The 121,772-nt window shown below is 52.1% G+C and overlaps 5 protein-coding genes, 3 long non-coding RNA genes and 1 pseudogene across 10 annotated transcripts in view; 4 read left to right on the top strand and 5 right to left on the bottom strand.

The window, feature by feature from the left end:
* Positions 1–5,874: 5,874 nt before the first annotated feature.
* Positions 5,875–13,788, bottom strand: GNAT2 (G protein subunit alpha transducin 2). The gene is made up of 8 exons (XM_016155589.2): positions 13,645–13,788; positions 11,892–11,934; positions 11,472–11,613; positions 10,711–10,868; positions 8,659–8,787; positions 8,342–8,471; positions 6,564–6,717; positions 5,875–6,065 (listed from the first exon to the last, which is right to left on the bottom strand). The coding sequence occupies exons 1-8, from the start codon at positions 13,760–13,762 to the stop codon at positions 5,875–5,877; spliced, it is 1,065 nt and encodes a 354-aa protein (XP_016011075.1). The 5' UTR covers positions 13,763–13,788.
* Positions 13,789–19,971: 6,183 nt separating this feature from the next.
* AMPD2 (adenosine monophosphate deaminase 2) lies at positions 19,972–32,096 on the top strand. Of its 2 annotated transcripts, none has more exons than XM_016155646.2 (18): positions 19,972–20,404; positions 25,393–25,523; positions 25,737–25,867; positions 26,537–26,605; positions 26,705–26,816; positions 27,041–27,227; positions 27,470–27,611; positions 27,700–27,789; positions 28,041–28,170; positions 28,331–28,525; positions 28,611–28,742; positions 28,946–29,109; positions 29,366–29,492; positions 29,590–29,753; positions 30,038–30,158; positions 30,444–30,617; positions 30,797–30,907; positions 31,042–32,096. In XM_016155646.2, exons 1-18 carry the CDS (start codon positions 20,395–20,397, stop codon positions 31,249–31,251), a joined length of 2,400 nt encoding a protein of 799 aa, XP_016011132.1. In that variant the 5' UTR covers positions 19,972–20,394; the 3' UTR covers positions 31,252–32,096. The 2 variants fall into 2 exon arrangements, with proteins under 2 accessions (XP_016011132.1, XP_016011131.1); XM_016155645.2 differs by lacking the exon at positions 19,972–20,404 and adding an exon at positions 20,464–21,407.
* A 19,018-nt stretch (positions 32,097–51,114) lies between these two features.
* On the top strand, positions 51,115–56,358 carry GSTM4 (glutathione S-transferase mu 4). The gene is made up of 8 exons (XM_016155649.2): positions 51,115–51,243; positions 51,503–51,578; positions 51,966–52,030; positions 52,331–52,412; positions 52,513–52,613; positions 53,409–53,504; positions 53,588–53,698; positions 55,328–56,358. The coding sequence occupies exons 1-8, from the start codon at positions 51,208–51,210 to the stop codon at positions 55,415–55,417; spliced, it is 657 nt and encodes a 218-aa protein (XP_016011135.2). The 5' UTR covers positions 51,115–51,207; the 3' UTR covers positions 55,418–56,358.
* A 5,474-nt stretch (positions 56,359–61,832) lies between these two features.
* On the bottom strand, positions 61,833–65,279 carry GSTM3 (glutathione S-transferase mu 3). The gene is made up of 8 exons (XM_036235100.1): positions 65,175–65,279; positions 64,753–64,828; positions 64,298–64,362; positions 63,535–63,616; positions 63,341–63,441; positions 62,903–62,998; positions 62,698–62,808; positions 61,833–62,429 (listed from the first exon to the last, which is right to left on the bottom strand). Exons 1-8 carry the CDS (start codon positions 65,223–65,225, stop codon positions 62,331–62,333), a joined length of 681 nt encoding a protein of 226 aa, XP_036090993.1. The 5' UTR covers positions 65,226–65,279; the 3' UTR covers positions 61,833–62,330.
* A 1,355-nt stretch (positions 65,280–66,634) lies between these two features.
* LOC118612916 lies at positions 66,635–68,199 on the bottom strand. The gene is made up of 3 exons (XR_004955265.1): positions 67,998–68,199; positions 67,371–67,503; positions 66,635–67,099 (listed from the first exon to the last, which is right to left on the bottom strand). It is a non-coding gene; the product is annotated as an uncharacterized LOC118612916 (long non-coding RNA).
* Positions 68,200–68,220: 21 nt separating this feature from the next.
* On the bottom strand, positions 68,221–78,868 carry EPS8L3 (EPS8 like 3). The gene is made up of 16 exons (XM_016155667.2): positions 78,507–78,868; positions 76,386–76,451; positions 76,169–76,233; positions 74,472–74,630; positions 74,136–74,285; positions 73,964–74,019; positions 73,462–73,601; positions 73,268–73,383; positions 72,938–73,052; positions 72,788–72,849; positions 72,473–72,547; positions 71,987–72,135; positions 69,663–69,744; positions 69,389–69,423; positions 68,707–68,800; positions 68,221–68,485 (listed from the first exon to the last, which is right to left on the bottom strand). The coding sequence occupies exons 2-16, from the start codon at positions 76,414–76,416 to the stop codon at positions 68,270–68,272; spliced, it is 1,545 nt and encodes a 514-aa protein (XP_016011153.2). The 5' UTR covers positions 76,417–76,451; positions 78,507–78,868; the 3' UTR covers positions 68,221–68,269.
* A 19,949-nt stretch (positions 78,869–98,817) lies between these two features.
* Positions 98,818–104,516, bottom strand: LOC107516110 (annotated as a pseudogene).
* Positions 104,517–112,065: 7,549 nt separating this feature from the next.
* On the top strand, positions 112,066–114,281 carry LOC118612915. The gene is made up of 2 exons (XR_004955264.1): positions 112,066–112,781; positions 112,960–114,281. It is a non-coding gene; the product is annotated as an uncharacterized LOC118612915 (long non-coding RNA).
* A 6,466-nt stretch (positions 114,282–120,747) lies between these two features.
* The window catches only part of LOC118612914, a 4,232-nt gene continuing 3,207 nt past the window's right edge, over positions 120,748–121,772 (top strand). Inside the window, exons 1-2 of one of the 2 annotated variants that reach the window (XR_004955262.1) lie at positions 120,748–121,280; positions 121,637–121,772. The exon at positions 121,637–121,772 is cut by the window's right edge and continues 3,207 nt beyond it. This is a non-coding gene — a long non-coding RNA (uncharacterized LOC118612914). The remainder of the gene's footprint in view (positions 121,281–121,636) is intronic. The other variant, XR_004955263.1, reaches the window with a different exon arrangement.

Genomic DNA, 121,772 nt, shown 5'->3' with positions numbered 1-121,772 from the left:
CCCCACCTTGTAGATGTTCAAAAAATTGCAGTCTTCTCATTTATAAAAACCTAAAACTGCACTAATTCCCTTCACTCTTTTTCATACTTGTGAAATCTTTCATATGTGATACTGACTTTAAGAACAAAGTTATCTCACTTTCCCAGTACTGCCAGGGAATCTTTGTATTCTACTTGTCTTTGCAGTACAAATGAGAACTTTCTTTGACTTTGGACCAGCCACAGCCGTCCACATAGCTTCATGGCTGCCCAAGCACAAGAGAAAACCAGGCTGCTTCGAGGCCTGAAATTGGAAGTTGATCTTGCCATTAACTATTGGGAAGTAAAAGGAAAGATGTGCGTGAGGTGCTGGGGAACTGTCTTCCAGGACCGTCAAGATCTTTGTTCCTTTACCTTTGTTTAGGTTTCAAACACTCCCCCCGCCCCCTCCGCCCCCAAACCCAATTTTCTGATAATCTTTTATGAGTTACATTTGCTGAGGAGAACATACTTCAGAGCTCTTTAGAACAAGTCAGAGCAGGACAGTTTTTTTCTGATACTGTGTCAGGCTTAGATGGGGCCTGACTCAAGTCTTCTTAGGAATAAGAGATAATAAGGACTGTTATACAGGAGTAGGTGCCTGAGATGCAAGATTAAGATCATAAATTCCATGGTTAACTCCTACATGAGGATGTCTGAGACGTGTATTTTTAAATAAGTTTCTTAGGTGTTTCTGTTGCAGCTAACGTGGACCAACATTTGGGGGATAACTGAATAGGACCTAATATTAAAGATCAACACAAATAGTAGACAGATAACCTCAAAATCACTAATGAATGAACAACTAAGTGTTTATTTGCCAATAAGAAGCACCTTTTGTACATGACTTAAAAGTGCCTTCCACCAAAATTATTATGAGGACTCTTCAAAGAACATTCCTACATTTTAGATAGAATATTTAATTCTTATACAAAATTAAAGACAAAAGAAACTTGGGATTTGCAAACATGTTTGCTTTACTGCATTTAATTATGCAGTGAAAGTTGAAAGATATACCAAAATAAAGTTATTCTGTGACAGAGGTACCTGTGTATGTAAATAACATGAATGTTCATTTCCAGTTGGTGTATAAAGAGCCAAGCTAGCTAGCCTCAATAAAGTGTGTACTGAAAGTTTTTGAGGGCTTGAGAAGGGGTGGGGTAGGTGAGGATTATCGAGGAGTCAGATATTAAAGGCTGTGTATGCCCAGTGCTAATGTTTTCTCTGCCTGAAATCAAGTGGGAATCAACAAAATAGAAATAATCAAATACTAGTAAATACACCGTCTCTGTATTAGCATTCATTAGCTGTAAGAACTTTGACAGCTGAAATGTTAAATTCTATACAGTTTGATTTCTTTATCTTCTATCCTCTATTGCACTCCTGTTCCTGCAGCCATACTCCTTTGGGTTATCCATTTTACCAAGAGGCTTGTTGATGTGTATGAGATTCCCAGTAGACACAGCAAATCACAAGAAATTACCTGTTCTAACTGTTTATTCTTGTTCATGTAAGGTGAAGGCCCTGAGACCTCTGAATTTTATGAGGGAGAGTTGTTGGGCATGCTAAGTTCTGGTCTTTTCCCTCCTTCCAATTAGCAATGAAAATTTTCAATCTAACATCCCTTGTCTGTTACCTAAAACAGAATTACTCCTTCTAGCTATGATGTCCTATGGTTCTCATCAAATAGAATATATAAGTGCTTTGTAAATATTCACAACACTCAGGATTATACTGCACTACACAAAGGTAACTAAGGCAATACCAACAAAGACATTCACTGGATCTGGTGGTCTTTTCTCAGTATCGTTTCCCATATTCATTTCGAAGACCCAAAATGAATTTCAGCTATAAATTGCTCTAAAATTTGTGAAGCAGGATGAAAAGGGCTTTGTTTTGCATTGAAATCCAGGGTGGTTTTTTTTTTCTCTTCAAACTAGTGCTTTATCACGGCCAAAGAGCAGCAAAGTTCCCTCTTGCAGTAGGTCTGTTAGACCTTAGAAATGTCTTCAGGCTTTCATGTAGAGACCCTGGCACGCTTGCAGCCCCTGGCCCAGCGCTGAAGTCCTGCTGGACTCTGCCCCGGGGCTGCACCTGGTGGGCGGGGCGGAGGGAGGTATGCGCTCCGCACCCCTCCCCACCACCTCCGGCCAGCATGGCTGGCACGCTCTGGGCTGAAGAACATCTCCAAGTAGAGAGTGGGTTTTGAATGCTGTTATTTCTCACCTTGGGAATGGGTTACCCTGGTTTGCACTGTTCGGGGTCCATGTAAGTGAACCTTTTCATCAGAATAGGAACTGTTACAAGTCAGTGTCTTTTACGTTGCTTTTAAGACTGCAACGTGCTGCTTTTTATCAATCCTTTTGTCCACAGAGACGTTAAAGCACATTTCCAATTGTATCGTATTTTTTCCATTTTTTTTATTGTGGTAAAATATACATAGCATAAAATTTACCATTTTAGTCATTTTGAGGTGTATAGTTAAGTGACAGTAACTACATTCACATTGTCACACAACCATTATCACCACCATCCATCTCCAGAAACATGCCCATTACACAATCACTCTTCCCCCAGCCTCTGGCAACCACCATTCTGTTTTGTCTTTATAAATTGACCACTTTAGATACCTCATATAAGTGGAATCATAAAGTATATGTCCTTGTTTGTCAATCACATTGTATTTTTGTAAAAAAAAAATTTGGTCAGCTTCACATATGAAATGGAACCTAATGGACATCTGGTTTGCTGTCGTCAGTGTCTAATCATGCAATGCAAGGAAGTGCACGATGAGCTCTGCCCTCTAAGATACGAGCAAGAGATTATGCCTCCGACAAACAAAGCTATTTCTATTTTTATTTTATGCTAATTTCACATTCCATTTTGAGACCGATTTGTATTTAGTTTGGAGACGATTTTGTTAAGTATAATTTAAGAGATGACAATTTAAAAAAATATCCAAGAATTTGGTTGGGAGTAAGAAAGAGGAGTTTAGAATGAGAAAATTGGCTTTGACCTTAAAATGTGTAGTGGGGCTGTTGGTCGCATGGTGCACGTAGAAAGACCAATGGCTTTTGATTCAGAAGACATGTTTTGGAGTTCTTGTTCTGCTCTTGCCTAGCAGTGTGATTTTGATAATAGATACTCCACCTCCTTGGGCTCAGTTTCTTATTTATAAATTGCTAGCGATGGGCCTGGAATGTTGTTATATTGTTCCTTCCAGCTTCAACATTCTAAGAATTAAGATTGCAGTTCATGAAAATTGGGCTAAATATTTGTTTCTGACCTACATTGTTACAAAAAAATTTCTAACGACATAAAAATACATAAAATTCAACAGTATAGTTAGTGTTAATTTAAAGTGAAGCAAAAGACAGCAGAGTGAGTCTATGGCTTAATTCTGGTTAGCTTTCTCGCAGCTATTTTATGCAAAGAGAACTACTCATGCACATGAATCAAAGTCCATGAGATAAAAATAAGCTGACTTGTAGGAGAAGCACCAGTGTACTTTGTCTCTAGTTCTAAACGGTGTAAGATTTGGGAACCTTCTCTGGGCCTGACAGACAAGCTGGGGTGAGGATTAATGCCTCTTGGAATCCTGTCCAGGGCATTTGACATGACGTCCTCTTGCCTTTACTCTAGGAGAGCCCATTGTTGGCCAAGAGTTTCAGAAAATTATTTTGACTTTGTTCTAAGGAACAGGTGAATGGATGACCAATGCCTCAAAATTTTATCCCACGTAGACTCGCCAGAAGAGTTTTAGCTTGAAAACACTATAAGATGAATAACCTAACCAGATCCTAACCTCGGTAAAGCAGCTATAGAACGCAGGTTGCCATAGGCACTGCTACTTCCTCCTCCAGCCTCCAAAATAAACTTTTTTGTCAAGTTTTCATTGAAGCTGGCTTGTGTGAATTTGTTTACATACCAATTAAAAGTTGCGATGTCTACCAGAGAAAAAATTAAAATAACACCCGTGTTCTGCTACAGATTGTCCTACCAGAGGACCTACCCCACTGGCTCTTTTCCTGCCATAGGGTCGGTTCATACTACGGGGTAGGTTCCAGAAGCACGTCAGTGACCAAGCAGTCTGGGTTAGGCTTTTACAGTTTGGCCCATAACCAATTCCTGCCTTTAGTCAGAGATAAGGAAAAGTTAATAAAAAGACACAATCTGGTGTTATTTGCGGGGAAGTGGGCTACCCAAAATGAAGGTGGAATAAATGGGATAAATTACATTTGGGGCCTGTATAGACAAGGATGTAGCTGTAACGTGGATTCTTAACCTGGAGCGTTAGAGCTGCATAGACAGAACGATATTCAGTAGGTTGCTTTTCTTTGTAATTCTCTGAATTTTATGTGTTTTTAAATACTCTGAGAAGAGGCCCGTGGGTTTCAGCAGCATGCCAGAGGGATCCATGATAGAAAAAAAATAGAAAAGACTCAGAACTCCTGTATGTTGACTTAAAGCAAACGGGTTAGTGATAGAGCATACCATTTAGAATAGTCCCTGAACAGCTCTTGGATGCAATATATTAGTATTGCCCAGGTTTTTTCATTGGCTTGTTTTTTGATCAGCAGTAGGCAGAGTAGTCACCCTCATTTCTCTGGTAATTTTCCCAAGTTGGTTTCTTTTCAAGGAATCAGAAAGACTATTAAATGAATCCAATTTTAACAGCTGCAAATTTATTCTTCAGCGTATTTCAAGTTCATATGGCTTTCTAGTATCAATATTGCTAGTAGTAGCCTAAGTGTGATGTGTGTTTCTGGCAAGGAGCATATTTTCATTTTAATTGACTCTTTTATATGCTACATCTTGATGCCAAGAGCCTTCCTCACTAGTAGTTGTAAATGCTAAATCTATACTTGACTTCACCACCTCCTGTCAAGATAAATACAAGCTTCGTTTCTCCTCAAAGGAATAATTTACTTGTTGGTCTGCTAGGGGAGATGTTGTTTTCAGCCTGGCTGAAAACGTGGACACAGCTGCAAAGATTTTTAGCGCCTAAAGCAAGATTAGCTGCCTTTTTTGTTCTCCTGAACTGTACAGCAGTTGAAATGAGAATTTTAGAATTGCTCACTTTAAATTGTGATGGGGAAGTGGCAGCAATAAAATCAATACTGTAAATGGGAGTGTGTTGATGTCCAAGTTTATTCAGAAAATGTATAGCTGAGAAACAATTCCTTACAGAGATGAAAAACTTAGGCTTTTTGGCAGCTTGCGGGGCAGAGGGATAGTGTCTGGTTTATGAAGATAATAGTTTTTAGATATGCGCCTTAGAAGCTAACAAACACATCTGCTATTCAGTGATCCAGATCTCTGAGCTAAGGCACATAAAGGTCTGTTAGTAAAAAAGGAGTGGTACGTTTATTGAGGTTTTATTTTGAACTGTTTTTTGCTATTTTGTTCGGGATGGTTCATCTAAAAACCTGGCGTCGAATTTCATAAATGGCAGCTTTATATTGGATTTCTTCCTGTGACAAACACAGCCTTTACGTGCCTTCCCTTCACTTATGTTTGTGATCATCAGACTAACCCTCTGAAGTAGAGAATTTCTCTTCATCTTATAGATGAGGGATTCAAGGCTCAGAGAAATGAAATATTCACATTTTGTAGGAAACCGCAGGACTGGGACTGGAACCTGGGTCTTCTGACTCCTGGCCTTGTGGCCTTTACCCTGCACTAGTTATCACTGTGGGAAGACTGTGTGAGACACAGTTGCAATCATGCAGACTCTGTCTCCAAGGGAGAAGGCGTTCATTGTCCATGTCATGGTACATGGACCCGTCATTTTCTGCTTGAAATTACCCAGATTCCAAGCCTGTTTATAGAAGGTATACTTGAGAAATAGTGAAGGTTAGAAGAGCCCACAGTCTTTGAGGTTTTCTTTGATGATAATATCTGTAACTGCATCGAATACGAATTTGACATTTTGGGTGTCTGTAGCACAGGTCATGTGACTGTAGATTTCTTTGACATCTTTTCTCATGTTGAGGTCAAGGAACTGACTCTTGATATAATTCCCTGCATCCTCATAAGAGTTGTTTCCTGGTTTTCCAGAAAAATAGTGAAAAGGTGGGATAAATTGACCATTCTCAAAATGCTGTGTCAAACAGCTGCAGTTGGAGGACCTACTTAGGGAGGGAGGGTCCCCTCTTGCATTCCAGTGCTCCTCGCTTGAGTCGAGCAAAGAGATTAAGGAGAGGTGTCTCTATGTCTCCACCCTTAGTTTCTGGTAGGTATCTCAGTGGCCAGTGGTTCTCCCACATCTAACGTTTGCTCTATTCCAGAGACATCGAAATTTAAACCCATTACTCAATGCCCAAGTTTCTTAGATTAGACATCCGAGTATCACTTGGACATCATAAAGGTCATAAGAGGAATGAATATTAAAGGAATAAGGATCTTCAACTCAGCTAAACAAAGGAGTCACACTTAGTACTCCTTAAAGACAAGTTCCTTTATGTCTGCTTGGTATAGGAAATGAGCTAATCACCAGTCATTACTAAGAAAGCATTACCATGGTCTCCAGCCCTTGACACTTACCATCATACTCCGGAAAACAAATGCTGAGATGGACTTTCTTGATTTTTTCCTCAAAGAGGTCCTTCTTGTTGAGAAAGAGAACAATGGAAGTAGCCGCAAAGAACTTGTGGTTGCATATGCTGTTGAACAGGTGCAATGACTCATGCATACGGTTCTGTTAAGAGGAAATAACCAGCAGAGGTACCAGAGTGGGCTTTTGAGGTATCTTGTCTACCTGCTGTTCTTAGACTAGTGTAAAAGGAAAGGTAGGGAATAGCGTATCTCTTTTTAGTATGGTGGAGTCGTATAGCCAAAGAAATCTGGCTTAATCATCTTTGTATCATAGTTGTGTGACTTGGGAAAAATTATCAAGCTTTTCTGAGTCTCAGTCTCCCTATCTCCTAGCGTTGCTATGAAACTTAAGTGAGATCATGTAGAGTGTCCGTGATAGTGGCTGGCATCTAGGTGTACAGTAAAAGTTATACAGGTCTTTGGCAGCCAGGCACAGCTGGGGATGTTCCCATCCACATGTGCTGATGATGCCAGGGTGAAACTGGCCCTACTTAGCTTGTGTCCATTTTGCATCTCCAGGATGATTTTGATAGGCTCCTGTTAAGCTCTGAATCTCAGTTTGGGCAAGAACATAATAGAGATTCTTTGGTCCTGGTTCCAAATGGTGAGGGCTGGAGAATTCCCAATGCCACACCACAAACACTTCTGCCTTATTTCCTTCTCTGCCACTTTGAGTGAGAAATGGTGCTATTTATTCACAGAGCCCAGAGGTTGCCCAGTGCCCCAGACCAGCCTGTTTTTAGGGAGCAGGACTTCAGGGTCTTGAAGTATCCCGTTAGCTGACTTAAGCTCCATCTTTTCATCTAATAAAACAAATCTAATATGTAGCCTTTTCTCATTGCTAATACTTCTGCAAAACCCTTTAAGACCTCTTAGACTTCTGTGTTAAAGATAGAAGAGATCTTGAAAAATGAATGGGTCTGTAAGACATTTTGGCTAGAAGATATTAACAGTGTTCTTATGTGAACTTGAACTACTGAGGAGGGAGAACTAGAATGAGGAATGGGAGGATAGGAGCTTTGTCTTTATCTATCAGTAAGCTGTGGGCCTCTGTGGAGCAGATGCTTTTTGTGAAATTAACATTATCCATGCTTTTGACGTCCTCTGTCTCCGACTCAGAGGGTAACTGGCTGGGCTGACAGCTGTCGTGCAGAGCTCCTGTCTTGTAAAACCACAGTCTGAAGAGAATTACCCTCAGGTAGTCCTCCAGCTGCCAATTTATGTGGCATGTGAGAAACCTGGTTTGCCATCTCTCCTAGCCACTCAGTATGTATTTAGGCTTCCAAGTAAGGTTAGTAGTTCAAACTCTCTATCATGTTGTGTAAAGAAGCGCATCACATGGCGTTTTTTCTGCTCTGTCATTTGCAGCACTGGTCTCTTCCATAGGCACTTCCATAGGCACCCTTGGAGAGCACAGGTATAACCCCTCGACTTTTCCCGAGTTGAACATCTCTAATCCCTTCAATACTTAGTTCTTTTTATGAGCTTCGTGCTGTCCAAGTGATACTTGGATGTCTAATCTGAGACTACGCTCACTTTTAGTAAGTCTAAAACTCTAAAGTGCCAACTAGAACCTGCAGAAGAAGGTGTTTCTAGGATTATTTGCCTGAGATATTGATTGGTCTGTTAGGAAGAAGACTGCTAGATGGTCCACATTAGCTGAAATCACCCAGGCTGGGGCACTGAAGGGACACGAAGCTCAGAGGAAGGGTCACGGGGGAACTCACCACTTCGTCATCTTCCACCAGCACCATATCATAGGCACTGAGGGCTGCACAGAAGATGATGCAGGTGACGCCCTCGAAGCAGTGGATCCACTTCTTTCTCTCTGATCTCTGCCCTCCCACATCGAACATCCTGAGGGAGGAAACAGCTATGTCGTAGGTACGCTCATGACCTACATGCACTTGATGTTTACCCCCAGAAAGGTAGCCACTTTGAGGCCAGTTAGTAAGATGGACGTCAGTGAAGGTCAAGAAATGTGCCCATGCCCTTTTTTGACATCGAAGGTGTCTGTGGTGCCTTCAGGGGACCACATACTTACCTGAAGTTCAAGTCTTTGACGGAAAACTTGGTCTCAATGATGCCTGTGGTTTTTACTCTGGACCGTAGCACATCTTGCTCATTAGGGAGGTAGTCGGGGGCTGTAATCCGGTCTAATTGGTTCAGGTAGCTAGAGAAAAGTGATTGGCACTGATGATGTTACATTTTCCGCAGCCAAGGCCAAGAAAGGTAAAGAGTCTTAGCCAAAGTCATACAACTAACTTGGTGATAGAACTAGGACTGGAATCCATATTGTAAAATCTAGGTTTCTTTCCTTCAAATTCTCATGTGCCCTTACAAAAGGAAGTGTGGGATGGTCTAAGGGCCAAGCCCATTCGAGGCAGGTTCTGCTCCATTTAAGTCAAGTCAGAAAACTTTTCTTTGCATTTTACCTGACTACAAGGTTTTCTAGAGCCTTGAATAAGATTTGGTGTTTCAAATGGGTGCCAAAAGTTTCATCAAGAAGCAGGAGATTAAAAGAGATAGTAGAGACATGTAAGACATGAATCACTGCAATGCACGGGCCTTGTTATATCCTAAATCGAGTCGGGAGAAAACAGTTGACATAATTGGGGAAATTTGATATATCTGGCAACGTTAGGGGATTATTAAATATTTAGGTGTAATGATTATGTTGTGATATCTTTTTTTAAAAAAAAATGTTTTTATTTTTAGAGATGTAAAAGAAATTTTTAGGATGAAATTATGGGATATCTGGGATTTACTTCAAAATAATCCAGTGGGGGATGGAGATGAAATCAGGGAGCCACACGTTGATAACAGCTGAAGCCAGATGATTCATGACGTTATTCTACTTTTGTATATGTTTGACAGTTACCAGAAAACAAGTTTTAAAAAGAAGTTGGAGGCAGGAGGAAGGCAGATGTGAAGTGCTATGACCGAGAGAAGGAAGGAAAATTAACACAAGTGCCTACTGTATGCCAGGCATTTCCACATTTAAAGTCTCATTTAACCTCATTAGACTTTAACTTTCATATCCCACTTTACAGATGAAGGAGAAATTCCGAAGAGTTAAATAATTTGTCCAGGGTCAAGAGGCATTGTGGTATATCGTAAAAAACATTCAACTTTGTGGGTAAATAGACCTCGATTTAAATCCAGCCTCTGCCATTTACCTGCATGACTTTGGGCAAGTTCGTTAACTTCTCTGAGCCTTAGTTTTTTTTATCTGTAAATGGAACTAATAAAAAGTACTTGAAGGCTTATTGTTTAGATTAAGTGAGGTGGTGACCTAATCCACTCAGCAGTGCCTGGGCCTCGGTGGGGTGTGTGTGTGTGTGTGTGTGTGTGTGTGTGTGTGTGTGTGTGTGTGATGTAATTACGAGCTTAAGCCACAGAATAAGGGCTAAGCCCAGTTCTGTTTGACTCTGAAGCTTATGCCCATCTGTGATACTTTGCTGTTTGAGATAATATTGATAGACTCTGTGTGCCTTATGTTTTTGGAACCAGCTTTGCAAATTTGGTTCTCTCTAATCTCTGACCAACTTCCTTTGGTTTGCTCTGGCAGTTTCTGTGACCCATGCCCTAGCACCCTGACAGAAGATGCTGTGGGTGAAGGGGACTTTAATTTTTGGTTATTGGCCTAAGTAGAGCCTGGGGCACCGGCTAGAAAATTCAGCCCCAAAAGGGCCATCATGAGTCGCATGCCTCCTGGGAGACTGTGGCAGAACTGCAGGGCCGTCCTCGTGTTCATAGTTCTGAAAGGAGAGGCTACGTGGATGAATTAAGAGGGCTGCTAAGCAGAGTGCTTCTGTTTTGAATGTTGGGTCCTCAGCTGTGTAGGCTGCAGTGAGCCGGAGTAAAGCAATACAGAGTAGTGGGAGCTACTCCAATGGCTTTGGATAGGGTTAGATGCTCCTATCCAAAGGAGTTAAATTCAAAGCCCAGTAGAGCACTGCTGAAGCCTAATAACACAGTGTACAAACTGAATTCAGCCCTGGGGTGTCCGGCTCTCAGTGACCGGAAATTTAGGCTGGGTGCGATTTTGAGAAAGTGGTTTGCGCCTCACCCCTCCACTTCCCCAGGGTCTTACTAAGATGCCGAGTCGTTGAGCTGGTACTCCGCGGCTCTGTCGAAGCAGGCCTGCACCCCACCGTCCTTCCACAAGTTCCTGATGACCTGCACCAGCTCAGGGGGCATGGTGCCCTCCTCAATGGAGTCGGCCAGGTTGTTGAGCTGTCGCCCGTCGTCCTGTAAGGCAGAAACCTGGCTGAGAACTACCCGGGAGTCCTGGCCTTTCAGGAAGCTTCCAGGAATACCGGTGGAAGGAGAGAATTTTGCATTGCTACGAAAGCCTGAAGTGGCTTCAGTGTCCAGTGAGAGTCTGAGAAAACATACTGATTAGGTTTTGAGTGGGCTTCTGAGATGTAGAGGGTGGCAGTCTCTCCAGCCCTGGGATGCCTGGCGGAGAGCAGAGGCCTCCAGGGCTTCCTCTGTGGTGTTTCCAACCTCCAGCCTCCGTCCCGAAGTGTGCCGCCGCCGTGAAACGTGGGCCCTCAGCCGCGGGGATCGAGTATACAAAAGTTCCACGGCCATGAGGGCCACCATTTAAATGGTAAAATCAGCCAAAAAGGCAGAGGAAGCTGAGAGCAGATTTTTGTAAACACTTATTACAAAGGTAGGAACTGCATCCTTCTCCAGGACTGAAGTAGAAAGAGTTGACGCTCAGCAGGGGGGATTTTAGTTACACCAAACTTTTCTGACCCATGTTTCCTCATAGCTTGTTGGCCGCTGGTTGGGTTCTTCTCATTAGCCGTTTCTCCCACCCTTAACCACATACCGTTAACCACGTACCGCACAGCTCGGTTCAGCATAGTCGATGCCCAGGGTGGACATGGCCCGGATGATGGCCAGGATGGACTGCAGCACGTTCCCGTAGATGATGGACTTGTACTCCAGGCATTCTTCTGGCGAGTAGCCGTCCTGATGAATGATCCTGTGAGGAGTACACGCCTCACCCTTAGCTGGCCCGAGAAACCAGACCTAAGGGACTGGGAATCTGGGAAGATTTAATGGGTCATAATAACCCAATCTCTTTCTACTGCCACCCCAAAGTGGAGATGAGGGGCAAGGCGCATGCGGATGAGGAGCATTGGTCCTTTGTGTCCTTTATGTATGGGTTCCTTAAGGCTGAAGCGCCCTTCCTCCAGGAGCCTCCCTGGCTCTATGACTTCTCCCTCTCCCCCGGTCCCTCAGGGCTTTGTTCCTACTTACTTCATCTGTTTGACGATAGTGCTCTTTCCCGACTCCCCAGCACCTGCAGAGAGAAAAGTTTATTCCCACCAGCTCTCCCCAGCCCTCCAGTGAGTGAGGTGGCCCCTGCTTGCCTGGGAGCCGAGTTAGGGGCGAGCACTAGGGATGCTCGCAGCTCTCCCTCTCTGCCGGCCACAAGCTCAGGCCATTCAGTTAGGATTCAGAGCAGAGCTTCTTAACCTGTGCGCTATTGACATTTTGGGCTGCGTGATTCTTTTTCGTGGGGGTCTGTTCTGCATGTTGTAGAGTGTTTAGCAGCACTCTTGGCCTCCACCCACTAGAAGCCAATAGCACTCCACTCTTGCAGCTGTGACAACCAAAAATGTCTCCGGACCTTTCCAAAGGTCTCCATCGTGGCAGAGCTGCAGGGTGTGGCAAAATCTCATTGAGAACCACGGAGAGATTTCAGGAGAATTCCATTAACACATTTCTCCCCTCTGACCTTTTTTACTCAGGAGAATGAGAATGATCTTGGGGCAGGATTGGAGAGAGCTGGATCACTTCACTGAAATGCTGTGTTTTCAGCAGTATGCTGTTTCCTTTGTTAACTAAAATGTCCTAATACCCTCGTTCACACTCTCTGTTCCTCCGTCAAAACCCCACACACCCTCAGCCTTCTCCCTCAGCCTGTACAACCCCCGGTGCCTTAATGCCCTCTGCCTTAGCCTTTGCTGGTTGCCCCTAAGCTGCTGATCCTGAATGTAGAAGGAAGCCGATTAGGCTTAAAAGATCTCCCGGTGGCCTTGCCATCTCTCTTCCCCCTTCTTTAGCCTGCTGGGCAACTTGAAGTCTGGGTCCAGCTGACAGAGGAATGCTCCTTGAGTGTGCCCTTAGGGCCATGCCACAGATCAGTGGGGCGGCAGGGGGAGGTGCCCTTAGCCTGGGGCTCCAGTTCCCAGGCTGCTCACAGGCTCGGAAACCCAGCGCAGCCAGCCAGTCTTCTGCTGTGTAGACCCCACCTGCTCCGGCTTCCTCGCTCTGTACTACTAACCACTGGGGATTTTTTTCTAAGCTGGCTGTCCCAAACTCTTTATTTTCTTGGTCCTATTTACAGCCGTGATCAGTTTCTCCGACTGGCCACTGAGGTACCTTGCTTTTTTCAGCCCAGCCCTGTGATCTGCTTAGGAGCTCATCTAGGGTATGAAGCTCCCATCTGGCAGGGACTGTAGAGGCGGTTACTGGATAGGGAGCCAGGAAAGCACCGCTGTAGCTAAAGACTCCATCCGCCCTCCCAGGGCTCCCTCCTTCTAAGGTTTTTCCTGAAAGCCATGAGAAGGAACCGGTATACTTGGCAAGTGGGCCTGTCCCTAGGACAAGATGACACCGACTATACGGTAGGACTTCTGAGTCCGCTGTGCTTTTCCGAGTCCCTCGACTCACCTCTCTGACTGCAGATTGGGTCAGTGTCTGCAAGCCCAGGGCTCACAGTATTTGCCAAGCCGTGAGGTGTTAGGTCCGGTTAGATTTGGAGATGGGTGGGTCCATCCCGACCCTTGCACTGTTCCTGGTGCAAGGATGAGCATTCGGCATCTCCCTGGGGGTGGCCGTGCTCGCTCTAGAGCTCCTGAGCCCCTAGCCTGAGGCTGGATAGGGAGAGGAAAATAACCTGCCCTCCCTCCTCCCCATGGGGTGGGCCAAAACCCACCTCCGTCCAGGACAAGCAGGAAGGAGCAGGGCCTTCCCCTCCTCTGGCTCATCGTCCCAGCTCGCTCACCCAGCAGTAGCAGCTTGACCGTCTTGGCCTCCTTGTCGGCATCTTCCTGCAGCTTTTTTTCCAGCTCCTTGGACCTCTTGGCCAGTTCTTTGTCCTCAGCACTGACTCCGCCGCCCATCTCTCTGCTGTCTCCTCCTGGGCTGCTTCCTCCGGCCTTTAAGTGTCTCTTCTAGGGTTTCCTGTCGGCGGAATGGAAGATAAGGAAAAAGTAAAGTGGGATCTTATATCAGTTTCTCAGTCCCGAAAAGCTGACTATAGGGGGCCGGGTGAAGGAGCTGACTGCAGGTTCTTGTTCCCTGTCTGTCTTGGCCGAGACTCTTACCCCAGCTGGAGACCTACTTAGTCTGGGGATTGTAGCCTTTATATCTAGCAGTGTGATGGGCCAAGCCAATTAAGAGCTCAGTATGGCAAAGAGCAAAGATTCAAGGATTTCTGTGACTAGGGAAACGATCTGTTGGATTCTGACACAGGAAGATAGGATGTGGGGTACTGGAGCTCTGAAATAAGATCATGGCGGCCTCATCCTTTTGAGAGGCTGACCCCCTAAAAATCTATTCCTCGGATTCACTTGCATCTCAGAGATAGAGATTAGAGGCACAAACAGGAAGCTCCACTCAGAGTTCAGATTCTAGTGTCTTGGTTTCGAGGGCTTCAGGGCATCAAAATACAGGCCTCCATCATAGCAGGCGGGTCCTGGCAAGGAGTTTTTGTTTGGGGTGGTGCCTTCCTTGGAAAGATTAGAAATATCTCTTCCAGCTCCTCCAGTGGCTGCTGCTCCGGGAAGCTCGTTACCACTGTTGCTTTATGTGTTGGCTCCTCTCTGTACATACTTCTGTTATTAGCACTTATCACTTCAATTGTACTTTGTTTTTCAAATGGGTTTTCCCCCTTGACCGTCCTCCCCCTGGAGGTCAGGGGCCAAACTTGACTCATCTCTGAATCCTTCAGACTTTGTGGTTTATTAATGGATCCTCAATAAAGATTTGGTGAATGAATAAAGGAAAAAGGGTATACAGTGCAGAGAATGGGGCTGCATCCTCTCCTCTACTAAAGCCACCTGAGGCCTGGCTTCACTTGGCGAGTGCACTTTGCCGGTTCTCGTGGGGGGGGTCCGTGCTCTGTTACGTAGCAAACTGCCGGTCACCTCGCGGGCACTCTGAAGACTGGTCTCCATTGGTCATATTTCTCTGTGCCAGTTATTTCCGTTACTTAAACGAGTCGCTGGGGGAGCCTCCTCAGAGATACTTTAGAACTTTGCTACCCAAATGTGGTGTGAGGCCCAGCACAGGTCGCTTGGGAGCTTGTTAGAAATGCAAAATCTCAGGCCTTAACCCAGATCTTCTCATTCAGAACCTGCATTTTTTTTTTTTTTTTTAATGAGATCACAGGTGACTGACTTCAAGTACATTAAAGGCTGGAAGTGCAGCCTAGGGAGGACCAGGGAACTGTTTTTCTCTCAAACTTCCCTAATCACAAGAATCAACGGGGATGTTTGTGTGTATATTTCATCAAAACTTAGATGTTACTGGTTCGAAGACCACTTTGATGTCAAAGATGTTCAACTATTATCCATATTTTTAAAAGAATGTGTCTTAGAATAAATAAGTTCCAGGAATAGTGTTAATTCCTGAGAAACTATATTTTAAACTGATCTGATTGCCATCATTAAAAAAAAAAAAAAATCCCGATTTAGTTGGTCTAGAGTACAGTCCAGGCATGAAGATTTTTAAATTTCCTCAAGTGATTCTAATGTGCAGCCAAGGCAGAGAGCCACTGAGCTCAAAGGACGTAACGTTCTCCATTTTTTCGAGTTGGGATTGTGCAGCAGTGGCCAGCGGGCTGAGAAAGGGGAAGGTGGAACCTGGGTCTCCCCCTTCCGGGGACCCTGAGCCACCACTGACCATTTTCCTTCTCCTACCGCCTTTCAGCTGATATCTGGGGATCCGACTGAGAAGCACTGGGCCGGGAGCCCAGACTCTCAGGGCTGATGGAGAAATAGGCAGCCACCAAGGTGCCTTCCATGGCGATCATGTTTTCCCAATTAAAAATTGGCAAGTGCTTATTGACTTATGGGAAACCAGTAGAGTGTCTTTGAAACTGTGACTGTCTTGTAATCTTGACTATAAGGTTTCAGTAATGATGCCTGCCCTAGCCTACCCACGACATTGGTAACCTACACCTAGGCCAGGGCTGTGCTGAGGCCTGCATTGTTCACAGCACGGGGCTGCCAGGAACTGTGCTGGTCGATGTACGTGGCTCATATCAGTTAATTCTCATACTAACTTCGAGGTAAGTGCTCTTGTTCCCAATTTACAGAATGGACGACTGAGGCTTAAGGGTTAAGTAACTTGTTCAAGGTCATATAGCTTACTAAACAGACCAATCTGGTGATCTTTCTACCACCTTCACATAAGCAGCCAGTGAAGGAATACTTAGGTAAAAAAGACAGGCAAATGCATGGGCTTAATAACAGAGGCATTCGCTTTGTTAAGGGAACCACTGACTTCTTTCACGCACGGGGAAAATGTTCGAGCTTGTTCCTTTTTCAGCTACCACCTCTGCAAACTTCTGTGCTGCTTCTGCTTGTTTCCTAGCATTCTGGTTCCCTGTTCCCACGACTAAGCTGAGTAAGAGAACCCCTGGCCCTCACCTGGCCTCTGACTGCAAGGACCCACCTCTACTTCTGACACCAGCCATCCTGACACCAGCGATGCCCTGCCTCCCGTCCCTCGCTCCTGTGCCTTTCTGATGCATTTCTACTTCATTATCGTACTTGAGTTCAGTGGCCTGGTGGAGTAGGTTAAGCATGTGGGTGCCATTCCCGTTCTAGAGGTAAATGAGCCAAAGTACAGAAAGGCAATTCTTAATAAACAAGTTAGCATCAGAACCACCTAGAGCTCAGGTGTCCTAGTCCACAGCCCTTATAATCAAATCATTTTGTGTGAAAAAAGAATCACCATTTCCCAACGAATCTGGCCCTTTTTCTGAGTTAAGGGGAGATCTCAGGATCTGTCTTATACTCAGTAGTAGGAACTTGTAGGTAAAGCCATGTCCCAGCTGGAGCGGGGAAGGGACATGAAGAATGAGGAATTGCCTTCAGAACTTTCCGGTCCAAGGGAAGAGATAGGGTGAATTCACAGAGAAACACTTTAATTACAGGAGTACTGTGCCAGTGCAGGAGAATTCAGAGCTGTTTAAAACCTAGCCTCCACCCCAGGAGGAAAGACAATAACCTAGCCTCCACCCCAGGAGGAAAGACAATGATTCACACGACTGTCAGACTGATAAATTCTATAGTAGAGGAAAGGAGGGAGCAATTGTAAAATGAACAGGCTTTCAGCAGAGAAGCAGAACACAATAGAAATAGAGGATAGGCATTTTGGGGAGAGGAAAGAGCATGAGAAAAGACATGGAGGCACAGAGTACAAAGTGTGCTCAGAGAAGACTGGGCAGTTAGATGTAACTGGGCTGGAGTGACAGAGTGAAAGGGGCAAGGGGGGAGGGCTGGGAGATGAGGACAGGAAGGGAAGTTAGGGCTAGCCAGTGACGGGCCTTGAAAGACAAAGGGTTGGGATAAAACGCATAGAAGACGTAAACAAGTACAGATGGGTGCAGCTGCGTGCTACTGCAAACGATGCTGGGTGAGTGGGGGCTGGCTGCTGGGACAAGCTGAGAGAAGAAAGCTGAACGCCTTGGTTCTAGAAGGATCTAGGCATAGGGTATGGTTTGGGAAATAGCCCTGGCCAAAGACCTGTTTTGAGGCTGCAGGTGTCCTCTCCCAAATCTAGTATCCGCGGACAGTGATCTGGCCCCAGGAGACAGCTGACATCACAAGCGAGCTGCAGGCCAGAGCTTAGGGAAGCAGTTCTCCCGAGAAGGAGTACAGTCAGTGGAGGCTTGGGATTCGAGGGGGCCATTTAAGCAACCATTTGGCAAATAGGCTAGGGGGGAAGGAAGCTATGTTTAGATCCCGGAGGCTCATAAACATTATTAAGGCCCCAATGTGAGAAGCCATAGGGAATGACTCACGCCTTCATTTCCCAAACCCTTTTTTTCTTCTCTGTAGGCAATGGAACCTCCCTGAGATTCTTGCTGGTGTTGCGTAGGTGGGGAGACTGATGCTTAGGTGTAATCAGGGCAGACTTCCTAGCAGGGACAGTAGACCAAATGGCCTGGAAACGCGGGAGAGTTACAGGGTGTTGTACGTGGGACTAGTGAACCGGTTTGCCTGGGTAGGGTGGAGAGCAGGGGTTGCCACCTGTAGGCTGGTTAGGTAGGTAAATAGGTAGGTCTGGATTAAGGGGTAATCCTGAAGAAACCTGACCCGATGCAAGATACCACTGCTTAAAACTGTCAAAATTTGTATTTTATCAGAATATAGTTGACATTTTACATGGTTACCGGTGCTTGATTTTTCATTTTGAGATTTATTATTCATTGTTGGGATCCCGACAGCGTCAAAATTCCTAAGGGCCCCAAGACCAATTTAGTCTGGGGCTAAGACTCAGGAGAGTCTATTGGGGCTGGGATGTGGAGGCTATTACAGATTTTTACAGACTTTTGTCATTTTCCATTCTTTTGATTATAACGGTAATGAATGTATATCGTAGACAGTGTTTTAAATACAGATAAGTATGAAGAAGAAAATAAATATAATCTAAAACTCCGCCTCTCACAGATAATCATTTGTAAACTTTTTAGTGTGTTTATTTTCTATGCATACGTGTCACATAATTAGGGCCTGACTGAATGCACATATTTTTACATCTGTATTTTCACCTAACTTTACATCGTAAACATTTCCACCTCGGTAAGACATTCTCCAAGAACAGTTTTTGACGGCTGTATTTCAGTGTATGTATACGACATGATTTAAACATTCCACTATCATTGGATCCCTAAATTGCCAACCTTTCCATATGATAAACATAGCAGTGATGAACAACTTCATGCATGTTTTTCTGGCAGCTCTTTTTAGAAGAACAGTTTCCTGGAAATAGAATTACTGGGTCAAATAATATGAACTTTCAAAAGATTCTTAATCATATATTACTAAATGGCGTTCAGAAAGCTTAAGTCAGTGTTTACACCCACCAGCGGTATGTGCGTGTGTCCCAGCTCTCTGACTACACCTTTGCCTGCAGTTACTTTTTTCCCCTTTAATGTTTGCTAATTAGATGGGTAAACATGGTTCCTCCTTGTTTATTTTATTTTATTTTATTGGTTCTTTGTGAGGTGGACTCCCCCCCACCCCAGCCCGCCCTCTGTTTATGGAGGCCACGTTTTTTCCAGTTTGTCCAGTGTGAGGACAGTAGGCAGGGATCAAGGGAGGCGACGCCGAAACGCAGGTAGAGAACAGGGTTCAGGGTCCAGCCTGGGAAGCGGCGGGGGAGGCCGCGTTTGGGAGGGAATTTGTCTGTCTGTGGGGGTGGCGAGAACTGGGAGAAGCTGGACAAACAGCATTAGTACAGCTGGGTGTGAGGGGCAAAGGGCTGCCACAAAGTGGAGAAATAGGAAAGATTAATTGCTGCTAATACACTTAATTACGTTCAGTGACGTCTTAGGGACTTTCCCCGGCAAGTTCTCTTTAGGTCTGATTTTTGGACACTTGGGAATGGGGGTGCTGGTTGGGTGGGGTGTCGGCAGTCCCCAAAACAACCCAGCTCCACTTCTTTGTAGGCTGCAAGGTGAATCAACCTGTAATGTTAATAGGGAACCAAGGCCAAGGCCGTGGCAATACTACACAAATATTAACTGGGTAGTAACAGACTGGGCATTGTTCTAAGCACTTATTAGCTCCTTTATCCTAACAACCATCACATAAAGCCGGGTTTCTTACACTCATTTTATAGACGAAATAGAAGTTCAGCTAAGTTAAGTAACTTTCCCAAAGTCAGTCAGGAAGTAGGTGGAGTCTGGAAGTGAACCCAGGCACTCTGGCTACAGAGCCTAAGCGCTTAACCAACAAATATAGAAATAAATGTGGGAAGGGGAGCCAAACACAGGGCACGCCCTGCCTGCCTCTGCCTGCCAGGAGAAAACAGACACCCAGAGGGAGAATGCTGGGCTAGAACTGCTAAAAGTGACTGGGCGCTGACTTTATGCCAAGCACCGCACAAAGGTGCTGAACATTTAATCCTCATAATAACGCCTTTGAGTGAGGTGGCGCGATTACCCCATCCCATTTACTGATGGGGAAGCTGACGCACGGAACTTGCACTAGACCCCGCAGGGCCAACACCGGAGAGGCTGCTGCCCACGTGGCGCCGGGTAAAGGAAAAATGGCGGGGGCGGGGCCGGGGTAGGGGCGGGGCCCGTGGGGGCGGGGCCGGGGCCGCGGAATCGCTTGGCGGCGCTGGCCAGGTTTCGGAGGGGTCGCACCTGTTGTGTGACTACCCCACAGCTCAACTGCGGGAAGCCGACCCCGAACACCCAGAGAGTGTGGCAAGAAGCGCAGGCGAGTTCCGGGTCCCGCTGTCCCGGGAGCACGTGGCCTGCCCGCCTCGAGTGCGGGGCTGGGGGTCTTCCAGGCCGGTGCTGCCGCCAAGGTCTGCGGGGGTCCACCTCCCACCAGCTGGCAGTTTGAAAGACTTCCTTACTTCTGCCGTCTCGGTGCCAGGGCAGGGGCTCTTGGAACGATTTGGCCGGGGTCCGGGCCCCAGCCCTCGTCCCCTCCCTCGCGACCAGAGCTTCCCTGCTGTGCACATCCTGGCGCGCAGCCTCACCGGTCCCCTTCAGGGCTCGGGCAGCATGGCCTCAGGTGAGTGTGTGTGTGCCTGTGTTGAGGGGAGGGTCTCTGGGACAGAGAAGTGCAGGTTCCCTGGGGGACAAGAGGGTGGTGTTGGTGTGTTGGGGGCAGGGGGGAGTGTCTCAGCGCAACCAGCAGACCTAGGGAATGAGGCCAGCTCCTCTTGGGGAGGGCCTAGGAAAGCAGAGCCTGAGTGTGGAAAGACAGAAGGAAGAGTCAGAAGACGCTGGAGTCTCTCAGACCCCAGAGAAGCCCCAGCCTTCTGGTCTCCCTGCCATCCTATTAAGTCGCTTCTTCTGGACAGTGGAATTTTCCCAAGACAGGCTCCTCCCTTCCAGGCTGGGATTCTCCGTTTTACTCTATCCTACCAGAGCTGGGCTACCCTGGGACTGGGGTTCGGATAGAGAAGAAAAAAGGGGATTCTGTCCCAGAGGGGCTGGGTGTTCACTGACTGCGCCTGCCATGAGCAGAATGTGTTTTGAGTTTGGGGGAGCTCGCTGTGGATTCCTGTTTGTTTATTTTTTTTTTCCTCCCAGGCTGGCTGGACCAGCTAGCTTGGACTTTGAGTCTTTGACCCAGAGCCCTGGCAAGGGACGAGGGCTCCAAGTCTACAGAGAGGGTTAGCGGAGCGCTGGATATTGGCCCTTCCCTATCTTGTTCTCACCTCCATCCCCCAGGCCCACGTCACTCCAAGGATGAGGGAGGGAGAGGAAGGGAGGGACAAGGGGCGGGGATGGAGGCCCCCTCTGGAGGTTGCCTAGACAACATCAGAAATCGTGGCCAGGGCCTCTTCCGCCGGCGGGGCCTCTGCTTCCTGCATCAGTCACTCCCGCTGGGGGCGGGGCGGAGGAAGGGGTTGGATGTGGCAGAGACAGGCCCAGCTGGTGCGGCTCAGACTCCCCCGCCATCTCCGCGGCCAGAGCCATGGCATCTTATGCATCCGGCCCGGGCAAACCCAAAGCTAAATATCCCTTTAAGAAGCGCGCCGGCCAGCAGCCCTCTTCTGCAGTAGCAGGTGAGTGTGTGCATCCTGGCCCAGGCACTGGCTCTGCTCCACCATTTTTCGCTCTGGTCACTGGTCCCCTGGGGGCGGGAGGAGCTTCTGCACCCTCTCTGCTGTTGTGCCCCTCGTCCTTGGTCCCAGGGACAGCTGGTTTGAGAGGTGGCGTGGGGAGGGAGTTGGGGTGGAGGGTGACAGGTTTCTATGTCGGGCATGCTGTCCTCTGTAACTGGGAGTGGGCGTGGGTGTGGGTGCTGCAAGCGCTGTGTTTGCACACGTGTCAGTGTGTGGATGTGCTGGGACTGTTTGCAAGTGGAGTGTGTGTGAATGGAGTGGGGGATGTGTGGGGCTGACTGGTTGCGGACTGGCCATGCTGCTGGTGGCTGTGCCTTTGCCAGGCAGGCTCAGGCTGTTCTCCTGTGTCTAATTCCTCTTTCTCGGACCCTAGATATCTGACCCTTCACTGGGGGTCTGATGTTAGGGCGCACTCATTGCTGACGGGAATCCCAGGGCTGGGGGCGGGGGGCAACCATATTGATTGTTTGCTCCGTGATCATTCCTAGTCTGTCTTGTGAGCTTCCTCAGGAGTGTGGGATGTCCTTGGGCCATGCTATGCGGTGCTCAGGCTGGGTCTGCTGCTTACCTGTGCGTGCTCCCGCACCTTTTGGTTTGGCTCCCACTGTGGTAGGCATCTCTGCACCATTTAGAGCTGGCATCCTGGTGTGGTTGTGCCCAGTTCCTTAAAGGCTGGACCGCCTGGGTCTGTGCTTGTTGGGGGATATCTACCTGCCATCCTCTGTCCCCAGGCCTTGTGGCTAAAGAAAGACCACCCCCACTTTGGTGACCAGGTCAAGTCAGTCTCTCTCCCAGCAGCTCTCTGTACCTATAGCCTGATCATTTACCTCTTGTGTTTTCTTACGCCATCGAAGATGCTGTCCTGATCTGCACTGTTCTCAGGGTCTGTGTTCTCTGTGCTCAGGTCCGTGCCATCCAGAGGGCGTGTTCCCTGAAGCTGGATCTATATATCTTTGGGTTGGTCATATGGTGGGAACATCATACTTCTGGGTCGAAGCCTTGGGCACCTCGCTGCCTACTGAGGCAGTCCTGGCCGTGAGTGAGGGGAATCCTGGTTAAGAAAGTGGGTGGCATGGCCAGAATCTTGGCATTGGTGGGAGTGGCTAGCTTTCGGTCGACTGCCCTGCCACTTCCGCGTGTAGTGTGTGTGTGTGTGTGTGTGTGTGTGTGTGTATGTGGTGCCGCGACACAGACCCTGAGAGGGGACCAGCAGGCAGCTGGGTCTTCTAGGCCTGGCCTCAGGGAGTATGGCGATTACTGCCCGTCACCCCCGGTGAACCCCAACAGCCCCGTGCAGTGGCCTGGCAGGCTGGGAAGATTGCTTTGGAAGGCTGCTGGAACTTGTCCCGGTCACCCCAGCATTTCTGGGAGGCCCTGGGGCACTCTGCTAGGAGGGGCGGTTGAGATTAGGGCCTTTGAATCAGCTCCTGCTGGACCCCTTACAGATCGCCCCATAGACGGCCTCCTCTGGAGGGGGTCAGAAGTGGCAAGAAGGTGTGTAAGGTCAAAATTCTTGGGCAAGCAAGGACCTCAGGCTCCATCTCACACCCTGGGGGGCAGAGCGGGTGCCCTCTCTCCCTTTTCCTGCTCTTTCAGGTAAGAGATAGTGTCGCCCCCCCCCCCAACCCCCCATCTCCACCCCTGCCGAACTCTGTTCTCTTTGCTGCCCTTTACTGCTCAGTTGTCTTGGTCTGTGCTGGGCCCAAGAACCTCCCACCCTCCCCATGGGTAGGAATGCATGTTGGACATGTTTGGAGGGTCTCAGGAATTCGTAATCGTAGATTACGGTGTTTTACAGAATATACACAGAGCTGTATCTCTGTGAGCCTTATGGCATCTGTGGCTACACAGGAGAGGACCTGCTTATCACCCTATTATAGACAAGCCTTGAAGCCTTTGAGAGGTAGTGACTTGCTAGTAAGCGGGAACAGAGTCAGACTCAAGTCCTCCACATTCTAGTCCCCCTTTCCCCACACCTCTCCTCCTGGGCAGTTCATCCCTGATGATGGGCTTGAAACAGGGCTTGGAGTCTAGGGGGCCATGAACTCGCCCCTGGGCTTCAGAGAGGCTCAGTAACTGGTCCCTACCTGGACTGAGACACTTCCCCAGCTTCTAGTCAGCTCCTCTCCCAGTCAGAGGCCCTGTCTCCCGAGGGACCCCATAGGCAGGGCCCCAGAGGACAGTGGTAAGCAAAACAAGGCCACTGGGCAGAGGAGGGTGCCGTGGGGCTTCTGGGTATGGAAATGAGCGCTGCTTGACCCCTTTCTTTGCACCACCCCCATTCTTTGGCCCGTCAGGTCCTACCTACTCACTGTACCCCAGGGCAGTACGTTTTAAGGAGGCTTGGCCCCTCCCTGCCAGCCTAGCCTGCTCCTTCCCCTTGGGGGCCCTCCTTTGGGCTGGGCCCTGGCACTGTGGAGATTAAGGCCCTGTTCAGGCTGGCGTTCCTTTTATCTTGAACTCTGATGCTCCTTCCCTTGATTTCTGGGCTCCCCTGAGCTCCTTCAGCCCCCTGCTTGCCGTCATCTCAGGGTCTCCCCTGCATGCAGCTGCACTTGGTACAGCCCGTGCCGGCCCCTGAGCTGTCCTGGGGGACTGGCTGCAGCTCCACTTAGCAAACAGGCGGGCAAGGGGCACAGGGCTGTTGGCTGGCCCTGCCTGAACTTTGCAGGTACGACGCAGGCAGGCACGAAGACAGGTGGGTGCTGGGTCCTGGATCTGGGGCAGGCACCTCCTCTTCCCTTTGTCCAGCCTTGGGACTAGACTCTGGGGCCTCGGAAAGTGGGCCTAGAGACTTTAAGGTGCTCTACCTGGGCAGAGCCTCCAGTATGCCCCTCACTCAATGGTGGAGAAGGGAAAGGAGGGAGCTGGACGAGAGGAGCCCCCTAGAACTGGATGGGAGAGCCCATTTGGGTGTGGGGAGCTTCCTGCTGGAGAGGGTGGGGCTGGTGGGCCCACAGAGGGTCCTTCAGGGTGGTCTGGGAGCTCAGGCAGCCCCTGCAGACTTGTAGCTTCAAGGCCTCTCGCCCAGCCTCTTAGTGGTACAGCCCAGGAGTTCTGCCCTCCATGGGGGCGGGGCCGGGGGGGGCGCCCTGCTCTCTGACTCTCTTCCCCAGGCCCTCCCCGGGGCCTCCGGCCCAGATCCTGGGGCCTCTGAGTGGCGCAGACTGTTCGTGGCAGCTCCCTTTGGAGGGGCAGCCAGCAGTGGGAGGGGCAGGCTGGGGCCAGGCCACATCTTGGCAGCCCCGGGGTCCTGGGCAAGAGGGCAGGCCTCCGGGGAGGTGGTAGGGTTCCTGCTGCCAATGAGGTCCTCCACGTCCTCTCCTCCTCTTGCCTTGAGGGCTGGTCCCCAGATCAGAGCTGAGTGGCAGCTGTGGCGCCCCCTGCTCTGTAGGTCTAAGGCATCAGGCTAGGGCCCTAGCCTGAAAAGAGGATCTGCTAGCTCAGAGACGGGTCCGATCCTGGACCGACTGCCCTGGAAGCTGTGGGCTGGGGATCGCTGGTGTGGCCACCAGGTCCTTACTGAGTGCTTGGAGCATGCGTATGTGTATGCGTGTGTATACACACACGTGTGCCCGCCTGTAGGAGGTTCTCACATGGAGGTTCTGAAGGCTTGAGGGAACGGCTTCTAGTCCAGTATTCCGATTCTGATTCCTGGACTGGATGAATCCACTTGTTCTAGGGGCAGACTCAGGACCCCCACCCCCCGAGCCTGGGATGTCTGAGGGGTCCCAGTGCCAGACTGAGGGCGAGGTCCTTTGGGAACCACACACGGACTCACTCCTTGGCCTCTGAGAAGGGACTGCCTCCCTTCCAAGTTCTGGCCTCTCTTTGGGGCTGGCCTGGGGTGGGCAGGGGCCCAGGACTTTCCGTGCACCCAGGTCCTGCCCTCCACCCCTTGACCCTGGCATCACTGTCTCCACAGAGGCGCGGGGTGGGCTGGGGGCCCCTCCGCTGCAGTCTGCCCGGTCCCTGCCAGGCCCCGCCCCCTGCCTCAAGCACTTCCCGCTCGACCTGCGCACGTCTATGGATGGCAAATGCAAGGAGATCGCCGAGGTATAGCCTGGCACCTCACCCTGTGTCCCTCCACACCACCCCCATGCTCCGTCTCTGCTCCCCGTCCCCTGACGTCACGCTTGGCTGTGCCCCGATCCCTAGCCTCTCCCAGGCTCCCCCAGCTCCTGCTGCCATCATGTCCTCCCCAGACTCTGCAAGGGAGGGCCTGGGGGCTGAGGGCCAGGCCAACTGACCCTTCCTTCCCTCCACCAGGAGTTGTTCAGCCGCTCCCTGGCTGAGAGCGAGCTCCGCAGTGCCCCGTACGAGTTCCCCGAAGAGAGCCCCATTGAGCAGCTGGAGGAGAGGAGGCAGCGCCTGGAGCGGCAGATCAGCCAGGATGTCAAGTGAGCCCCTGGCCCCAGAGCCTGGCAGGCAGGCAGCCAGCTGTGGGGTGGGGGGCACAGCCAGACAACCTGGGATGGGGAGCATAGTCAGGCAGCTGCGGGATGCTGGGGACAGCCAGGCAGCCTCGGGGCAGGAGGTTTATAGCCATATGGCCTGGGGTGGGAAGGCACACCTAGCAGCCACAGGGTGGGGAGGGGGGTACAGCCAGGCAGCTGTGTGTGGCATGGGGGGCACAGCCAGGCAGCTGTGGGGCGGGACACAGACTGGGGGGTTGTGGTGGGGGAGGGGCATAGGGCAGCCTGCCCGGCGTCCCTCTGTCTCCATTGGACACTTAGAGCCCCGTCTCTGTCCTTTGCCTGTCCCATCCCTCCTTTGGGGCCCGCCGGGGAGACAGCACGGAGCAGGGGTTGGAAGCGCAGGCCGCGGGGCAGGCTGCTGGGCCTCGGTGCCGTCTCCTGCCCGCCAGCGCGGCCCGGAGCGTGCGGCGTAACTTCAGGGTGTGCTTGCTCCTCTCCGGCGTGGGGCAAGGGCAGCAGGCGCAGTGCAGGGTTCCACGGCCCCGTGCGGACCGCGAGTCACACCACACGCACAGCACCGAGCGTGGGCCGGGGACCCGAGCAAGGGCTGTCCCTCGTCGTCTGCCTGACCGCTTGTCCCCTCACCTCTAGGCTGGAGCCGGACATCCTGCTTCGGGCCAAGCAAGATTTCCTGAAGACGGACAGTGACTCGGACCTCCAGTGAGCGGGGCAGAGGGGTGCGGGGACGTGGGGGAGGTGGGGCCGGGGCCTGTCCCGCTGCTGGCCCCAACCCCCTCCCTCGCACCCGCCTCTCCACAGGCTCTACAAGGAGCAGGGTGAGGGGCAGGGTGACCGAGGCCTGAGGGAGCGTGACATGGTGCTGGAGCGGGAATTCCAGCGCGTCACCATCTCCGGGGAGGAAAAGTGTGGGGTGAGTGTGGACAGGGCCGTGGGCCCCAGCGGGCGCCCCCAGCACGGGGAGCGGGGGTGGCACTAGAGAGGGCGTTTCTCTTTCCAGCGCCGGAGGGACGGAGGGTCTGTGGGAACGAGCTGGTGTGTTGGGAACTGAGACGTGTGAGTGTTTCTGGGGTCGAGGTGCCAAGAAGCCCGGCCTGGGGCAGACCGAGGGGAGTGATCGCGTGTCCTTGTCTCCAGGTGCCATTCACAGACCTGCTGGATGCCGCCAAGAGCGTGGTGCGGGCCCTCTTCATCCGGGAGAAGTACATGGCGCTGTCCCTGCAAGGCTTCTGCACCACCACCCGCCGCCACCTGCAGCAGCTGGCCGAGAAGCCTCTGGAGACGCGCACCTACGAGCAGGGTCCCGACACCCCTGTGTCTGCAGGTGGGTCCCCGGCCCGGCCCGGGTGTCCCAGGCTCCCCGAGCTCGGGGCCCAGGACCCTCGCCCTGCCTGCGTCTTCCCACACCCCGCCTCATTCCAGCCTCCCGGTGTGGGGTCAAGACGGGGGCAGGACCCGTCCTGCTGAGGCCTTGGCTTCCCTGCCCTTCTGCTGGGCCTCTGGGCTGGGCGGTGGGTGGTGGCCCAGAAGAGCATTGGCCCTGACCCCACCCTCCCCACCCTGCAGATGCCCCGGTGCACCCGCCGGCGCTGGAGCAGCACCCTTATGAGCACTGTGAGCCTAGCACCATGCCTGGGGACCTGGGCTTGGGTCTGCGCATGGTGCGGGGCGTGGTTCACGTCTATACCCGCAGGGACCCTGATGAGCAGTAAGAAGGGATGGGGTGTGCTGGGGGGCAGTCGGGGGGCCCACAGGGCCCACTTGCTCTCGTCATCTAAGCTCCCCCCACCTGCCAGTTGCTTGGAGGTGGAGCTGCCGTACCCGGACCTGCAGGAGTTCGTGGCCGACGTCAATGTGCTGATGGCCCTGATTATCAACGGCCCCATGTGAGTCTCCACCGGTCGCACACACTCAGCTCCCCTCCCAGCCCGGACTCTCCAGCCCCGGCCCTGGCCCAGACACCCGTCACCAGTGTCTCCCCGCTTCAAAGTCACCGATTCCTAGACGTTCCTGCGGTCCGCCGCCCTGTTGGCAGCCTCAGCCCTGTACCCCCTTGCTGCCTCCTCCGCTCTGCTCCCCGGGCTCCTCAGGGCCCCCCCACAGGCCCTGAGCCCCTGCTTTTTTCTCCTCCTGCCAGAAAGTCGTTCTGCTACCGCCGGCTGCAGTACCTGAGCTCCAAGTTCCAGATGCACGTGCTGCTCAACGAGATGAAGGAGCTGGCCGCCCAGAAGAAGGTGCCACACCGAGATTTCTACAACATCCGCAAGGTGGGTCCTCACCCGAGGCTGGCCCTGCACCTCTGGCCAGCCTGCCCCAGGGGGTCTGGGCCCCCAGCCAGCACCCAGCTTGGAGAGGCCGCTCCCAGCCCAGCGCCCAGGAGCTCCACCCTCCCAGCCCGGCGGGCTCAGCAGCCCCGTTTCACCCCAGGTGGACACGCACATCCATGCCTCTTCCTGCATGAACCAGAAGCACCTGCTGCGCTTCATCAAGCGGGCGATGAAGCGGCACCTGGAGGAGATCGTGCACGTGGAGCAGGGCCGCGAGCAGACGCTGCGGGAGGTCTTCGAGAGCATGAATCTCACCGCCTACGACCTGAGTGTGGACACACTCGACGTGCACGCGGTTTGTCCCAGCGATGGGAGCCGAGGGGCTGGGTCAGGGTGCAGGCCGACGGTCGGGGTGACCTGGGCCCACCTGTCTACCCCAGGACAGGAACACCTTCCATCGCTTCGATAAATTCAACGCCAAATACAACCCTATTGGGGAGTCTGTCCTCCGAGAGATCTTCATCAAGACGGACAACAGGGTTTCTGGGAAATACTTCGCTCACATCATCAAGGTGAGGAGGCGTGGCTGCCAGGGCCCAGGTACAGGGCAGTGTGGGCCCTGGGCAGCCCTTCCCCTGCCTGAGCGAGAGCTGGGGTATTGGGGGCTCCCAGGGGTGGGTGAGGAGGGCGGCTCAGGCCTGAGGAGGTCTGACTGAGCACACGCGGTGGTGCGTGGGAAGCTTGAGCATGACGGTGGCCGCCTGCGTGTGCCTAGGAGGTGATGTCGGACCTGGAGGAGAGCAAGTACCAGAACGCGGAGCTGCGGCTCTCCATCTACGGGCGCTCGAGGGACGAGTGGGACAAGCTGGCGCGCTGGGCCGTGATGCACCGCGTACACTCCCCAAACGTGCGCTGGCTCGTGCAGGTGCCCCGCCTCTTGTGAGTGTCCCCGGGAGCGGGAGGGACAGGGGGCAGAGTTCCAGGGGCCCAGGCCAGCCTCCTGTCCTCCTGGGAGTCCTCTGAGTAAAGGGAGGCCCTCCCTGGTTCCACCCATGGTCCGTCCAGCCCGGCCCACCCAGTATGGTTCGAAAGTGCTTCCGTGATCTTGGACCATGGTCCGACCCTTCCTGGCCTGCCGGTGCCCTCAAACCGGCCCTGACCTATGGGCACCCATGTGCCTACATCTCTCCCGCAGTGATGTGTACCGTACCAAGGGCCAGCTGGCTAACTTTCAGGAGATGCTGGAGAACATCTTCCTGCCGCTGTTCGAGGCCACCGTGCACCCTGCCAGCCACCCGGAGCTGCACCTCTTCTTGGAGCACGTGAGGGGGCGGCACAGGGCTGGGCATGGGCAAGGGGAGGAGAGCCTGCCTCAGGCCTGGAGGTAGCTCAGGGCATAACCCCAGGGTCCTATGCCAGGTGGATGGCTTTGACAGCGTGGATGATGAGTCCAAGCCTGAGAACCACGTCTTCAACCTGGAGAGCCCCCTCCCCGAGGCTTGGGTGGAGGAGGACAACCCGCCCTACGCCTACTACCTGTACTACACCTATGCCAACATGGCTATGCTGAACCACCTGCGCAGGTGCGGGCTCTGCACCTCTGCTTGCCCTGCTGTTTCTCACCCTCTCACGCAACAGGCCTGGCCCTGGCCCTGGCCCTGCTCTGGGCTGGGCCCACGGAGACCTGACCGCCCTCTTGCCCCAGGATGGACCTGATGGGTTTTCTCTGTCCTTGGGGCTCCATGGCTCACACCTTGCCTCGCAGCCAAGAATCTAGCCCTGCCCCCTGTCCGAGGCGCACGCCGTCTCAGGGTGGGAGCCCGGCGAGCCTGGGCTTGGGAGCTGATGCGGTCTTCATGTCCCTCAGGCAAAGGGGCTTCCACACATTTGTGCTGCGGCCGCACTGCGGGGAGGCTGGGCCCATCCACCACCTGGTGTCGGCCTTCATGCTGGCTGAGAACATCTCCCATGGGCTGCTTTTGCGCAAGGTCAGGGCTACATCCCCAGCGTCTTTCCCAATCGTTTACTTTCCTCCCGACCCTTCGGGCCCCTTCAGCAGCTGATCCTCCTCCGCACGCAGCCCCAAGTCCGCACCGCTGCACGCCCCAGTGTCCACACTGGGCGCGGCGTGGATGCTGGCTGTAACTGACCTTCCACAGATCAAGCCCAGCCGGGACTCCCCCACCACGACTGTGGCCTGTGCCCCCAGAACCTGGGGTGTTTCCCAGCCCGGACGCCGCCCGACCCGCCCTCCCTCCCTGTCGCCTGCCTAGGCCCCTGTCCTGCAGTACCTGTATTACCTGGCCCAGATCGGCATCGCCATGTCACCGCTCAGCAACAACAGCCTCTTCCTCAGCTACCACCGGAACCCGCTACCCGAGTACCTGTCTCGCGGCCTCATGGTCTCGCTGTCCACTGACGACCCCCTGCAGTTCCACTTCACCAAGGTCAGAACCCCTCAGGCAGCAGACGGCAGGCGTCCTGGGCCGAGGACACCTAGGCACCAGGTCTCAGGGCTAGCGCTGCCCCCTGCTGGTAGAGCACAGCATGCTGGTGGCCAGTCCCTTGGGGAGGGACCAGGTGGCAAGGCTTGGTGCGCCTGTCTGAGGGAACCTGGCCTGTGCAGGAGCCGCTGATGGAGGAGTACAGCATCGCCACCCAGGTGTGGAAGCTCAGTTCCTGCGACATGTGTGAGCTGGCACGCAACAGCGTGCTCATGAGCGGCTTCTCCCACAAGGTACCCCGCCCGCCGGCCTGGCCTTCGCATCGTCTCTCCCTCCTCTCTTCCGTATTGGGGGAAGTCCTGGGGGTCCTGGGACACGGCCCTTCAGAGCCCGCGGCAGCCCCGCCTATCACCTCCTCACCCTGCAGGTAAAGAGCCACTGGCTGGGACCCAACTACACCAAGGAGGGCCCCGAGGGCAATGACATCCGCCGCACCAATGTGCCAGACATCCGCGTGGGCTACCGCTACGAGACGCTGTGCCAGGAGCTGGCGCTCATCACGCAGGCGGTCCAGAGTGAGATGCTGGAGACCATCCCGGAGGAGCCGGGTGTCACCATGAGCCCGGGGCCTCAGTGAGCCTGGCCGCCGCACGGCCCCCCACATCTCAGCACCGTGACCATGTCTTGTCCTTGGTCCCCTCCCAGCCTGTCGTGGTCTCTGCATGTGTTCATTCTTCTTCGTCCTGCATGTCTCTGACCTGTATCTGTCTCTGTGCCACCCCCGTGACAGCAGTGCCCAGGATTTGTTCCCCCTATTATGGCACCCGATGGCCCAGGTTTGAGGGCTGCCCTGCTGGTGGCCCTGTCCCAGGATCCTCTGAAGCCTGGTAGTCCTTGGGAGTCGGGGATGGTGGTGGAGGGCTGGCCCCTCTAGCCTTTGGAGTCCTGCCTGGCAAATCTGAGTTTGGACCAGGGCTTGCGTTTAGGCCCCGTCTTGTTTACATGGCTTGGGGACAGTCAGGTGGGGCCTGTACACGTCCGCTGTGGGCTCAGGGCTGCAGGGTGGTTCACGGGGCTCCGGCAGCTCTGCGATGGGCGGAGCTGGGCTGAGAGCTCGGTCGTAGCCCCAGCGTCCTGGACTCAGGCGTCGGAGGTGCTGGACCACCGCCTCCGCCAAGTCACTGCCTGGCAGCCCTCTTCGTCCTTCCTCTGGTCCACGTGTTCCTCTGGAGTCAGCTTCCTGTGCCTCTGTGGGAGGGGGCAGCCGCCCTGTGCCGTGTCTGGGGCCATTGCAGCTAGAGGGTCCTGGATCTGCCACCAGCCCTGGGCGTGGTATCCCCAGCGTGGTCCCCAGAGTTTTGACCAGACCTGGCTGGTTCCCTGTGTTGTTTTCCGGACCGAGGCCTTGGCTGTGAAATGCAGTGTTTCATACAATCCCATCTTTCCTAGTGCATGAGAAATAAAGATTATTTAAGTAATGAGGCAGGTGGGGTCTCTGTCGGGAGAGGGAGAACCATGTGGGGGTGGCTGAGATCGTGGCCAGGAACATTTTGGTGGAGGGAAGGCAAATTCTGAGGGGAGCGACTGGGCGTGGCTGATGTGGGCTCGTGTATGCGGAAACTGACAAAGGACGCTGTGGGGGAGAGGAGAGCGCGCCAGGCCCTCATCCAGCATGCCCCCTCTGATGGGGATTTCTACTCCTCCTACCCCCTCTCTGCTTCCAGCCGCTTGCGGCAGCCTTACAAGCAGGAAGGCAATGTGGCAATATGCACTTTCAAGCAGGCCCAGGCCAGTGGTTCTTAAACTCTGGGGTTATCAGGATCTCCTGGGAACTTGTTTGAAAGGCCATTTCCAGGTCCTACTCCTCGGATTCTGATTCAGTAGGTAGAAGTTGTGGCCCGGAAATCTAACAATTTAGCTTGTGTCCCATGTTTAATACACAACTTCTGGAGCACCTCCAAGGAGGAAAGTGGGATGTGCCCTGTGCTGTGCAGGGTCCTGGGTTGGCAACAGAGAAGCGGGTCGCTGCTGCCTCTGCCGCTGCCTCTGCCGCTGCCGCTGCCGCTGCTGCTGCTGCTGCGTAGGGAGGACGACAGGCTGGCCACCTCAGATGCAATTAGCTCTAGAGCAGCGGGAGCCTGTGTAATTGAGGGCCTGATGAGGGAGCAGGAGGCTGGCTTCCTCCTCCCCTCCCGTCAGCTTGCTTGCTCGGCCCCAGCCAGCTGCCTCTGCACCAGCTCACGCCCTCCCCCGAGCAGAAGCTCTCCTGAGGCCCCTGCCACCTGAAGGCTGCTAGCCGGGCTCACTCCTGGCCGATACCCAGGGCCCTTCAGTCCCCAGAAGGCCTCTCTTGCCAATTTGTTCTAGTCATTTACATACCACAGAACTGAACGTGAGAGCTGGATGATGAGCTAGAGAGTACAACGCTGGCTGATTTCTGGGTGGAGGGACAGGCTCAGGAGGTGCAAGTGGCCTGTCGCAGGACCCGGCCTGGAAGCCAGAGGGGCAGCTAGGGTTCCCCCACCCCACACTGGGCCTCATGCGCCCAAGGAACATTGCTTGTTTAGGGTGAAGGGAACTTATTTTCAAGGAGGTATATACACTTAATAATAAACTGTGCTGTATCTTCTCTAAAGGTTCTCTGAAGGCAGGGCCGGCCTGTCTTGTATGCCCACACTCAGACAGCAAACCCTCTGCGTTTACTCCCCGGCTTTGCCATGTGTGGGACCCTACGTCCCATTTTCTTGTCCCTGTCCATTCTTGGTGCGTGCTGAGACCCAGCTGTAAGAATTCTACCAGTTTCAAGAATTAGCAGCCTCCCTTCTGTCTTTTCAAACAACTTGCTTCTGGATTTTTTGTTTCTCAGAAATTTCTCTTCTACATTGATCAATAGAAAATCATTTTAAAACAGTAAGGTCTTAACACTGTTTCCTAAAAACAATTTTCATGACAAATTTAGAAAAATTGGGAACAAGGGGAAAAAAAAAGCCCACTTATCTACCAATGTCAGCCAGTATTTGCTAATCATCTGCATGCCTGAGATAGATATTTATATATTTAAAATATATATATATATTTATGTATTTCAATTCTTTTTTAAAAAGGCATTGAGTTGAGATCATATATGTGTAATTTTGTGGTCTTAAAGTATTTTAACAAGTTTTTGCACACTGCATTAAAATACTGTTTATAAATATAAATTTTAATTACTGGTCACTGTCCCATGGTGAACCTCACCATGACTTACCATCACAGCTCTTCTGGGTTAGGAATGACTATGGCCTAATGTCGCGACTGACAGAGTTTTGGCTCCACGACTCCAGCACCAGCTGTGTGACCTTGGGCAGGTTACTGCCGGTCTCTGCACCTCCAGGTCCTCACCCATTTTGTAGGGATAATTATGGCTGTGCCTCATGGGTTGATTTTGGATTCATTCCATCAATTCAGTCTCTGGATATAAAGCACTAAGTAAGGGCTCAATAGCAATTATTATTTTTATTATATTATATTTGAACATAAGGCTTTGCAGACTGTTCCCCTAGCCTAGATGCCTGTGAGTGAAATGACCAGGTCCAAGATAGAATTTTATTTTATTGCTTCCTGATAGAAATTAAAGTATGTAAACGGAGATTAAAATCCTTTCCTTATCCTCCACCTTCCACCTCCTTCCTTTTTTTTTTTTTTTTTTGGAATCACATCTGCCTCTGACCTGCCTGGGGGGTTGGGTGGCGTCCTTGTGAGGGAGCCAGAGCCTCAGCACTTCTGTGGAGGCGGGTGACCTGGACTACAGGGGAAATTTGAAAAACAACTTTAAAAGGCCTCAGAGAGCAATAAAGCAAGCAAACAGACCCACCTGGTTCAGTCCGCCCTGTGAGGTTCACCCTGAGTGACGGCTACATCAGGGGACTGTCCCTTGACAGTCACAAAACATTGGGGATTTAGTGGTACCCAAGGCTTTGCCAATCGCGTCTCTCTCTTCCCTGCCCTGGGTCACCTCTCTGGCGCGCCCCCTCCTGGGGTAGTTGAGGAGAGCACAGGGGGAACAGTGCCTCCCCGCTAGGGGTTGGTTAGGATGACCGGGATCCCCAAGTTCCAAACCTTACACCCGAACACTCGCCGCATCAGAGTGTTACCTCATTTATAAAACTATTTCTATGACACTCCAATAAAGGTTTAACCATTAAAGCACATTGAATTCAGCGTTTGGCAAGTCGTTTTGTTTTCAGAATGAGACTGACGTTGCCCTAAGTAGGATGCCCTGGACTGTCTGGGGTGGGCGTTCCTGCAGCGGGGCGGGCACGTCTACAAATGGGGAGGGTCCGAGCGCCCTGGACTCCGGGGGAAACCCCTTCTGTCCAGGGGGCTGGGCGGGCTTTCAAAGGCCCGAATGAAGGCCCGTGAGAAGGACTTTGGGGCTGCAAAATATGAAAACAACAACAATGTCAAATTAAGTATTTAACTAAATTCTTCTGAAAGCAGCATGTCAACTTTAATATTTGTTAAGTTTGGTATCCACAGAAATGTCATTATATTTGAAAACAATTTGTAAATTGCATTTTTGGCAAGAGTTCCAGGCTATGCAGGATGATTGAAGAGAAATCAGAGCCAATAGTAAAAGTAAATGAGTTACTCATCATCGAGTGATTTCAAAAGCAAATTTATTAAAGCCCTTTTATATTGAAAGCCAGGGAGAGTTATATTTAATGAGGGAATGTGGCTGCATTTTAACTTTCGTTACAAAGAGGTGCAGGGACGAGGGGGTGGGGTGGGGGGCTCCAAGAAGCAGATGCACGTCTGTAAAGGACTGTAAATGGCCCTGTCCTGCAGTCCTGCTCTGAGCCGGGGACCAGCTCAGCCTCTGGTCTAGCCTGGGCCTTTCCACCCGCCTGCCTTCCTGACCAGGCTGGACAGATTCCCAGCACCTACTCCTGCCACAGGAGTCTTCTCTAGACCTGTGCAATGACCGCGTGTGGCTGGAGTTTCTGGCTCCATTTTGCAGGTCAGAAGCTGGTCCAGATTCGAAACCTGAGTGTTCTATTTATCAGCTGGGCAAGTCGCCCCTCTTCCCTGACTTCCCAATTTTGGGGGTGCTATGCAAAGGCGAGAGAGTACCAACCCATTCTCAGCCTTGCATGTAGCACCAGGATTCAAACTCAAACCTATTTGACTCTAGAGTCTGAGGTGAAGTACAGGTGTACATGTGCTCTAGAGGACTGACAAACTAGAATCTTGAAAGGCTTGGAGCACCTGAATCCCACATCATCGGAGACACAGCACCCTCTAACGGGCTGAGGTGAGAGGCCTTCAGGTCTTCGGGAAAGGAAGAGGTATTTGAACAATACCAACGACGGTCGGCCTGCGTCATCGCTTCTTTGAGTAGCCTCGTCTTGGCCATTTCCTTTTCCTGTTGGGAGGGCAGCATCGCCCTGTGTGCAGCGTTACCCGCCCGGTGGGGAGTAAGCCCGGGCGACTTTTTAATAAAGTGCTCTGCACGCGCTATCCCCCTCTTCCTCATCAGACTGTCCCCTGCCCCTGCCCTCCTTTGGGCTTCGGCCGCTTCTCCCAGACCATCCCCACTGGTCCCCACTTCCAAGGCTAGTTCTCTGCATGGGTGTCCTTGTTATTTCTGAGACATCGGGGCCCATCGACCGCTGCTCCTTTTTGGAGAACATTTCTTGCCTCTTGGTGTGGGTGACCCGGCCGGGCCTACTGCTTCCGCCGTCTCCATCTCTCCTCCCGCCCCCCACCCTCTTCTCTACAGCAGGCTGATTCCTGCTGGTGCTGTGTCCTCCCATCCCAGAGGCAGGAGAGATTTGCTGTGGGAGAGGCCAAGGCGGGGGGGGGGGGGAGGGGAGGATGGGTGGAGAAGGGGAGAAGGAAGGGGAGGCGTAGTCACAGGATTCGCAGGATTCATCGAGGGCCTCGGTGGGTAAATACATTAACAGAGGTCAAGCTGGAGACAGAGAGGGTGTTCAAGAGGCCGCTGGGGAGGAAGGCGGCGCTGCAGGCCAGACCCTTGAACCGTTATGGTGAATAAAGATGACCAGTCTGTGGGAACCAACTCCCACAGAGGTGTGCAGCAGACCTGGGAAGCTACTTACCAGTTTAGATCGGGAATTCCAGACTCCCAACAGGATTTTTTTCCAGAGTCTCCCAGCAGCGGCTCGGTGAGCAGTGAGGGTTTGAACAGCCTGTGTTAGCCCTGGGCCGCCTTCTCCTCTGCCCTCCTGTGCCCCCAGGCACAGCCTTGGGTGGCCAGAGCCTCATGCCGAGGAGCACAGCCCGGGAGCGGAGCACAGGCTGGCTTTCGGTTCCTGATCGCCCAGGGGCTCTTGTCAGTGCATGCCCTGCTCAATGTAGGTGGCAGCCGGTTGGGGTTCCTGGGCACCGCAGCCTGAGGGGGTACGTGCAGCTGTATTATCACTGATGCCACTGGCTCAGTGGGAGTTCCCAGCAGCATCCTATGTGAATCTACAAATTCGATGAAGCTACTGTCACTCCTTGCTCCACTCCAATCCTGTCTTGTAGCTGAACAGGCTCGGTGCCCACAGAGCCACCTGGGTGCCTCAGCACTTAGGTGTCCCAAAGGTGGTCTGCCTTGGGCACTGGAGCCCTCACAAGCATCCACAAGCTCTCTCTCTCCCTCGCTGCCACGTTCTGTCCCTGTGTACTAAGTACCTTGCCAAGCTGCTCGGACACCTGGGTCATGCACAAGCACGGGGCTGATGTTCACCTACATGCTGCCTTTGTATGAGTTAGGAAGAGGTGGGCCCTCTGAGCAGACATGGCCCTGATAGCTCACAGAACCGATGGCATCTTTGGTTAAAGAAAAGTGTTCCTTCCTCCAGGTGGCTGCAGCGTGCCAGGGAGAGTTCCTCGCTGTAGGCCAGGTTTCAGCTTCCATTTGGCCCTTGGCTGGTAGCCCTTTGCAGTTCCTAATTTGTCCATAGGGTTGCGGTACCGAGACCATTGTGAAAACTGCTTTGGCTTCTGCTGCAGTTCCTGGCTCTAAGCTGGGCTGGGGCACCCTCTCCAGGCATCCGTGCCCGTTATCTCATGCAGTAGACACTTGTGGGTCCCATCGCATCAACTCACTAGATGGGCTGGCTCACGTATAAATCCCCCCAGCGAGAGCTATGGCTTAGGCTAAGCCAGGAAGCCCCTAGAAAGAGAGCTGCCCAGGGGCCAGCTGATGCGGACACCCTTTCCCCTGGGCAAGGCTGGAGACATGTACATTCTGGCCCTTTGGCTGTGCTGTCTTGGACCCCCCACTCCACCCCATTCTCGAGTTACCACATGAGGTCAGGCCACATCTTTCACATGCCCGATCCTGACTAGTTTCCTGGCTGCTCTGGCTTTTTGAAACATCTCAGTGTTAAGGTGATCTCTGCAGGAGTTCACTTCGTCTCCTCCAACTGGACTGTCCTATGATGCTCAGAGCTTTGAGGAAGGTCTAATTGTCTCCCCCACTGCCACACACACACACAGATCCCATGTATTGGCTACACCCCAGTCTTAGTTGAAGAGATGAGGCCCCTCGCTTAGAGCCTTTGCAGAGGCTCGTATGGGCAGTGGAGGTGAGGGTGGGGAGGAAGCTCTGGGGTCTGGGGTACCTGGGCAAGACCCCAAGGAGCAGGTTCTGCAAGGATGCAGAAAACCTGCCTGAGGGGGAAGAGGGAGGAAGGCACCCTGGGGCTGGGTTGGGTTCCGTCTCCCCTTTACCTTCTGGTATGGGGTCAGTGTCCCAAAGGTTACTAGAGGACAGCACTGCCCTCGGCCCACAGGCCAGCGCCTCCCTAGGGTGGGTCCTGGAGAGGTCTCCTTGCCTCTCTTGGAGGCAGGGGCTGAGTCCGCTGGCATGGGAGGCTCTCACATGATGCTTAGTTTAGTATTTTGCTTCTGGTCGGTGCTCAGCAGGTAGCGCTGGCAGGGAGTTTGGGGCCCTGAACTTAGCCATCAAGGATAATGAGGACAACGGCCAACATTTATGGAGAGTTTACCATATGCCGGGCTCTGTTTTAGAAACTTCAGATGTATGAGCTCATTTAATCCTCAAATTAGCCCTATGAAGTACGTGCTGTTATCATGGCCATTTACAGAGACGGGAACAGAGGCACAGAAAGGTTAAGACCCTTTCCTAGGGTCACACAGGCAGTAAGCAGTGGACCCAGGATGCTAACCTAGGAGGTCTGGCTCCGGAGGCAATGCTCTGTCGTGCCCCACTGCCTCTCCCTTTGGCTTCTGTGAACGAGGAGGCCAAGGGGCCTGTCATGGCTAGGTGGAGGCTGGGATGGGGTGGGGGAGTGGGAGGATGGGGGGTGGGGTGGGGGTAGTGGTGAGGCGCTGGTCCTTCAGATTGTGCTAGAAGGCTGGCTCTGTCCTGGGCCCCACCAACTCCTCTGGGTGGATTCCCGCCTATCGGACATCTTGACTGTGGTTGCAGCTCTGAGACCTGGTTAAGAGCCCTTGCTTTCTAGGATAGTCCCCTGGGGCTGTCCCGTCTCTGTGACCCAGTCAAAGTTAAGTCAACTCTTCATCCCCATGTTCTGTCTCATGCTTGCCAAGCCAAAACCTCATTCTGCGGTCTCTCTGCGAATTTCCCACCTATATACCTCTTCTGGTCCCTGGGGTTGTTTTTTTAATTTCCTTACTCCTCCTGGCTCCTGAGCAGAATTATTTTTCTCCTAGGGACTATTTGCTCCTCCATGGGCTATGACCGATACTGGACTAAGTGCAGCCCCCTTCCAAGACTTAGAGAGAGCAGAATGCCTTCCACCTGCTCCTGCCCTAAGTCAGAGAGAGACTGCTGTCTCTACCTACCCCAACACTGGGGGCGGGAAAGGATGGCTTTTTCAATAACTGACATTTGGTCAACTTAATGTGCATATGGAAAAGAGGTGACTCCAACCTCACACCATACACAAATGCCCAGATGTCTTGAAGATGTTCTTTTGGATGAAAATATAGAATATCTTGATGACCGAGATGGCGCCTAATGGTCTGTCCTTTTCACGCGAACAGAAACATATTCCTTGCAGGAGCAGTGGAGCAGTTCAGGGAGCCGGCAAGGGGTCTGCAGGAAGCCGGGGCGCGGGGCAAAGCTGGGCATTCCTCAGGCAGGAGGGACCCTTTCCCACCTGGGAGCTGCACGTTTGGCCGCCAGGGGGCGCTGCTGGAGTGGGCCTCCCCCAAAATGGGGCGGGGACTTAGGACTTGATACCAATTACTTAGACCTGCCTCGCTCTCGGTAACCAGGAAGACTAGTAAATGTGGCGGGTGTCGGGGTTCACCAGTCTTCTCACGGTGCTGACCCATGGCCAGAGGATCCATCCCTCTGGGCTCCTCTCTGTCTTTCTCTTGCCTGCACCCTGTCTAGAGTAGAGGGGGTGCTGCGCCTTGTGCAGTTAGCTCAGGGGGGCTCAGTCAGCCCCAAGTAGTGCACCAATGACCTTGCCAATGCCTTCAATGCCCAGCGAGTGCCTAGAGGCAGACTGAGCCTGAGGAGGATCAAACCTAGCAGCTGGGGGGTTGGGGTGGGTCTTCTTGTTAAAGGTTCGGGGATCTGGGGGTCGAAGGTGTGTCCTGACCCCTCCGGGCCACAAAGCCACAGCTGTTCCTTCCCTCCAGGTCCCCATGAACCCTCGGCACTCCTGCTTTCTGTTTAATTGGGCAATTGGTTCGCAGTCAGGTTGGAGTTGCTCTGGAATCCCACATTCTCCACTGAGACCCCAGCTCTCATTGCCCGACCTTGGGGGGGCGTCGTCCCTCAACCCTGATGCTCCATCATGGGCAGAGACCCAGAAGCAGATACCAGCACCATCATGGCTGCTTTGGATTCCTGCTGCTCCCCCACCCGAGGTCAGCCCTCTTGAATGTATATAAGGCCCAGCTGCAGTCTCCTGGGGCCAAGCGTGTAACCAAGCGCCCCTACCAGGTCCAACTCATTGCCACAGCCCCCAATCTGGCCCCATCCTTTCTATGCACACGTTCTTTGTATTTATTTATATTCGCAGGTTTGCTAATCTTCTCATGTTGTCCAAAAGCTCAAAGGTTTAATACAAGCGGCCTTTGCGGGTCAATGATGTTTTGGGTCCCAATGCACTGTTCTGAAGCTTTCCAGCACATTCTTTCTGGCTATGGTCTCTCTCCAGCATATCTATTGCCTCGTTTACACCACTTCAAGTGTTTTATAAGATCTACATTACACTGGAATATTCCGGCCTTGGGAAGTTGTTTCTTGCTGATAACGAGTACAAAGGACATAAAAGAGTCTAAGAAACATCCACTGTACTTGCACGTGAGGGCCTGTTGCTTCCTGCCAAGTTCGTCCGGTGTCGGCTCCCCTGGTGTTTGGAAACAGACTTGGATTGTCGTTGGCTCCCGCGGTCCTCTAGTTTCACTCTGAAGGCAGTGTGGTGTCCCGGGTAGAACCTTGGGGTTGACTGGACAGAGTCAAATACACCTCTGACTTACTGGCTATGTGTCCTTGGGCAAGTAACTTAATTTCTCTGAGCCTCTGTTTCTTCATCAATAAAATGAGGGAAGAAATACATAATTCAAAGAGATGTTTTCAGAATTCAGTGAGAAAGTCTATGTAGTCGACACATCATAGGCACTCAATAAGTATTGGCTGGGATTATTAGTAAAAGCAAATGGGCTCCTTCTTTAAAGAGGAACATAGATCTCTCTGAAACACCTTGGTTATACTTAAATTGGCTGCTAAGAAGTTATTATTCCTCAAGGCATCTAGGAGCAGAGGCCAAGGGAAGGGGCTATTCCAGGGTGCAGGGCAGAGGGGGCTGCTACTTGGTGCTAGGGGACCTGCACCCTTGGGCAAAGAGTGAGAGAAGGACTATTTCCAGCCTCTGCTGGTTTCGGGAGCTGGTTTGTGTCCTCTGTTTGGGCAGGGAAAGGCAGAGGAAATATTGTTCTCAGAGGAAATAGGTAAAAGGCCCACATCCAAATGCAGGATCAAATTTCAGAGAATAACAGAGCTTCGAAGGACCTGAGATGAGAATTCAGAGGCCCAAGAGACCTCCTGGAGGCCCCGCAGCTAGAGATCTTCAGAGCCAGGCGTGGACACGTACTATGTGCAAGGTGCTCTTCTAAGTGCTTTTTAATCCCCAAAATAACCCCCACGGAATGAAAGTTTTGTGAAGTCTGAACTTCGTTTTGTCCAGTATTGAGTTTCACAAGATACATAGCAGATGCCTGATAAAAATTTGGTAGATGAAGGAACTCTGTGAGGTATGTATGTACTGCTGTAATCAGAGGAGGAAATTCACGTACAAGACTAAGTAATTTACTCCAGCTCCCCCGACTGGTAAAGGGCAGAGTCAGGATTTGAACTCAGGCCACAGCGAGAAGCTGCCTGCCAGCCTCCAGGTCCCCAGCCTTGCCTCAGACTGTTTTCAAAGAGTGTCTGACCAGTTTCTTTTCCATCTTGCGATCTGCTTACTTTGAAGCTTTTCCTACCTTGGCCATCTGTAGGTATTTGTATAACTCAGATGAAATACCTTTGGGGCACTTAGCTCTGCCCACTATTGATTTTCCAGTTTCACAGAGTACAATATTCATGTATTTCAGTAAAGGTCTGATTTACACGTTTTCGAACTCTAGTTTTTCACGACACTGAGGGTATTGAAGGGAATCAGGGTTCCAGGGTAGGCTTATGGGTTTGTACGCAGTAGGAGGTCCTTCTGGACTGTCTGAGCATGCTGTGCCTGTTTCGCAAGGATGTGAGAAACAACGGTGTGAAGGTGTCTGAATGTGCCCTTCCTTCCGGCAGCCCACAAGGGGTCGCCTGTTTGAGAAATGCGGAAAGAAAGAAAGAAGGTGTGGTCTGACCCCAAAGACTCAGGTGTGACAATCCACCATTACTTTCCTCAAGGTTTAGGTTGGGAGCTTGAGTAAACACTAATGAGGGACAAACCAGCCCTGCTCTGAGACCCTCGCCTTGCCTGGGACGCAAAAACAAGCCATAAGATTAAAGCGCAAGCACTTATTAATCCCCAAAGAAAGCAAACAAAGGAAGGGATGCTTTCGCATCACACAAAATGATCTCTAGACAAACAGCACAACAGTTCCTCATGACAGTTCTTTTGTTTTTGGTCTTCAAAGTCTCTTTAAAATACTTAGCCAAATGCCGAATGAAGTTCTTGGATGAAGTAATTTGCCAGTCAGTTTCTGTTTCTGTTTTGGTGTTAAATCATTAACAAAAGAGTGGAAAAGGCATTGAAATAACATCAGGAACTAATTCTGACTATCGTCTAAAGGGGATGATTTGGGAGACGATTTGTCCTGTTTTGGAGCTACTTTAGCTAAAGAATATTTCAGCAAGGCAATTTTTGAGACCGAATTGCATTAGAAGCTTAAATGCAATTAAAGAAAGCCATTAGATTAACAAAATACGCAAATATCTTTGGATGAAAAATGGATGTCTACTAGTTTTGACCTTTCGAAAATGTTTACATAATGTGAGATAAGAAATAGCTATAATAGTTTCTAACCTTTCTTTCCTCTAGGTTTCTCTTGTGTTTAAAGAAAAAAAACAAGATTTACTCAAATTAAAGATAGTAATTAGTGTAAATGGTTAATTGCACCGGATATAGTAATTTCAGAGATATACACGTATATATGGAATAAGATGTGATTGTTCATTTAGAAAAATTATTCAAGTTTCTTTAAATGGTAAATTAATATGATATATGTCATTTTATTTACTGATAAGTCAACGATATTGTAAAAGCTTTAAAAGCTTTTAAATGATAGTTAAAAGCTTTAAAGCATTATCTGTTTTATGTTTATATATCTAAGTATGCCTAAATACATACAAATAAAGGTCTGTTAATAAATCCTACTACATACATCTGTTACCAAAATAATGTACCAAAGTAGTAAACTTAGAATTTGGGTCTTTCACATAAAACAACTGTGTTATTTTATACCCAGGTTGTTAGAGGTTTTTTTTTCTTTACCAAATGATTCTCATAACTTCCGGTGCTTTTCCCTTAAATAATTTTGTTAGAAATTACCTTGGATAGCCCTGGCCTAACTTTATCTGTTCATATATAAAATGCTGTCATGGACCTAAATTCACCCTTAAAATATATACCACTCCAGAAGTTCAACTAGTTCCAAAGACTAAAATAACTGCCCAACTTACCAGGACCTGCAAGCTGGTAAGAAGTCAAAAAATAATCACATACACTAACAGGAGTAGAGGTAGCATGCAAACATGGAATGCTTTAGAAAGGAAGAGTTTTCTAGTTTTGACAGCACATAAATTGGACAAGAAGTTAAAAAAAAAAAACACTGCTTTTAGCTGATTTGCTGTTACCTAAGGAAATGGCTCTAATAAAACTAGAGCATCACTCAAAACAGCAAGACCTGGAATCTTGGGATAATGAGCCCTTTAGCTGACCGCTTTGCTACATGAGCAGCATTAACCAAGACAATTGCTCCTGTAATCACACAGAGGCCCTGGAGGAATTCAAAGAGGCTATTTTTAACTGTGGAGAAAACCCCCGATTTGGAAAAGTGGAAAGTGGAAAAATTCAGAAGTGGGAAAGGTTGCATAAGGATAATTTTTGGTGCTCTCAGAATGGCTGACTCATGCCACCACATAATTTGAAATGGAGGTTAGCAAAAACACTTCACGTTATTACTCATAATAGCAAAGATACACTGGCAACGATGCTAAATCAACATCGGCGGGCTAACGTTAGGGTGTCGCCAGAGACGTTTTTGAAACACACCCTACTGCCAATGATGCGATCCTGGTAGAATGTCGAGGTGGGATATGTACCAAGGACCAAAGTCTCCAAGGCCCTTCAGTTCTTTATACAAACGCCTCTTGCAATGGATTAGAAATAAGTTCTGGTTATTTCCCGTTTTCTTCTCAGAGTAGATTTTTTCGTCATAGCTCTCTGGCTCTCTGGCCAGAGAGCCAGAGAGCCAGAGAGCCATGGTGGAAAAAAAAAAAAAAATTGCTTGATTCTGTTTTCCAATCTGGTCCTTTCCACTTATCTCTCTAATAACTGCAGACACTCATTTTGCTGGTACTGTTACTAAGGAACTTTAAGTTTGCCTTTTACCCAAAAACGTTTTTGTTCTCATCATCCACAGTCCTTAGGAAAAACACAACTAACGAAATTTTAAATACTGAAATGAATGACTTCTGGATACCAGGCCTTTATTAGATGTATTGCAACTTTTCTTCCATGCTCTGGGTTATCTTTTGAGTCAGAGGCCAGATTTACATGGAATAAACATCATGAGTTTCTGTGTTCTTTCCAGATGACAAAATTTGGCTGTGACTTTCCAGAAAGGCAAGGCAAAGAGTAAAGTACAATGTATTATGCAATTCTGTGCCTATAAAATAAAAATGCGAACCAGAGGCTTGGGGAGGATCCCCCTGTTCCAGTAATGACCCCCGAGGGACCATTTCCCAAAGAATCTCATTATCGTGAACACCATCCACAGTATCCACAAGGGAAAATACAACGGCAGGTTTCAGGGGGCTATTTCTTGCAGCGTTCTTCTAAAAAAATGTTTTAGGATCCACCAAAATGAGGCCTGCCTTCCATTCCTGAGCCAGGCTGTACTTGGATCTCAGTGTGAGGGACAATACAAGGCTCCCTGCCACAAGGGCTCTGCCTCCCTTCTGTCTACACTGCCTGCTCCGACTTTGCCCTCTCTCTATGGGGCACTTCTTCCACGGTCTGGATGGATGATCCACGGCTGATTCCGTCCACCAGCCTTTCAGGAGTACCTGCTACATGTCCCCAGGCCTTCTCGCCACACGCTGGGCAACTTGCTGTGGTGGAGAACCTATTGCTTTCCTCAGGGCTGGCACTGCGGGCTGCAGCTCTCTGTTGCAAAGACACACACGCACATGCACGCACACACATGCATGCACGCACATGCATGCACACACGCATGCATGCGCACACACCAAGAAAAAAAAAAAAAGCAAGAGGAACTTAAAACCCCTCAGGCTCTTTCTTTGCCGAGGATCTATAATAAGCAATTTGAGAAGGGACACCCTGGTCTTTGGGTACCTTTTGTAAGAACAGTAAAAAATAGCCTTAAGCTGTTAATTCCTTCTGCTTCCCACACAGGAACACCTGTTTCTGGTGATGCTGGAGGTCTCAAGTGCCATAGGAGATGTCCCCTGGGGTCTCCGGTAGCAGCAGGCAGTTGTCAAAAGGCCAAAGCTCTGTTCCCTTAAAGCTATCCTATGAGGACCGCCCCCCTCAAAGGGTAGTCTAGGTCAAGATGGTAAATTTTATCACCATTTTTTAAGTGTAGTATGAAGAATCACTTTCTGAAAGTCTGTTTTAACCCAAGGTTTTAAGCCATTCTAAAGGAATGAATGGATTGCAGAAATAATATAAGGAACATTATTTCTTGCAGCTGAGGGTTTGATAAGTATCAAGTAGCAGAGAGTTCAGACTTACATCTTCTGACAAAACCTTGGAGTGTGGATATTACGTTTTTGACTAGGAGACAGCATATGCTGTAAAGCAACTATTTAACAAGTTCCACGAGAGAGTCAGTACCTAGGGAGCTTTTAAAACCTTGGATGCCACCGCCCTCAGGGATCCTGACTTCCCTGGTTTGTGGTGGGGCCCAGTATTGTTTAAAAAGTTCTCCAGGTGATCCTAATGTGTGGAAAGGTTCAGAATGACTGCTTTTAAGCCAACAGAGCTGTGGGAAAGGCTGATTTTTAAAGATCTAAGTTAAGCAACCCAACCAGGAACCTGCCTGAATGAGCCGGCCAGGAATTGCCTGTGTCTTTCTAACATACTTTCCATCTTCTTGTCCATAGCCTAACCCATTGCATTAACAGCTTTCTTCGTTTACACCGTAATTGGGTGTAACTCTTTCGAGTTCGAGATCACTGTCACTTGATCTATGTAGCTTTGGGAGATAGGACAGGTATTATAATCCTTATTTTCCAGGTGCAAGAAATTTCCTTTATTCATTGTGAAGGGACTGACCAACTAACCACCTGCCGTGGGTGAGGGGCAGAGTAGAAACACTCACTCATGGTCCACGTCCTAAAATCCTGTGGCACAGCCTGCTGTCGCTACCTTAGTGTTCCCGAGACCACAGTGGCCCTTGGCTGCTTGGTCTACTAAAGGAATCAGTGTCGTCCTGTGTCTGTGATGCAGTGACTTTCTAGACTTCTCACACATTTTGCATAACAAAATGTTAACGGAATATGCAAGTGTGCTCTGGGAAACAGGCTGTAACAATAAGCCAATTGGACGGGAAAAGCACACAGACTGTCCCATCAATGATGAGAAGCACTGTTATCTCATGCACAAATGAGAAAGTTAAAAAAACCACAAGGTAAATGACAGTGTGTCATTGATTGTAAGACCTCCTGATTCTAAAGTCAGTTGATTTGATATTAGAATGTTGGATGTTAGAATGCAAGAAACAAGTACATTGAAAAAATAGGATACTTCTTACTCTCTCCAATTTTTAGGCTCCATAAAAAAATGTGGGAAATCAGTGCCCAGCAGCCCAGAGTTAAAATGAGGTTGCCAGACTCAAAACACCTGCATTTTATGAGCCTTGTTCCCCTCTCCATCTCTGTTATTTCCAGAGTCTCCTCAACCCCTCTGAGCTGCCGTGGAGCCCTCGTCAGGCAGCCTCTGAAAGCACTCCAGCTGATCTGCCGGCAGTCCTCCCAAGGCCAAAGCAGCAGACTTCTCAGTGCCCATCTCAACCTCCACATCTGAGAAGTGGAATTCACCATCACTTTCTCCCGCCTTGTCAACAATAGCACGAAGGTACATTGCCATTTGGACTAAGGTAAGCATTTAGGATCTTCTATATCTCAGGGACCAAGGACCCTGCACTACTTTCAGACACTGGGTGTTGCTAAATCATTAAGTGGATGTTGAATTCTGTATATGGACTTGAGAAGCCAGTGTATCATAGTCTCTCTCAATTATAGAATCCAGCAAGCAGCACAAACCTGTCCTCAGATCAAGAGAGACAAAGCGTGGGCAGAGAGGCTGCCCCGACTCCCCAGTGCTCATGATGCCCTTGCTGTGCTCAACTGCGCTCTTGACCATGGGCGGTGCCTGCCAGATGAAGAGATTGGCCTTTCTGACCATCGCTCCTACTCCTGCAGTCCCTGGAAAGCGTCCATTGCTTTATGCTTCTGTGTACTCCCTCTGTCCAGAATGGCAACGACCACATCTGAGTACAGCTTCCAAGTCACTCATACTCTGCTCCCTATACTTTCCCAACTTTTCTCTCGCGCCCTAGGCACATGCAGACTTCCCCTGGTGCTGGCACATCAGGCGGGTCTTCTTTGTTGATCTCATACTCTAGATGAGCTGCATCCAGAGGAAATATTTAAATGTTCCAGCAGCCACATTAGCAAGAAGAAAGTAGCTTTTATAATGTATCTTATTTAACCCAATATGTCCAAAATATTATCATTTAAACATGTAAATCAATTTAAAAATTATTAATGAGATATCGTACCAGTGTTCCCCCCCCCCACACACACACTATGTCTCTGAGATCCAAGGTACAGTCTATAGTTAGAGCACATCTCAATTAAATTTTTAAATTGAAAATTAAATTTTTGCTTTGGAAATACTTGACTTTATCTAGATTTCAAAGCATGTAGTTGAAAAATTTGATTCATATACCCAACCACACACATCTAAAAGACTTTCAGTGAATAAATTAAGTATCAGTTTTTGAAATTAAGTTAATTCAAATGAAATAAAATAAATAGAGTTCCTCGGTCGCACTAGCCACGTTTCAAGTGCTCAGTGGCCACATGTGGCCCGTGGCTACCATATTGCCTAGCACAAAACTAACCCACAGGCTTCCTGTGAGTAGGGATTGTTTCTTTGTTTTCTCAGAGTCAAATGCAGAACCCAGCACATAGGGGTACTGAAATGTTTGTTGAATGAATGATAGCAGAGTTGGCACGTTTTTTTTTTAGAGTTGGCACTTTTAACAAAGGGAAAAGTGAGAGTACAGTTAAGTCCTCTGTAAAGTTCTTGGAAACTGCAACTTTAAGCAAAACAATGATAAGGAAACCAATTTTACCACTGGCTAATTGATATAAACAATAGTTAAGTTCCTAAGGCATATTTCTGGTCACCAAAACATCACCAAACTTCTCAATGGAAACCAAAACCACTTCTAATATTAAACATTGAAAGAAATGTGAGTTATACATACATTGGAGAAGCAGCAATAAAGCCAAGTAAGATGATTCTTTTCCAACCTGCTTATTCCAGTTCATATTTAGAAACATCTCTTTCTTGTGGTTCCCACCCAACTTCCATTCTTTAATAGTCAAGATGATCTTATTCATCGTGCCTACCAAATGACAGGGTCGCGATTGTTTTTTCAATAAAGGAATGACCGAATGGATGAATGCTAATGTAACACATTCTGTTCTACTTATTTAAAAACATTGTTTAATATTAGCTTTTAAAAACTATATTTATTCAGTGGACTCCAGTAATGTTTCTGACCAAGCTCAAGATGTATAAAACACAGAATGGCAAATCCTTAATGTAATATAAAAACTATAACTGTTAAAAGAGGGGAAGCACTTCTGTGCGTGCATGGCTGATACTGCCTCCCTGTGGGCAAACTGGTTGGAATTCATTCTCGTCCCAAGACTGCATCCTGAGCCTGGACGGAGGTCTGCAGCCTAGAGGACTGGCAAGGTCTGGATGGGTGGGGTGTGCCTCCAACAGGGATTAAGCTCTGCTGGCCTCTGGTGACACAGTCTTTCAGTTTCCCAAACTGCAGAGATCTGCAAACCTCTGACTACTATTACTTAACAGCAATTAGGTAAACTCTGTGTTCTCCTCAACCTCTACCCCACATTTATCATGATGGTTTAAAACTTTTATTGAATATTGGGCTCATACCTTACTATCCTAACAAATTATTACCTGATTTTAAAACTTGTTTTACTTTTTGTAGTGCACCAAACTTGTGCTTTACTTGTAAGCCCATTTGTTTTTTAAAGTTCTGTTCATCTGATTTCACATTATCTACTAAACTCTGTAATGTCCTTTAAAAAAGGCAAGTACCCACGGCCACACTAGGTCGTAGTTCCTGAGTTTCGAAACAGTCCTGTGCCTTCAACGAGGAAAGGTGGCAGGTAGGACATGTTCTTGTGGAGGTGCACCACAGGTCACAGGGCACAGAGGGACATCCAAGGCCACCGGAGCCACCCTCTCGCACCCCGAAGCACACATGAGTCAGGACTCAGGATCAGGGCTGGAATCCACGGACCTAGACAGCAGAGGCTCGGCAGGGCCCACAGTGGCTGGTCCTGCAAGTCCTCCAGGCTCCTGCTGGCCACCCCCTCTCCGGCCGTCCTCTGCAGCAGTACTGGCATCTGGCCCCTCAGAGGAAAGCTCTTCCCCACTCCCTCTCATTCTCTCTGTGACCTCCACGCTCAGGGTCATTTTCCCAGTCCGTGTGAACGACGTCCAGCTGGCTGGCGGGACATCTCTGGGGCTGCACCTCGGTATCTCCACCCTTTGCAGGAGCTGGTTCTGGATTTAGGTGCATAACTTAGTTCATAAAGCAAATTGACCAATACACGGGTTGGTCCCCAGGCAGCAGACTGGTACCGCTAGGGGGCCTATTAGGAGCGGGATCACACATCCAGGATCAGGAGGCGAGCGGCAGCATGGGCGGGTTAGCCAGAGAAGCTTCAACTGTATTTGTAGCTACTGCCCAGGGCTAGCATCACAGCCTCAGCTCCACCTCAGATCGGCAGGCATTAGATTCTCATAGGAGCATGGGGCCCCAGTGCCAGAAAGGTTGGGGACCACCAGATTAATGTACATGCGATCCTTCTCGCTCTTAGCCACTTAACTGATTGGCTGAGTCCTCCAGAGCCCATGAAAAGAAGAGCACGGAGAGCAAATTTCATGTTCTTTGCCCCTGGCCGTGGGTGTTGCTCTCCCACTACAGAGTGCTCTTGGAGACGGAGGCTGTCAGGGAACCTCAGGTGTGAGAGGAGCTTTCAGACTGGCTGGTGTTCCTGTGACAGGTGGTGATTTGAGCTCTGATTTGAGGGCGCCAGTTTAATAGTAGAAGCCTGTCTGAGACATGGGAAATCTGCAGTCCTGAGGCAAAGCTGAGCCATGCCTGGGGGGTGAGGCGAAGGGCAGGGAGAGGAGCCCCGTTCGTTTCGCGATTCCCACTAGACCTCCAAGCGCACTGCAGACTCCCGCCCTAACCCGGATATGAATGCGGGCGGGCAGCCGCCGAGCCGGGCCGGAGACCCTAGCGAGCCCGAGGCGGAGAAGTTCCTCGCCTGGCTTCGGATCTCGAATTCCCCCGGCTCGGTGGCGGAAATGGACTATTGCCTCCCGGCTCAGGGTCCAGACTCCAGACTCCGGAGTGTCGCGTCCCGCGATCCCGGAGGCCAGAGAGATTCGGTAGGGGGCGAACGCGGGGCGCAGGGAGCCGAGGGGCGGGGCATCGATCAGGCCCCACCCCCGCCGGGCCCAGGCGCCGGGATGAACGTCCAGACGTACTCCGCTGAGTTCCGAGAAACCACGAACCGCTCACCATGACCATGACTTTGGGTTACTGGGATATCCGTGGGGTGAGAGAAGAGTCTGTCCTGGAGGGGGGATGGAGGCGTGAGGACGGAGAAATGCTGCACAGCGTGGGGGGCGGTTCAACCAAACGGTTGTGTGGAAGGCCTGGCGCTCAGCCCCATCCGGGGGCCTGTCCTCAATGGGAGTATGTGTGTGCGAGGTGTGCGCGCGGTGTGGGAGGGTGCGGGGCTCACCCGCAGCAGAGGTGTCAGTCACGCCGTCAGGACCCTCCGTCTCTGACCACTGAGCGACGCTCTCTCCCAGCTGGCTCACGCCATCCGCCTGCTCCTGGAGTACACGGACTCCGACTACGAGGAGAAGAAGTACACGATGGGGGACGGTAATGGCATCCCCCTCCTGTGTTGACTTGGGCCCCACGCCTGCTGATTTGGTACCAGGCGCCTGCGCCCTGGCCACCTGTCGCTCACCTCTCCTGCCCCTTCCCGAGCCCCTCTGAGGGTGCGGCTTGGCCTCCTCAGACAGGACAGGGGAGGGGATTGCTGGGCCCCCTGTGTCAGTACCTGGGAGGCTTTCCCTAGGGCTTGACTACACCTCGTGCGAGCCTTACCCATGTCGGTTCCTGAGACTTTCAAGTGTTTTTCCCCAAGCCTGGCCTGAGAGTTCGTGGTTCGGATTCCAGATGCACCGGTCCGGGGCGTTGGCACTGCTCCCCGGGAGAGGGTTGGCCTCTGGGGAAGTTTGTTTCACTCCATCTTCTCCACCACAGCTCCCGACTATGACAGGAGCCAGTGGCTGAGGGAAAAATTCAAGCTGGGCCTGGACTTCCCCAATGTAGGTGCTGGGGATGGGGGTGCTTTGGGGAAGTGACTCGCTCCTCCACTCTGGGCTCTCCTTTCCCAGCTTAGAGGTTTACTGATCCGGGGCCTTCTGCTCTGCCCCCTGGCTTCCTGGTTCTCTTCCTTGCTTTTCCATGATGCTCTGTGTTCAGCCTCATTCACTTTATGATAATTTATTTAGTGCCTACCATGGGTTGGACGCCGGGGCCAGGTTGCCTCTCCACCTTGGATGCAGGGAGGGGGTGCAGGGGAGCTCGTGTTCCTCTGACCCCCCCCCCCCGTACTGCCCTTCCAGCTGCCCTACTTAATGGACGGGGCTCACAGGCTCACCCAGAGCAACGCCATCCTCCGCTACCTTGCTCGCAAGCACAACCTATGTGAGTGGGGTTGTGGGCGGGGTGCTGAGGGTCAAGCGGCCATGCCCCTGGGCTGGCTGGGGTGGTATGTTGGGGGTGAGTCTCTGTTATGTGCCTGTAGGTGGAGAGACGGAAGAGGAGAAGATTTACGTGGACATTTTGGAGAATCAGGTTATGGACGTATCCAATGAACTGGCCAGAGTCTGCTATAGCCCTGACTTTGTAAGTCCCCTCCTGCAGGACTGGGCTGGACAAGTTTTGATAGCCCATCTAGACTACTCCTCTTGGCCATTTGAGCTCCTTGGAGCATCTGATTCTCCAAGCTGGTCCCTATACTGCCAGGAGAGGGACCCTCATGAGCTCCAATTGCCTCAAGTAAAATCTCTGACTCAATTTTTGGCAGTCTTAGGATATAAGTCCAGAGTCCTCAGGATAAAGATACAGTTCCTACAGTGCGATTAGCTTGTTAGGGCAATGTCACCTTCTTATCACTGCAGGCGTTACCACATTTGCCCCGTAGGCAGTGCAGGATATCCAAGGCACCCTGTGCCCCTCCTGCCTTCTTTTCAGCCTCAAATTCTCATCTGTCCAGAATGTGCTCAGGGTACATTCTGTCACCCACCAGCTAGAACTTACAGCTTCTGTCCCGAGGGCCTTCGCTTCTTTGCTTCTTTGATTCTGCCTCATGTCTGAGTCCAGGGCTCTGCCAGGGTCTCACCACACTCCTGGGTCTGACTCAGAGCAGGGTGCTTGGAGATGAGTGGTGCCAGGTTCAGGACCGTGCGGAACTTCTCTGTGCTTTCCGGTTTCTTCTCCTCCGTGATGGGAGGCAGTACCCGGAGGAATCTAATGAATGCAGGGCTGATTAAGTCGTAGCCTGGTCACCGACCCAGGTCCACTTTGGGGGACATAGCTGCTCATCCGCGGCAGCTGGCAGTGAGCACCCGCCCTGGGAGGCCGGCCTCTCCGCGCAGGGAGCCTGTGTCTCAGGCTGGTGACAGCCATTTTGTGCCTCAGGAGAAACTGAAGCCGGAGTTCTTGAGCGCACTCCCTGAAAAGCTGAAGCTCTTCTCGCAGTTTCTGGGGAAGAGGCCTTGGTTTGTAGGGGGCAAGGTAAGTGGGAGCCCATGGGGTGGGGGAGTTGACTTTTCCCCAGGTTCAAGGATGGCGCCCCTTCACTCTCTGCCTCTCTGCAGCTCACCTATGTGGATTTCCTGGCTTATGACATGCTAGACCTGCATCGTATATTTGAGCCCAAGAGCCTGGACGCATTCCCAAACCTGACAGACTTTGTGGTCCGCTTCGAGGTGATTCCTCTGATCCTCTTACTATTTATACCTCTTTTGTCTTCTCTCTTCTTTCTGATGCTTTCGTAGCGGTGGAGCGAAAATGAAGGATAAGTAGCGTTCATTGAGGACTTGCTCTATGCCTGGGTCTGTGCTCAGCATCTTACATATGCTGTGCAACCGTACTCTTTACAGCATGGTAGAAGATATATTATCTGCATTGTACATTGTGAGACCGAAGACAAGTCACTGCCTCAAGGTGACAGAGGCAGTGGAGGCTGTGCTGGGCTCCCAGTCAGCGCTGGCTCCTGCAGGCAGCAGCAGTGGCTCCCCTTTGCTGCGCTGAAAGGAAGAGCTCGGGTGCTTCCCCAGCCTGGGTTTCCCTGCTCAGGGCAGCGCGGATGAAGCCGAGTGCTCCTGAGATTTTATATAGTGGTGTTAGTAGAGTTGAGACACAGCGTGATTGATGTAAGTCCCACAATGTTGAAAATGTCACGTCTTGATCACCAGACCGCTCTGCCTTTGGGATCCCCTTTGGCAGTAGGCACTGAGAGTTCTGGGGCGTCGCTGCTGCGATGTGTGTACTTATGAGGGTGCCCGGGAAAGGGTTTTACTCGACATCTTCTGTGATGGGCCCTTTTCTTCCCTGCCTCTCCTCCTTTTCTTATTCCCTCCAATTACCTGAGGTTCTGTCTGGCAGGGAGCGACGGAGGATAGCTGTGGGCTACCGTCTCTGGCCTGTTAGGGCCGGGCCTTTGTTCCAAGCAGTCCCGGGATCTTCGAATCCTGTAGAGCTTGCTGGGTGCTCTCTGTCTTGGGAGCGAAGTGCAAACACGCACTTGAGTGTCACGGGCTTAAGTGGCTGGGGCCGGGTAGGGATGAGGTAGTTCGGGGTCCAGCGAGATTAGGCTCAGGTACCAGGCCAAGCAGTTGGACTTTCTCCTTTACTTGGAGTTGAAGGTCTGGCGTGGTGGCCTGGCTCTCCTGCCTCACATGCTCCTATCAGCTTGCATGCCGGTTTTCCGGAGTCACTGGGTGAGGTCCGGCCTCCTCTGCAAGCTGCACAGGCACGTTCAGAGCGGCTTTGCTCTGCCTGGGGTTACTGTGTAGATCCACCCTGGGAAGCCGGGGGCCTCCCTCTGCAAAAGGAAACTGTGGCCGTTGGGAAGGTCATGGCCTCTCGTGCTGGGAAGGAGTGTGGCAGCGCAGCAGCAGGAGCACAGACCGTGAGAGAAAGCGTGCGAGCCCGGGTCCTGCCAGCCCTCCCGCTGCTCGCTGTGTGCGCGCGAGGAGGGTGTTTCAGCTCCGCGTGCCTCAGTTTCCCTTCTGTAGGTGGTGACACTAGAGAGCAGCTCGTAGAGAGTTGTGCGGAGGAAGTTCCAAACCTGTATCAAGATCGGCACTGAATCTAAAGCACCGAGATCGGTGTAGAGTGTCACGTGTGGTTACTCGTACTGCGATATCACATCTGTCCCAGGCAACTGGAAGCACTTTCAGAGCTGGGGACCCCAAGATGCCCGTCATGTGTCCCAACACTTGACCCCAGCAGGAAGGCTTCCAGGGTCCTGGACTCGTGTGCCAGGGGTGGGGCTGCAGGCGCCCCGGTGGGGCAGCAGGCCCTGAGGTCTGGCCTTCTTTTTCTACCCTCAGGGCCTGGAGAAGATCTCTGCCTACATGAAGTCCAGCCGCTTCATCCCAGGTCCTCTGTTTCTTAAAATTGCAGTGTGGGGCAACAAATAGGTCCTTGTACAGCCATGATTTTGGAGCAAGACGTACTACGAGCCTGGAGAACAGATGGAGCTATTTGTACCCCTAGAACTAGCTGTCTTTCTTCTTTCTTCTTTTCACTCCCTTCTCTTCACTCACCAAATTTATTTTGGCCTTCTTACTGCGCTCCCAACCCTCTTTCCAGCTGGGCCCTCTAAAGCTCAGTTTCTCTCCTTTCTTCAGTGATATTCCTACCCCACCATATTAACCCTCTGGCAATGAAGCCAACCAGGCCAAGCTTCCATTCAGTGGTTGCTCTGCTTTGAGGAGTCTGACTGGACCCCTGGCCTATAGAGCTCAGCCCTGGGCTCCTAGCACTGCCCCGAAGACCAACACTGGCCTGGCGTGATGGCCATATTTCCCCACCATGGTGCTTGACCAGTCCTCCCTGATCTCCAGTAAAGTCTTAATCACACCTACTTATCTTTTTTTTTTTTTTCCTTTTTGGATGCTGGACTCAGATCAAGTGTGTTGGAAAATGGGGTGTCCATTTTCTCTTCCATAGTACGCAGGGTCTGGGTTTTAGTGGTGGTGGTGGTCGTGGTGGCAGTGTGTGTGTATTTTTGGTGGCAGGGAAGGGGACATGTTGATCATAAAGTTTCTTGTTCATTTCTGTCTCTACTTCATGTACCTTGTGCCTCAGCATGGGGTCTCTAGAGAAGAGGGGGCCTTCTGTGCCTGGGTCCCTCCTTAATTCGGCATGCATGGAACACTGCCTTTGAGCTCGTAGCACTCTGTAACATGGTTCAGGAGGCTCTCGGGCAGTAGGGAAGGCAGTAGAGCAGTCCACTGAGAGTGTGGGGGCCTGGTAGACTCCCTTCTGCCACCCTGTCTCGGAAGCGTTTCCTGCTGCAGACACCCTTTCTCTGTGCCCTCATGATAGATCTCAATAAACCTATCCCGCTGTAGTACAATTGTTGTTTCGCTCGTTTCCCTCTCCGGCTTGATCACAAATTCATTGAGGAGAGAATCCATGTCTCACTTGACTTTTTATCTCTGATATCCAATTTATCACCCAAACCTTTAGTCAATAAAATCTGGAAATTTGAATTATCTCTAGGTGACACTCAGGCAAATTCTAACACAGCTATTGGAGATCATAAATAAAGCTCAGATTTTAAATGTACAGGGCTGGGAGAATGAGTATTTAATAGGTTCTAACTGCTCTTTGAATAACTTAACCTGACTCCGTCAGGCCTAGTGTGTCAGGCCAAAGGGTAACCAATCTGTGTGGTCATGAGGTGGTGTGGTCATTTTATGTTACAACACCTGCAAAGGTTTCATCAGATAGCTATCTGATGAATAGGTTCTTCAAACAGTGGGCCTTGTTCAGGCACAGCCTTGAGACTTAGCTCATAACAGAAGACTTGGAGAAAGAGTCTTCAGGGCATTTGTTCAGATGGGCACTGGCTGCAAGTACACTTCTTGCAGTTATTAAATAAAAAAGGAACAATAGGAATCATGTTAAAGATTATTAAGAAATAAAATGATTTATTAAAAAAATAAAACTGGTAAGATGAAAGTTTAGCAAAGCTAATAAAAGTTTATTAGAGTTAGTAAAAATTAATAAGAGTTAGTTAAGCCAAAAGCTTATTAAACTTTAAGACAGAAGGATAAGAAAAAAAAGAAAGTATAGCAATTAGGAATGACATCATGATAAAAGATAAGCAGAGAGAATAAAAATATTAAATCAGATATAGAACAGGTGTTGGCAAATGTTTTCTGCAGAGGACTAGACAGTAAATATTTTTGGCTGTCCGGAGGCAACATTGGGGTTAGGTTAGTGGTTTAAAGCATGTAGGAGAAAGTCTAAGTTATTAAAGATATTTATTTTAAGATAGACCTAAGGGGAGTGGAGTATCACCTGTGGTTTCTTATTGCTAAAACAGGAAAATGATATATTAGAGGTATCAAGTAGCACATGCAATCCCTGGGAGGGCCAGGGAGCTGGCCTTGGAGGCTGGGTAGCCAGGAGGTAGCCCTGACTACATGCGGGCTTGTTCAAGAGAACGCCCCACAGCTATTGCTGGGCACAGACACTAGGGCTTCTACAAACCCTGACATGTGGCACTGGATACAAGTGTCTCACTATTACTGGGCTCCAGAATCCTGATCCCTCCACCGCTATCCTCACCAGAAACGAATTCTCAGGACCTACTTCTTCAGGACCAAAGTCTTGCACGACTGTGTGCAATTAATTCACAGAGCCTGGATCCTGGGCCTGCGCCTCAGCCACAAGGGAGGCTGGCAGAGCAAGTAAATTAGGATTCAGTTCTCCTGCATATGGCTAAATATTAACAGTGTTTTAAACAAGACGGGAGCTTATTTCTCATGCATGGAGCGATCTGGAGGTGGGCAGTTAAGAACTGGCAATGTTGGCTTCACAGTAGCCTTAATGACTCCGCTTCTTTATGCTCCGTCATCCTCAGCATGTGGTCTCCATTCTCTGTGTCACCTCATAGTATGGAATGGCTGCCAGATCCCCATCACATCTGTGTTCCAAACAGCAGGAGGCAGAAAGAGGAATGGGGGTTGTTCCTTTCCTCTTAAGGAAACTTCTCGGAAGTGACATATAACACTTCTGTTTATATCTCATTGTCTAGAACTTAATCATATTGGAAATGACACCTTCTGCCTGGTGCCATTTCCAATACACACCCAGCAGAAATAAAGATTCTGTGACAACAGAAGGTGGGGACATGGATATAGGGAGTCAACTCGCAGTCTTCTGCCTTCGGGAGGTGGGACTTTTAACATGAGAAATTCCCAGCCTATAAGAAGATGTTTCAAAGATGCAGAGGACACATACCTACCATAGACATATACCTTTCTATAAGTGCAGTTCCAAATTATTATTACGACAGCCATCACCATAAAGGCTCCCAGCTAACATAATGTAACCATCCCCGCACAAACAAAAACACATCCACACTCTTTTGCCCCAAACAGATGCAACCTAAAGTGTCACCAACTACTGCACCCACTTCTAAGTTTGGGATCTCTGGGTAACATTTAGATTGATATTTTGAAAATGACAGGCTAAGACATAAGGTCAATGACCCCCAGTTAACACTGTATAAAATAGTAAGGGAATAGGAAGTGGAAAAAAAGAGGAAAATTGGGTGAGCTCTATGATGTACAGAAAACAGCCTGCTCTCAAATTTGCAGATCGACTGTTTTGCATTTATTCACAATACTCATAGAATGCCCCTTCCTTGGTGAGAGGATTCGGAAGAGATGATGCAAAATAAGGCTTTTATTGTTACTGATAGCAGCAACCTGGAGTCATTTCCTGGGTTGATTGGCTCTTATCTCCATCCCTCTGGTGACCTCACTTTCAGGTTTAGTGTCAACTTGCTTTATTAGCCTATGTTTTTCTAACTCCCGTGGCATGATGACTGAGACCTTTACCTATGACCGACACACAGAGACCTGCCTGCTACCACATGGTAACTCGAGAATTGGAAGCAGAGAGTAAGAGGCACCAATCCTGATGAATTCCAGAACAATTCTTGTAAATGTAAGTTGTTGTATTTCTACTTAATCAGATCTGGCTTCTCCCAACTGACTCCACTTTGTGGAGTAACCCTCCAAGTCCCTCGAAAAGGCATAGTCCTGTCCAAAAGGCCCAACAGCCACCCTAAATTCTCTACCTTCTTCTACTTCTCTTCCCATGTGAAACGTAACTTTGGAAGGCAGCAGATAGAGTTTCAGTCACAGTTAAAAAAAAATCTGTTAATACAATTGGAAATATTACACCACAGAAGAGAAAGCACAGACCTATTCTAATTTTCCTCAGATTTCTTAACACAAAAAAATACGATCCTGTTTGTTCTATTCTCACCCCTCCACACCATTGAAAACACTCCCTTCTAATAGACCCAGGTTGACCCTCTGTCTCCATGTGGAGTCACATAATAGTACCTACTTACTTGAAATTCAAACATGCACACACCCATTTAATCTTTTCTTCCCGATTTAAATCTCACATGTGAGTCACCTGCAATTATTTCCTTTGAAAAACTCCAAAGAGTCTATCACCATTGGTTTTCAGAAATGTTTTGTTTCAATTTGGCCTAAGCAAGGAGCAAGCCAGACCACGAAATCATATAACACTCTCCAGCCTCAGAGTTCTTTGCTGGTCCTTGGGCCCTCCCTGAACCTGAACTTCTGTCCTGACTCCAAGTATTTCTACCTCTCTACCTGTTTTAAGAACAGAACATCCCATTTTTCTGTGTTCTGTTGCCCAACCAGAACAGAGAAGAATCTCAAGAAGTTCCTTGAGAGCATTAAGCACTTATTTGAAGCAAACTTCTCTTCTTCCAATTATCATTAGAACAAAGGGAATCAATGCACTGCATGAGTGCCTGCTTTGTCAGGTTCTGTACGAGCACTACACCTAAAATTTGCTTAAAACATAGTCAGCTAGCTGAAGGAAACTGGACTTCGGGTGGTAAACACACAATAGAATATACAGATGTCAAATTATAATGTACATCTGAAAGTTATATAATTATATTAACCAATGTTACCCCAATAAACTTAATTAAAAAAAAAACACTGTCAGCTTACAGTTCAGTAGTGGAGACAGACATTTAAGCAAGTAATTAGAATTCAGTTGGTAAGTACTGCTTGATTGAGGGAAAAATTGAATCCCATGGGAATAGATTTAAAATAGGGGCGGGATGGGAGGGTGGGGAGGGGGCGGGCAGGCACCTGTCAGATGCAGCTGGACAGGAAGCAGAGGTCAGACTATGAAGAATTTTGTACACCATGGGGCACTTTTACCCAAGGCCTAAGAAGCCATTAATTGTATTTAAGCAGGGGAGCGACATGAGCAAATTTTCACATTAGAAAAATCTCTGGCTAAATGTCAATTCCTTCCCGGTCCTCTACTGATTGTCTATCTGGGATTCATGTGACATGCATTTCATCCCCAGACAAGTCTTTCTCAGGATTCTTTTCTCAGAAGACTGCAGGCCCGACTTCATGTTTCCTTGCCTTCTTCCCTGTGGTCTAAAATGGTCCCCCATAATCCCACCTTCTGGTCCTCACACCGAGTGTGGGCAGAACGAGTGGTTTGCTTCTAATGGAATACACCAAAGGCGATGGGATGTCATTGTCATTCCATTCCATTCCATTCCATTCCATTCCATTCCATTCCATTCCATAGGACTGTAGTGTCCCTCTTTCCAAGAAACTCCCCCTTATAGCTTTTGATGAAGCAAAAGGCCCCCTTTGCAGGGAACCAAGGGCGGCCTCCAGCTGACAGTCAGCCAGAACCTGAAGCTCTCAGTTCAACAGGTCATAAGAACTTGAATTCCACCAACGATCATGTGGACTCAGCAGCAGAGCCTTCTCTAGCTGGGTCTTGAGATGAGAGACTGTAGCCTTGGCTGACACACTGGCCACAGCTGTCAGATGAGACCCTGAAGCAGCGGATCCTGGACAGCTGTGCCCCGACTCCTAACATAAGAAACTGAGACAATGTGTGTGGGTTTAGGCTGCTAAGTTGGTGGTAATATTGTTATACAGCAATAAACAATATATTCTCTAATTTCTGGTCATATCCTCTATCTAGTTTCAGAGGCGTCTTCAACATCTCTGCCTCCCCTAAATCCACGAGGTCTTTCCTTAGGCCACACACTTCAGTGTGAAATTCATGTCAGCAGTTACGGATGGCAGAGCAACTCCTAACTTTACACCTCTTCTGGCCAAAGGCTTCCCATACTCAAAATATTTGCATGGATAGCTAACGACTACTAGTGGGGGCAAAGGGGACAGTTGAACTATCTGCTTAATATCTATGTCTATAGTAATCCCTCCTGGGGCAGCGCTCCTGACATGATTGGCTCCCCTGGCCACTCTGGCCCTCTGCCCCTCCCTCCTTCAAGAGGTCTTTGGGTCCTGACCCTCAGGTCACCATCTTAGGCTGGAAACTACTCAAAGACTTCGCTCTGCAAATGGCAAGTGGTGCCAATTCAATCCTCACAGGAGTCAGTTTCCCTTATGTTTGCTTTTCTTTCAACTTGCTTCTATTACACACTAAGACATGAATAAATTTCCCCCAGTTAAAACACGTAAATCCTTATCTTATATCTAAGGTCTCCTTTAACTTTACATTGATCTTTATATTGATCCCTTTTAACTCACTTATCATTTAATTTTACTTATTTGTGCGTTATCATAGAAAATTTTAAAAATTTGAGACTGTTCAGTTAGCAAATCTTTCCTTTTATGGCTTTTTCTTTTCTCATTGACACTTTTCCTACCCTATAATCACATACTTTCTTACATTTTCATTAATACTTCTCCAGCTCTGTATTTAGCATCGGATCTTAAATTCTAGATAGATTGTAGTGCATGCTGTGACATAGGGTTCTATTACTTTTAATTGGTAAGTAATTGTCCCAATCCCATTTATTGGTTAGCCCACCAGTTTGAAATACTGTCTTTATCACACTAAATTCTTATAGAAAAGGGTCTGGTTCTGAACTCAGGTTCTGGTAAGCCCACGCAGTCCCACACAGTTTTACTTGGTGTCTTCACCAGGTCTTCGCAGGGGCTCCAGTCCCATTTAACACATCTGTTCTCTCCAACTGTGCAATCTCACCTTCATTTCTAGTACTTTCTCTCAAGACTTGAGTAAGACCCTCTAGCCACTGAACATGCTTGGAGGATACAGCATGTCAATGTTGCGGGGACTGAATTTACAACTTGGTAATTTTCCATATAGCCTTGTTCTCCCTCAGCTTTTACTCCCAAGTGAAATACAGCTGGACACCAGTAGTGTAAGTGCTGTTTATTGAAAAGAGCGGAGAAGACAGAATACAGGCCCCACAGAGACAGGATGGAATAGAACAAGCAGCGGAAGCTGGTCTCCTGCTCAGCATGTTATCTTTTGGCCCCAATAAGCCATCCTGTTCATGATGGGCATTTTGAAGTAACGGTCAGATTGCATGTAGGCGGCGATTTTCTCCAAAGCCTGAAACAAAAGCACACAAAACCTTGTAAAGATTCTGACACAGCCCGACAGACCCACTCCAAAACAGCGAGATTCATATACTGCCTGCTCCTCGCTACCCCTTTTCTTGTAAACAGTGCATTCAGGGTGTATAAGCCAGGCCCTTCTCAAGACTTAAAGGTCTGGAGGTGTCCAACCATTGATCCCTTTAGGCGAAAGCTGGTATTAGGCAGGAATCTACCACAATGGGGAGCCTGTTTCTGTAAGAGAAAGGTCTAGAGAGCATTACCTCAAAACGACACATGAAAGCCTTCAGATTTGGAAATTCCTCCAGGCACTTGGGCTCAAAAATGCGGTTCTGATCTAAGATTTCATAGATGTGAAAATCCACAAAGGTGAGCTAGAAGGACAATGAGATGGTCAGGTCTGGGGAGCTCATGAGCACCTACAGAGACAGAAAGGTGTCCTTCTCCCTTTCCTTCCTTCCTACCTACCTTTTCTCCTGCAAACCATGAGAATTTCCCCAGGAACAAGGAGAATTGTTTCAGTTGTACAGGTAGCTGTTCCAAGTACTGAGGCTTCAATTTTTCCTGGGAAAGAGAAAAAGAGTGACAACAGCTGTCACCATCTTCATAGCTAATCAGGTCATGGGCCAATGATGGACACTCAGTGATAGACACTTTCTCCAGGTATCTTCCCCTCACTGCCTTCAGGTAGGGGCAGCAGGATGGAAAGGAGGGGTTTTGGAAAGAAGAGGGGCCAACACCAGAGCTATATGACAGACGACATCCCCCCACATCCCAAAACTAAGAGTTCTGTTTCCTATCCTGACGGACCGGGCTGGCGGGAAGGCAGCAGAACAGAATGGAGAATTAACCCTTGTGTTGCTATATGCTCCTTTCCCTTGACATCTGTTTGCTAGGGAAGCTCACATAGTCAGAGCTGTAGGAGAGTTGTATCAGCTGCAAGTGTAAGTCCTTTATTTGGTTCTCCACAATGTCCACTCGAATCTTTTCTTCTTCAGTATCACCGCCTACAGGCCAAACAATAAGAAAGCGCCCTTAGCATTATCCATTCCCAGGTGAACTGCCAGCCTGGTCTCCCTCAGCAGCCCTACCCCACTCACACATATTGTGCTTGCGAGCGATGTAGCGCATGATGGCATTGCTCTGGGTGATCTTATTCTTACCATCCATGAGGTATGGCAGCTGGAAGGAAAAGGACAGGCCAAATGAAACACCTGACTCTTTCTTGCCTCCCTACCTCTCACTCTTGGGGACGGTGAGACTTGCAAGGAAGTGAACAGCAAAGAGAAAATGCTGTGTTAGGAGGAGGAAGAAAATAAGTTGAAGGTAGCAATCGGGTCCCCACCTGCATCTACGCAGGGGTTCTTAACCTGTGTGTGTATGTATGTGCATGCCACGGGCCCTTTCTCAAATAAAGCAAATTATGTATATTTACACGATTTATAAAACCATTAAGAAACAAGATTTTAAGAGTAATTTGTGCCTGTTAATGAGTTAAATGACAAGCAGTGTAATAACTATCGCCCTATCAAAGTATGATAGGTGTAAATACTTATTTACAATATCTGCAACACATGTAATGTGAAAATACCTGATTTCTACTAGTGACAAAGTCACAGACATGGCTCATAACCAGTGTCACTTATTGTCTATATTCACAATAGAAGGAGCTGTTAACTTTGAGTTAGTGGTTATAAAAATATAATTTTTTTCCCCTGCATTCAATTCAAGGACCCCTGAATTATATTTATTCTATCCATGTTTAAAGATCCTATTCTAGATCCCCCTGGACCAGAGAGGAAAGAAGCCGGGACACACTTGATGGTCTTCCCTTCTGCCCCCTCTTCTCCTAAAGCCACCTACGTTAGGGAAATCCAGGTCCAGCTTGAATTTCACGTCCAGCCATTGGCTTATATCATAGTCGGGAGCTGTAAGAGAGAGAAGAAAGTGGGACTCGACCTCCTTAATTGTCCACTGAGGACAGTGGGAAGATGTAAAGAAACGATCTAGTCCCCAAACCTGGCATTCCCAGCCCTCCCCCCCCCCCCCACCAAAAGCCTGACCATTTTAATCTCTGGGGCCTATTTGATTTAAGCGTTAAGATGGGGCTGGGCTATATGGCACAGAGAGAATCCCAGCTTCAAATAAAGGATGTGTCTTTCCCAATACAGGACACAGCGGAGTTTTCCCGGGTGACTGGGACACTAGTCCCACTCAACTTCGGAGTGATGCCACCCTCGGGGCATCAGAAGACAGGGACTGTTGGAACGCCACCTTGCCTGCGCGCGGCCGTGCGCTGGCACCCAGAGCGGCCTTACCTTCCCCACACGTGTACCGCTTCTCCTCGTAGGAAGTGCCGGTGAACTCCAGGAGCAAGCGGATGGCATGCGCCAGCTGGGAGAGACGGCCCCGGGTCAGCGCCTGCTCCGCTCCCACCCGCCCCGACCCCGCCGCGCGCCCAGGACCCCTCGCCTGGGGCTGCGGAAACCCTGCGTCCTCTCGAACCGGTCGTTAAACGCCCCGCCCCCGAGGCTGGCCGCGGCGGCTGGCGGTCCTCGGCCCCTCTCCGCGGGTTCCGGGGTCCCGGCGGGGCGGGCAGGGCTCGGCCTCCGCGGCCGGGAACTCGGGGGGGGAGACGCGGCTCCGAGGACGACCCCTTCTCTGCAAGACCGCTGACCCCGAGGCTCCGGCCGCCTCCACGTCGTCTGAGCCCGCGGCGCGGCGTGGAGACGGCACTCACCCCGCGAATATCCCAGTAACCGAGAACCATAGCCGACTTGGACGACGACATGACGACAACCCTTCCGCGCCTGTGGGACCTGGATGCGGTGCGTGCGAACGCGGCTTTATACCTGACCTAAGTGGGCGGGGCCAACGGGAGCCCCGGTTCGGCTCCGCCCCCACTGTCCTTGTCCCCTCCCTCCGCGTGTCCCGGGGTCCGCGCGCAGGCCTGACTTCCGCCGCCCCCGGGGTTCAGAGGCGGGCAACCCCGAGGCTAGACCCGGGAAGGGCTCGGTGTGTGCGTTGGGGGAGCCCGGGGCTGGAGCTTCGTGCTCCCCAAGGGGGGAGCCGCTCTCCAGGCTCTCCAGCCCGTGGTGCCGGTCCGCGAGGCCCAGGCAGTGAGGGCTCTGGTTATGCCAGGGGAGTGAGGTTCGTGCTAGGGATACTTATCTAGTGGGGTGGCGGTGGGAGAAAGTGGGCAAGCGCCGAGAGTCACACCGTGACTCTGGCCACCACGGAATCGCTGTCCTTGGTTTGCATGTTGAGGGCGGGTGGGTGGGAACGGAGTCCAGAGCTCCTCAGAAGGTTTCTGGCCTGGGGCCTCCACAGCATGGCCACGCAGAACCCTGAGCCATTTCTACTCGCTAGCCCGGATGTGGAAATCACATTTCCACCTTAGTCTGGATGAAGCGAGGGTGGGACTTTTAAAAAGGACATTTCACTAAAAAAGAAGAAAGGAAGAAAATGCAAATGAACAGGAACAGATAAATTAATAATGCCTGGATCTCTCCTCTCGAGATAACAAAAGGCCAGTCACAAGTTAACTGGAGGAATGAGACTAACATTTACTGAGTGCCTGTGATATGCCGGGCAATAGTTTAGGTATGTCATATATTTTAGCTTTTTTTTTTTTTTTCTTCCAATTTAAGCTTCACAACTTTGTGAAGTAAGCTTTATGCCCATTTTATAGAACAAGATAAGTGAGGCCCGGAGAGGCCGGGTGATTGCCTTTCTAAGCTCAAGTTCTCACCAGCGACCTGGGATTCGACCGTAGGTCTGTCTAATAGCACAACTTACACTACTAGTTCCACTGCACGTTGACATCCAGAGAGCCCTTCACTTCACTTCCATTTTTGCTGGGAAATCTGGGGAGCACGGGAATAAGACACTTTTTTTCCCCCGCCCCTGGTCCTTGGTCTATTACAAGAGCAAGTTGCCCGGAACACCCGTTAAGCTCATTAGTGTTTCTTTAGCTTACCAGCCAGTGTGACTGATCAAAATCTACCACCATCGGCCCTGAGACTCTTTGCTCCTGTGAAGTGTAGTGCCCCTGGCTCTGATGGATGCCTCAGAATATACTGGGAGAAATATACACAGAAGGATAAAGATGATGAGCACAGACTAATTTGGGAGTTTGTTTAGAAAGAGAGTAAGCAGAGCTTGGGCCATAATTCTCAAATTCGGACTCTCCATTCCAAGTTGCAGTGGGAAATCCCATTCACATCTAATCTGGTCCTGTGATGGATGTAGGGCTGTTGCTGTTTTATTCCCAGTGTCCCAGCTCTTTCTGCCTCCCTGCCTTTGGTCCCCACCAGGCCCAGAAGAAACTCAAGGGAGGGACATGAAAAGCTTGAAGATGCTTTTATTGGGAAGGAGAGGGACTCAACAGAGTCCTGACAAATCTAGGCATATGTGCTACAGGTTAGAAGAGAGACAATAAATAGATGGTCGCTGGAGAGGGCGCCTAACACAGTTAGAGGGGACACCGTTTGCCCCAACCTCCGGGCTTGCTCATTCTCTTTGCTGTGTGAGGTTGGTGTGGGGTTCGCTGCAAACTGGGGACCTGAAAGAGGAATTCTCAGGGCTCTAAAGAGTACCAGATCCTCCATCTTGCTTATGAGAAGGCCTTGGTCTTGATGTATGAGTTGGCGCCTAAGGGCTCATCTGAGGAAAGAAAAGGATTGAGATGAGGCTGGAGCCAGGGAACCCCTCACCCCCGACCTTGGAGCTCATGCCGACACTCAGCTTGGAGCCTCCAGGCATGCCTGAGCACACGAAGTCAATCCCCTGGGGGAAGAGCCTGTGGCCAGTACTGCCGCACTCAGTTCCACCCCAGGCGTGGGCCTGCTCGCTTGTCTGTCTACCTGGCACTCTGACTGTCACCCAGGGACTAGCCCACGTTTCCACCGGGGGTTAGGGACGCAGGTGTCCTCACCCCCAGCATCCTTCTGACGGTCTTCAGCCGTGCCAAGACCTGTGGGGCCTCCCGTGGACACAGCATCTGTATCTCCCCAGGTCTCATGTGAAGCAGCTGGTTCCCCATCAGGGACCCGAGGGTCTTCACGGTCCTGGGAGCAAAGACAGAGAAGCTGTCAGTGGTGAGGCAGAAGGACCTGGGCCTGAGGAATTGCGTAGAGGAGGGGCTGTTTGGGCTGGAGGCTGGGGTTATAGGAGAACTCGTGGAATACGGTATCTGGAGGCGAAAGAGGTGAGACATACATTTTGGATTAGTCCAATTTCAGAACTCCTGGGTTTGAAAGAAAAAGTTTCCTGGAAGAGAATCTCGTGGTGGGGAGGGGTGGCTGGCAGCTGAGGTGGCACCTGAGTCCCCCTGATGCTGCCGCCTTCCCCATGGTAGCGGTTCCCCACTTAGTGCTCTCACAGAGGCGCAGAAGCACCCCCCTTCCGCTCTCTTTAACTCAGCAGAGGCAGCACCTGAGGCCCCGCTGTGTGTGGTGAAGGTCAGGATGTACGTTCTGGGGCTCTGGGTTTCCTTGATTATTGTGCAGACCCTTTACAGAGGTTTGTTGCCTCAACGCACGCCATGAGGCTAGGCACTCACATAGTGGAGAAGTTCTCTGCCTGCAGCCAGGCTGTGACCTCCTCAGGCCTTGAGCTAAGTCGAAGCATTGGAGCCTAGAATTGGGGGAATTGGGGGTCAGAGCCCGTCTCGTGCCAGAGCCACCCACACCTGCATCATGTAGGTCCCTTCTCTAGGCTGCCATCAAATCACTTATCTCACTCCACGGTTTGCTTGTTTGGCAGGGACCAGGCTTGTTCTCCGCTCCAGCCCGGGGCTACACTTGGCACATACTAAACATATGATAATACTGATTAAACTGAACCAGGACTACCTCTTGAACATGTCCTTGAATGCTCCCTGCCCCCACCCAAGACAGGCCTTAGAGCTTCTGGGTAGTCTAGGCTGGGTGGTACCCGAGAGTGCTCCTCGCCCCACGCCTGTAGGGGCGCCAGGATGTTGCTGGGAATGTAGCCGCTCTGTCCTGTCTCATTCTTCACCAGCCACCATCTCTTGCTCTTGTCCAGGACCTGCCGAGAGTCACGAGCTCAGTTACTGACCTCAGTTACCGGAGCCTCTGTCCAGCCAACCTCCGCTCCCCCACAAAGCTTTCTCCCTCTCGGCCCTCCCCCGCTTTCCTTCCCCCTCTCTAGGCCACCCACCTCAGCAGCCCCACACCCGCATCACCCACTCCAGCCCGCCTGGAGTTCCCGCCGCCACCTTCTTTTCGAGGCTCCAGCCCGTGCCTCACCTCGAGCACCTCTCCCTGGGTCACCGTCAGTTCCTGGGAGTTCCTAGCTTCAAACTCATATAGGACTTGCATTCTCAGGGCTGGCTCGACAGGTCTGGGGCGGAAGGGCACAAGGTTGGGGTCCCCTGGCTGAGGGCCATGGTCGTGTGTCCCCTCTTGAGCCCAATGTGATGTGTTCCCTGACCTAGCACTTCCCTGCTCCTTTCTCACCCCAGAGAGAGAGCCAGGATGGCTGGAGAATGGGTCTCAGCCCCAGAACCCTATATATCTCCTGCCTGGAGTCTGGGGGTGACTTTTGGGTTTCCACAGAGTTTAATGGCAGGCCAGTGTTAGGAGGGGCTTGAGATGGGGGTCTCTGCAGGCAGGAGGAGTCTGAAATGTGGCTGATTGCTGAAGACTCTTCCTGCAGTGGACTTGTCTATATCTGAGCTCTTCTCTGAGCACTTCACACCTGAGCTCAGGGAAATCAGAGGCATGTACAGGTAGTATTATTACGAGAAGGGGTTGGAACCTGGGAAGGTAAAAACCTGCTTTTTCACCCAAGGTAGGGAGGGATGTGCTTGTACATATACGTGCCTGGCTAAGGAATCACTGTGAGGGTCTCTGAGATGTAGCATCCATGGGACCACCCCCACCCCGCCCTCCCCACAGCCACACAGTCCCGACTGAGCCCGGGGCTTACTGGAGGGGAGGAGAGTCCTGGTATCTTGAGGGAGCCTGTGGGGGCAGAGCAAGGAGTCAGCCAGCATGGAGGTGGGGAGCTGGCATCCGACCACAGACCCGCTCGCGCACAGCTGCCTCCCGTCCCCTCCTCTGCCTGCCCACCACCCAGATACAGGGTCCCACATGAACCCACCTGCCACTCAGCTGCCATGTGACCCTGATTTGGACCAACGAGGCAGAAACTAGCCAGAGACCAGGGCTTTGAGTACGGCTCTGTGCTAAGCTCCCCTTACCTGATCGGAGGGTTCCGGAAGCTGCCAACCATCATAGAACGTGGGCTGGTAGGGCAGAGGTGCCTCGCCTGTCCAGTCAGCCCTGGGGAGAGAATAAAGCTGAGTCCAGCCTGTGCCAGGCTGTGGGATGTGGGGAGAAAAGAGATGACAGAGCCTAGCCTCGGGGTCTTTAGGGTAATGGAGGACATGGCCCACGTGCACAGATGAAAGGCCCCAAGACACCCACAGAGGAGCAAAGAGTTAGTCATGAACAGATCGCAGAGTGTGGGTATCTGCGGCCGACTTCACTTCTGCCGTTGAAGTCCAGATGTCTCAGCTCCACAGGAATATGCAGTAACTGGGGGTTCGAATGAAAGTGGTGGGGGCAGAGGTGAATATTTCCTTTTCTGCTCTGTCACTGAACTTGGGGCACCCTGGATTGTTGCTCCTCTCACAGCGTACTGCACATGACTCTCTCAAATGTCTGTGTTTCTGACGATAATGAACTTGGGAGCTATTATCCCAAGTACAGTTGGCGGGGGCGGTTCATAGGCAACAGCTAAAAGAACATTTCTTCAATGGGAACAAATAAATCATTCTCTCTTCTAAAAATCTTTGTAACTGATTTCTTCTCTTTGCCCTAAAAACGTGCTCGAGTCTTCCCTTGACCCTGTTACTACTCCTTTCAAGCTGTCATCCTGTTACTTTCTCTTTACTCAATTTTTTGAGAATGTGTCTATATGCTCTGCCTACATTTTCTATCTTCTGGTTCTTTTATTATTCCTTTGCCTTCTGGGTTTTACCTCCGCCATTATTCTATCGAAACCAGTTCTTCTAAAGTCCTGCTGACTTCCCAATTGCCAAATCCAATAGCCTCGTGTGGCCTACCCCTTTCTGGATCACAGCATTTAGTGTTATTTATAACTTTGGGTCAATTTGCCTAAAATCAAGTCTCCTAAGTATAATTTGCCTGAAATCCAACTCTTTTGAAGGTTTTTACATCTCTTTAGTCTATTTTCTGTATTCTTTCAGTTCACTCATTCACTAGTTTTTTTTTTTTTTTTTTTTTTTATTGTCGTTGTTATTCTCAGAAATCAGAAAACACTTTAGGATGAATCTGACCTAATTTTGTATTTAAAATAACAAACAGAGACAGAAAGAAGAGAGGTCACCAGGGGCTAGGGAGAGGGAGGAACTGCAGTTTTGTTAGTTGTTGACTGGGGACAGAGTTTCTGTTTGGAATCATGAAAAAGTTCTGGAAATGGATAGTGGTGATGGTTACCCAACCTTGTTAATGTACCTCATGCCGATGAATTATACTCCTAAAATTGTTAAAATGATAAATTCTACCTTATGTTCTTACCTTATATTCACACACACACGCACACATCTTACATTCTACCACAATTGAAGAGATAGATTACACTGAATTATAATTTACGTCTTTAGATGGGTTGGACAACGAATCCTTTAATGGCGGTGAATTGAAAAGAACTGCTCACAAGGCTTGTGTCTGGATTGACTTCTCTTTCTAAAACCCTCTTCTCTCTTGGTTTTTATGCCTCTGCTTTTTTGTTTCTCCTTCTTTAACTCTCAGGAATGTCTCTCTGCCTCCTTAACCCCTTTTTCCCTTCTCCACCTACGTGTAGAAGTTTCCCTTCTTTTCTCCCGGGGTAGAGCAGATTCTGCTTGTTTAGGCGAGTCCAAGGCCGTGCACTGGAGTGCTTGCCTTTAGTTGACTCTGACTATCTTTTCTGTACTGACTGTTCTCAAACACACATTGCCAGGTTGGACCTCTCGTCTCGGGCAGGGCCACCCCGTCTCCGTGGAGCGTTCTACTGACACTGCAGCTCAGCACATCCAAGCTGCTTTCATCCCCCACTCCTCGTGGCTCCCATCGGTTTGGCCTTGTCCTCCAACTGCCTGCCCATCTCATGGCCCCACGGACACGCAATCAGTCTCTCTCAACTCCTCGGTCAGTTGGTTGCCAAGTCTTACTGACGTTACATTTTCAGCATCTTCCATCAGTAATGCTTTAATTCTGGGCTGGAGTGAGACAAAGTTTTCACTTTGTCCTTGACACACATGAGAAAGTATTTTAGTAGAAGGTTGCCAACTCTAGTCTCTTGGGAAAAATTGTTCTCTATTTCTGAGATAATGTCTTTTCTTTAGTGATGGGTTTAAAAAGAAATTTTTCATGTTCAGTCTAGTGAAAAGTTAGGAATTCCATTGTGGAGTCCCCCGACTGATTTTGAGACACTTTTGGTTTGTCATGATGTAGAGCCTGCTGCATCCATTGTCCTGCCCTGCGCCCCCAGTTCAGTTCAAGTCTTGTCTTCACTCACCAGCTGGTGGTCCAGGCCGCGCCCAGCTCCTCCCAGAGGTCACTCTCAGCGGGGCTTAGGCAGGACTGCAACAGGTCAATGGCTTCGGGGGTGAGGAGAGGTGAGATCACTTGGGAAGCCAGCTCAAGCTTAGGGCACTGGCTCAGGATCTAGAGAAGGGACAGAAAGTGTCAGAAACCCTAGGCTCTCACGGGGCCCAACTGGGGTGGGAACAGGCCCAGAGCACTTTGCCATGTCGCCTCAGGCCTGCTGCTTTTCCCAGCTCCCTCAGAGCCCCGGGAGTCCTTGGCTCCTCCCATGGCCCCTCTGGTCTGCTGAGGGGTGTTGTGCGCAGCAGGGATGGTGTCTCAGGGTGGAAGAGGGTGTGTTGGGGGCGTGAGGGGCAGACCCCATGGCATCCCTCTGCCCCCAGCCTGCTGCCCTGGCCTCTGCTCTGTCTACACTTCCGCCTGTACCTCTTCACCATCCTGTCCATCCCCGACTCACCAAGTTCAGAGTTTGGAAGATGAGATGCACGAACTGAGGGGCACTCGTCTCCTCCAGATGGATGGCTAGCTTCCCCTGGGGACACGGGGGGATGCCATCACCACCACCGATCCTGCGCCACCTCCAGCGGGACCCCCAAGGCCCATAATTATTCTGGGCCTTAGTTGGGAGCCTAGCGCTCTCTGAAAGTCCCCAGAACGGGGAGGGGAGGTTCCAGGAGGAGAAGCTAGACACCCCCTAGGATGTTTGTGAGACTGGAGGGGCGGGGAGCAGTTTGCTGAGGGGGGTTTTGGGAACTCGTGGGGAGTAAAATACCAGGAGGTTGAAGCTGTACTTGATCTTCTGGAAGCAGTCAGTGTACTGCTCCTGCGTCACCCCTGCGGGGGAAGGGGAGGCGGCGGCGAGTCGCACATTGTCTCAGGACGCCGCCCCTCATCCCACTCTTCTCTCGTCCTCAGCACTCACCTCCCTTATGCTTTTTTTTCTTCCCCAGTTTCTTCTTATGATTGCTGTTTGCCTCGGCCTCCTTCAGCTGTCCCACGAACACCTCGATGTCCCTTAGGATGTGGTTTAGCACCTCCTGGACCACAAACAGCTGTGGCCTTGAGCGGGCAGTTAAGGCCATCCCAGAACTCCCAACCCCACCCCTGCCCAAGGCTTCCTGTCCCTCCTCAGCCCAGGACCTGTCTTGGCCATGCTGGGACCTGGTCTCCCCAGGGAGAGGGGTTGGGGTGGCGTCCTCCCTTCCACCAGGCTCAGAAAGCCTCCGCAAAAACCCAGACGATCTGCAGTCACCTCATCCCTGGCTGGGTCCTCGGGGGATGGAGGCCGAAATGGAGGAGGCGGAGGGGAGGCACTTGGTTCTCGGGCACTGGAGCGGCGTGGCAGGGTCCTTAGGGATGGTGCTGTATCTGCAATGTAAGGGGACCATGGTCTCTTTGATCTTTGCTCTAAACCTTCTCCCACCTCTCCCCACGCCCCAAACTTACTGTGCTCTGGGGCCATCCAGGGGCGCTGTTCTGGAGGGGGGCCCCTTTCTAGAGGGGGTGCCTGCTCCTTGGGGAATGGCCTTTCCAGAGGAGCCCCCCTCCATCTGTTCTGGTCTTGGTGAAGGGCTCCAAATTGGGGTCTGCAGAGCGCATGGTGGGCTCAGAGCTGCGACAGTGTTCTTGGGACGGAGGCTCTGCCCACGCTTTCCTCCAGGTCTCCGTCTGGAACCTTCCCTGACTCCACCCTGCTTCGTCTGCTTATCTCTGGGCCTTCTCAGGTCCCATATCAGCCTCTGGGGATAGCCTCCAGTGTTCCCTGGGCCAAGCGCCTGCCCCTTCCTCATGTCCATATATGCCCTCCCCAGCTCCAGGCCCAGGTTCATTAGGCTATAGGCTCCTGGGCTCCCCTAGATGTGGGGTCAGGATCTGGTGGGCCAGGGTCTGGCGCACCTGGGCACAAGCTCTGAGGTCCTGCAGGTGGTCTGGGGCAGAGGCTGCCTACCTGTGCTCCAGTTTTTCCTCCAGGGCCTTCTGCAGGCTGGTCTTCAGTTGCTCTGCCTGGAGGAAGCGGCAATTAGACAGACTGTGTGTGTGCGTTTGCGGGGGTGGAGGGAGAGTGGTGCTCATTGGGCTTCAGACGCGCTCTTTCCTCTTCCTCCCCCCTGGCCACTCACCCCCACTTCGTGGCACTGGAAGAGCAGAGTGCTGGTGCCCGGCGGGCTCAGCTCCTGCACGGTGATGGACAGGATGGAGTTGTAGGAGCAAGTGTTGAGTGCCACGTCCATGGCCTGGATGCTGTTCAGGCGGTAAGAGTCCAGTTCCTCCTGAGCCAGGTGGAGAGGGTAGCTGTGAGGTCACTGAGGCTCCTGGGAGCTTCTGACATGGGTCGCCCCAGCCCTCCAGTGGCCTGGGGCTGGGGTATCGTCTCCCTTGGCCCCGTCTTAGGTCTGGGTGTGTTTTTCTATACAGGGAGCGGTAGCTGCTGTTCGGGGCATGGTGGGAGGGCTCACCTTGGTCTCGATGTCCAGTAGCTGGAGCCAGCCATCCCTGACCTGCAGGATCAAGTCCTGGCTCCACACCCGGCCCTGAGCGTCCATCTCCTGTAGCTTCTGCATGGCGTCCTTGGGCTCCCGGAATCTTTGAGTGCCCAGCTTACACGTCATCAGGTGCTGAGGGGAGAGGAGGAGGCCCAGGACTGGGAGCAGGTTTGGAGAGAGGGATCACAGGGTGGGGTAAAGGCAGCAGCGAAGGACACGTGGCCTGGCTTCCCTGTGGGGGAGGTCCCAGGCAGTCCCAATGAAGCAGCCTTCAGGGGCCAGCGCGAGGGCCAGAAGCACCTGGGCCAGGATAGGATTTCCACGGCGGGGTCCAGGGAGCTGCACAGGGGGGTTTAGACTCTGGAGGAAGGACATGGCCTTTTTCAGTCCAGGCCAGCTGAGGCGGCCGGATGGTGGCAGGTGTGGGCTGAATGAGGTCTGAACTCCTCCGGGTGGGATATAACACCCTCACACTCTGTCCCTGGCTTCCTTTGCCGCCTTTGGGAATCCACCATCCTGGGCTGGTCCTCACTGACCTAGCATTCCTGTCTCTGTGCCTTCGCGTATGCCGGCTCCTCTGCCTATGATATCTGTCCTCCTGCTCATCCATCACCTCCCGGTGTCTCGGGAGGAAGACCAAGCCCCGCCTTCTCCCTGAACCTTGCCCAGTGAGGTCTGTAATGACCGCAGCTTCCCCCGCACACTGCTAGTGTGATCCTCTCATTCTCCCTCCTCGAGGAGACCCCTGTCTTTTCCCACCCCTCGCTGTCCCCTCCAGGCCCGCGTTGGGGGTATGCCATCTGCCTCCTGCCCCTGATCCCATCATCCTGCCCTCTGCCCATCTCCCGGCTCCTCTCCAGGCAGACCTGCCCCGTTCGGGGACCTCTGACATCAAGCAAGAGCAAATGCCCGGGCATCCTGGGCAAGCCTCCTCTCGCTCTCGCCTGCCAGGCTTAACTGAAGCCAGTTCCCAACCCTCGCCCCTGCCACACATGAACCCCAACCCCAACCCAGCTGGCTGGGGGAGCCCTACCTCAGCTGCCCCGTGGACCCTCCAGACCCTCGCCGGCGTGCCTCCCTGCTCCTTCACGACAGCCCTAAGTCCGCTGCCGGCCTGGGGCAGTTTCTACCCAGAGGCTTCGGCCTGACCAGGTGTGTGCTCCCCTCACCATAGCCTTCCCGTCTGCAGGCAACTAGATCTCTTGGAGCCAGCGTCCTCCTCCTACACAGGGCCAGAGCCCCTGTGCCAGCCTCCGAGCAGCTCACGCCCACCCGGGTTGCTCGAGCCCAGACCTCCCCACTCCTCCTTTCTCTCGCTACACCGGGTTCTGGACAAAGAGCAGTTCCTTGGGGACTGGTGTGGCAGAGGGCTGGCCGGGAGATAGGTGGGGTGGTTGCAGGTGCCTGCTAACTCATGCCTTCACAACTGGTTCCTGCCAGGGGACAGGAATCCACCAGTTTAATCTCCAGCCCAGTGTCCCTGCCAATGCCCGGTTCTCCTTCCTGGCACTTGGCAGGTGCTCCGTTAAGCTTGTTGGACCCGAGCCCACCCGATCTGGCTGGGTCAGGCTGGTGGCAGAGGCTTGATGGCATGTCTGCTTTTCGGGTGCTGGACACACGGGAAAACTTGGGTTGAATCAGGAAACTGTCTGGATCCCTGGCTTACTCACCTCCACCCTGTGCTGCAGGTGGGTGGGCTCTGAGCTGAGGCTGTTGGAGTACTCCTTCCGGTGCACTGCAGGGGTACAACGGAGGGGATGTAGGGCAGAAGGCGAGACACAGGCAACTGCAGGGGTGGGGGTCACGGAGGGGAGGGAGAGACCGGAGGGTTGGGGTTCAGGGAGCTCGGGGGAGGGACGAGGAGAGGGGACGAGGGAAGGAGCTTACTGTAAATGGCTCTGCCGCTGGGCCGGGACATGGTGTCACTGCCGAGATGACTCCCTAGAACCCAAACTGAACCAAAGGGACGGCAGTCAGGGCTGGGAGAGGAATACGAGGGCAAAGCAGGGCCGGATACGGCTATCGCGGCTCGTGCCTGACCCGGCCCGAGATTTGGACCAGGCTCTTGTCCAGGGCCTCCACGACTAGACTTGCAGCCCCGGCTCCAGGGGCCTTTCTGGAGCCATTTCCAGCCTGCTTTCCACAGAGGAGCCCTTGTCTTGGCTGGGCCTGGAAGGCCCCAGGGCAGGCGCTCGGCCTCCCGATAGTTGGCTAAGAAGGTTCATTCCAATATGACCAGGAATGGGCCCAGGCGAGGACGGTGCCAGAGGGAAGGGCTGTGCCCAGCTCCCGTGGTCAAAGCGTTAGGATCGACAGCCTTTCCTGCCAAAGCAAGCCTCCGCCCAGGCTTGTTTCAAGTCTGCAAATTGAGAGGAGGCCGGTGTTGGTTCGTGGGGACCCGCTCCGGAGAGGTGTGTGTGTGACATGTGCGTGTGTGCAAGTGCACGTGTGCACACGCGTTTCTGATGGGGCTCTGTAGGATTTGTCAGTGATCTGCACTCTCCTAAGTGTCTGACCAAGTCTCCCGTTCCTTTGCCTTTCCATTCGCTGAACCCTCTGCCCAGAGCCCCTCCCATCCAACCCTAAACGCCAACTCAAGGGTCACCTTCTCCTTGAAGCCCTCCTTGAACATCCCACGCCACCCTGCCCAGTGCGCCCTCCTAGTGCCACGCCAAACCTTGTCCATCCTGGTCTGGGCTGTGAGCCTGGTGCCAAAGCCCTGATGAACATTGTGTCATTGAATTTTCATTTCCATCGGCTTATACTTCCTTGGCACTATGTGCCCAGCACTGTTCTACAGACTCTACATTCATCAACTCGTTTAGTCCACAGAACATCCTCCCAAGGTGGCACTGTTATCATCCCATGTACCAGATGAGGATGCTGAGGGCCCGAAGAGGGTAACAGACCTGCGGTCACGAGTGAGTATTTAATAGAGAATGGACCCCGCCCTGGCCGGCTGCCAGCTCCATGCTTCAATTGTTTATGATGGGGCTCTGTAGGATTTGTCACTGGGCTGTGAGCTCCTAAGGACATACTTGTTTTGCCACCACCGTCCCCTGTGCCTTCCTAAAATCAGGGGTGAGTGGGGGAAACCGGACAGAGTGGTCTGGAGGACATTCGCGTCGAAATGGAATGGAGGTAGATGCGGTGCGTGCGTTCGTGTGGGGTGGGCTCATGGGCCCAGGGTATGTGTTATTTGAATGAGGTGTATTTGCGTCACGTACGGGCGTCAGCGTTGTGGGTGCCCGTTCATCTGCGTGGTATGCCCGCGTCATACAGAGACTCTGAAATATCCTGGGCAAAGAGTAAGAGAGCAGCTCACACTCCTATTTACTAGGACTGTTCCGAAGAGAGCAGAGGATCCGATAAGACTCAGTGATAGGGAAATGAGTGGCTAGTAAACCATTGTGAGATGTGGGAGAGGAGCCAGGCCTCTGTTTTCCTTATTTGGAAGGACCCCTTTCCACTCGAGGGTGCGGGGTGCTGGAAGCCTGCTCGTCCTCTCCCCAGACCCTCCCTTCGGCTGCAACACCTCCTGCTTCTACATACGGAGGAGAAAGGAATGAACTCTGCCGTGGGCAGCACTGCTCCCCACTTCCTTCCACACCAGGGTAGTCCCTGCGGTCCCCGCAGCGGCTTTCCTTGCTCAAGATGCGAAACACAGGAGCAGGGAAGGAGGCTGGCCTTGGCCTGCCTTGCCCCTGGGGGTGGGGCGGGGCCATCGCAGTTCGGATTCCCCCACTTACCCCTGAATTTTGGTGCTCGGAGCAGGGAAGGCATGTCTACATCAAGGCCACTGGGAGCAATAGCCCAGAGACACTTCCAGAGTCCTGGTTCCCGGGGCCTGCTCCCCAGCCAGCTGGCACACAGCTGCGTCCCAGGCCCTGCTGGGGGCTGTTCCTCCTGGCTGGAGACCCTGGCCTGGGAAGCCACTGAGCCTCCCCCACCACCCTGGGGTCCCCTACAGCTAGCTGGACCGTGACCTGGCTGAGGGCCAAGCCTTACCTGGCTTCCAGGGAGGCCTGGTGGCTGGTGTCTGCAAGGGGACTGGTGTTTGGGTTGGTGATCTGGTGCTGGTGGTGTCTTCTCTGCTAGTGGCTCCAGGAGAGGCCCTGTAATCAGGCAGGCCCCGGGTGAGCAGGAGGGCCTTATGGCAGCCACACCTGTGCTCTTTGGACTCTGATGGGTGGGGAGGCCTCCTAGGCTACTACCTGCCCAACACTGAAGACTGAGCCTATGGCAGTGCGTGTGCTGACAGGTGTCCCAAGCCTAGCCAGACACCCTTGCTTCCTCCTCTACTTGCCACTTGTTAGGGTGTAGCCCCCCCTCTTCCCTCTGCCTTTTGGATACTTCTTCCGAGGCCCCAGGTCAGCATCAGGCACGTGCACTGGGGCCAGGAGGAGAGGGTACCCGCGGCTGAGGAGAGTCTGGTTTCTGTGGGCAGGGGACAGGGCGCTGGAGGTGGACCCCAGCGTTCGGGGAAGCTGTGAGCTGGCATGAGCGCCTGTGGGTGCGTGTGCTGCACGTGTGAACGCATGACTGTGCGTGTCCAGATGTTGCCTGGGGGCAGGACATGGATCTCGTAAGAACAGATGGGGACCAGGTACTGGGACCACCATGGGCTCATACGGACAGCTGAGATTTCTTTCTGGCAGGGCCCATTTCATTCTGTTCTTTATTTTGTCTCCTCTACCTGGCAGGAGGCCCCCCACCCCGACTCCATTCTTGTTCTTCTACTCTCCCTCCTTCCCTTCCCTACCCCATGCCCTCGAACCTCCAGTTGATGCCTGGTTAGCTTTGGCAAAGATGGGAAATTGAGGCCTGCCTCTGTCCCTCTTCATGAATCTACCCAGTCCTTGTGCTTCATTTTGTTTCAAAACCGAAAACTTTCTTTGTCCCCAGGGTGGGCCAGGCTGTCTGTCCTCTGGGAACTCACAATCTAACAAGGGAGGCAGGGGGTAAAAAAAAAAAGAAACCAAGGGAGCAAGGCAGGAGGGAGGGGAGGAGGGAGATGCCAGCATGGTGGGGGGTCTCGTGGGCAGAGGGTCAGGGCCCCAGTGCGGGTGAAGAGAGTCCTGCGGCCTGAGAGCACAGCCTTGGCTGCCCTGGAGTCACCCCAGGAGATCTCAGCCTGCTCCCCGGCCCCTACCCCAGCCAACACTGCCCAGGACGGCCTGGAGTCCAGAGGCTGGATCCGGGCCAGGGCTGAGAGGCCTGGGGATCAGCTGCCTGCTGGGCCAGCCCCTAGCCTTGCCTCATGGGACCCGCCCTCCTAACCCCTCTGGGTCCAGACGCTTGGTCCTTCAGCTTCATTCAGGGCAGGACAGCCTGTTCCTCCATTTCGCCCTTTGTCTCCCGCAGTCCCAGCCCCAACTTCATCAAGGCCGAAGCCGCATCCCACCCCCAGCCCGGGCTCGGGTGCCCAGCCAAGACTGTGTCCCTGCCTGGCTCAGGCCAGGCCTCATCCTTCCCACAGGCCTCTCCCCGCATCAGCGTGAGCACAGCAGTCAGTCTCACGGAGTCCTGGGGCTGCGGAAGGGCGCAACTCCCTGCGAGACGCACACGAAACCTTGGTGCAGGGGGACAAGGAGCGCCCCTTGGCATTCTGGCATCTTGCCCTTTGCAGAGCCCCTTGGAGTGGGTCTCCTCCTACAGGAACCATGGCAGCCTAGGGCTTCTTCAGTGCCAGGCATTAGGGGGCATTAGGAGTGTTGGAGAGGCCAGGCCACCGACTCCTGGGACTTAGGGGCCATAACTGATGCTTTTGCACAAAGAAAGCTCCAGGTGTCAAAGCAACACTTTGGCAAAGTTATCTTGCCTGGGGCAGCAGGAGCCGGTACTCAGGGGAGAGAGGAAGGAAGTCGGGACTCAGAGGGCATCTCCTTGAATTGTGAATTCATTCATTCATTCATTCACTTGTTCCTTCCTTCATTCCCTCCACAGTTACATAGCCAGGGCTTCCTGCCTGCTAGGCACTATGTTAGATGCTAGAAGACACACTGGAACTCAGCCTGAGTTCAATATCTCCTCCCAAACAACCCAGCCTCTTCTCCCATGTTCTCAGCTTGCTGAAGCTACCAACACCAAGCCAGGTGTCCGAGCACTGGGACCATCTCCAGTTCTTCCTCAGCCCCCACACCCAGCCCATCACCCATCCAGAGTCCCGCCTTCTTAGCAAGTTCCTATAGACCCACTTTCCTCCCACCCTATGGCTCCTGCCTGAGCTCGGATCCTTGACCAGTTGTCTGCCTGCGACCTTGTGGCAGGGGATCCTCCTGGACTGGAAATTCGATCGTTCATACTCTAAAATCCATCACTTATGGATACATTTATTAAAACTTTGAAGATCTTTACAACTTATTTTATAAATTCTTATTAACTCCAGGAAACCCAGAAGTTCCAGAAATTAGATTTCAAAGGATTTAGAAAGAATTCCTTAGAAAAGTTTTCAATATTACATTCCTTGATAACTGGGACTTGGACCACTTTTGGCGTCATTTGGCCCCCGAACCATCACCTTGATAAATCAGCCAGCGGCAGCACATGAAATTGTGAATAGACGAGAGACTTGTATTTACTCTGATCCAAATGTTGCGAATAGAGCCATATTTACTATTGAATGGCATAGAAGCTTCATGAACCGGAGGCTCCTGCCTCGGAGCCTTGCCTTATCTTCCCCCTGCTCCCTGCCCCTTGTACTTTACACTCAGCCCAGAGAATGACTTGCGATTCCTAGACGAGTCATGCCTCAGTCCCTGGATACCTGCTGTTCTCTCTGCCTGGAACGCCCTTCCCTTCCCCGCCCGCCCTTCACGTCTACACGTCTACACGTCTACACGTCAAGGCTGCCTCCTGTGGAAGCCTTCCCAGTGCCCAGGGCTGGGGGGGGGGGGTTCCGGCCCGTGGTCCCCAGACCACTTGTGCACACATCCCTTCATTAAGGCCTGTGTTACACTGAGGGGGTTCTCCCGATCGGACTAGGATCCCCAAGGACCCAGGATAGTTTTCCGCCGTGGTCTAGAGAAGAGAAGGTCTCGTGAAGGGATTTATGTACTGTGGCATTCCAGGCACCAAGGAACATACTCAACTTAGGGGCGTCAGGGAAGAATTCCCAGAGGAGGGAGTGCTGGGGCCAGCTCTTAAAAATCACACGAGTGCACGGCCAAGCGATGAAGTGGGGAGGGGAGGCCAGAGGAAGGGAGTAGCGATCCTGCTGGATGGATGAGTGAAATCGAGTTGCGAGAAGTGTGTGCGTGTGTGTGTGGTGGGGAGGTCCTGGCTAGTGACAAGGGATGTGCGTGTCTTTATCACCTGGTGGTGAGTGGAGTCACTGAATGGTTTTGCACAAAGGTGTGACACGGATGCGGCTGGCCTGCTGCCTCCCAGGAAGGCCCTGACACTTGCTGGTTCTCAGGGCTCAGAGAGAGGCTGCCGAGGAGTGGAGCGGTGGGGGTGGGGGAGTAGGGGAGTGGGCTAGGCTCAAAGCCAAAGAACTCGTCTGGGTCTGGCCCAGGAAGCAGGCCTGGGCCTCTCGGCAGCTCCAGAGCGGGCCCTGGTCAGTGCCGGGGGGGAAGAGAGCTCTGCCTTTGTGAAGGGCACGGGGCTCTGGCGTTTGGTGCTTAGTGCCGGAGGCCTGCTGGTGGCTGAACGGCCTCCGGGGTTGGGCATCTAGGGCCAGTTAGGGGCACCTCGGGCTCATGGGACCAGACGCCAGAGCACGGTCCAGCCGGAGCTCTTCCTGGTGCACCACGTGAGCGAGGCACGGCCTCCACATCAGCCCTGGGGCTGGGGTCTGAGTCGCGGTGGCCACGACCGAGGGCTGACACCGGCCCTGGGCTGACACAGACTCCATCTCTGCTACTGCCATCCTCAGTCCTTGGTACACGGGGCCAAGTTGCTCCTATGAGCCGGGCAGAAGAGTAAACAAGAGGGATGACGTCCCTGCATTTGGAACTTATATTCCAGAGGCAGAAGAAGCAAACGCATATAAAGATAAAGGTAATCGAAGCCCTGGCCAGTGATGGGGAGGAAATCAAGAGGCCGGTATGATGGAGAGCGTGAGAGCGGGAGGGTACTTTGGATCTGAGGAGGGAGCTTGGGGCTGAGGTGGAGGATGGGAAGGAGCCAGTGTGTGCAATGCCCACAGACGCGGAGCCGCCAGACCAAGGTCCTGCCGCTGGGAAGGAAGCCAGGGCGACCAGAGTGGAACGAGCTGGGGGAAGGGGCAGGGCAGAGCGGGATGGGCAGCAGCCACGGCACACAGGCTCTGCGGACCACGGCCAGGAGTCTGAGTTTTATTCCAAGGGCGATTGGAAGACACTGCAGGTTCTCAGCAGAGAAGAGGAAGGATCTGATTTGTGTTTTAGACACATCCTTCTGCTGTGGGGGGGAGGGGGAGAACAGGTTGCAGTGGGCGTGGGGGTAGAGCCAGGGGGACTGAGGAGCAGCTATTGGAGTGATCGAGGACGACACTGGGCCTGGACGATGGGAGGGCAGAGGGACAGAGACTCGCGATGCAGGTGGGAGGCGCTGTGGGCTAGAATCGGGGTACGGGGAGGGGGGACTTCAGGAGGATCTGAGTTTTGGGCCTTCTGCGTCTCACCCCTCATCCAGGGAGGTAGGTGGTCCCAGGGGCCTAGATTCGCCCAGTCCCCCCTTGCCCAGACAGCCCTGGAGGAAAGGCCCTCAGGGATACCTGAAAGCCCTTCACCAGAAGCCTGGACCTTGGACTGTGATTCAGAGCAGGGTAAGCAAGTCCAACTGGAGAGGACCATTGGTCAAACTGGGAAGGGCTTCTGGGGAAGAAGGGGTAGCCCCTGGGAAGGGCACATCCTCAGTGACCTCAAGGGAAGGGCCTGTCTCTGTCGCAGCTGCACGCTAGACAGTGCTCTGGGTCATCCTCCCCAGGCGGTGGCTCTGCAGGGGGTGGGGCTTGCCCAGTGCCTCCGCCATGCACATTTGCTCCTGACTCCTCTTCAAACCACCGCCCCAGACGGCCACGATGCAGCCATTTGAAACTGCGTGTCCAAGGCTGTTCAGCGACGTGGAGCAAAGTTCGCCGTGCAGCACCAGATGGAAAAGCCAGGCTACAAGATGGCAGATCCCGTAGGATCCTAGCTTTGTGGAATAAACAAATAAATAAGTAAATTGAAATTCTATAAATGAAACATAGAAAAAAAAACTAAAACAAAAGTTGTAATCACAGAAATCTAAACAGAAAACATTGTAGTCAGGTAAATCTAAGTACAGAAAATGTTCATGATGTAGTAGTCAGTGAAAGAAGCCTATTTCAAAATGGTGATACTTGATTTTGTTAAAAAAAAAAAAACTGTAATCATGAAAATCTAAAAATAAGAAAAAAGTCACCATGCGACTCGAGGTATTTATACGGCTCCTGTTTTGCTTGCTTCTTTGTGCCCGTCTGTGTTTTCCAACTTTTCCCCAAAGAGCGTGTCACTCTTGTGATCGGTGCCTCTCCGCTCCCACTCCACTCCGTCAGAATAAATGGCAGTCTTTAAAGCAATAAAAGGAAACATAAATGTTCCAGGAAGTTACTCCTCCTGTAGTGCTGGGACTCTGTCCTGCCCAGGGGTGGTTGTTGAAGGCTGAGGTCAGTGGCCTGGGGCTCCACAAGCTGGTGGGAGGTTCAGCTCTCCCCCTTGTGCCCTGTGGCTCCTTGGGGGTCTCAGAGATCCTGGGCTGTGCCCTTGGGAATCTCAGCCTCCACCACGGAGGTCATGCAGGCCTTGGGCCGGGGCCGTGCCTCACCTCGGTTGGCCTTGAGAGGTGCTGGACACGTGGTCCCCGCCTTCCCTGAGCCTTGGGGAGGGTGTGTGAGTGTGTGTGTGTGTGTGTGTGTGTGCGCGCGCGCGTGCGTGCATGCGTGCTAGGGAGCGCAGAGCCAGCCAGGAGTCTAGAAGCCTCTCCTTGGTTTCTTGGTCTGCATACTCTCACCTTACATTGTTTGGCCCACACACAAAGCAAGGTCCTCCTCTGTACCAGCCAGCTGCTGTCGGGCCGTCTAAGTGACCAGATGCTCACCGGCGGTGCAGGCCATGTAGCACTATCCACACCACAGTGTAAGGGCCTCAGACAGAGTCAGACACACTTGGTTTGAACCCTGGCCCTGGCTCTTAGCCGTGTAGCTTTGGAACCTGAGTTGCCGGAGCTTCGGGTTCACCATTTGTCGAAAGGGCTGGTGGTAACCGTGGAGATTACACACGATGACAGGGGTTGCGTGTCTGGAGCCGGCGGGGGGCTCCATTAATATGCTCCCCAAAGTCAGCCTCCCTGTGAGCCTTTCCTGCTGCTCCCTGCTCTCCCTGTGGAGTCACCAGAGCAGACATGGTCCCTCCCAAGCTCCTTTTCCCCATGCAGGCTTTCCCCAGCTCCTTCAGCCACCTCGGGGTGCAGGGTGCCCAGGTAGGTGCCATCTTGGTCTCTCTGGAACAGTTTCTCATACACTGACTCCGTGGGAATCCCTGGGAAGCCTGGCTGAAAACGCCAAGTCCTACACTCCACCCATGGAGGGTCCAGGACAGACTTCCAGATTCCACATCTGCACAGTCTCCCCAGGCGTTCGGATGGGAGCCAGTGCTCCGCCATGCTCCGACTGGCAACGTCTAGCCTTACGTGTGTCGTCCAGAAGTGACCAGTGCTAGGCCAGTGCCTGACCAGAATGGACCTGAGAGGCTGTTGCCTCCCGCTCCGCTCCGTCCCTGGGTATTCCTGTGCCACGGACAGGCAGCGCCCTCCAGCATCCTGCCATGCTCTGCTCTGTAACTGGGCAGCAGCTGGGGCCAGGAGCCCTGGCCCCTGCAGCGCTGACCGTCAGTGAATTCTGTACCCAGAAGGTTTGTCCATGCAGAGGCCTGAGCAGACAGCCTCACGGGGCTCCCGGAATGAGCCTGACCAGCGGCTGTGGCTTCGCTGCCCTCCCCGGCAGGCTGGAGGGGTCGTAGCTCCATGAACCGAGCACAGAACCCACACCACCAAAGGCTCTGCTCTGAGAGGCCTGCCCAGGATTCTAGAACAAGCCTTCAGCAAGAGGGGCCAGCTCTGGAACAGCCAGTGGGAGCTGCCCTTTGGCCTGTGACTGGGACCCAGAAACCTGCAAAGAAAATGCCACGTCTCTGTAGCCCTGAGCTTGAACCCGTCCAGGAAGTGTGGGTGGCCAGGAGGCCCTGGTTGGAGCAGAGGCCCCGGTAGGGCAGTGGCCTCTGTGACTCAGGACAGGCGTCCACTGTGCCTGGCCCTTCAGTCCTCTCAGGATGTGCCCCCCTGAGCTGGAGGGGGCCTGAGAGAGACCCTTCATCCCTTAATTCCTGACTCTCTGAAACACTCCCTCGGAATGTTTGCATGTTCCCAGATAGCCAGGCCGGTCCGTGTCCCAACCAGCTAGCTCTGACAGGTAAAACATTTTTCCTTAGGCCTGCATCCTTGGTATGGGCCCCCTCTTTTAGGGCAAGCCTCCAGACACGTAGAGAGAGTATCATGTCTTCCTGGAGCCATCTGGATCATCATCAGTGCCTGAACTCCCCTGGTTCAAATTAAACTCTTGGGACCTCTGTTTCCTCATCTGTGAAATGGAGGCAACGACAGCTACTGCTTATTGAACGCTTGCCCTGGCCGGGCACTGCACTGAGCATACCACAGGCTCTGCACAGCGGTGATTTACAAGGTTTCCCAGCTCCTGGCCAGCCTGCCAGGTCCTGGCTCCAGGCCGCCTGGGAAGAGGTACGGGTCCCCTCTGCTGGGCAGCGGGAGAATCGCAGGCAGGAAACCAGAGGACAAGGTGGAATTACAGGCAGTCCCCGTCAGAGGGGGACCTCAGAGGTGGCTCTGCTCAGCCTAGTATTTTACAGATGAGGAAACTGAGGTCACTGGGTGGGCACCTTGGAGTTTTCCTGTGTGGTCCCCTTGCTGGGAACCCTCCCACACAGAGGAGAGCTGGGCAGTTCAGTCCCAAAGGATTCCCTGACCCCTCAAACCCCCTGGTGACCCCATCGCACCTCCACGCTGCCGGTGGATGCAGGTGGCAGCTGCAGAGACAGCTGGTCCTGCCTGCATTTGCTCATCCAGATGGTAACAACATTGGTTGGCAGAGGCCCAAAGGGGCCTCCAGTCAGGGGCGCTGGCAGACTTGAAAGATTCCGGAAATTTTATAACTTCTCTGTGTTTGCTGTTTGTGATAGCAGCTCTCATTTATTGAACTTCTTTGCCAGGAGCCATATGACGTGCTTTCTAGGTATTTTCCTTTCAGTACTAACTAAGTAGGTATTAATGGGGCCATTTCATGAATGGGGAAACTGAGGCTTGGAGGAAAGAAATGGCCACATATCTAGAAGAGCTGGGTTTTGAACTCGTTCTCTGATATGGATGCCTTTCCTCTAACTATACTAGTTTGTTCTTGCCTCCCATACCCCTCCGTGATTAGGTATAGAACCTCAAAAGTGAACAGGGCCCTCCATCTCGACCTCCTCTCTCTCCTTACCCACTGTCCCTGGGTGAGGGCATGCGCTCCCGCGGCTTCCGCCGTGGTCTGGGAGCTGAAGATGCCTCCGCCGATGGCTCAGACGCCAGTCCCTCTGCACCTCTGACCCAGCCACGCGACCATCTCTTTGCCATCTTCGGATCATGTCCCTTACCATGCTTTCCCCACAGTCTTCATCTCCTCCTCCGTGTCCCCTCTCAGTCCGCGGTCCACCATCCATCCCCCATGTCCAGTCACCGAGTCCCGTGTTTTCTTTCTTTCAATCTCCGCTCTGCTCACAGTTTTCCTTCTCTGCTGTTACTGCCTTAATTCAGACACACCCCGACCCCTTATCCCGCCGCAGCCTCCCAAACCCCCCATGTGGTGTCTCCTCCCCAAGGAGTCTCCCTTCCGATCCTTCCCCGTCTGCTCAACAGATCTTTCTAGAATTCAGACCTATGCATGTCACTCCCCTGCTGGCAAATGCTTCAGTTGTTCCCGTAGATTTAAGAAAAAAACCAAAACCCAAAGCATCAAACTCCTTAGCTTTGCCCATGGTACATGGAATCTGCCTCTGCCTCCTCTCCAGTTCACACCCTTCCACCCAAACCCAGCTGCAGAGAAACACTCTGAGCCCCAGACCCACCAGGCTTGTCTCCCCGCCCAGTCCTTGCCCGGCTGATGCGTCTTCATTCTCCCATCTTACTTCAAGCAAAGCCCTCAGCTGGGAGGTGCTCTTGACCCCTCTTCACCCCCTCAGCTGGTCCAGGGGTTGTGATCTGAGATAGCACACCCTCTTCTTAGAGCTCTGTCAGAAGGCTCAATGCAAGACACTGGTGAAGATCTTAATTTTCTCTTCCACTAGATAACGAGGTACTTGAGAACAGGGTTTATCTCTTTTGTGTAACACCTACAGCCAGATCGGTGCCAGGCACCTCATAGGCAATCACTGAATGAATGAATGAGTGAAAGAATGAATGAATGTAGATAGGGACCAGAAGTTAGGACAGCAGAAGCGGCTGAAGAAGAGGGAGTGACCCAGGAGCCTTTCTGAGGGGCGGGGGTTGTCAGTGTGCCTTGGGCCCAGATTTCTCCCACATCACAGGTTCTGGGAAGGCAACGGGCCTGGAGGCTGATAAGGGACCTACACATTAAACTGAGACCATCCTTCTCTGTCCCAAGGGAACTGCCAACCTCCCGGGGGCCCTCGGGACTGTTGGGAAGAATGCAAGCCTGAGGTGCTGGGGCGGCCCGCCTTCCCCACCCAGCACTGATTGGGCAGGGCCCAGAGCTCGTGCAGGCTCCAGTGTGACCACCCTTTGGTCTTGCTGCAGGTGAGGCCAGGATGGGCGCAGGCCGCAGGCGAGAGGACTGAGCTCTCACCAAGGAGCGCTAGGGGACAAATGCAGCAAAATGAGGAGGTGACACTTGAACAGGATCTTGGAGCGGAGAGGAGAGGCACGGGCACTGCCGAAGCGGTGACAGCCCGCGCGGAGGCGGGAGGCCAGGGCACGCAGGGCAGGCAAGTGTGCTCCGGGTCGAAGAGCGGCTGCGTTTCCTGGGGCCATGGGTTTTGGGAGGGAGTGCTGGGAAATCAGTTAGGGAAGGGACACTGGAACGGGTTTCAGGGAGCTTCCCCCACAGCCTCCCCGGTTGAGGGGCCATTCCTTCAGAGGCCAGCAGGGGGCAGAACTGACCTACCATGTTCCCTTGACCCAGGCCTGGGGTGGAGTGGGCGGGAGCACCAGGCCCAGAGGGAAGAAGCCAGCCCTGCCAGGTGCTGGACGGGAGTGGCAGGCCGGCTGCTTTCCTCGAAAGGCCAGTGTGCGGCCACGGAAGCTGCCAGGTCAGGCGACCTGATGGGACAGCCCTGGGGTGGGTGACCACCCTTCCTGAGCGTACATCCCCACCCCGGCTGTGCCCGTTTGCCTCTGGTATCCCAGCCCCTCTCTCTAGTGCCGGGAGCCTCAGCATCACTAGGTATCTGAATTGGGCCCCTCAAGGCACCCCAGCGCCTTGGAACCTCACCAAATCCAGGAGTGCGATGAGGGGTAAAGAAGCCCCCCCCTCCCTGTGTCACTCCCTTCCCTAACAAGGCTGAAGAAAGGTTGTCAACATGGAGCAGGGGATCATCCATTTGGGCAGCTGAAAAAGATTTATCCAGCAGCCTCCGCACTAGGGACAGGGACATGAAGATGGGAAGGGAAGGGCAGCGTCCAGCCAAGGTGGCATCATGGCCTGTGGCCCCCAGGGCACGGGGCGAACAGCCCCTGTGACTCAGCCAGCAAGGGCCAGGAGGGCCGGGAGCAAGTGCCTGGCAGCCCTGAGGGGAGAGTGTTTCAGCTCTGCCAAGGCTGCAGAAGTTTTGACAAAAGTGACAAGGAAGCTGGACCTGAAACGGAGTTAGGCACTGCGGGGCGGGGAGAGGAAGGAGGTGCTTCTCAAACAGGGGCACAGGTGGGGCTGCATCTAGAAAGTCTGGATGAACAGACAGAGTTAGATGTACTCCTAACCCCCTCCCCCGGCTTTCTTGAGATATAATTGACATGTAACATTATGTAAACTTAAGGCGGACAACAGAATGAATTGAGAGATGTATATGTTTGCAAAATGATTACCACAGTAAGGTTACTTAACTCCATGCTTTTCAATGATGGCTTGTTGTATGGCAAGGATTCTGCTATATATTTTATTTGTGTTGTTTCTAATTCTCACATCAACCCTCTAGGTGCCGTGATCCCCACTTTACGGTCGAAGAGAGACGGAGGGCCAGGGAGGCAAAGTGACAGCTCCCCTGAGAAGCTCCTGGGAGCTGACATCCCGAGTAAGAAAGAATCATGTACCTGGATTTAAGGTGGGGGAGTGGATGGGAGGAGGGAGGAGGAAAAACTGTACGAAGACCAAAAAAAGTCCTCCTCTCCCAGAAGAGCCTGCCCTTGACCGCAGCATCTTCGGCCAGGCTGTAAGATCTTCCCGTCAGAAACCTGTTCTCGAACAGCCATCTATGCTATTCGTCAGCCTTTTCTCTTTTTCTTTGCCTTTTAGAAAAGTTCTTGTGGGAAGAGGGACCCACACGGCTAAGTGTCTGTAAACAAAGGGGAAAATGCACAAACACTCAGCCCACTCACCAGAGCGGAGGAATCCGCGGCGGGACGGGGCGCGCGCAGGTGCAAACCACACTGCAGACCACGCTGCTGCTCAAGGGCGCGGCGCCGGAGGGGGCTGAGCGGGGGCTGGGCCCTCCCCACCCCCAGCCCGGCCCTCCCCGTTTCCTCAGGCCGCTTAAGATATTTCACATCAACAAACGTCCTACACTTAGCCATGGTGAGTCTTCCGGGATTTAAAAAAAAAAAAAAAAAAAAAATCCCGGGGCTTCGCTTTTCATCAACGCAATGCGGAACCACGGGCCGTCGCATGCCATCGTGATAAGTACTCCAAGGGTCCTTACACGACATCTGCTTGAGAAAACGGAGAAAAGAGTAATCACAGAACACGTGCTATTTATCGAACGCTTCCCAAACACAGAGTTTGTGGCGGAGGAAATAACAAAAGGCCCCTTAAATGTTTATTTCCTTAATATACAAAGAGCTCCTCCAAGCAGATGAGGAAAACGATGAATAGCTGTCCTCAAAAAGGTCAAAGGCCAGTTTCATGGGATTTGCAGAGAAAGGGGGAAAAAAGAAATCCAGATAAATACAGGGAACCTGCTCAGCCTAGCTCTTAACAGCGTTTGAAATTCTTAATGAGATGTCATTTTTCACCTATCAAATGAACAAAAATTTAAAAGTTCGATCACAGTGTTGCTGCAGACGTAAGGAAACGGCTATTCGCTGTTACAATGGTTTTGGAAGGCAATTTGGGAACATATATTCAAATTTTAGTCGGCCGGCAATGTACAAATGAAGTTGTTGACCTCAGCACTGTTAACAGTGGCTAAAACTGGAAGCAGCCTAAATGTCCATCGGAAAAAGGATCTGGTCACTCAAGTGTTTACAACGGCCTTTGCGATCATTACAAAGAATGGGTGGATCTACAGATATGGACATGGAAAAGATGTCTAAGATATAACATTTAGTGAAAAAAAAGTAAGCTGTAAAACAATGCAGTTATGGTATAGTCCCATTTGTAATTATTTTTAAAAAGCACATACAGTGACTTGTAGCCAAATATGCTTATCTTATAAAGGATATATCTTAGAAACAAACAAGAAATTGTTAAGAGTGGTTCCCTGGGGTAAGGGAAAGGGCGGGTAGAATGCTGTTAATTTTTATATGCCCTACTCTGCTGTTATTTACCACAACTTTTATAAATTTTAAATTGATTTTTACTGAGTCTGCCTCCAGGCCAGGCCCAGTGGGACTTCAGTGGTGGTGTTTTATGGGGGACCGAGGAGGGCAGGATGGCGGCAGGAGGAGGCTGACAGGGGAGTCCCCCCGCTGGGGACATCTCCCCAGAGCCACATCCCGCTCCCTTGAGGGTGAGTGTAGGACAAGAGGCGGTTGGCAGAGCCCCAGATCGGGGAGTGGGGTGCTATTCACAAATATGGGCCTGTGTGTCCAAAGGGGGAATGAGGGGCACAGACGGTTCGGGGGGACAGGCTGGGCGCGGGGCCCCGGGTTGGGGGGGCAGTTTCATGCTCTGGGCACTCACCCCCAATCTAAAGGTGCTTTTACTTGGGTGACACTGTTCCTTCTTGGCTCTGGGAGGGTGACACTGTTCCCTCTTGGCTCTGGAGATCTCCATGGGGGTGGGGTGCAGAGTGGAGCAAAGAGGCCAGAAACATGGCGGAGCCTTGCCTCTGACTGTCGAGCCTCCAAGTTGGGTGGTTTGACTTTTTCTGGGACTGCCGCGTTGCTGCGGGCTGGCGTGTGCAGGTGATCCATGGCGTTGGCTATGCTAGCCGAGCAGCAGGAGGCAGGGCTGGAGGAAGCCAAGGGGGACTCTGAATTGACACCCGTGGAGCTCCAGATTCCCAGGCCCGTGTGGGCTCCAGGGGGGGCTGATACCTGCACTGAGCCCAGGGTGCCCACCTGGGCTGGGGAAGGAGACCGGGGGCTGAGGTGCGGGGGGGGGGGGGAAGTTCCCCTGCCTCTTCCCAATAGTGCCCCCCAGCTTTCCAGGGCTGAAAGGCTTACCCTGCCCGCTGCCTGGTGAATGGACCCGAGGCTGGGAGCGGGCACAGCCCGGGGGCAGGCCCGCCCACCGGGGCTCCGTCCTGGAAACGTGCCTGGGCCAAGCGACTCGCCTCCAGAGCCTGAGTTTTTTTTTTAAAAACGGCCAGGAGGTAATACAGCGCCTGGCTCTGCTCTCCCTGCATGTTGTCTCCTTGGCCGCCTCAGCCCACCCTGGGCCCAGTGGAGTCTCGGCAAACGGTTCACTCCGGTCTGCCCTGGTCTGCGGGATGGTTATCTCGCTAAACCTACAAACGTACCGTGACGGTGGATTTGGACAGCACCCCTGTGCACAGTGCGACTCAGTGGGTATGTCAGCTTCTGCTTCCTCCCAGCCGGTGACGGAGGACGCTCAGGACGCTGGGGGGGGGGGGGGGGGGCGAAGAACGCGGCTTCAGAGCCGGAGCAGGGCAGACAGGGGCAAACCTGGCCCCGACACGCGGGACCTGGCTCTGTCGGCCGGTGCTACATGTGTGTGTGCGTGTGTGTGTGTGTGTGTGTGTGTGTGTGTAGGAGAGTCTCCGAAAATAACATTTGTTCCGTTCTCTTGTTTTTCTAGAGCTGGCCCAACTGAGGCATGGTGTGTCCTGGAGCTGCCCACTCAGTGTGTATATTGGGAGTAGATGCAACAACATGTAGCCCTTGATAAAGCCACAAACCTAAGCCTTCTCAATTTGTTCGGTGTGCTTTGGGGATTTTTAAAATGCCTCTGCCACCCATGAAATCAAGGCCTTCTGTTTAATTCATTCCCCAAAGGAGCATACTGACTGGAGACAGGCCTGTGGGTCCCAGGGGTAAAGGGGAGTAAGACGTGATTCCTGTGGCCCCGAGCCACAGCTTGGTGGGGCGATACAGAGGGCAGGGCGCTGGCTTGGGTGGTGGTGGGCGCTCAGGCCGCGGTGACCCAGAGGGCTGCTCGCTCTGCCTGGGACGGGCAGCAGGATGCTGCACCGCCGAAGTGTCCTTGAGCCTATGCCGGTGACCGATGGGCATCAGCATGGTCTCCACAGCGGAGATGGGTTCCACAAGCCAAGGTCCCATTTGTGCAAGCACTTCGGGGTGTGAAGGAACACAGGCGGTCAAAGAGCCAGAGCTAGATAAACCTAAGTCCAAACCGACTCATGTCCTACAAGGGTGTTTAACAGGAAGCCAGCGTGGGATCAGGGAGGTGTTCTTGAGGTACCAGCTGTGCACAGGGCAGGGAGGGAGCCCCCAGGCATGAGTGGAAGGCCCTGGCCTGGGGAAGCCCAGCTTGGGAGGTCTGGGGGCGCCGATGGCGCTGAACTGGGCCCGGCCTTGCAGAGGGCGCTAGTGAGGGATTTCGTTTTAGCGACCTAACAGTAAACCTCTATCTCTAGTCTTTTTCTCTTCAACCTGAGTCCCTGGAGCTTCCCTCTGCCTTCTTTACCCTCGGCGTCCATTCTGCATGGTGAGAATTGGGCCTACAGAGGAGGTCTCAGCCCCCTGCCCCTCCCCCCCGAGCCAAGGGGCAGCTGATTGAAAGCAGATGCCTCTTCCCGGTGGGGCCCTGCCGGGAGCGGCGAGGCCGTGGTGGGCCCGGCTCCCCACTGCTGACCTCAGACCTGCACCGCTGGCATGTCCAGGCCGCAGACTCTCTGTCAGCAAAGCCGCATCCGTCCTGCAGAGAGACGGTCACTGTGGCTGCCCACACCCCCAACCCAGCAATTTCCCTGCCACGGTGAGAAACCTCCTGTGCTCCCTGGCCCAGGCCCAGGCTGCAGACCCGGCTGGAGGAGGGTTCTTGGAAGGCACAAGGCTAGGAGGGGTCTCCATCACGCTTACCTGGTTACTTGGCACACCTGCACCAGCACAACGGCAAGCGAGGCCACCGTTACCCTCTGAGCCACGTGCTGGATCCTGTGCCGAGTGCTTTACGTTCTCCCACTGAATCCTCGCACACAGCTTCATAAGGTCCATTCTGGAGGCTGGGCGCATGGCTGAGGCTCAGAGAGGGTACTTCGTCACACGGCTGGTAGGTGACAGTACTGGAGTTTGAACCAGGTCATTAGGTTCCAATGGCCGTGACCCCAACGGTCCCCTGCGGTTGCTCCTAAGGGAGCCCAGGTCAGCCTCAGGCTGCTCAAGCCCCAGAGGCCCCTGGCATCTCACTTAGCACAGGCACTGAGAGGGACACAGGGGTCGGTGGAGCTGCCTCGGGGCGGCGGGAGGCCTTTCTCCCGCAGCCCAAGCTCTGGAGACTGTCAAGGGAGCTTTGCTTGCTGTTGAACTACACCCAGGGGTCCCTCCACACCGCGGAAATTACAATTCAGAGAGTTGTTTCTGAATCCCCCTGCTGCCTTCCCTAGGTCATGCCGTCATGCTCCCCAGCTCCCGCCGTGCACCCGGGGAGTCCAGTGATCCCGGGTTCTCCCGAAGATGCCTCCCGGGTCTTTCGGCAGCTCCAGTGGCACTCTGACTGCCCCCCGGCTCTCCACCACCCTCGAGATGCATCCTCTTTCCTCTGGAGCCACGAGGCTGCCCCATCAGCCTCGGCAGACCTGTCGCTTCCCCACTGCCCTGGTTTCCTTCGTTCATTTCCCCCCTTCTGTGCAACCCAGCGTCTCTGCTCGATGCCCTCCTTCAGTCAGTCAGTCAGTCGACAAACATTCGTTGAGCCGCATGGACATGTTGGTGGGGCTCAGGCTCCGGAGCCAGATGCTGGGGGTACTGAGTCCTCTTACCCCCTGTTCCCAGAGCTCACATGTGGTGTCCCAGGACCGTGAAGAGAACAGGGCTTCACTGCTGCCCTGGCCTCAACTTGGCTTTCTCCCTGCTGTCACATTGCGGCAGGACACCCCATCGAGGCCACTTCTCTGTCCTGCGTGTGAGTTGCCTTGGCGGTCTGTGGGCAAGTGAATAAGCACCGAGGGGGACCGTCGAGGGTGGGTGCTGGGGGTGGCCAAGGCGTGCAGCTTTCTGGGGACTTTCAGACACAGAGGGATAATGAGGCTGTTTGTGCTGTAGGATCTGGAAAGGAGAAGTGGCCCCAACCCCAGTGCGGATGCTGGGGAGGGAAAAGGGGCGAGCACTGGGAACAGCCACGTGTGGGCACTGGCCCTGGGAGCAGGGCCGAGGGCAGCCTTTGGCCACACTTGGTGTCACCCTCCTGGATGTGGCCTCGCGGGGCTCTGGGTGGAACGGGACCAGCTTCCTCTTTCTGACTATGTGGGAATAGTGTCAACAGGCAGTGGGACTGGTCAGAGTTCCAGTTCTCCCGGCCCCGGGGCGGCAGGTGGGCCCTCTACCTCCTTCCTGTTGGGCGGCAGGTGGGCCCTCTCTACCTCCTTCCTGTTGGAGCGCATGGGATGTCGAGTTCTCAGGCAATTCAAGGCTGAGGAGCTTCAAGAGGAAGGTATCGACTTCCTTCAAGTATAGGAGGTTGAGTCTGAATGGTTTTAATTAAAATTGCAAAATCAAAGAAATGCAATAGCGTTGCACCCCAATTTTCTGTTGCCGCTCATGGTGGTTACTAAAACAACAGCACATATTAATCAAGAGCTTGATTGTTGTGTGCCAGATTCTGTGCCCTAGCTCTCATATACATTATTCTATTTAATCCTTGTAAGAAAGGATTTTTAAATCACCATCTTCCACATGAGGAAACTGAGGCACAGAGAGCTTAACCAACTTGTCCAAAGTCGCACAGCTCACAAAGCTATGAACTTGGCTTATAACCCATGTTATCTCTCACTCCAAAGTCCTTCGACCACAGAGCCCCCCAACAGCTGTGTCCATGGAGTCCTTGCATCTGTGGGGGGCTGGGGGATATAGGTCTGCGGGGTGGAGGCCTGGGGTCTGCAGGCCTGGGCCCTGGAACGGTGGGGCCACCATCAGGTGTCTGTCTCCTGCAGCAGCTGGATGCAATTACAGTGTGGACGGCCGTCTTTAGAAAGCCACCTTCTGCTGGACTGCGAACGAACAGGGTGACCACAGACCGTGAACCCTGGGGCCCCTCGCGTTCCCACTGCCCGCCCGACTGGGTTTCACAAACCCGTTGACGTTGACAGGGCAGCCTGTGTGGAGAGGGCAGGAAGCCTGGGGGCCCTGTGGTCTGCCGGCATTGCTCAGAGTTTCCTGGGCTGGGCTTCTCCTGCAGGGCCCTCCGCAGGGCTCTGCCAGGCTAGCGACCCCCATCCTGAGGCCAGCGCCCCCCATCCTGAGACCTTCCTTGACCCTATCTGAATCTGAGAGACAAACTCAACTTAATCTGAAGAGCCAGGAAGGCCCCATCCTCTGGGTACTGAGCCTTAGGGGAGCTGTGAAGTTCTGGGGATGGCCTTGGGGTGGCTGAAGGTGCCCGGGGACCAGCACTGTGAGGCGGGGCAGGGACAGCGCTACCTGCAGTCGGAAGACCCAGGCTCTACTCTTCGATCCCACGAGGACTAGGGCTGCGACCTTGGGTGGTGTCTTACTCCCTAAGCCCCTTTCCCCCATCTGCCTCACTCACGGGGCTGTGTAAAACTCTTGGCAAATAAGAAAAGGCTCGGGGTGGTGGCCTGACCTTGGGCTCGTCGGACACACACACACACACACATGCACGCACGCACGCACGCACGCACACACACACACAGCTCCTTGTCCCAGGAACTGTTCTAAACATTTCACATATAGCATTAACTCATTTACCTTTCTCAGCATCCCTGTGAAAGTGGGAATTAGCTGGCCTGCATTTTACGGATGAAGCGCTGGAGGCCCAGAGAGATAAAGGAACTTGCTCAAGGTCACATAGCCAAGATTTTAACCAAGTAGTCTGCAAAGAGTGGAGGCAAGGACGATGGGCCTGAGAAGGATGGGGAGACATTGGGGTGGGGCCCCGGCCTCCTTGTCCTGGGCACACAGTCGTTGCTCGTAATGTGCTCCCGAAACAGCTCTGCAGAAGGTGTGCCAGCTTGCATGCCTGGGACACTGAGCGTTTGCACAATAACGGGGTGCTGCAGTTGCTGGGCAGGGGGCGGTGTGGGCCCAGGGCCGAAGCCTCCTAGCCGGCCTCATCTCCTCCTTGGTTTGAGATTTGGTCTCTGCCCAGGGCTGTCCCAGGGCATGAGGCTCCTTCCTAATGGGGCTGCTGGACCCCCCACTGGCAGGAGGGCCCCACCGAGTGGGTAGGCAGGAATTTTAAGTAGTTGCTTAGCTCTCCTATGGCCCAGCCTCTCCTCCCTTCCCTCCCGCCCTGGCGCAGCAAGGCCGGTTCACTCTCCCAGAGCTCAGTGTCTAGGGTGGGCCTGAGCCCTGGGGCGACACACTCCGCCTGGGAGGAGAGTGTTTGCTGCCGGCAGAGGCTGCTGAGAGACCAGCCTTGCGTGCGGGGCCGGAGACGGAGGGGGCTGGTGAGAGCAAGTTTCCATACTCTGTGGCACTCACACCCCACTAGGAATGTGGCTTTGGGCCAGGATCCCTCTGGGCAAGAAAGGATGACTCGGCAGAAACAGCATCCTGACCCCACAGCAAAACTGGAGCCGCTGCTTTGGGGGTGGATGCCAAATGGCAGGGCTGGCGAATTCACGACAAAACCCCCCACCAGCCTTCATCTCCCCCTCCCCACCCAGCCCTCTTTTAGATACCCTTTTCTGGGCTAGGGTTTTCAGGTTCCCCGAGTAGCAACTTTCAGACGGACTTGGGAGGGGCCCTGGGCTGCCCGGCTCTGTCCCACTCCAGGGGATGGAATTGATGAAGGATGAGGAGGAAGCAATGTGAGCAATGCGCTGTCGAGCCCCCCAGGCCTGGCCAAGGGCAGGAGCCCAGCATGAGTGAGGGTGGGGGACATTGTGGGCACTGGAGGGAGCTGGCCTGGTTTGGGCCCCGGGGAATTCCAGCCCAGGAGAGCCAATTGGAAGCACATGTGTTTAGACAGGGAGGAAACCCACAATGTTGCTTCTCCATTCTTTGAGTTCAGCTTTTGAAAAATTAAGGATCTATCATATGGAACCCTGAAAAAGATGTCCCTTTTTCACCAGAGACCATCATGGTACAGGCCAGTCACCACCGGAGACTACCGAGGCACTCCAATTGCCACCAGTCTCCTCGCCCACTTGCACCCCAGGTCCTGAGCAGAAGCAGATGAAGGTGATGGTGAAAATGACGATATTGTTATAATTGTGGCTGCTGTTGTTAGCAATTATCAAAGTGTTTCTCACACACCCTGCTAACCACTTCTTACCTGTTTAAACTCGTGCATTCTAACCCTGTAAAGTAGGTCGGTACTAGTCTTGCCCTAATTTTTAGAAAGGAAACAGCACTGAGGATAATGGGGTAACTTGCCTGAGGTCACCCAGGTAGTGAGTGTAGAAGCTTCCGAGGCAGGGATCCTAATGATCTGCTTGATTCATGATCCGTTTCTTCTACCCCTTAGGGGAAGGAGGAAGGCAGAGTGCCTGTGGCTCTGCCCTGGTCTCCTGGATGCCACACAGTGACTGAGTGTCACCAGAGTTGGCCCATGGAAACAGTGACCCCTTTCTGGGAGCCATTGCAACACCCAGCAGTTTCCTGTACGACGTATCACAGGGTGCTTGGAGTCTGGTGAGCAGTGATGATCCTGGGATTTGGGGCTAGAAGCACGAGGCGGCCTTCTGACTTACTGGCTGTGTGACCTTGACACTTCGTCTCTCTGGACCCTGGCTCCCTGACCCGCAAAATGAGACAGAACACTGTCCTCCATTACCTACCCAGTGAGATAAATCGGAGACCATGAAGTCATTACAGCCAGGGGTCTGGCCAGATGGAAGGCAGAGAGGGCTGGCGGTGGGTTGAGAGGGGAGGAAGGGGTAGAGGTGGGTGATAGGGAGTGTCAGGCTGGCGTCTCCCTGCTCTGCTCCCGGGTCTGGAGAGAGCCCAGCAGACATCAGGATTTCCTTTCTTAAAAGATGACAGATACTTTACACTAATCCATCTGCCTGTAGCAATCACCTGGCGGTGACCCAGGAGCATTTGTTGAGGACACGATGCAGAATGGCTGCATCTTCTGAGGAAAATCTCAGGAGCAGAGCTGTTCTAGGTGCTGGATGACAGTCAGTTCTTTGCAAGTGCCTAGTTTTCTGAGTTCCCTGTTGCTGGAAGCTCCATCTTGCTCTATCCTGAACTTGTGCTGGTTGACTGGTTCCTGTTGCCCAGCAACAGAGAAATAGTGGAGGTGGCTGCAACCGGCTATGTTAAATCAATCAATTGTTGCACGCAGGCGCTGCGCCAAACGGCGTGGTTACAGCTGTGTTAGACCTAGTCACTGCCTACAACTATATGTGGCTAAGAGGGTCATAAACATGCACGGAATAAGTGGATAATAGGCCCCCGACAAATTCATTTTGGTTGATCGAAGAACTTTTGGAATCATGGAGACATTATATAATGTCCCTTACAGTTTTATCACTGAGTCTGTTTTATTATATTCAAAACCTTGGCAAACCAGTAACTTACATAGGATGTGTATGGCCTGGCTACCTCCCAGTTACCCCATTCCTCAGCTCTTTATAAGGAGTTATCAGTAACAGTATATTCGTTCCGTTTGGGCTGTTATTATGACTCTATCCTGGAACATTTTGTAGTGGTTATTTTTTTGGAAACACCATTTGATTTATAATCTCTTAGCAACAGAACTCTGAGGGCTAACGGCTGATGGACACTCCCAGAAGATGACTATGACTCGTGGGCAAACCACCCACAGCAGCTGAGCACCCTCTGATTACGGGTTTAATTGTTTTAGGTCAGCGAATGTCAACAGCACCCACCATGGGCCAAGCTCCTTTTGTTACATGCCCGAGTGCATTTGTTGTGGCAGCCACACACCCAGGGCCTGGGTGCCCGCGGCCATCACAGCCTCCGCTCCTCTTTGGTCCCAGTCCTGGAGCGTATGTCTGAAGGGAAGAGAAGAAAGAAAGGCAGGAATGGCGTCCTCATGCTCTGTGATGAGCTTTGATTCTGTGAGTCCCAATTAAAGGTACCTAGGAAGATAAAAGCAAACTGATCTGTGTACACAGATGAAAACTAAAAGTTCATGGTTAGTCACATTGGAGTTTTTGAATTTCTGTGGCCTAGAACTCAGAAGTTTTCAAGTTTTTGGGGTCCTTCAGGATGTCCCATAGGGCACCTGTATTTTTCTTGAATTTTGCAACCTCCTCAGCCCTCAGCTGCTGGCTGGTCATACTGGTTAGTCCCTGAGCATCTAGGATGGGAGGCTCAGGAAGACTTCTTTCTCAACGCCGTATACCCCCTTCGTCGTCACCAATACTCGGTGAATCCCAGATAGATTTTTCAACGTAGATTCGATGAGATCAGCCACATGGCATCTCATAGCTCTGCTGGTGTATCCTTTCAGCCTGATGACTTCATAGGCACTCTCAACCACCGTCTTATGCACTTCCTCTCAAATTTTCAGTTCCTGGTGAGAAATGCCTACCACGTTCACTTCGTTCCACGCAGCCACACTTGAGGTGCCATGTTCTCCTTAGATCCATCCATGGCAGCTCCTGGGGTGAACGGCAAGTTTTCAGCCATAAAATAGCAAAATCTAACGGATTCTAGATTACACTTGCTTCCAATCACACGGTGCTTGGGCGATCCACTGAGTTTCCAGGTAACATATATGAGAAAATCCACTGGGCTGGAAACCACAATTATGATGCAATCAGGACTGTGCTTGATGATCTGAGGAATAATGAGTCTGAAGACATTAACATGGCACCAGGTTGAGACACCTGTCTCCCTCTTGCCGGTGGGCTCCTGCAGCTACCTTCACAGTCTTAGAACTGGCGGTCACAGAGTAATTTTTATCCACCACGATTTTAGGTATTTGAAGAAATAAGCTCCCATGCTGTAGATGCATCATTTCTCCTTCGAGTTTGTCTCCTGAAACATCCACAGGGACAAATTTATCAGCCAGAGACTTTTCTCGAATACTGACGGTACATGCCATGTGGACTTAACATTCACTACAGTGATCTTACGGTTTGGGACTGTTGCTTCTTCTGCGGCAACCTGGGACAATCAGTTCTTCCTTAAGAGTTGCCACCGTGCACAGGAGGGAGAAGCCTCTGAAGACGGTCGTAATAGGAGTGTGAAGAAGACGATGTCAGCGTGTGCCCAGCCTCCACTCTTCCATGCTCACGTTAATGTCTGTAGTGGCAGCTGAGTCTTCACTGGGTGTGTGATTTCTACAGGTTGCAGCACATGAGAGCCACTGAGCCCAGCGCTCACAGGCAGCATGGGGCCTGCCAATCATCGGGGCCCATTGGTTCTTTCTGGTTCCTCCCTAAGGCTGAGACCACTGTCCTTCATCCATGTGGGGCGGGAATAAAAATAAAAATAATAGCCACCACTTATTACTATGATCCAAAAACTTTACCTGCGTTCCCTTACTTACTCCTTAAAACCTTATAAGGACATGATATTGTTTTCCTCACTTACAGATCAGGAAATTGAGGGGCAGAGTAACTGAATGACTTGCTCTAAGTCATAAAAATGAGGTTCTTTTTGTGACACCCACGGTCACACTCTTCCCTTTCTCACAGCTCTATTACTCATGGGCAGAGGTGGACTTCCTGAGAAACTGGGCCCTCCACTCACACCTGCCCTGTCCAAGGCTCTAGGACTCCATTTATATGGCCACATATTTGGGGGAAATCTGAAAAATAAGATATTTTAATATTCTTTTTCTAAAGGAAAGTCCCCCCACCCCAAGATTCCACAGAACACAGCTTACCCTGCTCAGGAGTACATACCTTCAACATCCTACCTAAAAACTAATCTCTTCCGTCTACCTCCCTTCCTTACTTCATTTGTTCTCCTTGGTATGTTCATTAACACACCACGTACTTTATTAGTCTTATTTATTGCATATCGCAGGAGCCGCTCACTACATGTTTTTGGAAGAACGAATGCAGCCATCGTCCTTATGCTTAAAGCAATCCCGTGTAGTAGGTTGTTTCCATATTAGAGATAAAGGTATAAAGATGTGAAAGGCGACTTGCTCAAAGGTACCCACTAACAATTCCAATCCCCTTTCTCCTGCTCTGAGCTGCCTTTGAACTTGGCCATGTCTAGGTGTCCCTTGGCCATGACATTTTTAATTTGCTCATAGACTGGACATCATCTCACTGGTGTTTCATCTTTGACTCCTCTCTCTCAACAAGTTTTCCTCATCCCCCCAAATCCTATCAACCACCTGCCAAATAATCATTTCTATCTCCACAGCCTCCACTATGGGTGGGGTCTCCCTTATCTTCCTGGTGGTCTCCTTGCCCTCAGAGTTCCCCACACAGCTTCTAGCGGCTAACCTGACTGAGCCACTCTGCTGGAGTGATCCTATGAATTCTCATATCTTAGAGATCATATCCGAAATCCTTAGTCTGACCCACAAGGCCCACGCTGGCATTTTCCCCGCCTCAAACTCACCCTTTCCTTTCTGACTCAGAGCCTTTACACATGCTCTACCCACTTCTGATGCCAGAACATTCTTCCCCACCTCCCTCCCTACCATCCTACTTAATTTCTACTCACCCTTCTGGTCTCAAAGCATCACTTCTTCAGAGCCACCTTCCATGTCCTCTGGCAGTGGGTCAGAGCCCTTGGGAATTGTTTTTACAGCTCCCTGTAAGTCTTGGCTTAGAACTAAGAACGTATTACAACTGTCATTAAGTAACCAACGGTATAATTGGGGTGGGGACGAATCTGTTATTGGGACTCCTCCCTCCACCCTCCTTCCCAAAGGGACCACGTCTGCCTTGCTCGCTGCTATATTCTGTTGTGTTTGCTTGCATTAAGGAATAAAGACATTTGTTCCTCTCTCACATAACCCTTGTGGTACTTCGTATCAGCTGGCAGCAGTGCTCCACGTGGTCCTTTAGGGACCCAGGTTCCTTCCATCATGTGGCTCTGTCGTGCCTGGGAGTTGTCATCTGCATAGTTGAGGCTGGGTCATTGCTGCACCTGGGTTGGAGCCAGAAGAAAGGGGAGAAAATTTGCTAGGTTTGGTTCCAATGATCTATCACTGGATAGCAAACTACCCCCAAATTTAGTGCTATAAAATACCATTTCATGCTGGGGAATTTGGACAGAATATAGAAGGGATGGCTTGTTGTCCTACTTTACAATGTCTGGGGCCTCAGCTGGGAAGACTCAGATAACTGGGGGTGACTCAAATGGTTGGGGCTAAGTCGTCTAGAAGCACCTTCACTCACTGGTGCTTGGCCAGGAGACTGGGCTCAGCCAGGACTGTACCGACACATGGCCTCTCCCACTTGGTGGCCTCGGGGGAGTCAGACTTCTTTAATGGAGGCTCAGGGCACCCGAAGTGAGTGTTCCCAGAGAGCAAGGTGAAGCATGCAGCCTCCTATGCCCCAGCTTCAGAAGTCACACTACTTCCCACTGTGCCTTTGGGCGAAGACTACCTGGGTTCAAGTGGAGGGTCACAGGTACCTCTTGGCAGGAAGAGGGCCAAAGAATTTTTGTCATATTTTAAAACCATCATAGACGGAGGGGCACATGCCAGTCTCACTCACATGCTCCTGGTGAGAATATAATCACATGACCCCCTCTACATGCACGGGGCTGGGGAATGCCGTCCCTCATTAAGCAGGCATGTGCCCCTCTTCAGCTCCATTGCAGTAGAAGAAGGAGAATGAATTTGGGTGGCGTGTTTGCAGTCTCCCACAGTCTACTTCTGTGGCCACCAAAGATGTGTGTACCCCTCTTCCCACACATGCGACACACTTCTTCTTGAGGAAAAACCAAAGTCCCAGTGAATGCACCCATGGCCGCCCATTTCCTGAATGACTAGCTGACTGGATATTTGCAGAACATCTGTGTTCAGCCTATCATTATGGCTGTTCCATTTCTCAACCTAGAGCCTCGAAGTGAGTAAGTTCTAAGCGAGAAGGCAAAATCAGGTAGCTGCGGCCGGTTAGGAGTGGAGAGTAATCCTTTCCCTTTATCTCGGTACTTAATTCAATCCATATACAGAGCAGGAACACCAATACATGTTAGTTGAAAAAAACATCTATCTCACTTTGCATCTAAAATTAATTCCAGATAGATTAAACACTCAAATGTAAAAAAAAAATAAAAAATAAAATAAACCCACGAAACGCTAGGGAGAAGGATAAGAGCAGACAGTTCACAGAGGAGATAAACAAAAGGCAGGTAATGGTAGGGAGAGTTGTATTCTTGAGGATGGGGGAGGCGGTAACTCACACGTTGCTAATTGGTGTTTCAGTTGATCGGTTTTAGAGGGGGGATTTGGCGATATCTTTCGAGATGTCCAATGTTCAATTCCCTTTTATCCAGAACCTCACTTCAAGGTATTTATTCTACCGGTATACAGAATTCCCACAATTGAACCAAACTGCATGTCAGGGATGTTCAGCGCAGGATTGCTTAGAAGAGCGACGTTGCTGGAAACCACCTAAATGTCCACCCGTGGGAAACTATTTTAAGTAAAGTGAAATCCCATGCAGCTGTTAAAACGAATACATAAGATTTATTAGTACTCACAAGGAAAAAAGTCTAAGAACCAGAGATAACCAGAAACAAAAGGCGTGTTGGAGAACTGCACGCATCGTGTAAGTTCATCTGTGCGTATGAGAAATACTTGGAAAAATTCATAGAGACTTTTCACAATGGTTACTTTAGGGGGACTGCGTATAAGGTTGGGGGAAGCCGGAAGATTTTTACTTTTTGCTTTATGCCCTTCGAATGTAGGGAGGAGGCAAGAGAATTAAAAATGTTAAATCGAGCTACATTCAGAGACTGCAATACGCTGGTGAGCCCTGCAGCTAGACCAGGAGGACTCCCGCAGAACAAAGGAGGATTTCTCCTGGGATTGCTAAGGACCCCTTCCCCACACCTGCGAGAGGGTAACAGGAAAAACAGGAGTCTGGAAGAGGCTGCCCTACACTAAATAAAATAGCTAATTTCCTATGGCTAAAACCATGAGGAACCTAGGGATTAAAGGCTGGGAGCTGCCAGCAGGCCTCTTTCTCTACATATTCTTACTTTCCTCACGGTATGTCTATATCAAAGGAGATGGGTTAACAAAGCCCTTTAAACTATAACTCACAGGAACTAAAGAATGATATAGAAACCGAATCCCCAAGGACTCGGGTCCCTCTCACTCTGTCTCTGAGAGGAGACCAACCACCCTCTGTCTGCGGGGTGTTTACCCCTTTTCTAATAAACTTTGCTTTGGCTCCTACTTTGGCGCGAGTTGAATTCTTTTTCTACGCTCTCCGCCAAAGGACCCCATTCTTCTGTCTGTGCTGGGCTTGTTCCTCACCCTCGATTCGGGGAAATTTGCCCTCTCCTGCCTCACTTCTCCACTGTATGGATTCTCCTGCCTCACTTCTCCACTGTATGGATTATTTTAATTGTAAACCTTGCGCCTCTTTTACAAGAAAATTGAACTCAGAATAGTGATTTTTACCTCTAGGGAAGAAGGGATAGGAATGAGAGAGAGGTCACAGGGCCCTTTAACTGTATGTATAATGCAACGGCTAAAATGGTAAATTTTATGTTAGAATATTTTATCATAACAAAAAGGAAAAAAATGCAAATTTGACAACATGTTAAGAATCGATCAAGCTGGTTGGTGGGTATATAATGAACGACTTAGAAAAAAACTTTTAAAGAAAGGACTCATTCGCTCTAACAAGATAAAATAAATGAAAAGGTAGCCAGAAAAACGAAGCAAAAGAAACAGAAAGGCCATGAAAAAAAACAGCGTTATAGCCCCGAGTATCTAGATGACCTGTTTGTGAGCAGCTCGTTAAGGTCAGCTCAGCCTCACATGGAAACTTAAGGTTTCCCATTTCGAGCTCCACCAGGATGCACCTGAGATGTAAGAAACACTAGAGGTGGCGTGATTTAGAAAAAGGACATTTGACCATTTGTCAGCGTGGCGTGCAAGCTGGGTCAAGTGCAGGAGAGGGCTGGCAAGGGGTCCTGCTGGGTGGGGAGAAGGGGTCTCGGCTGGGAGTGACCTGGGAACCTCTGGGCAGAGGCATTGGAGGACTGACCAGGAGTGGGCGCCGGGCAGGGCTGTGTTGCCCGGCCACCACGGGCCCCTGTCCCCCTGTCGTTTGGTCCTTTCACAGTAGGCTCATCTCTCCACCGTAACAGCAACAGGGGCGGCCCTGCTTCTTCCTTTGCCCAGGTATTTCCCTGGAGGGAGACTCAGCTGCACCCCTACTGAGCTGCATCTCCTCTGGTCCCTGGAGAGCTGTGCAAGCAGCCAGCCACCTGCCCAGGTAGGCACGACCTTCCCTGGGCTGGGTGGGTGGAGTCAGGGGGAGAGGCATGCATCTCTCCACTCCAGCAGGGCCGTAATCTGCTTCATCTGCACTTCTTTGATCTTTTTTGGTTTCCTTTCTTTTGAAAAATCTAACCTCAGGGCAGTCCTGACTTTGGTGTTTTGAAAACCCCTCTTCCTGTGAACTTCAGATGTGGGGATAAAGAAATAAAGGGCAGAGGCCTGCAGGGGCCTTTGTTTTGTCACTGAAGCAATGTCACAGACTGGCAGAGGTGGTGTGGGGACCTGGAATCTGCCCTTGAGGCTCCAAAGCTCTCCCAGGTCGTGCCAGGGCTGTATGGGGACCTAGGCCAGTGGATAGGTGGCTATTTACTGATAGTCAGATTGTCCGGCTGCCCCAGGGGCCCGTAGGGCATGGGGCTCCTTCCCCATTGCTGCCAGGGCCCCATCTAACCCATACATGTCCAGGTGCACGGGAGGACTTTCACCCTGTGGAGTGGCTAGTGCTGCCAAGTTTCCTCCTAGGGGAGCCCATGATTCTAGGCGGAGCTAGGCCACCTGGTCCTGCTGCCCCCCTTCCAGCCACCTGAGAATCCTCTGAGTAAAGAGCCTGGGCTCCCAGCAAGCCCAAGGCTGCTTTTCTACAGGGGGGCTCAGAGGCTGCAGGCTGGGGAGCTGGGGAGGGAGGAAGGGAAGGAGAGGGGAGGAGAGAAAGGGAGGGAGAGAAGGAGGTGGAGGGAGAGGAAGAGAAAGAGAGAGTCTAAGTGTGTGTTTATGAGTTTCTGTGCCCCTCAGGCCCCTGGAGAGGGGGCGAGGCCGAGAATGTTTATGGTTTCTAGTCCTGGCAGGGACTCTAAGACCGACTGAGCCAGCCTCTGGTCATCAGTGTATTGTTCATATGTCCAGGGTCTCTGGGCTGGCACCAGGCATCTCAGTGGCCTGGATTCTGTGTTCTTAGAAACCAAGGGCTGGCTGCCAGCCCATGCACATGGGGTCCCAAGCTGGCTGGCCGTAGCATCCTCACCGTCTCTCTGTGGAGAAGGAAACTGAGCCCCAGGCAGGTTGAGCGGCTAGCCCAGAGTCCCCAGCTGATGGAATTAGGATTGGGTTTCTTCTCACTTTCAGGTCTGCTCCCCAACTTCTCTATCTGGCTCCACACCCTGGGAGTCCTGGGGACTGCAGTGGTGGGTGGGTGCCCTTACTCTGCAGTGAGCAGCGGGGAGCCCCAACAGCATCCCAGAGGCAGAGAGGAGAGGGAGTTCAGGGCACTTATTCCCCGACACCCCTTGCCTTGCAGGGTTCTCGCAGTCTGGCTGCACCCCTCAGCTGAGCCGCGGTTCCTGTCAGGTGGCCCTTTGCACTCGGAGCACTTCCGGGCATCTCCCTGTCTCATCAGGCCCAGCAGCGGCATGAACTGCTGCTGTTGGTCCAGCTTCCTGCGTCCTTTTGTAGGGCCTGACCTCATCTTTGAAAAGAATCTCTTTATTAAATGTTCCTCAAATCGCCCGGTTTGACTATGTTGTCTGCTTCCTCTGGGAGCCTGCAGCTTGTCATCAAGGACGCCTAAGTCTGCTGAGTCATCACAGACTGAAGCGGGGTCCAATGTAGGGGGGTCTCCTTTCTAATTCCCGCTTTTCTCTTTGGCTCTGCTTATACACACCCCCCATCCCTCATCTGCCTGCTTCACCTCCCACCCCCACCTGCCCGTCTCCCCTTGCCAGATGATTGGGATGTTTAGGGGATGAGTGTCACAGCTAAGCAACACCCGCCCCTACACAGAAACAGGGTGATTTCACATTGCTGGGAGACTTCTCTTCCCTGGGGACCCTTACCAAGAAAGCTCACATACTCACCCCCTCAGTCATGCACTTGCAATGCAGAGGCGGTGACCCCACCCCCTCAGGCCCACACCCAAGAGACCTGCATGTCATTTCCTCAAGGAGACTGTCCCTAGCCCTTGGCCTAGGCGGGCTGCCCACCGCATGCTCCCAGGATATCCCGTCCCTCCTGGTTTTGTGGCCCTCATCGCACTAACTTCCCTTGTCCATTGCCCATATCCTCCACTGTACCCTCCATTTCCCCAAAACGGGCCCTGCATCTGGGCTCACCATTGTATCCCCAGCATCTGACACAGTGCCAGGCCCACGGTAGGGGTGAAACACGCTGTTGAACTGGAATGGAAAATTTTTCCTTCTGTTAATACTATGCGGGTCACTCCTCTTGGACCTAGGCGGTCACTGAGAGAGCAGTGACCGGCAAGGCCGGCCAGGCCCCAGGGAGAGCGCTGGCCTGAGGAATCCGGGGACTGGGCTCTCGTCCCTGGGGTGCCTGGTGCTGACTGCGTGACTCTGATCAGTCTCTGAGCTTTAGGTCCCTCGTCCATAAGATGGGAACAATACTTATATTAGTTTTCTACTGCTTCACAATAAATTACCATAAACTTAGCAGCTTAAAACAGCATATGTCTGCTATCCACCGCGTCTGTGGGCCGAGGCCCCAGGCCCAGCTTAGCTGGGTCTTCGCCAAGGTCGCAGTCAAAGTGTTGGCCAGGGCTGCGCTCTCGTCCGGTGGCTGCAGTGCGGACGGAACCACTTCTAGGCCATGCAGGTTTGGGCAGAATTCAATTCCTTATGGTTGTAGGATTAACGTCTTTCTGGCTGTCGGCCGGGGGCCACGTTCGGTTCCCAGAAGCCTCCCACAGCTCCTCGCCATGAGGCCCCTCTTCGTGGGCCCTCTCAGAACGCGGAGGCTTGCTTCTTCAAAGTCGGCAAGAGAGGAGGTCCGTCAGCCAAATCTGGTCTTTGTAAAAACAATCATGGGAGTGACATCCCGCCCCGTTTACCAGTGCTGGTTAGATACTGGCACGCTGGTTATTCTATTGGTTAGAAACAAGTCCCAGGTCCCCTGGAGGGGAGGGGACCACATGAAAGCAGGAGCAGGAGGACAGCGGGATCACGGGGACGCCTGAGAGTCTGTCCCTGACAGCACTAATCTCCGTCTCACAGAGTTCTTGAGAGCGTTAAGTGAAAGACTGAACAGAAGCATTTCACGCAGTGCGGGTCCTTTGTAAGGACTCAGAAAACGTCATAAAAGGCAGCTAGAAGCAGCTGTCTTTTCTTTGGCCCACTTCGAAACGGGACTCATCGGTCCACCCTGGGTCCCCAGGCTGCTTCAGCCATTTACATCATCCGCCTGGATGTCGAAAGCCGTTGAATTTGCCGTGCGATATTAACTCGCGATCCATAGATGTTATCATTATTGTTGTTGAAAGTTCTTGGAAAGTGAGGCCTGTATCTTGCTAATTCTGTCAGCCTCTGGTGCTCAGCCTGTCGGGCTTACAGCGCCGCGTTTAACTTGGATGGTCCGTGAGCGCCGAGCCACAGCGCCAACCAGAATGAGCTGCGTCCAGACCTGTAACCCCAGGGAAAACATGGCAGTTGGTGGGGAAGGGGGGAGCAGGCGCACATTGGAGGGACAAGTCAGAGGCACGGGAAGAGTCGTAGTGGGCACCGGTGACCAGTCTTGCTGCGGGGAGCTCGGTTGCTGCCGTGTTTCGGCTGGCTCCCCCGGCTTTCTTCCCTTCTTACCGTTCAACGCCCCTCCCACCAACCCCTCTGAGCAGAGTCTCCATGAGTGTGGCTGGTTCTAATGGGGGCACAAAAGATGGATTCTTTCAGACACATAGGCCATCTGGGTTGCGAAGGGCCTTCGATCCCCGAGGAGAGGTCGACCACCACCTTCGAGATACAGGATGAGGAGTCGTGTCTGTCCAGCGCCTTCCTACTCGTACCCCTGGGCCCTGCGCTTTACATATTTCATTTCCTCTCTTGTTTCCGTCTTCGAGGAGGATAAACTGAAGCCCAGAGAGGGAAAGCAGCTTCTCTTGGTCACACAGCTGGTGCGCGGCAGAGTTAGGACTGAACCTAGGTATCCAGAGCTGCTGGCCCCGGCCTCCTATCCACAGCACCCCTGCTGCCCAGGCCCGCGCGCCCGCTGGTGTTGGTGGGGCACACTTGCCTCGGCCCTAGCCCAGTTCTCCGTACAGGACACTCTGACTCTGCACCTTCGCTCTACCCTTGCTGGCTTCCAGTGCTTTCTTCCGTCAGGGAGCTCCAGCTTCCCGCGAACTCCGTTGCACATCACTTTCCCAGCAGAGGCAGAAGCAGTCGGAGGCTTGCACATCTGGGCAGCTGTTGCCTGGCTCTGATCTGCAGCAGACAAACCAGAGGAATCCTTTTTTTTTTTGTCCTTTCTGGGCAGAGACCTGGCCCCAAGAGCTGGAGTCTCTTTAGAAAGGCAGAAGGCCATCTCAGCTGTGGCAGGTGGGGTAGTAAGGGAGGGTCTTGCCAGGGTGGGCTCACCTGTCAGGGGCAGGTTGGGTCCCTTTAAGGCAAGTCAGACAGGAAGCTTACCCACCCTCCTCATATAGAAAAGTGGACACAGTAGTCCAGGGGCCAGGACTGTAAGAGCTTTTAAAATTCAAAGCATTTTTAAGTCCCTTGTGTGGGATGATTTTTTATTACTCCCTCTGCTTTTCCTGAAAGAGTTGGTGGTAAACCCCTTTAAAGGCATGTGCTGAGCGAGTGATTAAAAAAAAAAAAAGCCTTTAAAAAACCAAAGCAACAAACAACCTTCTCCACGCAAATACACACATACAAAATAAATAGTAGTATAAAAGAGAGTGGGGAAAGAAGGGGAGCTTGGTGCCTGGGCTCCCCCTGCACCCAGATTAGGTGTGGCGAGGGTACGAGCAGATGGCCAGGGCTGGCAGCGGCTGGCTGTGTCCCTGGAGGGGTGAGAGGCAGGCTGGGCTTGAGCCAGGGTACTGGGACTTGGGAGCCAGCTCTGGGAGGGCTCCGATGGGCTGGCTCACCCCGGCAGGGCTTACGAGAAAACACGCTAAAACTTGTCAGGGACACAGGAACAGAGAAGCCTGCGGCCCAGCTGAGGCCACTTTCTTGCATAAGTGGGAGCCAGTACGTGTCCCTCAAGGCTAGGACCTAGAAAAGGGGAGCGCACACAACAGATCTACACACTCTCGTCTCCCACCTGCCGTGGGAGAGGGGCCGCAGACCCCTAACCCGCTTGGGCCTGTGCCATGGCACGCACACAGAGTCCTGAAGAACCACACGGAGCCCACCGCGTCACACGCTCCGTCACACGCTCAGCAGCACGCAGCCACACAGAGTCACACGTGACCGCAGGCAAGCGCGCACTCACAGGCCAGGACGCACAGTCACACACCTGTGCACTGTGAGACTTAAACGCATATGCTCACACTCACCCATACGTCTGCATGGAGCCACACCCACAACTAGACACCGTGATGCACAGGGATTCTGAGTCACACACGCTCACATGCGAGCTCACATTACTTCATACATCCACAGTCACATTCAGCCATGCTCATCGGCACATGAGAACACACAACTGCTCATGGCCACGGGCAGTCACATGGGACGTGCTATCACAAACACAAACACAAACAGTGGAGGATGGGGTTGGGGGGGGAAGCCTTGTTCTCTGGAATGGGAGTTGGTGAGGGCCTGGCTCTGAGTTAGGGACGTGGGTGGGCATCACTCGGCCCCTCAGACAGTCCAGTTCCTGGTCATCCCTGCAGAGCAGCAGAAGCTGGGAAGTCGTCCCCACTTGCCGCCCAGCAGAGCATTCCTGGGTCCTGACGCAGTCTCCTCAGCTTCCTCCTTCCTCCTCTTCGGCCTGAGCCGGCCAGCGGGGTTGGCAGGAAGCTGGGACAGGGGCTGCAGTGACTCAGCAGGAAAGGGCTCAGGGAATGTGGCTGGGCGACCGACAGAGCCTGCAGTTGCAGGGGCTCCCGAAGGAGGAGCGGCTGCCATTCACGGTGAGGGGCTGCGCGCTGGAGCTCCCCAACTCAGGGGGCAGAGGGCGGCAGGCATGGGACTGGGGGTGGTGGCCCAGATGCAAGGGGCCACGGTCCCTCGACAGGGTGCGTTTGGGCCTCCGTTACCTGCCGATGGCCTCCGCCCCGACATGGTCTTCAGCCAGGCTGGGCCCACAGGCAGCCGGCAGCCCGGGCACCGCACCCCGGACACCGCACCCCGCTCTCCACCACCACTGACACATTCATTCAGCCATTTGCGGCGCACCTACCACGAGATACATGATCTGCGCCTTCCGGTGAGGAAGGTTACCTAAAAGAAGATTCCAGAGCAATGTGGACAGAGATGTACACACGCGCTTGTGGAAGCTGCTGGGACCGGCTGTTTGTGAGCCCTTGACCTCCAGCCTCTGCGGTGGCGCCAGAATGGCTGCTGCTGCTGCCCTCCCCACGCGGTGCTCCTGACCTCCGACCTCCCCCGAAGGGGGCAGGCGACACCGCCAGGGCGGCCTTCCCAGAGAAAGCACAGGTGGGCACGACTGTTCACGATAGGGACATTTTCATTTTTCCAACAGAGTCAGGGAATTCTCTTTACAGATCTAAAGAACAAAATTTTAAATGCCACAAATGAGGGGAATCTTTCCCAAACGACTTCCTGCCTCCTGCGGCCGGCAGAGTCCCCGTGAGCATTCTTCTCCCTGTTTCAGGGTTATTGCTGTGTACGTCCGTTATCACTGGACCAGATACGGCGATCCTTCCTTGGGCTCAGGGTAAGTGGTCAAGAAATACTGTGGAAGGAGCACACGCTAACGAGCCCAGACCTCTGGAGCAAAGGTTGGGAAGCAGGCGGGAAGAGGTACAGCACTGGTTTGGGGTGCGCTGGACCCTACAGGGATGTGTCTCTCGCTCCCTGAACTCTCTCAAGAGGAGCAGGACTCTTTCCGCTCTCCTTCCGCCTTTGCTTTTCCTCCTCTGGGCACAGCACCCCATTCTCAACTTTGTCTGAGGACTGCATCTCAGTCTCCCGTCCCTTAGCCTGAAGATAAACACCAGCCATTTTCCTTCTAATCCCTCCTAGTCACTTTAAGGAAACAAGATGTTAGCAGAAATCACAGCCCCTGGAAAGTTCCAGAGGATCTGGAATCTCACCAAATCCTTATAGCCCAATCAGCTATCCATTTGAAAAACAGAAAATCATCCCCGTCTTATATGTATGACATAATAAAATACATTCAGATAGAGGGAAAAAAATGTAAACATATAAAGAAACCCACAGAAGTTATGATGTATGTGTGTTAATGTTCTTTATGAAAAACTGAACAAAAAAAAAACATATATTATATACAAAGAGAGAGAGGTATTTAAGTGCAGTAAACTGGCCCCATGTGGCCCGGCCTTGGGTAAAAAAAAAAAAAAGAAAAAAAAAATTACCCACAGAAGCCATGAAAGAAAACACGGGTGGCCATTTTTTTATTTTGGCGTGGATAAAGCCTTTCTAAGCAGAAAACCAGAAAAGCCTAATACATAGAACCACATAAAATTTGTAAAGTTCTGGATAACAAAAGCTCTACATACAAAATCAAACCACAAAGGACAAACTGGGTAAATACTTGCAACAGTTTAAACAAAGGGTTTGTATCCCTGATCTACAAAGAGCTTTCACAAGTCATTAACAAAAAGGTAAACAACTTAATAGAAAAAGGAACAAAGGCCACAAGCAGGTAATCCATAGAAGAGGAATTATAATAAGTTAATAAGTGTATGAAAAAATGTTCACCCTACTTTATGATTTTAAAAAATCAAATGAAATTTATCAAGATGCCAAGCATTAGAAAGATAGACAACATGTAGTATTATTGATAAGACATGGTTAGTGGACATTTTCATAGGCTGTACTGTTGCAAGAAAAAATAGGTGAAAACCTTATTGGACGGTAACTTAGTAATATCTATTAAAGTTTGAAATGCAAGCCTTTTGACCCCGCATTTGTGTTTCTAGGAATTTATCCTGGAATAGGGGAATACACTCACAACTCAGGATGCTCATTCACAGTGCATTTTGGGGAGCCGATGTGAATTTGTTCCTTGCACACTTGCGTTTAAGGTGTACCCGCTCGCAATTCCGCAGGCACCACACTGTGCGGTTCACACGATCCAGAAAACCTCTTCCTTCTTATCTAAGCAGGACCACTGGGAGCCCATCCACCCTTAACCACTCTCGCGAAGCCCTACATGTTGACTCCTTACTTCCCACGCCTCCCTACTTTCCTTTTTCCAACCTCCTAATTTTTATTGGAAAATCCCCCTGACTTTGGGAAAGCCATCTGCACCTCTAACCCCAGAGGGAGCATGTGGCCTAGACTAAATCCCACAGAACATCTCATCTCCCCACCACTGGGAACATCCCTTGTTCAGTGGTGGGCACAGGATCTAAACCCATCCAATCGGGATGTACCTCAGGAGTTTTGCGGGAAATTTAGGACGGAGATTTTTCTTTTTCTATGGATAGTGCCGTGAGTGGACGCGGGCCCTGAACTGCTTTAAGCTCTTTTTACTACAATGAGGAAAATGAGTCTGTGGGCAAAGCTAACCCATGGACCAGGACTGTGCCAAGAGAATCACAGAAAAACAAAAACAGAGCCCGATGATATCACAAACCCCTGGATCAAACGGCACCTGAATGGCACCCTGAATCCCGCCCAGCCCCTAGGCTTTTCTGATGCAGAAGGCAATATATTCTCCCAATTGCATAAGTTAGTTTCAGAAGAGATGTTTGTGTGCTTGCAGTGGAAGCCTCCCGACAAACACAGAGGCCCTCCCCTTCTTAGACAATTCATCTCCTTGTCTCTGTGAGGCTCGGCCTTGGAAAACAAATGCCTATTAATTCTTCCTGGGAACTGACTTTCTTCACCCGAGGCTTGATTGCTTTGGGGTAATTGGGGTGGTGTGTGGAGAAGAGAGAAAAAAGCCTTCCCCTCTTTGTGAGTCTCCTATAGCAACGTGAACAAGTCAGGTACTAGTACCTCACTGAATTAGCTCAACGCAATTGTTTCAGATGGAAAATTAGAAACAACCCAAATGCCCATCAAAGGGGTAACTACTCACAGTTCATCCACACAGTGGTAGCCTCAGCAGCCTCTAGAAAGATGGAGAAAATGCAACAGTACTGCCATGAAGGGTACCAAAAATATATTATTTATTGGAAAAAAAAAAAAACGGGTTAAAGAAAAGGATGTATAGCATAATTTCAATTTCACATTTTAAAAATATTAGTATGATATGATTCTATCTGAATATAAAAAGGTCTAGCAGGAAGATTGTTTTGTACAACCAAGTTTTTATTATCTCTGGAGGCTAGGATTCTGAAGGATTAACATTTTCTATTTCTTTATTTCTTTATTGAATTTTTATGGTGTGTAATAAAAAAAAATAAATATTTTGTTTTCTAAAGTTCTTATAGTCCTGGCTTCTGTTTTTAGCCCCTGTTTCCTTTTGTGGGGGTAATTGGAGGCCTCAGGGAAGCTGTCATTGCTTAAGGGTGCAGTCCAACACCCCACACTCCTCCCAGAAGCTCCAGGCGTGGCCCACATGCTGGTCCATGTGAGACAACCCCGGGACAGGCAGGGCCCTGAGGTCAGCATCCCGGGCTGGGTTGTCCTGAGGTAGAATGAGGAAGCTGTACACAGAGGGCTGAGTGGTGACCCGCTATCTAGTTTTGTTGGAGAAAGTCATCGGCTTGGCTAGTGGACTGAATAATTATCCCCACAGATATCAGAGCCTGATCCCTTGGAATCTACAAATGTTACCTTATATGAAAAAAAGGTCTAGCAGATATAAGATGCGGAATCATGAGATGGGGACATGCTTTTGAATTATCCAGGCAGGTCCTAAATGCGATCCCAAGGACCTCTACAAGAGAAGGGCAGATTTGACACAGATGGAAGAGAAGGCCAAGTGACCACGGAGGCAGAGGCCGGGGTGATGCGGCCATAAGCCAAGGAATGCCAGCAGCCGCCAGAAGCCTGCGAGAGGCAAGGGACGGATCACACTGGCCCTTAAAGCCTCTGGAGAGAGCATAGCCCTGTGATACCTCGATTTGGGCCCAGTGACACTGATTTTGGACTTCTGGCTTCCAGCACCATAATCAAATACATTTCCATTAAGCCACTGAGCTCATCGTAATTTGTTATAGCAGCCACGGGAAACTAATATAGCTCTAGAAAGTGAGGCATGCATGTGGCTGTGCAGATGCTGTTCCCTGCTGAGTCACCTCCCTAATTACACGCTGCTCGCGCTGAAAAGAAAATGAGGTTGCTTTCTCCAGACGCCCTTGAGAGGGCCTCAGAGACATCTAATGTGCTTTGGCATTTGTGACAAGGGGTTGTGAGGACTCATGGAGCCCACCCTTGGCTCTCTGCTAGGCTCCAGCTGGGGTGGAAGGCCCGAGGGGTTGCCTAGCAACCACAGAAGCATGGCAGGGCTCCCCACTGTGCCCTCCTTTCTCCTAGAGCAAGCACATGCCTGTATTGTTAGAGTGCGGAGACTATTAGAAAATAACGAACGCCAACCTTCTGCTCAAAATAACTTCCCAGTTTCTAAAAATGGAATTCTGCCCTATAGTAACATTTCTCGCTACCGCAATAGTAAAATTTCTCACCCCCTCGTGCTCTGTAGCTTTATGACTGGACCGAGAGAGAACTACTATTAATGGCTATTTCCACCTGACGTAAGCCACCCACCCATGGAGGGTGACAGTCCTTTGCAGAACAGGCCTCCTCCTCTCTTCCCATGAAACTTCCCCACCCAGGGGCATTAGGTTTTTGCTTGCTCTGATATCTATAGCCTCTCTTGGGTTGGAAAATAATAATGCTAACAGTAAGAGTAATAACGAGCTGACTACTTAGGTAGCTCTTATGATGTGTCAGGCATTATCCTAAGCACCTTACATGTATTAACCCATGTACTTCTCATAACTATCCTATGTGGTAGGTACTATACTATTGTACTCATCTTCAGGATGGGAACACTGAGGTACAGAGAGGTTAAGAACTTGCCCAAAGTCACACAGCGAATGGGTGGCTGAGCTGGAGTTTGAACCCTGGCTAAAGGGCTGCGGGATACGTATACTCACCTCCTCTAGCATGTTGGCTGGTCAGAGTGGGTTGGGAAAGCTACGGCCGGCCAGCAGGTGGCCAAGGTCTTTTCTCTGCACCAGGTGAGCTGTCCTAGGCAGGGACCAGGCTGAGACTTGGGCCTGACTGGCAGGGGAGCCATCCCGCTCTCTCAAGGTCAAGGCTGCAGTGGCCTGGAGAGGTCTTCCGCCAGCATACGCTCTACCTTGGCGTTGACCATCTTCTTCTCTTCCTACCGGGGCCTTTGCAGAGCAAGGTGGGAAATGAGATTTCGGGTTCTGGGTGCAGACCTCAGATGAGCACAGACCCCAGATGGGCACTGGAGAGAAAGCAGTGTGAAGTCCTTGGGCTGGGGCGTGGGCCAAACCGAGTTCTAGCCCACTCACGCTGACCACGCATTGGGTGGATGGATAGACCAGATGACGCCTTTAGGATGGCTCCAAGTGCTGTGCCTAGAAGATGACCCAAGCTATCTCCTTCTTCTGCCTTCTGTGGAGGAGGTGGAGAGGAGAGGGGAGGGGAGGAAGAGTGGCCTTTCCCGGGGCCCTGGGGCGAAGAGGGCAGGCACCCATGTGGGCTGTGTCTGGGCAGAGCTGGCCCAGCTGGTTGAGATGAGCAGCACATAGAGCATGGGGGAGGGGGACGTGGCCTCTCTGCTTGCTCTCCAGGGCTTGGGGTGAGGTATTACAAGGGGCTTGGGGTGAGGTATTACAATCTCCGAATTCCAGACTTCCCCTCTGTAAGCCTAGGGATCAGATGTGCTTTGATATGTGAAAGCCTTTGGTAAACATGCATGCTCTACAAATCCAGGTCAGTTTGCTGAGTTTCCTCTGAGAGAGGCGGCAAGCCCTCAGAAGGGAGATGCGGCCCTCACAGCCTGCAACTCCTGCCATCTCTGGGTCTCTCGCTTAGATTCTGTCTAGCAAATAAGAGTTAAAAAAAATACTCGTCTCAGAGTAGTTGCCTGATTTAAAGAGAAACTGCACAGGAAAGCTCCTGCTCAGAAGGGCAGAGCCCTGCCCCGTGGGTCCTGCCTGAATGAGGCTCTGGCTCCTTGGGCACAGATGGAGCTGAGGGCATCTGTGCTGGGGTCCTCCAGAGATGACAGGAAACTCGATGAACGGGTCACGAGCTCAAAGCTCTGGCCTGGACAGATCTGACACAATTTTTTTTTGCCTAGCAAAGCTTGCACATTAAAACAACGTTCTTGAGTACCTTGGGCGGGAAAAGATGGGCTCCGCTCTCTAGTTCACCCACAGAGCCCACCCCTCCCTGCTGCCTTATGCAGGGTGATGAGTTGGTCTTTAGAGAATCTGGACCAGGGGGTTTGTATGTCCGGGAGGGAGGGAAGGCGGGCGGGACCGGGGCCTCTCTCATCCCCAGCCTGACTCAGGTCTTGGCAGAGCCCGAGTGGGTGAGTTACGAGGGGAGTCCTGAACTGATCTGGGCCCCGTTGCCCTCCCCTCACCCCCTCCTAGTCCCCCAGAGACAAGAGTCCAAGTCCAGCCCAGCTGGGTCTGCTGCCTCCTTTCCTCTGTGCTGGGGTCACTGCACCCCTCTTTCCCCTGAGAGGGTCAGGGCAGAGGGAGGCAGTGTCCCTGCTGGGCCCGTAGAGAAGGCTGAGAGCTGGGTGTACCCTGGCCAACAGCCCAAGAAGCCTAAGCATGTAATTAAAAGATCGTATCTTCTTAGGTCTGCCTTTTGGGACAAGAGCTCCCAGTGTTGTCCTTGCCCTGTGACCTCTGTCTGGGCACTGCATCCCCTGCCACCTGGCTCTGTTCTATCCCTTGAGGCAGGATCAGCAGCTCAATTTCAGCTAGTTCTGAGCGCGGAAAGGACAGACCCCCCTTCTCCCCTTTGGGCCTCCTGACAGCCACCCCACGGGGTGATGTATGTGCCTCCCTGTCCATTCCCTGACGTCTCCATACTGGAGGGGGTATCTTCACTCTACAGAGGGGCCATCCAGCCAGTAAGTGGAGGGCTGAGCCTCAGCTACCACTCTGCTGAGCACGGACCCTGTGACTGTCCCCCTTCCTCACTCCCCTGCTGGGAGGACCATACTGGTGGGGATGGGTGGGGTCCAAGAGAAGAGCCCCCTACCCTGGCTTTGGACAATGGCTTTGAGGAACCCAAATGGATACAGAAAACTTTGGCCTTTTCAAGTAAGACCCTGAGTATCGAGCCATCATGGCCTTGGCCGCCCCACCACGGCCACCCCACAGGCCCAGCCTCACCAGCCAGAAGGAAGTGAGGCCCGCAGGCATGCTTGGTAGGGAAAACGGACCAGCTTCTGGGGCTGCCAAGGGGAAGGTCAAGGGCTAGGAGCCTGGGGTGCCTGCTTGGTGGGGAAGTGCTTAAGGGGGTGAGCCAGTGGGCTGGCCATGTGGCCCTGACCGTCTTTCCTCTTCTCTGTGTCTGGCCAGGAGCTAGGAATGGGCCGGTGCTTTCAGGGCCTGGCGGCCTGAGCGCAGAGGCTGAATGTGACCATGGGGACTCCTCCCACCCATGACCCCACCGATTGTGCCACAGCCCTGTGAGGTGCGCAGGCCCATCCTCGGGGACAACACGAATGGCCCGAAGAAGTGGAGGTGGGCGCGGCCGCGGCTGGCTGAGCACGTCTCCCGGCCAGGCTCCGAGCTGAGCTCTTCACAGGCACCGCTGTTAGCCCGTTTTACAGATGAGGAGACCGAGACTCAGGGAGACGGTCTCACCCGGGCCACGGCCAGGGGTTGAATCAGGGCGAGTCTGACTCCAGAGCCCACGTTCTTAGCATAACCGGTCCCCTCATCCCTCCCACCTCATCATGCCCACCAGACGTTGTTGGGTGGTCTTTCTCCTGCTTGGCCCTATGAGCCGTCAGGCTGCTTTTCCCACCCTCGATCCCCAGGACCCCTCCGGGAGCCACGAGTCTCAGGCGGTGGGGAGCCAGGGAATTCTCCTTTTGTATCCAGCTGGGCCTCCCTCCTGTCCTTGAAAGAGGGACCGGGGGAGGAGTGGCGGAGGGGGTTGGGCATAGAAGGGGTTTCTACCCCAGGCTCAGCACCTCCAGGTGTGTCCTGCTTAGTAACCCGGCCAGGGTGGGAGTGAGTGAGGAGGGAGAGATTGGTCTTTCAGGGGTTCAACTGTCTGGACATGTTCTGTTCTTGGAGGAGTCGAAATCCTCAGGGCAGCCAGGTCATGTGGCCACTCAGCCTTCAGGCCTCATGTCTTTCCTTAGCCTTGTGTCTGTCACCTGACAACCGGGTCACCGATGATCGCAGGCCCAGGGGTGGGCTGCAGCGGGTTGCTAGGATCTTGCAGGCTGTACACAAGTCTGCTGAGCTCCTGAAACTGCTGGACCTTGGTCGGCTCTGGCCCGCCTAACAGAGGCAGCTGCTGTCCGAGGCGTGGTGGGAGACAGCTTAGCTTGCTGGGGGTCAGGAGAGGCCTGATGGCAGACTCTTTAAGAAGAGATGAGTCAGACAGGAAACGAAGGGAAAGGCATTGCCAGAGCCTTTTCAGGAGATTGTGTGTTCTCTGCGGATGGAGCCGAGGAACTGTGAGAGGGAAGGCGTGTGGGAGAGGCGCGTCACATCCTGGCCACCTGCCCACGGAGGCCCCGAATGCCAGGCCTCTATGCCAGGGCCGCGGGCAACCATGGAGAGGCCTTAAGCAGGAGTGAGATGTGGTCATGCTTGCTTTTGAAAAAGTCCCCTCTGGCCGCAAGAGCGGCGTGCTGAGAGCAGTTAGGAGGTGCCAGTCGGCCGGAGCGGAGAACTCGCTCACTGCTCACTGCGGAAGAATTCTATGACGAGCGCCCTGAGCAGCTGGGGACGGCGGTGCAGCAGTCCTGGCCTGGGTCACACGGTTCTGCCAGTTCTGCCGCGGGGGAGCCCGTTTGGCGGGAGAGGTGAGCAGGTGCGAGAAGGAACAGACGGGGCTGCTGAGCGTGAGGCCGGGGAGGCCGTCGTTCGTTCACGGGGATGAGTCAGTGGCTTGTGTCCCGGGCCAGCACGGGCGGCTTCCTGGGGGCTGGGACAAGGATTTAAGGAAGGGTAGGGGTGTGAGGCTGCCCACGGGAGGCCGTGGTTCCCACCTCTACTTATACCCAGGAGGCAGAGGTTTGGGAACCTCTTTCTGCAGGGAAGCTGGGCGGCCAGGTTAATCCCTCGGGTGCCGGCCCTGCCCCCTCCCCCGGGGATCTAGCATCCAGGGGCTCCCCAAGGTGGGACCCGGGACCGGAAGGTCAAGCTTTCCTTTCCTTTCGCTCTCAGGTAAACACGTCATCGGCATCCAGCTCTCCCAGTCTGAGAATCCGGGGGCCACTCTTGGTCCTGATGTCAAGCTCCAGAGCCGGAGCCTTCCCGCCAAGACCTGTCCTTTCCAGTGGGCTCCATCTCCGCCAGCTGG

The sequence above is a fragment of the Rousettus aegyptiacus genome, unplaced genomic scaffold (genome assembly GCF_014176215.1).
Source record: "Rousettus aegyptiacus isolate mRouAeg1 unplaced genomic scaffold, mRouAeg1.p scaffold_m13_p_17, whole genome shotgun sequence".
Taxonomy (NCBI): domain Eukaryota; kingdom Metazoa; phylum Chordata; class Mammalia; order Chiroptera; family Pteropodidae; genus Rousettus; species Rousettus aegyptiacus.
This window is presented reverse-complemented; position numbering and strand designations above follow the sequence as displayed.

Coding starts and splice junctions, on each gene's coding strand:
- EPS8L3 (XM_016155667.2), bottom strand. CDS start 76,416: ATGTCCCGGCCCAGCGGCAGAGCCATTTACA. Junction 73,053..73,267: donor AGGACCCAGCCAGGGATGAG/GTGACTGCAGAT, acceptor TTTGTGGTCCAG/GAGGTGCTAAACCACATCCT. Junction 69,424..69,662: donor TTCCGGAACCCTCCGATCAG/GTAAGGGGAGCT, acceptor CTGCCCCCACAG/GCTCCCTCAAGATACCAGGA.
- GNAT2 (XM_016155589.2), bottom strand. CDS start 13,762: ATGGGCGGCGGAGTCAGTGCTGAGGACAAAGAACTGGCCAAGAGGTCC. Junction 8,472..8,658: donor GTCAAAGACTTGAACTTCAG/GTAAGTATGTGG, acceptor TTCCTCCCTCAG/GATGTTCGATGTGGGAGGGC. Junction 6,066..6,563: donor TTGTTTTCCGGAGTATGATG/GTAAGTGTCAAG, acceptor CTGGAAAACCAG/GAAACAACTCTTATGAGGAT.
- GSTM3 (XM_036235100.1), bottom strand. CDS start 65,225: ATGTCGTCGTCCAAGTCGGCTATGGTTCTCGGTTACTGGGATATTCGC. Junction 64,829..65,174: donor GTTACTGGGATATTCGCGGG/GTGAGTGCCGTC, acceptor CGTCTCTCCCAG/CTGGCGCATGCCATCCGCTT. Junction 63,617..64,297: donor TGGACCTGGATTTCCCTAAC/GTAGGTGGCTTT, acceptor TTTTCCTTCCAG/CTGCCATACCTCATGGATGG.
- AMPD2 (XM_016155645.2), top strand. CDS start 21,317: ATGGCATCTTATGCATCCGGCCCGGGCAAACCCAAAGCTAAATATCCC. Junction 27,612..27,699: donor CGCAGGGACCCTGATGAGCA/GTAAGAAGGGAT, acceptor CCCACCTGCCAG/TTGCTTGGAGGTGGAGCTGC. Junction 28,171..28,330: donor ATTTCTACAACATCCGCAAG/GTGGGTCCTCAC, acceptor GTTTCACCCCAG/GTGGACACGCACATCCATGC.
- GSTM4 (XM_016155649.2), top strand. CDS start 51,208: ATGACCATGACTTTGGGTTACTGGGATATCCGTGGG. Junction 51,244..51,502: donor GTTACTGGGATATCCGTGGG/GTGAGAGAAGAG, acceptor GCTCTCTCCCAG/CTGGCTCACGCCATCCGCCT. Junction 52,031..52,330: donor TGGGCCTGGACTTCCCCAAT/GTAGGTGCTGGG, acceptor CTGCCCTTCCAG/CTGCCCTACTTAATGGACGG.